The 128,302-nt window shown below is 36.3% G+C and overlaps 2 protein-coding genes across 6 annotated transcripts; one reads left to right on the forward strand and one right to left on the reverse strand.

The window, feature by feature from the left end:
• The first annotated feature begins 12,837 nt into the window (after positions 1–12,837).
• On the forward strand, positions 12,838–89,370 carry SMARCAD1 (SWI/SNF-related, matrix-associated actin-dependent regulator of chromatin, subfamily a, containing DEAD/H box 1). Of its 5 annotated transcripts, none has more exons than XM_059376049.1 (24): positions 12,838–12,948; positions 13,564–13,802; positions 28,120–28,297; positions 36,038–36,209; positions 39,680–39,746; positions 44,987–45,090; positions 51,397–51,498; positions 52,558–52,639; positions 54,088–54,479; positions 62,683–62,882; positions 69,621–69,711; positions 72,259–72,358; positions 73,040–73,099; positions 73,202–73,277; positions 74,811–74,946; positions 75,445–75,582; positions 77,849–77,944; positions 78,040–78,157; positions 78,376–78,497; positions 80,168–80,356; positions 80,981–81,099; positions 82,258–82,440; positions 83,428–83,537; positions 87,548–89,370. In XM_059376049.1, exons 2-24 carry the CDS (start codon positions 13,613–13,615, stop codon positions 87,607–87,609), a joined length of 3,087 nt encoding a protein of 1,028 aa, XP_059232032.1. In that variant the 5' UTR covers positions 12,838–12,948; positions 13,564–13,612; the 3' UTR covers positions 87,610–89,370. The 5 variants fall into 5 exon arrangements, with proteins under 5 accessions (XP_059232032.1, XP_059232050.1, XP_059232022.1 ...); XM_059376067.1 differs by having other exon boundaries at positions 13,594–13,802; XM_059376039.1 differs by lacking the exon at positions 12,838–12,948 and adding an exon at positions 13,048–13,285.
• A 943-nt stretch (positions 89,371–90,313) lies between these two features.
• On the reverse strand, positions 90,314–121,403 carry HPGDS (hematopoietic prostaglandin D synthase). Its single transcript, XM_059394646.1, has 6 exons — positions 121,362–121,403; positions 111,628–111,769; positions 103,910–104,002; positions 103,266–103,375; positions 97,137–97,235; positions 90,314–93,416 (listed from the first exon to the last, which is right to left on the reverse strand). The coding sequence occupies exons 2-6, from the start codon at positions 111,758–111,760 to the stop codon at positions 93,252–93,254; spliced, it is 600 nt and encodes a 199-aa protein (XP_059250629.1). The 5' UTR covers positions 111,761–111,769; positions 121,362–121,403; the 3' UTR covers positions 90,314–93,251.
• Between the last annotated feature and the right edge of the window lie 6,899 nt (positions 121,404–128,302).

Raw genomic sequence — 128,302 nt, forward strand, 5'->3', positions numbered from 1 at the left:
GGAGAAGCAGGCTTCCTGCAGAGCAGGGAGCCCAATGCAGGACTTGATCCCAGGATACTGGGATCATAACCTGAGCCAAAGATAGATGCTTAACGACTGAGCCACTCAGGTACCCCAATTCGTTGTACTCCTTATAGATAACTAGAAGTATGTCATCCATGACTCTTTATTGAAGCCTATGTCTTTGGTTCAGTAATGCTTCTACTTTCAAGAATATAGACATGAGGGAGCCTGCTTCCCTCTCTCTCTCTCTGCCTGCCTCTCTGTCTACTTGTGATCTCTCTCTGTCAAATAAATAAAAAAATCTAAAAAAAAAAAGAATACAGACATGAATAATGTAAAGCATTTATAATATTATCAAATAACTAAGTAGGAACAATCCACAAACAACATATATTGCACAAAAATGTAAAATGTGAAAATTGAATTTATCCCCAGAATTGTGTTTTGACTAAGTCTAAATAGATATGGCAGTAAGAATGGCTGAAGGAAAAGAATAACTTATTTTATTTTGGAAAGTCTTGGTAAAGACCAATTCAAGAAGAAAAAATTTATATAAAGAACTGATTAGAATGATACAGTTTGAGTTAAATATATGGTGAAAAATGATATTTGCACAATGGCAGATGTAAAAGGATAATTTCAAAGCAAGCATTACTACAAGAAAATGAGATGCCACAAGTACAGATGTGGAAAGTTTTGACTGGATGTGTGAATTGAATGTTTCAAAGTATCAAGCACCATCCTGACATTGTGGGTGTAGAAAATGACAAAATGATGACCACACAGTATCATGAGGAAACTGTGTGAAGTCTTGTGTATTTGTGTGTGTGAACTCAAGTTTCTGGTTGAAAGTATTCTGACAATTTTAAGACATAATTAACTAGAAAAAGAAAAAGAGAAAAAAATTAGGATAAAAAAATCAAATAAGGAAAAGATACAACATAGGATTTTTTTCTTTAATGGGAAGTTATTGAATATCAAGCATTATATATTTTTAATGAAATTAATTTTAAGATTTAATAAAATAAAATTCCATTCTAGATTTGAGAATAAAAATTTTCTAACTAAACTACTTTGCTGCATGTTTGACTTTTATAGCAGGATCACAGAGTCTTTCTTTTAATTCCAAAAATTAATATTTGAAAGTTTAATCAGTTTTCCACAGGCCTTTCTTTTTTTTCTTCCAAATTTTTATTTAAATTCTAGTTAGTTAACATGTAGTGTAATATTGGTTTCAGGAGTAGAATTTAGTGATTTGTCACTTATATATAACACTCAGTGCTCATCATAACAAGTGACCTCTTTAATAACTATCGCCCATTTAGCCCATCCCCTACCCTCTCCTTCCATCAAACTTGAGTTTATTTTCTATTATTGATTTCAATTTCAGTTCTCAAAAACTGAGAGCTTTTCCTCTACAGTCAGTAACAATACAGGAATGTCCACTGTCATCATTGTTATTTAATATAGTACTGAAACTCCTAGGCACAGCAGATAACAACAACAAAAGGCATCCAAACAGGCAAGAAAGAAATAAAACTTTTATTATTTGCAGATGACATGATACTTCATGCAGAAAACCTGAATGACTCCACCAAACAAACAAACAAACAAAACTGTTAGAACTGATAAACATATTCAGTAAAGTCACAGGATACAAAATCAATATACAGAAGTCTGTTGCATTTCTATATACCAGTAATGAAGCAGCAGAGAATTAAGGAATCAATCCCATTTACAATTGCCCTCAAAACAATAAGATATCCAGGAATAAACTAAACCAAAGAGATAAAAGACCAAAAAGATAAAAGATAAAAGAGATAAAAGACTGCTCTGAAAACTACAAAACACTGATTAAAGAAATTGAAGATGTCACAAAGAAACAGGAAAACATTCCATGCTCATGGATTGCAAGAACAAATATTGTTAAAATGTCTAAACCCAAAACAATCCACACATTTAATGTAATCCCCACAGCATTTTTTACAGAGCTAAAACAAACAGTCTTAAAATTTGTACGGAACCACAAAAGACCTGAATAGTCAAAGGAGACTTGGGGGGTGGGGGAGCAAAACTGGAAGCATCACAATTTCAAGCCTTCAAGTTACATTACAAAGCTGTAGTGATCAAGACAGTATGGTACTGGCACAAAAAAACCCCACGAAGATCAGTAGAACAGAACAGAAAACCCAGAAATGGATCCACAACTATACGGCCAATTAATCTTTAACAAAGATTAATTTCCAAAGCAGGAAAGAACACACAATAGGAAAAAGATAGTATCTTTAACTTGTGAAAATTGGACAGCAAAATGCAAAAGAATGAAACTGGGCTACTTTCTTACACCATACACAAAAATAAATTCAAAATCAACTAAAGACCAAATTGGAGACATGAAACCATTCAAATCCTAGAGGAGAACACACATAGGCAGTAACCCCTTTGACATCGGCCACAGCAAATTCTTTCCAGATATGTCTCCTGAGGCAAGGGAAACAAAAGCAAAAATGAACTTACTGGAACCTCATCAAAATAAAAAACTTCCACACAGGAAGGAAACAATCAACAAAATGAAAAGGTGACTTTTGGAATGGGAAAAGATATTTGCAAATGATATATGTGATAAACGGTTAGTATCCAAAGTAAATAAAGAACTTATAAAACTCAACACCTAAAAGATGTATAATCCAATTAAGAAATGGACAAAAGATATGAATAGACATATTCCCAAAGGAGACATACAAATGGCACAGATATGTGAAAAGATGCTCAATGTCATTGATCATTAGGGAAATACAAATCAAAACTATAATGAGATATGGGACGACTGGGTGGCTCAGTTGGTTAAGCAGCTGACTTCGGCTCAGGTCATGATCCCAGCGTCCTGGGATCGAGTCCCACATCAGGATCCTTGCTCAGCGGGGAGCCTGCTTCTCCCTCTGCCTCTCCCTGCCATTCTGTCTGCCTGTGCTCCCTCTCTCTCTCTGATAAATAAATAAAATCTTAAAAAAAAAAAAATTAAAAAAAAAAAACTATAATGAGATATCACCTCACATCTGTCAGAATGGCTGAAATAAAAAAACTCAGACAACAATTGTTGGTAAGGATGTGGAGAAAAAGGAACCCTCTCGCACTGCTGGTAGAATTGCAAATGGGTACAGTCCCTGTGGAAACAGTATGAAGGTTCCTTAAAAGTTAAAAATAGAACCACCTTATGATCCAGCAATTGCACTACTAAGTATTTACTCAAAGAATACAAAAGTACTAATTCAAACATACTATTTACAGCAGAATTATTTACAATAGCCAAATTATGGAAAGACTCCAAATGTCCATCAACTGATAAATGAATAAAGAAGAGGCACACGCACACACACACACACAAACACACACACCACACACAAATATTACTCAGCCATAAACAAGAATAAAATCTTGCCATTTGCAAAAATATGGATAGAGCTACAGAATATTATGCTAAATAAAATAAGTCAGAGAAAGACAAATACCATACGATTTCACTCATATGTGGAATTTATGGAACAAAACAAATGAACAAAGGGAAAAGAGAGAGAGAGAGAGGCAAACCAAGAAATAGACTTGAGAACTATTGAGAACCAGCTGATGGTTAACAGAGGGGAAGTGGGTGGGTGGGTGGATGGGTTAAATAGGTGATGGGGATTAAGGAGGGCACTTGTCAGGATGAGCATCAGATATTGTATGGCAGTGTTGAATCACTACATCGTTATACCTGAAACTAATATTACACTCTGTTAACTAACTGGAATTTAAATAAAAACTTAAAAAATAAAAGGCCCATACAAGCATGGAATAATCATGAATTCCACCAGTTTTAAGGATTGAGGACCTCTTTGTCATAATTTCTCAATGTAAAAAAAAAAAAAAATCCTCAATGTGAATTTCACAGAGCACTAGGAGCTCCATGAAAGTCATGAAATTATGTATAGTCAATCACATGCATATGGAGGTTTTGGAAGGCATTCCATGGCTATTTATTTATTTGTTTGAGAGAGAGAGAGAGAGAGAAAGCATGTGTGTGCAAGCATGGAGGGGACAGAAGAAGGAGAGAGACAATCTTAAGCAGGCTCTCTGCCCAGCACAGAGCCCCACGCAGGGCTTGCTCTCAAGACTTTGAGATCACGACCTGAACCGAAATCAAGAGTCAGATGCTTAACCAACTAAGCCACCCAGGTGCCCCTCCATGACTTTTTAAAGATCAGATTCTCAAAAGAGTTTCATGGCCATCCCCTCTACCTCAAGAAATCAGGAATTACTACTCTGGGAAAGAAGTATTTGCTTATAAACTGGTAATATTTGTCTCAGTCATGTTACTAAGGAAGGAAGATCTACTTAGTTTTATGACTTGGTATCTTGTCTTTTCCATTTCATATTTGTGTGTGGGAGGTAAGATTAGTTTACACAAGTTTCCATTACCAACTAGGTGTGGTTCACATTTTTAAGGTATCAAGTTAAGAAGGGATCCAGGTCTGCAAATCCCATTTTTAATCTCTGTTGCTGTTTATTATTTTGTTTGGCTTTTTATTTAATTCAAATTTGGAAGGAATTTCCTTGAATTGGTTCATGATTTTATTTTGGTAAAGATAAAGCAAAAAGAAATAAAAATAAAATTTCCACAAAGTCTTTCCTCCTGTTTAATGAGGAAATTTCAGGCTTCTATAAAACATTTTCACTGGGCCTATTTCAAAGCTAACAAGTAATTAACAAGATTCTGGCAGCTGTCTTAGTCAGGAGTTTATGGAGAAACAGAACTGGTAGGATATGCTTTCTGTATAGAAAGCGGTTTATTATGAGGAATTTACTTACTCAACTTAGAGGCTAAGAATTCCCTCTACAAGCTGGAGATCCAGGGAAGCCAGTGGTGTACCTCCCGTCCAAGACCCAAATCTGAAGGCCTGAGAACAAGCTCAAAGGCAAGAGAAGATGGATGTCCCGGGTCAAGCAGAGAAAGCGAATTTGCCCTTCTTCTACCTTTTTCTTCTATTCACGCCTTAAAGAATGAGGTGTCGTCCACCTCATTGGGAGGGCAATCTTCTTTAGTCAGTCTACCAATTCAAAGGCTCAACTCTTCCAAAAACACTCTCAGTGGACCCATTTAGAAATGTGTTTTACCAGAAATCGATACCTAAAACTAACATCACAGCAGCTGTACATAAATATTTATTTTAACTTAAAAAGTAAATTCTATCCCCATAGGGACTCTTGAAGCAACCATTTGTTTCTGAAATCTTAGTCACCACATCTGAGTAGTCCTGCTGACAAAATTCTACTTTAAAATCTGTTATTCTAGAAACTTTATCTTAATTACCAATTGAATCACCTTCTACAAATTAGAAATATGCTTTTTTGTGACCAAGTATATATTTCTAAAAAGAGGTGACTTTAATTTTTACTACTGAGAAAGAGAAATTAGGTACTATTTTGGGAAATAATTCTTTTGGAAAGGAAGATAGAAAGAAAGTATGAAGACACACTAAGTATTGAATGTTGATTTCTGGACTCAGCCACTTCAAAATTGAGGGGAACAGGAAATGAGCCCAAGATTTCCAGACAGTCTCTGAGTCTAGGTATTTAGAGACAAAAAAATAAGTAACATTTTACTTCTAGCTGGAAGAATCAGTATACTTGAAACAAAATGTAGGAAAATATTTGTATATGTTCTAATTATTATCTATTACTGCACAACAAAATAACCCCCAAATTTCCTGGTTTAAAATAATAGACACTTTATTATATCTTAAGATTCTGTGGGTCAGAAATTTGGGCCACGCTTGCTGAGTGATTCCAATTTTATCATTTCTTTCTACTTACTAGTTGGAGTACTTTTACAAAATAATTTTTGAGAAAATTTTATATATGTGACACAGAGAGAGAGATCATAAGTAGGCAGAGAGGCAGGAAGAGGGGTAGGGGAAAGCAGGCTTCCTGCTAAGCAGAGAGTCCTGTGTGGGGCTGGATCCCAGGACCTGAGACCACAACCAGAGCCAAGGCAGAGGCTTAACCCACTGAGCCACCCAGGTGCCCCTAGTTGGAATACTTTTATAAAGAAACATTTCCTTCATCTATTCTTTGATTACCTAGTAGAAAAGTAAAGGCAATATAAAAGCTTGATTCTTTTCCCACACTTACCAGTTTTCATAATAATGAATTATCTTCTCCTTTCATTCTCCAAAAACAATGAGGCTTTAAAAAATACCATAAAGAACTCATGAATTTAAACACATTTGATTGTTTTCAAATAACTAAAATTTTTAACCTTATTCAATTTCAAACTTCTCCATCAATGGCCAGTAGTAGGAGGCTCTTTGAGTTGGCTCCTGAATCTTTTTGACATGATGTTAGTGGTCTTTGATAACTTTTTTGCTTTTGGTATGGGAAGATATTCCAGGCTCATCCTGTACATTTCCTATCCTAGAATGGTGTCTGTTCTTTTTCCAGGAAGGATGGGTGTGTGTGTGTGTGTATCAAACTTCCTAGGTTCCTGCAGATATTTCCAATTCAAATAAAAGACCACTCTGCATTCTAGGATTTGCACTCTAACCTCTTTGTTTCTTTCTTTTTTTTTTTTTAATTTTATTTACGTATTTGAGAGAGAGATTGAGTGAGAGAGAGCTCACGAGCAGGGGGAGAAGGTAGAGAGAGAAGCAGATTCCCCACTGAGCAGGGAGCCCAATGTGGGACACATGTCCTGAGCTGAGGGCAGATGCTTAACTGATTGAGCCACCCAGATGCCCCACACTCTAACATCTATCACATCTGTACCTCCTTTCTTCTACTTGAAAATCCTGGCTTCCAAAGAAATAGGATATAATGGAGTTATTTATTTGCTTTATTCAAAAATGTACACAGAAAAGTCTCAGAATAACAATACTAATATACTTATTCCAATACAATCACTGAAAATTAAAAAAAAAAATTCATATGTTCCTACCATTCACTTCCAATTTTAAAAGGGGTGCACCAACAGGTCATATAACCATTATATGCTATTCTTTTCCTTTTAAACCTCTTACTGTCTTTGTTCTACAAATAACCATATATCTAATGTTCAATATCTGTCCTTTGGTGTTGTTAGTACATATATTTTGGTTTTATGAAGTTCATTCTCTAATAAATTCTGTAGAAGTGCTCATGAGAATAATATCCACAGAGATCTTGCATGATGCTAAGAGTCCGTTTGTGTCTTTATATTTGAAAAGCGCTTTTGCTCAATATAAAATCTTTGGATCACATTTTATTTCTTTGAGCCTCCTATATACAATATTCCATTTTCTTTCAGCATAAAAGCTTGCTATTAAAACTATAATAATAATATAATTTTTTTCTCTTATTTTTGTCTAAATGTTGAAGGAATTTTAAAAATTTAAGTCTAAATTTTACTAGAACAGGGCTTGGTACTCACCATCTTGGTTGATATTTTGGGGTAAATGATGTGCTCTTCCAATATATGGTTTCAAATCTTTGATATTTTCAGGGAATGATTTTTGAATTATAGTTTTTAGTTACTTCTCCACAGTTTTGCTTCTGTAATGATTCCTATTATAATTATGTTGGATCTTCTTTGCTTATCCTCAATATTTATTATTTTCTCTTGAAATCTATTTACCTTCCCATTTTTATGGCTTTTTTCTTCCCTTTTCACCCTTTCTCTTTAGGCATTATCTGTTATGTTTATTTAACTAGATGTTACATCTAGTTTAATTTTCATCTCTGAAATATTTTTTTCTTTTACTTTTCTTCCCTTCTTGAGTGGTATCATCTCTTTCCCGAGTTGTTTTTGTGGTTGTTGTTGTTAATTCTAATTCAAGGGGTGCCTGGATGACTCAGTTGGTAGAACCTGCAACTCTTGATCTTGTGATTTCAAGCCCAAGATTGGGTGTAGAGCTTACATTAAAAAAAAAAAACAAAACAAAACAGGGGTGCCTGGGTGGCTCAGTGGGTTAAAGCCTCTGCCTTTGGCTTGGGTGATGATCCCAGGGTCCTGGGATCGAGCTCCGCATCAGGCTCTCTGCTCAGCCTGCTTCCCCCTTTCTCTCTGCATCTCTGTCAATTAAATAAATAAAATCTTTAAAAAAAAATAAAAAATAAAATAAAACAAATAAAACATATTTTAAAAATATTTTGGTTCATGTTGTTCTTCCATGATGTAATATTTTGAAGATAATCAGCTTATTTTAAAATTTATTTGTGGTTATCTGTATGCTTAGGCATCTTATATAGTTATTAATATCATCCATTCCATCAACACATATTTATTGAGCATGTACTATGTGCAGACAGGCATTGTAGCCCAAAGTTGAACCATCCCAGCTGATCAACATTATTGTTTTATACAACTAAAATTTTGTGGTTGTTATGCAATGAAATGTTGATGAATATACCATATTTATAATTATTAAGTCCTAACTTTATTTAGTTTCAACAGACTACTTCTATACCATGAATTCTGCATTCTTGACTCTGTCACCCAAATTTATGTTTTCAGGAACAGTTTAACAAAGATGTATTTCAAGGAATTAAAAGTTTGCAATTTTTTTAAATCCATAATGAATAATGTATACATGATCTAAAAAATGACTGAGTTACAATCTTTTCCCTCTAGATCTTTGTAGTTGTTTCATCATTACCTTCCAGTATTTAGTTAATTGAACAAGTTTTTTGGTTTTTTTTTTTAAGATTTTATTTATTTGACAGAAAGAGAATAAGCACAAGCACGTTGAGCAGAAGAGGAAGAGGGAGAAGCAGGTGCCCTACCAAGTAGGGAGCCAAACATGGGGCTTGATCCTATGACCCTGGAATCACGACCTGAGCTGAAGACAGATGCTTAACCAACTGAGCCACCCAGGCATCCCTCTTAAGCAACTATTTTGACTGATTTTTATTTTTTTTGTCTTTTTGTAGGCTGTTTTCTCTGAAAAAAAAATTGCTATACATTTTTTTAAATTCTTGAAATTAAAAAACATTCTTTAGGACATTTTTAGTGTCTACTTTTCCTTAATTGTTTTTGTCTTTAATACCATGAGCATTTTCAATTGCAGACTAATGAGAGCTCAAGAAATTTTATACCTTATATTTTAATTATTTATTCTGATCATTTTGTGTGTATTCTGTTCTTTGATATTAATTCATCAAAGTTTGCTTCTCAGTCCTCTGAATCCTATATTTATCATCTCTTAAAATCTCATTGGTTCACCTCTTCATTCTAGGGGGAGAGGTGGTTTTGAAACTTTCTTTCTTTTATCAACAATTAAGTGTTTTTAGTCACTTTTTAAAAAGTGTTAGGTTTATTGAGTTATAACTTACAAGCAGTAAGATTAAGCTTTTTAAGTCTATAGTTGAGAATAAGATTTCACAAATATATTTAGTCACTACTATAATCAGTGCACTCTGGGCAAGAGGAGAATGAGATAAGCAGGACACCAAGGACTGAATTTTGGAAAATGATCATATTTATGGTCAGAGGGAAGAAAAATCAGAGGACTAATTTTTAACCCCAATTCCTGCTATTATCCCAGAAGATTTTACATTCATATCAAGAATCCTTCCACCCGGGGTGCCTGGGTGGCTCAGTAGGCTAAAGCCTCTGCCTTCAGTTCAGGTCATGATCCCAGGGTTCTGGGATTGAGCCACGCATCAGGCTCTCTGCTCAGCGGGGAACCTGCTTCCTCCTCTCTCTCCTTGCTTCTCTGCCTACTTGTGATCTCTGTCAAATAAATAAATAAAATATTTTAAAAAAAAAGAATCCTTCCACCTTTTGCCCCCTGTTATGTGCTGAATAGTGTTCCCCCAAATTCATATGCTGAAGTCCTATCGCCCAGTATCTCAAAATGTGACTACACTTAGAAACAGGACCTTCAGAAATGTAGTTAAATTAAAATGTGATTTTTTAAATTGTGAAATTTATTCACAAGTATAGAGGGAAGATTTCGTAAAGACACAGGGAGAAGATGGCCAGTGTGAGAGGCTTGAAGCAGATCCTTCCCTCGTGGTCCTCAGAAACCAACCCTACCAAGACCTCGATATCAGACTTCCAGCCTTCAAAGCCATGAGAAAATTAAATTTCTGTTTTGTAAGCTATCCAATCTGCAGTACTTTGTAATGGCAGTCTGTGTACTTCGCTATACCTTCTCTTAACCTTTTGATCCACAATCAAGGAAAATCCCACTCATGGGAAATTCTAATTCTCCCAGGTCAGTGAATGCTACAGACATCCCACCCTTGGAACTGGGCAAGAGTGGTGCTTGTACTGCATGTATTGCTTTACAGAACACAAGTTGGCCCTTTTCCTGCTATACCGAACCCTAAATAGCAAGGAATCTGTGGGGCCAAAAAGACAGGTTCACTCAGAACCTATATCTTCAATTTTAGACAATGCTTTTGAGTAGCAGCTGGTCTTTAAAATCTCTGCTCACACAGCTCCAAAAAAGCAAGGAGTGACCTTTCCCCAGGTCCTCCGTGCTAAGGGCCAACAGTGCTTCTAGTATCTAAATCCTTAGACCAAACATGTAGTAAAAAAGCTCCCAGCACTAAGAGGTGCCTTAGCAGTGGTGTGGGAGTAGGCTTGCCAAGTAAAATACAGTATACCTTATTAAATCTGTATTTCAAATGGACAAGTAAGTTCTTAGGACAAGCAAGTTCCAAATATCACATGGTACATACTCACTCTAAAAGGTATTGTTTATATAAAATCCAAATTTAACAAAATAGCCTCTTTTTTTTTTTAATATTTTATTTATTTATTTGACAGAGATCACAAGTAGACAGAGAGGCAGGCAGAGAGAGAGGGAGAAGCAGGCTCCCTGCTGAGCAGAGAGCCCAATGTGGGGCTCGATCTCAGGACCCTGAGATCATGACCTGAGCCGAAGGCAGAGGCCTAACCCACTGAGCCACCCAGGTGCCCCAGCCTCTTTTTTTTTTTTAAATTTTTAGCAATATAGGAACCCTAGGTGGAGTCATAGTTGGGCATTTGAGCTGGGTGTCCGTATGCATGAGCACAACACTCGTAATGGTATCAAACTGAGTGAGAGGACATGATACAGGGAAGGCAGGATACATGTGCCAATCAGTTCTCCTTCAATTATCCATTCTGTCCAACACAAGAATTCTAAATTGAACCTGGCTTTCCAGGTCATTTTCAAAATAGGACAATAAAACAAAATTTATTTTTACATTTTGTTAACTGTATTTATGTTTAAATATTCAGGCATATGATGTTTGGGTCTCGATTTTCACTCTTTCTCCCACTGTACAAATGTCAAGGGGTTAATACTGTGTTGCAGAAACTTGCCTTAAGAGGTCAATGGTATCAACCACATTTAAAAGATGAGGAAGCTAAGGCTTAAAGTGTTAAATATAATTTGTCCACAGTCATTGAGCTAGTGGAATCCATTTTCAATGTTAGATCTGTCTGAATATAAAGCAAATATTCTTTTTTAAAATTACATGTAGTGAGGGACGCCTGGGTGGCTCAGTTGGTTGAGCCGCTGTCTTCGGCTCAGGTCATGATCCCAGGTTCCTGGGATGGAGTCCTGCATAGGGCTCCTTGCTCGGCAGGGAGCCTGCTTCTCTCGCTGCCTCTGCCTGCCTCTCTGCCTGCTTGTGTGTACTCTCTCTCTCTATCTCTGGCAAATAAGTAAAATCTTTAAAAAAAAAATTACATGTAGTGAATGGTGACTACATTTAATACAGTATTGTATATTTGAAAGCTGCAACAAGCAGATCTGAGAGCAAATATTCTTTATCACCAACAATAATTTACTATGTATAAATTGACATACCCTTTGATACCATCAGTATACCTGGAGGCATAAAGCTGGTGAATTTTATGGGCTATCAAAAATAGGTATAACAAGGGGCACCCGGGTAGCTCAGTGGGTTATATGCCTCTGCCTTCGGCTCAGGTCATGATCCCAGGGTCCTGGGATGGAGCCCCCCCTCTGGCCCTCTGCTCCGCCGGAAGCCCCCCCCCCCCCAGGAATCTCTCTGCCAAATAAATAAATAAATTTTTTTTAAAAAGTAGATATAATGAAATCACACTTGTTCAGGCTTTGATCCTGAATTTATGGGTCTTACACTTACACTCAATTGTGTAAGTGTACCCGCATTTGATAAAACTGTGGGTTCATGTTATAATTATACAGTTCAAAACACTGATTTATAAAATAGAATGCCAATTTAAGTTACAATGACCAGTGTTTTTGGTAGAATAATGATTTGTAGTAATTTCTCTTTAAGGGAAATGCCAACCAGAGGATCAAATTAAAACAGAAAACTACCTGTACAGCCTAATGTTAGAACAAAAAGGGTAAATATCCTTAAGGTAGTATTTTCGTCAAGATAGGTGAATTGTCATATTCCACTCGGAGAATAATCCAGTCCACAGTGGGGAGGCAGTTCATATGCTCTGAAGCACAACACACCGGGTTTTTACTTCTTACTGTTGAACATTTGCAGGCCTCAGTTTTCTTGTTACGTAAAAAAGGCTTCTTGTAAGGGTTGAGATTATTCATGTAAAACGTCTAGCACACTATTGCCATCATACTATGTATAATACAAAATATTATACATTATATCAAATGTCGTATTATTTATTATTATGTTATTGCTATTGTGCAATTTATCATTGTTCTGTTTAACAACTCTTGCTAACCTGGAGAAACAGGCCATAAGCGCGCTTCCCAGGCGTAGAGGCGGGTACGAGTTACCATGGCAACAGCGCGCGCCTAGACATCTTCCGCTCGCGCGTCGCTGGAAAAGAAAAAAAGCCCGAGCTGCGTGTTGCGTCATCACCGCGCGCTCGTTCGGGCTCTCCGTTTTGGAAGGTCCCGGCCCGGCTACCGTCGCCCCCCCCGCCAGGAATTATTTTTTCTTTCAACCTTTGTTACATCGCATCGAGCCTGCAAGACTGTAAGTACTAAAGAAAGAAAGAGGGCGAGCGAGGGAGCATTAAAAAAGTGATGCCGCAGCACACTCCCCACCTCTGAACCCTCCCTATGTTTTCTTGATCCTATCAGCTTCCTCTCAGCTGGGATCGCGCCGCGTCAACTTCCGGGCGGGTGCCCGCCAGCACGGCCTCCGCCGCTCCCCTTCTTTGGCCCCTTTGTGTCCCCGCAGTATCGAGGCGCGGGCCCTGGCACGTCCTTTCTCGAGGCAGGGAGCACCGTAGTGCAGGGAGCCTCTCACTGTGGGCGGGCGCGCGGCCCGCAGGGGGGTTGGAGTGGGGAACGTGCCTGCGCGTGCTGGGGTAAGAGGAGGTTGCACGAGGGTCAGCGTGTGGTTTGAGGAAGGAGGGGCGGGGCGGGGAGGGGGGAGACGAAGGGGAGTAGAAAGAGCAATGGAAATTTTTAAAAAGATACTCCTGTCCACCTTCTGATTATTGTGGCCTAACAATGAGGCGCAGCCATAATAGTCATCCTGTGCCATGTTTTCGTGCTCTTAATTGCCTTGGGAATGAACTGCTAAGGCTTTGTATTTTATATTGTTTTCATGGCCTCTTTTTCTCTTTTTATTTTCTTCCTGCAGATAGTTCATTTAAAGCTCTTAATTCCACAGGGTGGTGGTTTCTGCCAATATGAATCTTTTCAACTTGGACCGTTTTCGCTTTGAGAAAAGGAGTAAGATTGAGGAAGTGCCCGAAGCAACCCCTCAACCCACCCAGCCTGGCCCTTCTTCACCAATTTCTCTTAGTGCTGAAGAGGAGAATGCTGAAGGGGAAGTTAGCAGGGCAGGCACACCTGATTCAGATATAACTGAAAAAACAGGTGAGTTACAATGTTGCAAAATGATGTAGCATCAAGAGGTATTTTTTGAGAGAAAGAAATTCTAATATTCTTGATGTAATACATAATAATACATTGTCCTCTGCCTTGCCCTTTAAAATACCGCTTTGCTGCTAGAGGCACCATATACCTCCCATGAACTGAACATCTATGGGCTTCTTCAGTTTTATATGAAGTTCTTTGGAATATGACCCAGTGATGGAAGTTGGTATCTGAATTTAGGTCATCCTTAGGTCAGAGTAGTTGCTTCTGGAAGAGAAACTAGGTGATTCAGACTCATGATGTAAACTTTGAGTCTGTTATTTGGCCAGGTATTTACATCTCAGTATTTTTCCAAGAAACACTGCTCACTTACTATGAACCAGACTTAGACTCAAGGTGCTTGAAGACAACCTCTGGATGAATGAAGAGCAGATCCCATTCAGATTTTTGCCACTATTTGACATTCTGGAGATCCCCAGGGTGCGAATGAGTAATTGGTATTCTTCAAGGTGAAAGAACCATTTCTAACCTCTTCAGCAGGTTGTCCCAGACAATGGGATTTGAGAGGAAGCCAAAAATAAGCATTTCCATCTTAGTCTGTGTTCTTTGAACAGTGAACAGGACATATTTGAACTGTTATGTTTTAGGCACTGTGCTGTGTTTCACATTCTCTTATCTGATTTGTACGGCAGGCCTACAAGATGATACCCACATTTTGCAGAAATGAAACCCAGAGAGGTTAAGTTGTTAGGAATTTGATAAACCTGGAACTCAAATCCAGTCAGTCTAGTTTCTGAGCATAAACTTTTAATTGTTTACACTGTGCAGTTTCTTATGAAGGGTGGAAGAAATATTAGAAGTTTTCTTTTAATGTTTATTTTAGTGATACCTTTTTTAATGCAAAACTCAATATTTCCCAAGTAGCGTTTATGCTGATGTGGCCCTGACAAGATTAGTAATAAGTATGCTGTTATTGTTGGTGTCTTATTTTATTTGCTAGTCTTCTGTTTAATTGTACCAGTGATGGCAGACTCCCTACACATTATCATTTGAATGACATTTAAAAATCTTTGGGTGTAACTAAAACATGCTGGAATGATTTGGTAGGTTGAATTGTGTGGTAATGGGGAGTCATAATTTTGAAAGGCTTTGTTGTATGAAAGGTTCTAAATTCATCCAAATTCTGTGGGGAACCACTGAAGCTTAGGAGTGCTGTCTCTTTGTTCATTCTTTCAATAGGTGTTTACTTTGTATAACATGCTGTAGTTAATGTGTAGATATCCAGGTACTTTAGTATTCTAATAATAAATATATGAATCTGTGTTTTATGTAGTTAGAGAGGGCTGGGAAGGCCAGCATGTAGGCATGGGATTTTGAATCTTAGGAATCTCTACTGCTTCATTTCAGTTAAATGGGATATTGGACAAATTACTTAAAATCTAAGATTAACATTTTTTCCTCTTTAGGATAAAAAGCACTTTGTAAACTGGAACACAGTGGAATATTTTATTTATCATTATAAATGTGAAGTTCTTAATTGTCTCTTCTAATCAGAAGATGCTGCTGTACTTTTTTTCCCTGTTTAAGGAGATTTCATTCATTTTTATTGTGATTTTTTTTTTTTCCGCATGTGTAAATTTCTCTTATAAACTGAGGTTACCTTTGGGACTCACATGATTAGTCTTAATAGCATTGGGAAATACGAAAATTAAGTTTGTTCTGGAAATGGTTAGAATTCATCCTACTAGGGATAGAGAGCTCTAAGAAAAGATGATTGTAGTTGGTATTGTAAAATTGAGAGAATCTTGAAAACGAAGGCTAGGTTTTGGTTTTACATTGTGATTACAAGAGATCCATTAAAGCCTTCACAGATAGAAAGGTAAAATGATGAGACGTTGTTTTGTTAAAAAAAAATCAGTTTAGCAGTCCTGAGTACCGTACTTTGTTAGAAGGTAAGTTTTGAAGGGAGATAATTCATTTTGGAAGTAGAAATAACAGTAGGAGTAGAGAAGAAAGAGAGATGAGAGATTTCAAAGAAAGAAAGGGCAAAGTTTTAGAACCAAATCTAGGAAGAATGAGATAAATAAGAAATTAAGTTCATGATCACCTGGGTGGCTCAGTCGGTTAAAGATCAGCCTTCTGCTCAGGTCATGATCCCAGGGTCTTGGGATCTATTCCCACGTTGGGTTCCCTGCTCAGCAAGAAGCCTGCTTCTCCCTCTCCCACTGCCCCTGCTTGTGCGTGTGTATGTGCGCACTCGCTCTTTCTCTCTGTCAAATAAATAAAATCTTTAAAAAATCTAATTAAGAAAATGGTAGATTTGTACATCAGGATAGGTGTAAAGTACCCATTCTAACCCATTGGGCATGCCTTTAAAAATTCAAATAAAAAATGTCCTGTCCCCGGTTTAGCATGTTGGACGAGACCTAAAGCAACTTAACATAGAGGTGGGGAATTCTCAATTGAGTGTTGGAGCTTGAGCCTGTATACAGGATGAAATACTAAAGCTGGTTTAGGCTCCTGACTAGAGATTAGGGAATCATTGGTGGGATATGGTTTTTGACCTTATTTCCTTTATCATCATATGCTAACTTCTTATTTTGCTGTTGTGTGTAATGCTTTATTTGCTTATTTACAATAGAGTGTTAGGTCTAAATCAGGTCTAAATCACCTATTTCTTAAATAGAGTGGAAATTCATGACATTTTTAGCTAACTCTTTTAATTTTAGCAATATGAATTAGATTTTATTTCCTATCACTCTCTCTCAGTTACTATGCCACAGCCATACCTTTTCTTAAATATGCAAAGGATAGTGCAGTCTTTCCTTCTTCCTCTTTGCTCTTCTTCGTCCAAGACCATGCCTGCTGATAAGTGCATATGACTCTGGGCTTAGTGATGTATTCACTGTCTTTAGAAGCCCTTCCCCTAATCAAACTCTCTGAAATAGCAACACTCCTCCCTCTGCCCTCAGCTTTACTCTTCTGTGTTTTTCTGTGTAGTATTTATTTCTACCTAACATAATTCTATATATTTGTGTCTCCTTTATTAAAATATAAGATGCATGTGAGCAGAGACTTTTTCCTGTTCACCGTTGCTTAGAGCAATGACTGTGCATAGTAAGCTCTTAGTAAATATGTATTGAAGGAGTGAGTATTGGGTGATAAGTGGGCAATACTAGTACTTTGTACAAATTTTTAGAAGTATCCTTCCTCTTTATGATCTTGAAATAGCCCCATAGCCATCAGGCTTCTTCACCCTTGCTAACTTGAAACTGCTTTTGATGCAGGATAGTCTTCCTTCACCCAGCCTTTGGATATGAGGGCATACACTTAACTTGTGGGCACCTCTCCCTCCTGTGTTTATTTTGCCCTCATGGTGTCACGTTATTAATGGTTATTGCTTGCTTACACATTTTTTTCTTTTGGCCTTTTTGAGAGCACTGTGGATTTCAAGGGAATAAAATAAAGGTACATGGGTGAGAGAGGAGAGAACTTCCTATGTTTTATGCATAAAGAGTAAAAATAAGACCAAAGCTTGATCCTCAAGGAACACCAGGAGGAAGGGACATATAAGTATATATAGTAAAGTAGTACAGTGTAATAACTCGGGAAAATATTAAGAAATGTAGAATCACAATCTAACTCAGAAATGATTATCTTTTCCTGGAGAGGATCAGGAAAAGTCACAGAGAGGTAACTTTGAGTGAACCCTAAGCAATGAATCAGTGCTTTTTTTGTGCACAGGTGAAGAAAATATACATTGTTTAGGAGAGTGATACGTCTCTAAGAAGGGAGGTTATCTGTGGAAGAGGCGGTTTAGGGAGGTATAGATGAAACTGAGAAGATAGACGTGTAAACTGCTGGGTTGTAAGGGGCCTTTATATGCTATGCCAAGAAGGACGGACTTTTTTGGGTATACACCAGAGAGCATTTCAGCATGGGAAGACCGTTGATGAAGCTGATGAATTAATTGAAGCCTAAATGTAGGAAAATGATAGTAGGATAAAAGAGGCTTTTTAGAGAAGTTTTATAATTCAGTATTTGATGGTATTTGGTGATCAGTTAAATGTAGAGGGTTTAAAGTAACTCATATTTCTTGCTTAGACAGCTGGGTGATGGGCACTATTAACTGAATTAGGCAGTGCATTTTGGAGAAAGATACTTAAACGTGTTGAGTTCAGGTCACCTGTTTCAGAAATGAGGTCTAGTGGAGGATTGAACATTAGGTTTTTAGATTAAAGATGGTTGGAGCCTTCCAAATCGACTTTGGAAGAGTCGTCATTGTGGCAGTTAACAAAAAATATCCCCAATCAAGGCATATAGAGAAAAATTTCAACATTTAGTGGTGAACAAATGAAGACAGACCAATGAAGATAATAAAGGATAACTTGAATAGTCATAGAAAATGATAATACTCTGAAAGCTAAAGAAAGACAAGTTTCTAATTTTGTGTATAGTGAACACTATCAGATACTGTAGACAGGTCAACTTGGATGTGGACTGAGAGACCACTTTCCTTAGAAATTAAATGTTACTGTTGACCTTTAACAGATAGTTTCAATAGAAAGGTGGTGAAGTGAAGGCTAGTCTTTAAAGAAGGAAAAGAGAAAAACAGCTTGACAGTACAGTAGTGTCGAAAGATGTTTCAGGAGTATTGAAAACTCAGCATATTTTTGGCCCAGTGGAAGAAGCCAGTGGAAAGGGAAAGGATGAAGGGAGGGGAGGTATCTGAAGACAGGCTATCTAGGGCATGGGAACAGATGCACAGCTAGACTATTTAATGTTGCAAAGAAATAGAGACATTTTACCTGGGGAGAAAAACTGATAAAAGTTAATGGGTTAATCAGTTATTTTGTGGTTGGAATGGAGGAAAGTTTTAGTAAATTCTTGATTAATTTCTTTCCCTAGTGAAATACATTCAGTATTCTAAAATGATCACCATTTCGGTGTGGTGGTCATGTGGAAAGTAACAGTTGTTAGTAAGAAAATTTTAAAATTATTCCCGTTAATCAAAAAGATTATTCCAGTTAATTAAAAAAAAAATGCTTTCCAGAGAGCACTGCTCTGTCATACAGGTTATGAGATCTCAGGTAAGACATTAACATTTTCGGACTTCATTTCCTTTGCCTAGATGTTCTCTGAAGTCCCTGAAAGCAGTAAAATGGGTATGATCCTTTGAATAATGGAGCCAGATGTATCATTTTAGCATCATGATTCTGTAACCATTGGGTGATACTCAGGTTTTTTTTTTTTAAGTGTGTGTGGCCACAATGCAAATCATCCCTGTATCTTTGGATAGTTACTGTGGTTTCTTAATGTCTGCGAGTGTTAGTTGACAAGCAGTACTTGGTAGAAGGCTAAGTGCTAAATAATTCTAATAGAAGAAAGTAAAATGAGTACTTACACTTTAGTAAAAATCTTCAGTACATTTGAAGTGTATACTTTTTTTTTAAAGCTTTTATTATTTTACAAACAGAAATCACAAGTAGGCAGAGAGGCAGGTAGAAAGAGAGGGAGAAGCAGGCTCCTTGCTGAGCAGAGAGCCCAAGGTGGGGTCGATCCCAGGACCCTGAGCTGATGACCTGAGCCAAAGACGGAGGTTTAACCCACTGAGCCACCCAGGCACCCCTGAAGTGCATACTTTTATCTGTGTTTTCCCTTCTCTACCTTTTTACTCTCCATGTTTAGCTATTTTTTTCAAAATAAAATGTTACATGTAAAATATGCATTATTGTATAATAAGAATATTCTGTAGGCTTTATTTTCGGTGTTTATATTCGTATCTTTTTTCTGCCTGAATCTATTCCAGGTTTTTTTTTTTTTTTAAAGATTTTATTTATTTAATTGACAGAGAGATCACAAGTAGACAGAGAGGCAGGCAGAGAGAGAGGGAAGCAGGCTCCCCGCTGAGCAGAGAGCCCGATGCGGGCCTTGATCCCAGGACCCTGAGATCATGACCTGAGCCGAAGGCAGCGGCTTAACCCACTGAGCCACCCAGGCGCCCCTATTCCAGGTTTTTGTTTTTATTTATATTATATGTATAATATTTACTTATGCTTACCTCTTTTTTTTTTTAATGACTACAGTGTCTTATGTAGATATAATTCGTGTAGTTTCTTTAATGTACATCTGTTGGTTGGGTTTTTTCTTCATTTTTTTTTCTTTTTGCTGTCAAAAGAAGGCTATAGTGACCATCCTGTAGATGGTCCACAGATTTTTTTTAGCTTGTGTACAATCTGAAGAAAAATTCTTGGAAATGGAATTGTCAGATTAGATTGAATATTAGTACTATTTTAGTAATTGCCAAGTTACCATACATAGTTTTACCACTTTGCGCCAGACTACAGCTTGGTTTTTAGATGTCTACTTTTTCATACTAGGCTAAAATATTACAAACCTTTTTTATCTTTACCAGGGAATTTAATCACTTTACTTTTATTCTTTAAGGTTAATTGTGTTTTCAGAAAGGTATTCGTCTTCTGGACTTTTTCTGTGTTCCATTTTCTTTTTTTGTGATAAATGATTTGTAAGTTTTTTATTCTTTTTATTGCTTGTTTTTCACTGAGAAATTTCACATTTTCACGTGGTCAGTTTGTTCCATTCATTTCTTTGATGGCTTCTAGGGTTTAGGTCTTGATCAGACAGGCATTCCTTACTATCACATTATAAATATTTTCATGTGTATTTCATTCTAGCACATCTATGTTAATTTTATTTTTAATTGTAAAATACACATAACATAAAATTTACCATCCTATTAAGTAAACAAATCATGACAGTGTTAGGTACATTCATATTATTGTTTAGTTGATCTTCAGAACTCCTTTTATCTTGCAGAAATGAAACTGTACCCATTAAACACTTCCCTCCTATCCCTAGCCTGTAGTAACTGTAACCACCCTTGTACTTTCTGTCTCTGAATTTGATCACTCTAGGTACATCATAAAAGTGGAGTCATACAGGATTTGTCTCTGTAACGGATTTCCCTTTGCATAAGGTCTTTAAGATTCATTCATGTTGTAGCATGTATCAGAATTCCCTTTTTAAGGCTAAAAGTATTCTGTTGTATGTATATACTGCATTTTGTTTATCCATTCATCTGTGGATGGATACTTGGGTTGCTTCTACCTTTTGGTTATTATGGCTGTTACTCCCATGAAATGTGTGTACAAATACCTCTTTGGGACCTTGTCGCTTCCTTAAGGTATATACCTGAAAATGGAATTGATAGATCATATAAGAAGTCATCACATGTTTTCCATTAATACCTGAACCATTTTACTTTTCTGCAAGCAGTGCACGAGGGTTCCAGTTTCTCCACATCCTTGCTAACACTTGTTACCTTCTTTTTTGTTTTTTTGTTTGTTTGTTTTGATAGCCAAACTAATGGATCTGAGTCAGGTTTTGTGTTAGTAGCCAAACTAATGGATATGAGTTAGGTTTTGTGTTGATTTTTATTTTACTCTTAAATCTCATCTAGAATTCATATTATAAAAACTAAAGAAAGGATGGTACAGACATCAATGTAGTCTAAATTCTCATGTATATTTGCATCTTACAGGCCATTAATCTACTTTTTTAGTTTTGTATTTGTTTACCCATCACTTTAACTCTTGTGGTTTTAAGGTGTTTTTTTTCTTCTTCTTCTTTGACTGGAAAGTTCAAAGAAGTGGTTTCTATGGCTTTTTTTTTCTTGAATTTCCAAGTGGCTGAAATTTTGCTTCAGTGTTTTTATTAACATTTGCTCCTAATTATACTCTTTTACAACTGGAGAGTGTGGTCTACAGTATTTTTGTTTTGGTTGATCTACTTAAATTTTCTTTGTGGCCTAATTTGCCATTAATTTTGCAATAGTACTAAGAGTACTTGAAAAGGTGACATAATCTAAGTATAGATTAATTATATACCAAATAACAGATGAATTTTATTTATATAATTTTATCCAAACTGTAGATGACAAATATTAATTTCTTGGATCTTGACTAATTACATGCAACTGTTTTTTAGTGGAATAGAATAAATAGAAAATTATCAAATATCACCGATAGCCTCTGAAACTTTTATTTCAGTTATATATGTTTAATAATCATGTTTTGGGTTACAATCTAAAATGAGTCTCTTACAGTGGATCCTAATCAGAAATGTTTGGAAAGCATTATTGTAAGATTTATTTTTGTGCAGTCTATTAAGAGCTTGGAGAAGAGAGTTAAAGCCTTATATTTGTCTCTTGACTTGTTGTCTTATGTATCCTGCAGCATTTACGTCTTTCATCATAGTATGCAGTTAAGATATATGTTAGTTATGGTTTTTGTTGTAGATCTAAATTCTCTTATTAAAAAAAGTGTTTCTCAAGTTAGATGCTTCTGTTTGTCCGGTAACAATAGCATGGCTTTGTTTTTCTTTACATTTTCCCCATTTATCTTTTCTTTTGGCTTATGCCTGAGATGTTTCTTTTCTTATTTCATCTTAGAATGATGTCAGAAACTACTCTTCAGTCTTGTATTTATTAATGTATTTTGTCTTTATTTTAGAGCTTGCATCAGAGAAATAGTTTGATCTATCTTTTAGGAGATGTTTATGGTATTTATCTTTCATTATGACACTTAAATTAAGGCTGCTCAGATTTTACCATCTATTATTTTGGTTACATTATAAAATGGTAAATCAGGGGCGCCTGGGTGGCTCAGTGGGTTAAAGCCTCTGCCTTCAGCTCAGGTCATGATCCCAGGGTCCTGGGATCGAGTCCCGCATTGGGCTCTCTGCTCAGCAGGGAGCCTGCTTCCTCCTCTCTCTCTGCCTGCTTCTCTGCCTACTTGTACTCTCTGTCTGTCAAATAAATAAATAAAATCTTAAAAAAAAAAAGATTAAAAAAAATAAAATGGTAAATCAGTTATGTGTTTTACTTGGTATTCAAAGGAATTGCCTTGAAAGTTAGTTGCCATGTTGAAGAATTGAACCATGTAGAGCAACACAACTAAATGATCAGAAGTGGCACAGTTTTCTAAATCTTCAGGACAAATATAAAGGTTTATGTATTTTTCATTCTACTTTGGAAGACAACTTCTATTTATGGGTTATCAAATTAATTTGGACTACTTTAGTGTGAATTCAATCTTCTAGTAGTGATTTTTTGTTTGTTTTTGAGTGGCCCTTGATCTTGGACCTTTTGGAAAGGTGAAACCAGTGTCAGACTTAAATGCTTCTTTTGTTTTATGGTAGACTTAGATATGAGAATGGGTACAAGCACACTGGAAAAATTTGGGGTGTAAGATCGCCTTCTCTTGAGTATACATGTTGGTGTGGAATTTAGTTTGGAAAAACTCCTTGGAACCTTGGAGTGTTCTTGCATATGGTAATGATGTAGGTTCCCATTACCTTTTGGTAATGAGAAAATATTCATCTTCTGTCTCTAAAATACAATAGATTTCTTTATGATCTGTGTATGAAAAGATAGGCTGTTTTCACTCCTGTTCCTGTAGCATTTTTTTATTCCTTTCTCATGGCACAAATCATATTTTATAACAGTTACTTGAGTGCATGGCTACTTAGCTCTTACTTGTTTCGTTAGGGCAAGTTGAACTTAATATTCCCTACCTCCTGGTACAGTGCCTTATGCGCAGAAGGCAGTCAGCAAATGTCAGAGTTTAATGGTAGCTGATGCCTTCATGATTGTTTCAGTGTTTCACCATTCTTTCATTTGTATTTTTCTGTTTCCTGTCTTTTTTGTGCTGCTGCTTCAAAGTGCTTATTTGGCTTGGGTCAGAAACCATCTCTGCATCGTTACGGCCATTGCCTCTTAGCTATTTTTGCTTTTGTTTACTTTCAGAAGTAGTCCATATAAGCAAATCTAAGCATTAAGCAGTATTCTAATTCTAAATTATTGACTATATTGGAAAGTTGCTATTTTTATATAAATAAACTCTTACTGTATCCCATCAGTTTCCAAAGTGTGGTATGTGAACCTTTAGGATCCCTAAAGATAAACTACTTTCATAATAATGCTAAGGTAGTACTTGCCTTTTTACTATGTTGATGGTACAAAGGCAGTGGTAGGTAAAACTGCTGGTACCAGGCACCTGGGTGGCTCAGTCAGATAAGCGGCTGCCTTGGGGTCAGGTCACTGTTGATTCCACTGTCTTGGGATCAAGCCCCACATCAGGCTTCTTGCTTAGCAGGCAGCCTGCTTCTCTGCCTGACATACCCCATGCTTGTGCTTGCTCTCTGTCTCTCTCTCTCTCACTCACCCACTCTGTCAAATAAATAAATAAATAAAATCTTAAAAAAACAAAAACAAAAACTGCTAGTGTCTTAGCACAAATCATGGCCAAGACTCCAGACTGTTCTAGTAGTCATTGTCAGTTTCACTTAAGAATTTTTTTTTTTTTTAAGATTTTATTTATTTACTTGACAGAGATCACAAGTGGGCAGAGATGCAGGCAGAGAGGGGGGGGGGGGGGAAGCAGGCTCCCAGCTGAGCAGAGAGCCCAATATGGGGCTGGATCCCAGGACGCTGGGATCATGACCTGAGCCGAAGGCAGAAGCTTTAACCCACTGAGCCAGCCAGGCACCCCAAGGATGTTTTCGATAAGGCAGTAAAAATTATTAATTTGGGTAAATCTCAACTAAGCAGTAGGTGTCTTTTTAATATTTTTGTGAAACAAAATGTGAACCAGCCTTTGTTGTATACTGAAGTGTATACTGAAGTGTGTACAGTGGTTATTTCAAGGGAAAGCATTTGAACAGTTGGGTTTCCTTTCTAATTTGAACTTGGCATTTTTTCACCAAACACCATTTTTACTTAAAAGAATGACTGACAAACTGTAGTTAAGCAGACTTAGGTGTGGACATTTTCTTAAAAATGGACAGTGATACCAAGGAAATAATTGGCAGCATTTATCCTGTTTTCAAAGGAAAGTTCAGATTTTGGACTGTGATTTTGACAGTCTCAGATATTTCAAGATCAGTGGTGATATTACTAAGTCTGATTTTTTAAATAAAATACCGTGAAATATGTCAGCATTTGGAAGATCTACATTAATCAGCAAGTCAACCAGTATTTTTCAAATGACCAGTGCACACCGTGTTACAAAATAATGCATGGTTTAAAGGTCCATTAAAGTGCAAGTTAGACCAGTGGGTTTAAATGTAATACAATGCAGAAGTTTATTCATATGGTTCCAGATTCCACATTGCAACTGACCTTTAAAAAAAAAACTACCACCTGTCAAATTTGGGTTTAGTATCAAAGAAGAATATCCATAGTATTGTAAAAAAAATTAGGAAAATACTCTTCCTAACTGTATAACTGTGTGAGGCATGATTTTCTTCATAAACCTAAACAAAAACAGTATATTACAATAGATGAATTGCAGAAGCAGGAGAATTTAGCTGTCTTATATTAAACCAAAGATTTTTACAAATATAAAACAGTGCTACTCTTCTCATTAGATTCAGAGGAGAGGAATGGAATGAGAGGATGTAGTTTTCATAAAAATATTTGTTACTATGTAAACAGTTTTATAAAGTTTCTCAGTTTCTGCTTTATAATACGATGATATCATAGATATAGCCAACATAAGCAACATAAGTAAAAGCTTTTTAGGGTGTTCATTTTTTAAGAATGCAGAAGGTTCTGAGTTTGTGAAATGCTGTTGTATTGTAACCTTCTTTTATCCTACATACTGTCAAACTACTTCCTCTGTTAGTCACTTACCAGTTGGGCTATGGGGATGTCACTTGGTTCATAGTTGTGTACATGTTAAGGTATATTTTAGGTAGAGATATATAGACATAATGTATATTATATAAAATATATGTATAATATATAATACATAATACAAAACACAATATATAATATACAAAATAATACATTAAGTGCATACAGTATATGTATATGTAATGTATATATTTTGATGGTGTATATTACCAGTAAAAGCTCTGAGTAATTGAGTACATGATGGAGAGTATGCCAAACTTCTTTTTTCCTGTCTCATTACCTAAGCATATTAAGTATGCGTTTTAAGAATTGGTATGTCTTCATTGTGTATTTTGTATGACCTGTGTAAAGTAAGAGGGAAAAAATGAGAGAAAATCAAAGATGAATATGTAATCAAGTTCAAGAAATTCTAGTTCTCCTAATGTTCATTAACGCATCTTTTAGGACTCCTCCAGGCATTTAGGCGTTTAAGTAGCTAACTTTAAAAAGATTATTGTTCAAAAATAAATAAATAAATAAGAATAAAAGTTTATTGATCATTTTGAATAAGGAGACTTTGAAGAAAAGCAGACAGTCCAAATCATTTTGCCTTAGCCCTTTGAAAATATAAGAAAATAGGACATTAGTTAACATGTTTAACTGATACACAGTAGCTTTAGGTGAGATTTTTGCTACAGTGAACATCTAGTTTTGAATTTTATGTATGCTTTGTGATGTATCAGGAACAACACTTTGTAAAAGCAAAAACCATATTACCTTCATACCTACTTTATAGGAGTTGGACTGTAGTCTTGTTGTTCACATAACTATCCAGAATTTGTAAGTATCGTCATGTTTATGGCAGTTAATAGAGCTGTGATTTGTTCCAGTGCAGAATTCTTCATCCAGGTTCTTCACTAAACATTATAACATTTTCTTTTGGAAAAAATGTGAATTTTTTTTTTTTTTGGTAGTGTTTAGGTAGTACTGATAGGACTTGTTTGTAGGAAGAAATACAGATTTAGTGCCCTCCAGGTGAATAGTAGTTGTGTAGGCCATGGTTAATCTTAATTACAAATATGGCTCAAGAGCTTCATTATAATGATTGCTATCATTTTGTGACAGGTATTGGGGATGATCTAAGAGTTTTAGAGTATGAGGATTTAGACCTTTACACATGGATTTCAAATTCATTACCCCCTGTCCCACATAACTTTGGACAAGTTGCTTTCTCTAAACCTAGTTTATCTATAAACTGGCCTTATAATGTGTATCCTCAGGATTACTGTGAGGATTAAAAATGTGCATCACGTGAGGACTTGATTCTGACTTTGAAAGTAGTTAATGGAAGTGATAATTTTTTACACTGACACCTTTGAACTAAAGATTCATTTGGTCATTGCTTTTTATTTATTTATTGTTAAAGATTTTATTTATTTATTTGGCAGATAGAGATCACAAGTAGGCAGAGAGGCAAGCAGAGAGAGAGGGCAGAAGGAGGCTCCCTGCTGAGCAGAGAGCCCGATGTGGGGCTCGATCCCAGGACTCTGGGATCATGACCCCAGCGGAAGGCAGAGGCTTTAACCCACTGAGCCACCCAGATGCCTCTGGTCATTGCTCTTTAAAATATATTCATTAGACCAAGGCATTGACTACTTTAATATGAATTTCTTAAATGTGATCTTTTCGTTCTCACGTATGTAAGGGAGAATAGTGGTTTTGCTGGGATAATAATTTTGGAACTCCACTACTGAAGAGAAGAGACCTTGGTAAGATTATCTTATTCACCTGTTTTGAATGAGCCCAAATTTTTAGCTTGTGAGGACTGCCATAAGCCACAGTAGTGGGTGGCTTAAACACACCTTTATTTTGTTAACTTCTGGAGGCTGGAAACCCAGGATCGATTGTTTCTGAGGACTTCCTCCATAGCTTGCAGATGGCCACCTTCTCACTGTGTCTTCACATGGCCTTCCCTTTATGCGCACATCTTTTGTCTCTGGTCTTATGACATCACTCATACTGGATTAGGACCTCCACCAAAGCAGTCTCCTCTTTGAAGACCTTATCTCTAAATATGTTAAATTCTAAGGTCCTGGAGGTTGAAACTCAAGAAGTTTGGAGGGGTATAATTCAGCCCACAACACTCACATTTGTGTAAGAGGTAATGTGTATTAAATATGGGCTATGTTCCAGTGTCTGAACTAAATGCTTAATATATGTCTTCTGATTTTATGTTCTCATGAGCTCTGTGATTAACATCTCTATTTTACGCGTGAGGACATTGAGGTTTAGAGTGCTTAGCTTGGCTAAGAGACAGGATTGGAATACAAGTCTTTTTTTGGCCAGAATTGAGTACTAGGAAATAATAGCACAGAGAGAAAAAAATGACCACAACTTCTCTTTTACATTTTCTACTAGGGTCTTGAAAGTAATTAAAGTGGAAGATATTTAACATCAGCCCTGGTTTGACTATTAATTTTTTCTTTAAAAACTGGTGAGAATTTTTGGTTTTAGAATGGAAACTGAGCAAATTAGAGATTTTTAGCACATGATTGTAATTATCGAAAACAGATTTATTTCCAAGTTGCTAAAAATGCCTTTCTCCTTCTTTTTCTTTTGCAGAAGATTCTAGTGTTCCAGAAACTACAGAAAATGAAAGAAAAGCTAGTATATCATATTTCAAGAATCAAAGAGGAATACAGTATATTGATTTGTCTTCTGATAGTGAAGATATCGTTTCCCCAAATTGCTCCAGTACAGTTCAAGAGAAAAAATTCAACAAAGACACGGTGATTATAGTGTAAGCAGCTTAATAGATTTATTCATTATATTTGCCTATATAAGAGGTTTTTCAAGAAAGTTACTTAATTGGAAAAATAGTTTGGTGACTTCTCCCTTTTTTTCTTTCATTTCTGCCTTTTTCCTATTGCATCTTGGTTATTTTTTTCCCTGACTTAACTGTAGAGAGGTATTATGTGTGTGCATGTGCGCATTTCTGGATAACACTGATTTTCAATAAAAAGTTAATGAGAACAGATAATTTAATTTTTTAACCGTCCATCAACAGGAAAGTTATTTTAACGTGTACTTTTCTTTGATCACCTGGAATTGCTTTACAATCTATTCTTGAGTCCCAGAGTCAAATCATTTTTTGGACACATTCTGTGAAGTAGCATGGAGTTTGTATTATAGGTAGAAAGGCAGTAAACAATCTAGTATGCCAAATAATAAATATTATGACCAGAAGGGAAGGAAAATAATGGAGTTCAGGGCCAGGGGTAGGGGGTGTCCTTTCTAAAGAGCACAGTTGGAAAAAAGCTTTATTGAGAAGATGATGGTTGAATACAGATCTGAAGGGGTAAGAAAGTGTGAACCATATGGATATGAGGGTGTGGGGCAGGAGTGGAGTATTCTGGTCATTGCAAATAACTTGTTCAGTGACCAGAAATGGGTATTATACCTGATGTTTCTAAGGAAAGTAGGGAAAGATGAAATCAGAGAGAAACACCTAAGGTCACAAGGTAACCAGTGGGGTAGAAGAGGGATTTAATTATAAGCCCATAGGCTATTTGGCTTTTACTGTGAATGAGATAGAAAGCTAATGAAGGGAGTGTATTGAGCAGAGGAATAAATTATTTCACTCATATGTTTTAAAGGTCTTTGAGACTATAGGGGAGCAGTACTAGAAGCACGGATACTGTTGTAATAACCCAGGCAAGAAATGATGGACCCTTAGACAAGGCTACTACTTGTGGAGATGGTTGGAAGGAGTTAGATTCTATATATACTTTGAAGGTAGAGCGGAGAAGTTTTATTGTTGGATTTTGGGTGGGAGAGAGAGGAGTCAAGGATAATCTTAAGATTGGCCTGAGTCACTGGAGGATGGAGTTAACATTAACTGAGGTAAGGAAGACTGTTGGGTGTGGTAGGGGACCTCCTTTTGAAGGAAAGATAGGCAGTTTAGTCTTGAACATGCTATGCAAGACATCTAGGCAGGAGATGTCAAGTAGGCAATTGGATTTGTGACATTTGAGTTGGGGAGGTCTGGGTAACGTCTAAATTTAGGAATTGTCACAGTATAGATTTGATATTTAAAGTCCTAGGATAAAGTGAAATCACTAAGAGATACTGGTATAGCTTGACAAGAGACGATCTCCTGGTTGAAGGACTCAGTCCAGGGGAACTTGGGATTTTAGAACAGGGAGAAGAGGAGAAATCTGTGGAAGTTCTAAGAAGGAATAGTTGTTGAGGTAAGAGAAAAGTCAAAAGGTTGTGTGCTCAGAAGCTAAGCGAAGAAAATGCTGCAAGAAGGAGCCAAGAGATTGAGAATGTCCGATGATGATGAGAATTCCTCTTAAAGTGAACTTCATGTAAGTAAGCCATAGTGAACATGACTTTCTCCTGAAATTCACTCTGAAATAAAAAATAGTGAAGATCCTGCAAGGTTAAATACATTGGATTCACATTTACCTGCTAAGAATAAGGTCATTCTCTTAAATTACAAAAGAAGCATTTCAAATTCAGAAATACCAGTAAATGTTGACACAGTACAGGTATCAAATGTACAGTACATATTTAAATATTTCCAGTTAATCCTGTTAATGCACTTTATGGTAGTGCCATTCAGAAATACTGGTTTGTAAATAAGGGATATGCTCTAGAATACAAATCGTGTACCAGTTTCTTCGCTAGTGAAGTATTATAAGGAAAAATCAGCTCAACTAAGTGATTTGCTTAGTAATGTAATTGTTTTACCTTCTGGTGTATGTATATTCCTTATCTTGTCATTGATGGACAGCAGCAGTGTGAGTTTAATAACTAGGAGTCAGTCCTTAGACCATATTTTAAGTAATTACTTTATGATAATTTTTCCTCAGTATCATGTTGGATTTTTTTTTTTTTTTGAATAGTGTCATGTGTCTTTAGTTTCATTTAATCTGAATGAGATAGAAAGTTAATGAATGGAGTGTATTGAACAGAGGAATAAATGAGGAATAAATTATTTCACTCACATGTTTAAAAGTTTCTCAGCCTCTTTTGTTTTTTTTTTAAGATTTTATTTATTTATTTGACAGACAGAAATCACAAGTAGGCAGAGAGGCAGGCAGAGAGAGAGAGAGGAGGGGAAGCAGGCTCCCTGCTGAGCAGAGAGCCCTATGCGGAGCTCGATCCCAGGACCCTGAGATCACCACCGGGAGTCTCAGCCTCTTTTTGTTTCTCATATCATTGGCCTTTGAAGATTAAGAGGCCATTTTTTAAAATTTTTAACAACATATAATGAATTATTAGCTCCAGTGGTACAGGTCTGTGAATCATCAGACTTACACACTTCATAGCACTCACCATAGCACATACCCTCCCCAGTGTCCATAACCCAACCACCCTTTCTCTACCTCCCTCCTCCCCCAACCTTCAGTTTGTTCTGTGAGATTAAGAGTCTTATGGTTTGTCTCCGTCCAGATCCCATCTCATTTCATTTCTTCTTTCCCTACCTCCCAAACCCCCCACTGTGCCTCTCAAATTCTTAGAGGCCATTTTTTTAAGGAGGTTTCTCAATTGTACTTAATTGATTTTCTTCATGATTAAATTTTGGTTAAGTGGTAGGAATGGTATATAAATGATTTTGTGTCCTCGGTGTGTCATGTTATAAGGCACACTGATAGCAATTTGTCTCTATTGGTGAAATGAACTTGGATCACTCAGAAACTTGCCTGCTTTCTCCTATAGAGTTACTATTTTATACCCCTTTGTAGTGATTAATCTATTGGCAGATACTTTGAGACCAAGTAATGATCTTATTCCTTAGCAGACTTTCACTCTAGTAGTTTTAGTATCTTTTGATGATTCATACCTGAATCAGTTACCTAAATGAGGGTTGTGAATTGCTCGTATTTTAACTAGCATTTCAGATCTTATACTTTAATTATTTGGTATTCTAATGTAAAGAAGTGTTTTCTGTTTTTCCCCATTTATTTATATAGTATTTATATTGTATAAGAAAATATCAAAGTGGAATCTTTTTTTTCTTTTATTTATACTTTCAGTGGGTTTTAATTCATTTACTGTCATTATTCATTTTAGTGCTAAAATTGCTAAATTTTAACAGTTTAGGGTCCTTTTAGGCAGGCTCTGACTTTGAGAGGTTCCTATCATTTTTTGAGCTTTTCCCTTCTAGCAAAAGATGGTCCAGACTTACTTAACACTATTCCTATCATAGGCCTGAATTTAGAATTAGCCATTTCTCCAAGAAACACTGGTTCCTTTTATATTTTTTTATTTTTTATTTTTTGCACTGGTTCCTTTTAATAGAGAACTAGGAACTTGGAAATCTTGGAACTAGGAGTGTTCTTTCTTTGATGTTGGGTGAGGTAGGGGTTATGTCATTGCCCTTTTCAGCTGTACAGACTAGGAAATATGAGGGGAATGTGTGTGTGTTGTTTTTTTGTGTGTTTTTAAATCACGAGTTTTTAATGATAACCTTTAATTCTAATCTACCCCTACAGGGCTTTTCCTTGACTCTTCTTCTATATCTCCTTTTCTGGCATTGAGAACTCTGGCTTCTTGCAACATTAGTTTCTTAACTTGTTCAGTTATCCAGTATTGATAAAATAGTTTCAGAATTGCTGTGATCATACCATTTGACCACTAAGCGTACTAAATAGAGTTGAGAATTCGTTTATAGGTTTTTTTTGTCTTTAGACTGAAGGTATTTGGTCAAAGTATTTGGATTATTTAATGTCTTCTCTGTTGTTTGAAATACAGTTCAGTTCATTAATTTCTGTTTGTATTCCTTTTAAGGTTTTTTCCTTATCCCTCTTTAAATTTTACTTTGGAATATTTAAAATATTAAGAAGGTTTCAGAAATCAAAACTCTAAATAGAATGTGCTTAGAAAATTATTATGTCTTTCCCTTTTCTTGTAATACCTACTGTCTTTCTACCTCAGAATTAACCAGTTTACTACTTCATCATACTTTTTCTTTCATGTATATTTTTTCTTCTTTCTTTCTTACTTTCCTTCCCCTCCTCTTCCCTTCCCTTTCCCTTTTTTTTTTTTTTTTTTTTTTAAGAAAGAGTGCACATCCACGTGGGGCAGAGGAGGGACAGAGGTAGAGAAAAAGAATCTTAAGCAGGCTCCATGCTCAGTGCAGAGCCTGACTCGGGACTCAATATCATGACCCTGAGATCATGACCTGAGCTGAAATCAGTAGTCGGAGTGTTGCACACTTAACTGATTGAGCCCCCAGGTGCCCCTCTTTTTCTTGTTTCTTACACAAAAGATAGCACACTACATAAATGCATATATATGTATATATACATATATATATATGTATATATACACACACTCTCATTTGATCTTTGTTTTATTCACTTAGGTATATATCCTAGAAATAGTATCAGTTTATAGAAACCTATATTCTTTTTCATACTCTGTAGTAATGCACTGTGTGAATGTTCCATGGTTATAATCAGTACTCATGAATGGGGCCATTTTGGTTATCATCATTTCTTAATCTTGAGGTTGACAACGGCAGATAATTCTTTGACAGGCTTCTTTCCTGTGCATTGCAGGATGTTTTGCAGAATCTCAGATCCCTACTCACTAGATGCTAGTAGTACCTCCTTAGTCAGAACAAGCAAAAATGTCCCCAGGCGTTGCCGGGTGCTCTCTTGGGGCAAAATCACCCCCCTTTTGTCAATAATAGAAACTGGCAGTTGATGAAATCTCTTAAGAATTACTAATAGACAAGAAGGAGCTGAAGGTAGAATCCTAGGAAGCGCCAGCAATTCACAAATGTGAACAAGGAAGAACAGCCTTCTTCAGACATTAAGGACAGGCAGGTGGAGAGGTAAAGGAAAATCTGAGGTACTAATGTTACAGAACTCATGGGGTGAGGGTAGGTGTGGGGCCAGGTTTCAGAGATTTGTAGCAGTGTATGGCACTATGGAAGAGTAGATAACCAATGAAAGGTTTTTATTTTATTTGACATTTTAGAAGAGATTATTGCCTGGGAAAGAACAATTTCACTGAAATGGGTGGGGCAAAAGGTAATAAAACGTTGAGAGGAGAACTGTACAGGAAATGAGCAAGTAGATAACTGGTTTTATAAAATTTGTGAAGGAGAGGAGGATTTGCTTATTTCAGTGCTTGTTTCCACAGTTCCTAGAGTTCCTGGCACATTGAACTTGTTAATGCAGTCTTAGAAAGAAGAGCTCAGGGAGAGAGAGGAGACTGGGGAGAGAACGTAGTAGATAGTTGAAACAGGATCCTGTAAGAACCAGAAAGGGCTGGAATCCCTTAGCAGTAAAAGGGGACTTTATCTTCAACAAAAGGGAAGAACTTTATCTGAGACCAGATAAAAGAACACAAAGTAGTCAACTTTTGTTTTTGTAGATTTTTTCTTTTGTTTTTAAATCTACAGGCATACAAGAAAATAATAGGCAATGAACATCCATTTACGTACCACCTAGACTTAACATGTTAATATTTTTCCTTGTTTGTTTCATTGTTTCATCTATTATTATTATTATTGGCCTGGAGTACTTTAAATTATGGACATTCCAACATTTCTGCCCGTAATAGTTGGTGATATGTCTTTCTCTTCCCCAGAACCCAGTACCACTCAATGAACAGCTCTCTAATGTCATCTAATTACCCTTTTATATTCATTTTTTTAAAATAGATTTTATTTATTAGAAAGAGAATGAGCACAATTAGGGGAAGGAACAGAGGGAGAGAGACAGGCAGTCTTGGCCCTGTGGAGCCTGACTTGGGGCTTGATCCTATGACCCTGAGATCATGACCTGAGCCGAAACCAAGAGTTGGACGTTTAATTGACTAAGCCACCCACGTGCTACTGCATTCATGTGTTTTATAGCTGCTTTTTCAAACCAAGATCCAAACAAGAAGCGTCCTCTGCATTCACATGTCAAAGCTTCTAACTTCTTTTGATCTTTTTATAGAGTCCTTTCCTCTCCTTTTTTTTTTTTTTTAAAGGATTTTAACTTACTGAAGAAGTAGAATCTTTTCTTCATGAAAATAGTTTTTTCTTATTGTTTCCTCATGATGGTATTGAATTTATTCCTCTCTCACTTGTATTTCCTGCAGACTGGACAGTTAATCCAAGCCATGGTAAGACTGGTAGTCAGTATAAGTACTACAGCATGAGGCCTAGGAGTTTGTCCCGCCAGATGGTCATGAATCTGATGGTTAGGTTAAGGTGATGGCTAGCTGAGTAAAGAACCTTTGGAAGTGGTTTTCTAAGGCAGAGATTGTGAGAAGATTCCAACCTGAATGCTTTCATTTTCTCAGTGAACTTGGTGCAAAATCGGAAATGTAACCGGAGTGAAATGGAGTGAGAATTCAGAGTTAAGGACATGAAGTATGAGAGGCCTAGGTGTAATGGAAAGGAAGATGCATGTAATCACCTTCATATATTGAAGGACATTCCTTTTACAAAGGAAGCGATTTACCTCGTTATTTTAGAACATTTTCTCAAAGCAGGGTTCAAGAATTCAATCTAGAAGTCTGTTAAAACATATATTCCTGGTCCTTGGGGATCTGTCTGCTTTTAAGTATTTTGGGAGATTCTCAGGTAAAACTAATGCCCTGACCAGTACAACTGAACTAACATGAATAGCTAGAATGAATTTACTAAAATATAGATTCTGGGTATGTTTCCCAAAATAGAATTAGCTGTGTAGCAAAGTCTGCATGGAACATACTTAATTAAATTCCCACCTTTCTTTCTCTAATCTTTGTAATGTCTATTCATTTTGTTATACTTCTGTTTTCTTTTCTTTTTATTTTTTATTTTTTATAAACATATATTTTTATCCCCAGGTGTACAGGTCTGTGAATCTACTTCTGTTTTCTGATCTCTAGAATGGCTACCATGGTTGAAAACCAAAATTTCAAAATGAGATTTTTGTTTGTTTGGGAGATGATTAAAATTTGGCCCCAATGTCTTTTATAGGATTAACATATAAATTGAGATGGACTGAGATTAAAGTTAGTTATAGGATAAAAGCTCATATGGAATCAGTACTCTTTGCTGAAGAGTGTTTGTTTCTTGGCAGAGATTCTGGTACTCACTGGAACCATTCTGATTTTAACATTTAGATTCTGATCATCTAGGTAGGCCATGAAAATTCTTTTATATTTGTATTAGTGTAGGCTTTATAATTTCTCAAGAGCAACCTGGCAATGCTCTTCTGATATATAGAGTATAGGTGAAAAAGGAAAAGGAGAGAGAAAGTGGGCATGCAGTATATGTGTGTATCTTAAAATAAATGCCAGGTATTTTATTGTTCTTCTCCATCCCAGCCCAGATAATATGAGTCATTTTCAAAGTGTGCTGCCTCTGGGAATGTAGATTTATATATATAACCATACTGAAGTGAAAAAATTTGTCTTAATCTTTGACAAAGATAGGTCATGTTTTTATTGAAAAGAACTGCTATATTACGTATGTATATTATTCTAATAAAATAACAGTAATACATAAAATACTGTTTTTTTCCTCCAAAAATATTTTTAGTTCTGAGCCATCTGAAGATGAAGAGTCCCAGGGCCTTCCTACAATGGCAGGTAGAAATACTGATGATATTTCGGAATTGGAGGACCTTTCGGAATTGGAAGACCTTAAAGATGCTAAACTTCAGACCTTGAAGGAACTTTTCCCACAGAGAAGTGACAGTGATTTACTTAAGGTTATACTCTTTTAGTAATTGGTTATTGTAGCTGTAATGATGTTTAAAATTTCCCTTGTATCTAGTACTATATTTAGGGATAGTCATTTTTCTAAAGATACCTTATGCTTTGAGGTGATTGACTGACTTTACATAATAATACAAGTAAATGCCAGAGATTTACTGTTGGGAGTCTTAACTTTTTAAATAGGTATGGTTATTTGCCTATAAATAATATAATAATACATAATATTACCCTTAACAGCTCACATAGGTTGTGCAAAATTTTTTGTGCTCAAATAGTTTGAAAATAGAGACTTTCTGGTTTCTCACTAGAAACTCAGAAATGTCACAAGGCTTTTCTCTTTTCCCCTTTGGTTTTCATAATGATAAAGCATTGCTATTGATATTTAATACCAAGGGGCCAGGGACTCTAAAAGCCCTGCAGGACTGGGGGTGGTCTTGCATAACAAAGAATTATCCTGTCAATAGCACTCTTGCTGAGAACCATTGATTGAACTATGTAGAAACAAAGTAAGTGACTGTATTTGGACTGTAATAGTTATCTCTATAGGAGCACATAAAAATGACCATTCAGTTAAATTTCAGGTAGAGAATAAATCTCTGAAGATTACTAATAAATAGGTTATTTCTAGCTCTGTCATTTATTAGTTGAATGACTCTAGGAGGATCATTTAATTGCGGGTTTGTTTTTTACCTTTATATCTGTCATGACTACCACTATCTCCAGTTTGAACCTTAGGAGGTACCATATCTATATAGGGTAGGCAGGTAACTTTGGAGTGATGGACACTGGCATATTGTGGAGTGTATGTTCTTTCTGAAATGGGTAGCTGCTCCCTAGTGCCAGTAGGATATGGCCATGTCCTATCAATGGTAACCTGTTTTTGTTAGGTTTGAATTTCCAAATAAAGTGAAAAGATGGCTATTTACTGTTGATCGTTTAAGCATCCTTACCTACTTGAAGTATGTAATTTAGTGGTTTTTAATATATTTACAGAGTTGTGCAGTTATTCCCATAATCTAATTTTAGAACATTTTAATCTTTCCAAGAAGAAACTTTTTTAAAAAAAGATGTATTAATTTTGTTTGTCAGAGAGTGAGACAGTGCATGCACAAGCAGAGGGAGGGGGGGAGAGGGAGAAGCAGGCTCCCTGCTGAGCAAGGAGCCCTATGTGGGAGGGATCCCAGGATCCTAGGATCAATCATGACCTGAACCTAAGGCAGAGGCTTAACTGACTGAGCTACCCAGGCATCCCTAGAAAGAAACTTTGTATTCATTAACAGTCATTCTGCATTTCCCTCCCCTTGCTCTAGGCAGCCACCAATCTCTGTCTTTATAGATTTGTCTGTTCACATTTTATATAAATGGTAGGATATAATATGTGGTCTTTTATGATCTGGCTTGTGAATTGGCATCATTTAGCAAAAGGGTGTCAGGTTCATCCATGTTACATCAGTACTTCATTAACTTTTATGGTTAGCTAATTTTTTAAAGATTTTATTTATTTGTTTGAGAGAGAACATGATAAGGGGAGAGGGAGGCTGAGGGAAAAGCAGGCACCCTGCTGAGGAGAAGGGCTCAGTCCCAGGACTCTAGGATCATGATCTGAGCCCAAGGCAGATACTCAAACTTAACCAGCTGAGCCACCCAAGTGCCCCTGTGGTAACTAAAGAAAGAAGTACTATTCAACCCCAACAGCGTGTCTGAACTGAAGGCTGTCCTGGGCCTGCTCGTTTAAACTCAGTAGAATAAATTATTATTATCCTCCATTACTTACAACATGAATCTTTTCTCCCAAATCATTTTGATACCTTCTTGCTGTTAGCTGACTGAAGCTTCAGTGGATCTTGAGTCTGCACCCTACTAGCAGTGTTGTTTTCCTCTGGATGTAATTCTTTCTAGAATAAGAAGACAATAAATGTAGCAACTAATAGCTACAGGGGCTGCTTACAGTGTTGGAAATCGCTTCCAACAGAATAAACATGATGGAGTATTAAATATTCAGAGGAACAATTCTCAGTTTAAAAATACTTTAGTCCCGGGGCGCCTGGGTGGCTCAGTGGGTTAAGCCGCTGCCTTCGGCTCAGGTCATGATCCCAGGGACCTGGGATCGAGCCCTGCATCAGGCTCTCTGCTCAGCAGGGAGCCTGCTTCCTCCTCTCTCTCTGCCTGCCTCTCTGCCTGTTTGTGATCTCTCTCTGTCAAATAAATAAATAAAATCTTTAAAAAAAAAATACTTTAGTCTGATTGCTAATTGTTCACATTATTTTTCTTCTGTAAGAATATTTATCTCTAATTTTGTAATTACAATGGGAAAATAGGATCGATTCGCAGAATTTTTTTTTTTTTAAGATTTTTTTATTTATTTGTCAGAGAGAGAGAGCGTGTGAACACAGGCAGACAGAATGGCAGGGAGAGGGAGAAGCAGACTCCCTGCCAAGCAAGGAGCCCGATGTGGGACTCGATCCCAGGACGCTGGGATCATGACCTGAGCCGAAGGCAGCTGCTTAACCAACTGAGCCACCCAGGCGTCCCGATATGCAGAATTTGTAGGCATATTTCATTAGTCAGTATTTGAAATTTAGGGAATTTAGTGTTTCAGTCCAAAGCAGAGCATTTCAGCTGATCCCTATTATTTCAAGAGATTTGAAGGTGACATTTATAATATACTCTGCAAAGGCTCTTACACCCATATAGAAGAATTCAAGAAGTTGTAAAATGCAAATTTAGTCCTGGACTTGATAAGAATATGCTTTGACTATTTTGAAAATGAAGAGGGGCTTACAAGATATTAAAGGATCCAAGATTAGGAAGACTAGTAGAAGAGACCATTCTTACTATAGCAAGGGAAAATTATGGGATGTTTAGCTTCTTTTGAAATGCAGAATGTTATAAATCAGTATAAAAATTTTATATTGAAGTTATTAATTATATAAATAGTATCTGAATATGTTCTTGAATAAATTCAGGCAACTCAGAGATAGAAGAAAAATCAAAAAGAACTTTTTGTCCCACTCATCTTAACAAGTATTAGATTTAAGAAAATGATTGCAGAATTGTGGTTTATTTTTTCATATTCTAAGAAGAATAGTACAAATGTCTACCAGTGTCCCTTCTCCTTCCTTCTCTGTTTGTCTCTCTCTCTCTCTCTCAACACACACTGCCTGGACACATAAGCACATAAGTAGGGAGTTTTTAAGGCTTTAATGCAGAACTTTGTAATTAAAAAATTAAAATAACAAAACCTTGAATATACTATATATATTTCAGTACATAGGGATGATGAGTAAGTCCAATTTTAGTATATGTGCTGCCAAAGCGAGCACAAGTCCAATAACGTTTTAAGATGTGCTTACTTTAAGATGTGCTTACTTTTTAAGATGTGCTTACTTTTTAAGATGTGCAGACTTTTGTTAAATATTTCTTAAAGTGTTATTTTTAAAACAATCTCTTCTCATTCTGTTAGTTGATTGAATCAACAAGCACTATGGATGGAGCAATTGCTGCCGCCTTGCTGATGTTTGGTGATGCAGGTAGGCCTGACTTTGTTTCTAGCCATTTGATTATTAGTTTTATAATAATAAATATCTTCACATTTTTAGTAGTTGCTCTACAGTTTACTAAGCACCTTCATGAATTCTTGCAGGAACCTTATGAGTTTTTAATGGCTTCAGTTTTTTTAAATGAAGAAACTGAAGCTTAAGAAGTTTAAGTGACGTACCTGAGGTCATGCAGCTGTTTGGGAACCAAATTTTCTAGACTGATTTTCTTTTTCTCCCCCTAGGGAGGGGGCAGGTTTTCATTGGTAATTTTGCTTGTTTTCTACAGATCAGGTCTCGTAACAGTGAAGTTTTGGAAGGTATATTTTCTTTCTTAAGTGTCCTTTCTAATTGCATTGTGGTTTTATTTACAGGTCTACAAATCTGAGTCAGTAGGAACATAATGTCTTGTGGAAAGTCCTAGCTGGTAATCAGGATTCCTTCATTTAGTAAATATTTATGCTATGTTTCAGGCTTGGGATACAAAAATAAATGCATTTGAAGGACCTTGCAATATAAAAGCTAAAGAGATACTGTTTTGGTCTCCCCCCCCCCCAACTTGTATATACCAAACAAGTAAAAATAACCTATAATCAAAAAAGCATTTAAGGAATGAAAACAAACTCACACTCCATTAACCACTCTTAAATTTGTTTTGTATCATTTTCAACTTTTCCTGTGCTCAAACCTACCATTACACAGCACATACACACACATTTAATTAGGATATGCAATAGTCATATTGGTTTGCATTTTTTAAAAAAATCACGTGATGATTTATGATAGATAACTCATCAGAACAATCAGATTTATCCAATTTTGAAATATTGCCCATAACATTCCTCTGTAACTACCTGTATGGTTCATTTATTAACTATTTCTTTGTTAATTAGCCTTTTTATTTCCATTATTTTGTTACTGTAATACAAAAGTAAATAACCTTATAAGGAAAGCTTTATATTATTATCCCTGCAGGCTAAATTTCAAACTAGGATGCTGAATCAAAGGATATACATATTTAAAAGTTTAATATGTACTTCCATGTTACCTTTTTAAAGGTCGTACTGATTTATTGTTTCATCAACATTGTGTGAATAAATGCCTATTTCCCTAAGTGGATCTTTTTAGCTTTTAAAAATTTTTTGAAACGTTAAAATACGTAGGGAAAAATATAAGATAGTGTAGTATGTTCCCACGGGCCTATCATTTCTCTTCAACAGTTACCTATCTCACTTGTACCTCTAACCAAGTAGATTCTAATGGAGTGCATTCCAATGATGAAATTGTTTCATCCCTATGAAATATTTTAAATCTTTCATTTCTTCAGTTTGAGTTAGGGAATAGTATTGTGTTGTGTGGGTGCTACCTATACAGAATGTTAAGCTTCTTCCTCTTCGACTTACTGGCTGTGTGACCTTGGGCAGTGTTGCCTAACTCTCCATGTGTCTGTTTCCTTAGCAGTAAAATAGTATAATAATAGTATTGAACTCATAGGTTGTTGTGAAGAAGTGATTAAAGTTAATATAAATTTCTTACTGTAGTGTGTGGTACATATTAAGTATGCTAACATAGTAAATGTTAGCAGTCATTTGTTCTTACAGGCTCTCTGATGATAGAAAATGCTATAGGAGAAGGTTGACTATATTTCCCTCATTACCATAGCCCTAGCACTTACTGTAAAAGTTCCTGAAAAATGGTAGACTCATTGAACATTTGTTGAGTTGCAAAATGGTTTGGGAAGTTTTACATATATTTTCTTGTTCTTACAATATCGCAATATTCCATAATCTTTCCAGATTTGTAGAAAAAGCTCTATAATATATATATAAAAAATATATAATTTTTTTTCTCTTGAGCAACTTACATCATTCAGCTTTATATATTAATTTAACAAATCTTTATTGTGCATCTACTACTAGGTGCCGGATACTATTTTAGGCATTGAGGATACATAAGGAAACAAAATGGACAAAACCTTTGCCTTCATGGAGTTCACAATCCTCAAAAAAATTTGTACTTCATCTGAGTTTTTTTCTTCTTTTCATTCTTGCACTGTACACTGATACTGTTTCTTATTAAAAAAAGTGTTTTGGGGGCACCTGGGTAGCTCAGTTGGTTAATTGTCGACTCTTGATTTCAGCTCAGTCTTGATCTCAGGGTTGTGAGTTCAAGCCCTCTATTAGGCTCCATGGCAGTATTAATAATAATAATAAATATTTTCTTGTGGAAAGTTATAAGGAAACAAGAAATCAGAGTTTTCTTGTTTTTAAAGTAGACTTCCATGCTTCATTCTAGAATAAACTAGACCGTCGTATTAGTCATCTTCATCTTTAGTACATTACACTTCTGAGGTGATATATAGATTAGAATAATGACAGCTTTGCCTCACCAACATAAGATAGCTTTCAATATGTAGTATCATTAGGATAAGAAACTATTTTGGATATATTAGGATAGTTTTCCCCAAAAAGGCCTTTCTAAGTATCTATAAGTTATTTTGGACAATTCTACACATCATGATGTTGGATTGGTTTTAGCACAAATTGTAATTTCTTATAGATAATATTTCACATGTTAAACAATAGGGGTACCTTTTATGCATTGCTTTCTGAAAGTTTTCTTTTAAGAATACTAAGTTACAAGAAAAAAAAATACTAGGTTACAAAAACAAAGATAATGTGTATGTGTCCGAAGTTTTTACCCTGTTTTAAAAAGTAATAATACAAGTTTACTGATGTTGTCAGGAGTCTCTAGCTATTTCTTCCACTTCTCTGTGTTTGTATAAAAATAAGCAAAGCATTTTTAGGTGATTGTGTCCCTTTTATGTTTCTGCTTTTATTATTTATAATAAAATTTATTTATTATAGAGACATCTTTCCATGTATATCTTTGAAAGTCTACCTGATTTACAACAGTAGGATTTATGTGTATATTCTAATTTGTTTAATATCTTGGGCATTTAGACAGAAGTCTTGTATGTATACTTAAGCACACATTTCCATCAGTTCTGTTGAATAAATTCTTAGAAAAGGAATTGTTGGACTAAAAGATGTCTGAAATTCTAAGATGTATTATTTACATTGCCTTCCAAAAAAGGTATAACAGTGCATAATGTTTAAAAGTGCCTTTTCCTGTGGTCTGCTAGGACTGTCTACTATTTTTTAATGGATGAAAAATTGTTTTATTTTATTTTTTTATTTTACCTGTTTTTAATTACTAAGGAAGGTAAGCATCTTTTCATTTTTTTTCCTGTTGAACTGCCTCTATGTGTTTTTTGTCTGTTTCTTTTTACAGTTTCATGTTTTATTTATTTATTTTTTTGGTTTAATACTGAACTTAGATGAAATTTATTTTTATCTGGGGTATGAGGTAAAATTTTAACTTTTTTTTTTCCCCTGAAATTGATGGATGCTTCCAATTAAAGATGGAAATTTATGAAACACAATTTGGAAGTTCTTTTTAGTATAAAATACTAATTTGTTTTCTTTTGGATATATAAAAAAATTCTTTTATTGAAGTATAGCTAACACAGTATTTCATGAGTTTCTGGTATACAACAGTGATTCAATAATTATACCTTATGCTGTACTCATCACACATGAGCACATCTCACAGCACAGGGAATATAGTCAGTGATACTGTAATAGCATTGTATGGTGACAAACAGTAGATACACTTGAGGTGAGTACAACATAACAGATACATACAGAATTTTTAATTTATTGTAAATAGAGTAGATTTAGATGTAGGCAGCATTCTGTGCTGTTATGTAACCTCATACTAAAATTTTAGATTTGCATTTTCTCTCCCATATTTTGCAAATTTTTTGCCTGTAGCCACTTTAAATACATGTAAATATTTGATGTCATAATATTAACAAAAAGGGAAGATGTTTAAACAGATAATTAAGGTTGAAGAATCCTTTATTGACAAAACAAAGTTCTTGTTCTTTTAGGAAAGAAACATGTCTAGGTCACATGGCATAAATCATCAGATTTGAGGTTTTTTTCAGACTTAGACTATTGACTAACCATGCTCACCCTACCCCAGTAAATATATGGGTAATAATTCTTTTTAAAGTAAATAATGGGAATTCGTTGCTATCTGCAGAATGCACATTTACTTTGTGAAATAAATTAGAAGATACTAACCATACTTACATGAAATTATACTTTAAAACGTTAATAACACTTTGTTACAACTATATTATAAAATTTGTAGGCTTTCAGCTTAAAAGCTGTCATGTTAATGTTTAGTTTGAATATTGTACTTCTATAGGTTTTAATTTCTAACAGCATAGTCGGTACTGATTTAATTACTACTGCACTTTTGTGAACTTTAGCAGATGTTTTCATATTAGCACAGCAGTATGTCTGAGGAATTTTCTCTCTGATATATAAGAAATAGATAAATGTATTCAAAGTACAAATATGTAATATAGCTTCCCTTTTTTGTTTTTTAAGATCTTATTTTTAAGTAACCTCTACACCCAATGTGGGGTTGAATTAACAACCCTGAGATTGAGTCATGTGGTCTATCTACTGAGCCAGCTATGTACCCCTGTAATACAGCTTCTTAAGATCATGTAGATTGAGTTTTTCTTTCAGTTATGACAGAATATGTAAATTTTCTATCACCGTTAGAGCCTGTATGTTATACTCTCTTGGTTTTAGGTTTAGAGCATTAATTGCTTGAGCTGTCTGTATTTCACATGCTCCTTATTTGTTTAATGAGAGAGACTGTTAACTACTTTGTAAGGTTATTGTGAAAAGTAAATGAAACAAGAGTTAGTAAAAGCCCTTTGCATAGCCTGGTACATAATAAACAATTACTGTTATCAGTGATGGTATTCAAATAAGCTACAGTGGTAGGGCTCAACTTTTCTTCAGTGCTGAGTAGTCAGTCACCAGGGAGAACCCTTTCCTTTCAGTATTGCTCTGTGGAATTACCTGTCAGTTTAGTGATATATGTTATAATTAAATAACATGATGGTTTACAAATAACACGATTATAGTGATTTCTAAAACTTTTGAAAGACTGGTAAGTGTTTCTGTTTTTCCTTTAATTCAGTTGACATTTACTGAGTATAAGTGATATGTAGAAAAATAACATTGGGCCTGATGTCAAGAGAACTGTCTGCATAAGTATTCATTATAATAACATTTTTGCCTTCATTTTGCATTAATGCTGCTTATAATGGCTGTGCAGACTCTGATTGTTCTTCTCTGTTTTAGAAGGTGGTGGACCCAGGAAAAGAAAATTATCTTCTTCTTCAGAGCCGTATGAGGAAGATGAATTTAATGATGATCAGTCTATAAAAAAGAAAAGATTGGATCATGTAAGTTACATTTGAATTGCAATATCAAAATCAGCTGTTAGGCATAGAATATCTTGAATCTGTGGATATTAGACCTAAATGAATCACTCCTTTTTTCACAGCCAAATCAGAATGTGTTTGCATTTGTTTATGACGTTTTGCTTTCTTTTTAATTTATCTGGTATTAATTGCTTATCTCTGAGTTATAAAATGAATTATTAAAAATATTCTAGTGGCATAATAAAGTAACTTTGGGAAAATACACTTTTAATATATAGTTGAACACTTAGGAAAAACAGCTGTTATCACCACAAGCACCATTTCCTCCTCAGTGCAGCTATTTATAATCCTTCTAGATGACATATTTGATATTTAACTGCTTATCTAAAAATAATTACAGTTATGCTTTTATTGGATTACTCTATAGTTTTCCATTAGAAAACTATATGTTTTCTAAAGTTTCTAAAGTTACGTTTTCATAAAGTTCCACTTTATGTCTTGAACTACCGAGAGGCCTCCCAGTGAAACCAGACATAGTCCTCCCTGCCTGCATTCAAGACAACATATTTTCTTCTTGGTAAGGTAATCAAAACCAAAATCAGATATCCCAACTAGTATAGTAACCTTTTTTTTTTTTTTTTTTTTTTTAATTCTGTGGTTTGATGGTATAAGAAGCTCAGAGTAGCCAGGTGGCAATCTTTACCCTAACTTTTTTTTTTTTTTTTTTTTTTAAGATTTTATTTATTTATTTGAGAGAGAAACAGTGAGAGAGAGCATGAGCTAGGAGAAGGTCAGAGAGCGAAGCAGACTTCCCATGGAGCTGGGAGCCTGATGCGGGACTCGATCCCGGGACTCCGGGATCATGACCTGAGCCGAAGGCAGTCGTCCAACCAACTGAGCCACCCAGGCATCCCTCTACCCTAACTTAATGAGATATTTGTTATGTCCCTATGTGGAAGCATTTTTTCCTTAAGAACTAATACGATGGGAAGTAAAAATTTTGTGACTGGGTTTTTTAGGCATAAGGAACAGTTGTAGTATAAGAGACTAGGCCCACATTTTAGTTCACAGATCTCTGTGTAATGGCTGTGGGAAAAATAGCATCATATTGATTGCTGATGTAAAGCATTTACTTTCTTTGTACATTCTGTTGAGTAACACATCAGACTTGGGTGTTTCATTTGCTGAATTTTCACTAAGTGGTACCACTGTTCTATAAGCCTGCTGCTTCTAAGTGTTGAGGAACATGGTTTCACTAGTGGTTCTTTAGTGGTTTCAAACAGTGCTGCAAATTCCTGTGCCCATCAACTGTCACACAAAGCAATGAGTGCAGATGGGAAAGCTGCAAAAGAATTTTCCAGGTAGTTACAGAAGTAAACTAAAGGAAGCAACTGTACATTAAATTAAAGTCTCAGTTTTGGTGAAACAGGTATCTGTTCCAGCACCTGCCTTACAGGTCCCAAATCTGAAAGACAAAAAACAGGAATTAGGGCTTTGAAAGATAGCATTACTGTGATGTTCAGTCCTAGTGCCAGGTGGAAACTTAGAGCTAAAACCATTAGTAGTTTATTACTAACCAAACTGAGCTGAGCCTTTTAAAAGAAAGTCAGACTTATGGTTCACTACAGGTATAGGAAAAATGGATGGATTGCTCAAATCTGCATTGATACTTTTACTTAATTCTTGTCTGTTATAAGAGAATTATTGTAAAAATAAAAACAAATGAAAAAATTTAATTAAAAACTCTTAAAATGCATCAGCTTGCCTATTTACAAAAACTTAACTTAATCACATTTTTTTCCCTTCTTTTTGCTTCAGAAAATCACCTTTCTGAGATAGCCCGGTGTTAAAAAGCATTTATGGCTTACTATTTAAAGTGAGCATTTAAGATGCTAATTGTTATTACGGAAAAAATGCAGATGTGATTATAGAATTTGGGAACAGATTTAACATCAGAATGTTCATTGCTACCAATGTAAAAGCCTAGAGTCATAAAAGAGTGTTTGCATTATATGTGGTGGGAAACTCTCCTTGACTTAATTGTGATTATGGAAGATTTTGATTCTCTAAAGAAGTTTCTAAAATTTAGAACAAGCTGTCTTGATTTAAGAAAGCAGGTTAGATTTGAAGAAATAGAAATTGGAGATGTTGAAGAGCTAGGGTTCCACTCTGATGATCTAATCACAGAACTCTTGCAGTAATTTGCTGCTGCTGGCCATGTGTATGCAGAAGGTGATGATAACAATGATGGTGAAGACTAGAAGGCTACACCATGACAGCTTAACACATCAAGTTAGCAGGTGCTCTAAGTGTTACTGAAACAGTTGTACTGGTTGGAAAATAGTGGCTTTAATCCTGAATGTAGTAGGAGTCACGCATAGATTCAGTTGAATTTAGAACCATACAGACAGGGGATCTTGGGTGGCTCAGTTAGATAAGCATCCAACTCTTAATTTCAGTTCAGGTCATGATCTCAGGGTTGTGAGATCCATACTTAGTGCAGAGTTAGCTTAAGATTCTCTGCCTCTCCCTCTCCCTCTGCTCCTTTCTGGCTTGCAACCGTGCTCTCTATATCTCGCTCAAATAAATAAGTTAAAAATATATAGACAGTATTAGTATGAAAGGAGGGGCTAGCAAAGGAGCAGAAATATATATTTGCTTATTTTATAATTTCTTTATATTTTCAGCCAGTACAGCAGTGATAACACAAGGACAGTGAGCCATGCCATTCCATAGCTGAAGTTAACAAATCTGTTCATTTAGATAAACGCTTCTACTACTTTGCAGTAACTCATAAGCTGCCATCCTTCTAGTGCTAACACTCCCCAAGCAGCCTTCAGTTCATATTTTTTATAGTATTTGTGTATTTCTTAACCATTTAATTTACGTGAAATTGTGCTACCCTATTTCGAGAATCCTTTCTCTTTTTTTTAATGTGTCACTGATGGAGTTATTGAAAGTTGTGCCTCTAATATAGTTTTTCTTAAATACTGTTATAGATTATTATTTTCATGATTTTGCACAGTGCGGTAATTTTGGAAGTGCATATATCATGTTGTAGCAGAACAGACTGTAGTTTTCAGCAGAAGGACACCAGACCTTGCTTCAAAAGCTTATGGGTCTCTGCAGTTATTTCCTATTAGGGCTTCCTAGAGACACCATATACAGCATCCTTGTTAGCAACAGATTCTTTGAGAACATTGCTTCTGCTTTTTGGTTGTGAAGCCCAAGTGGCAGAGCACTGTATTCTGGATCTGCTACAGAGCCTTCTCTTAATGTGGACACATTTATAACTGTGACAGTGTAAAGAGTTAGTTTGTAAACTAATTAAGTAGCACCCACCACTTTGCATCTAGTGTCGAAGGAGGCAACCAGATGTTGTGCTTCTTTTGTAGAATTAAACTATATGCACCCTTTTCTTTCCTTTTTTTTTTTTTTTGGAATGGCATTTGCAACATGCCCAAATTGGATCCCCCATAAAATTTATGAAAGTGGTGGTCCCCAGAAGTTGGTGGGGTGGTTATTTCCCACTCTTTGGCATGCATGTATATTACTGACATAAGGTACTACTTCTGCCTACCAAGTTCAGTCAGTGTGATGTCTTCAGAGTAGGTGATTAAAGTGAATTCTGTGGATTGTGCGAAACTATCAGTCCTAGACTACTACATGAGGAAAGAGTGGGAGAATTACCATAGCCTTAAAGACAGCAAAGGTGTGTCCATCACTGACCCTGCCCAGATGAAAACAAATTGCTTTGACTTGTCCTTTCTAATTGGGATGGAGGCAGTGGGGGAAGAAGCATCCAGCAGACTGATAACTGCATAGTTTTATTGATTTGCTCCAGTAAAAATAACCACATCTGATATAGTAGTTAAAATTGGGGTCATCACCTATTTGTTGATAAACCTGAAATAATCCCCCAAAACCCATCATCCAGCTTTTGGATAGGCCAAGGAGTCCCCATTACATTGGGATGGGATGGTGATCTCCATCTCTCCATTCCTTCAAGGATATGGTATTGCTACTGCTGCTACTACTTATACTTCTCTTCCCCTTCCTCCCCACTCTGTACCCTCCTCAGTTTTAGGAACTTGGATTTTTTTTTTCTCCAATAATGGTTCTTACTTCATGGGCCAAGGAGCTAATATGGGATTGCTGCCAGTCCTAAATATGTCTGGTCCAGCTCTGCATTCTGGAATGGGAAAAATAACCACAAGATTAATTCATAACCTTACAGCCCACTGAAGGCAGATCTAGGCCTGAACTCTGTGTATCTCCTGTCTTCTGTAAAGCTCTAGTGTAACCACTGGATTGCATAGGTATTTTAAGTCACCAGGGATTAGCAGAGCTGACAGAACTATTAAATCTGAGAGCAGACAGCAAATGAGAGGTATACTATCTACTGAATGTTTAATTAGTGCTATTATATATTTGATTCCCAAAAGATATTTTACTGCTTTCCAAATGTCAAACTTTTTTTACTAAGGTAAAATTCACATAGCATAAAATTAACCATTTTAGAATGAACAGTTCATTGCCAGTCTACCACCCCTGTCTAGTTTCAAAATCTTTTTATCATCCCATAATAGCATGCCATCCCGTTTAAATCATTTCTCTCCATTCTCTACTTCTCCCAGCCCTGGGGCAGCCACCAGTCTGCTTTCTGTCTGTGGATGTACCTATTCTGGCTATTTCATATAAATAGAAGTAATACAGTATGTTACCTTTTGTGTCTAGCTTTCACTTAGCATAATGTTTTAGGAAGTTCTTCCACATTGTAGCCAGTATCAGCACTTCTTTTTTTAAAGCTGAATAATACATCATTTTATGTATATGCTACAGTTTGTTTACCCATTCATTCTTTGATGGACATTTAATATATTTAAAACCAGGAATGTGCTACCTGAATGACTAGGGTTTAGCAAACATTTACATAGTAGAAAAATACCAATGTATAGTTAGACACCCAAGTTTCTCTTCTTGCCTCAGATAGTTATTATTTATGACCTCTAAAAGGTTTGTTCTTGGAGTTTCAGTGTCTTCAGCTTTTAAGGGGGGGTGGCAGTATGAATTTCTGAGGGCTTTGAAATGCTTTCTTCACATATTAGTGTTTTATTCCCCAGCTCAAAATCCTTTGCTTTCTTAAAAAAGGCTGACCTCAATTTAACACTCCAGGCCAAATGCAGTATTAGCTCTGATACAACTTTTCAGCCTTGCAGTCTACCCATGGTCTCTGTGCTTCAACCCAGATCGGCCATTCACTGTTATAAAAACACATGCAGCTTTCTTCTTCAATTCCAAACTTCCATAGTATTTTATTTACATTTGTTTTGTGGAACACCATTTTATACCTTTGTGCAGCAGAGGTTTCACTCAATTTAATATTGCTACTTTGGTAGGGAAAGAAAAATAACATGTAGTTGTTGGCTAAGAAAGGAGGTAGAAAAGAAAACACGAGGCTGTATTTTTCTATATCTTAATTGTATGGTATGTGGTATAGTTCTAAGCAGAGTTAAATAAATGTTTTTTGATCTAAATGCAAAAATTTTTCTTATGCATGAACCCAAGAATTTTTTTTAAGATATATTCATTTATTTTGAGAGGGAGAAAGAGAATCTCAAGCAGATTCCCCTCTGAGCCTATTGCAAAGCATGATCCTGTGACCCTGGCATCGTAACCTGAGCAATAACTAAAGTTGGGCACTTAACTGACTGAGCCAACCAGACACCCCTTAAATATGGAATTGTAATCAGTTTTTTTAAATCAAGTGACAAAGAAGAAAGAGATTGTCTAAGTAGCTATAATTATTTGCAGATTAATGTTTTGGTTTCACATAAATTCTTTATTATTGTGTTACTTTTATGGTGTGGCTGAACAATTAATACTTAAGCCATTCTGTAAATCAGCACCAAACAAAAAGTAAACTTTTTTCTCTCAGTATTTGAAATTTGTAGGGAGATATAAAATTGTGAGCATAGATGAGATATTTGAATCTTTTTTTTTATTTGCCATTAGTAAATATACTTAAGTATACCTGATTTATTTAGAGTAATTCGAGGAACATGCTAGTCGTTTAGTAGATTTATTTTATGTTGAGTGCTTTATGAATGAAGTGTGAGTTACTGGATGGGCAGTCAAGGTCTTTTTGTGATCGTAAAGCAGCAATATTTTTTATCCTTAAAGATAAAATTTGTCAGTTTTCACAAGAAACATTTTTGGATTCTTAATGTGCTAATTTCCAAATTGAGTCAAATATAAATGTAATTGTCTTAAGACTGTTAGCATTATAGATGATCTCCTTAATTGGTTCTTTTTTCTTTCCTTTAGGGAGAAGAATCCAATGAGTCTGCAGAATCTAGTAATAATTGGGAAAAGCAAGAAAGTATTGTATTGAAATTGCAAAAGGAATTTCCCAATTTTGATAAGCAGGTAGGTGATCATGGACAGAAATTTAATCAGTGTGTGCTAAATATTTGGAACAAAATAGTGTTTGAGATAAACTGAAAAAGCTTAGGGTGTGTTTTGCATTTTTCTAATTAAATATACTCTTATTAATATTATAAAATACCTTTATACTGCTTGTTAATTCTTTACATTGTTTACTTACTTTAATTGCTAACTATATCAACATAATGACCATAATCATAACAAACATAACAATTGGAACTCATTTATGAAATGTGAGTATGTAGAAAGCCAAATCAGCTGTTTTAGCTTTTTTTATATTCTTGTCCTTTAAATTTTTCATTAAGAATTTTAAAGTGTTAGGGGTACCTGGTTGACTCAGTCAGAAAAGCATGACTCTTGATGTTAGGATCATGGGTTCAGGCCTCACATTGGGTGTCAAGATTACTAAAAAATAAATAATAAACTTTAAAGAAAAAAAGAATCTTGAAGTATAATACTGCATTTCAGTATTTTAGTATTCCATAAGGTTTGTTCTACTTGGTAAGTAGTAAGAATACTCAGTCTGTATATTCATGCCAAGCTTGCTTCTCTTCTATCACCTGATTATATGTAGAAGCACATTATTTAACATTTAGAATACATTCTCACGTGCATTGATTTATTCAGGTATATGCACAGGTAGTACATCTGCTGAATTCTTACAAGGTAAATGCAAAATCTTGTTGTTATGTTGGTTCTTTATATGTGTTGAAACTCTTTGTTTTGAAGTTGGCAGTTTGTAAAAGCCTAGCTACCTGATGAAGTTTAATTGAACAAACATTTTTTATTCTATTTATTCAGAGCACTTTATAGGGAGAGTAGAAATGGAGAGAAAGTCTAGCTTCCTTTCCTTTTGAGACTTAAAATTCATGGAGGTGAAATTTCATGTACACAGAAACCACTTGTAAAGCAGCATATAAACAAATGTGAAATAATCAGATATGAATTTTCAGATGATTTACTTACTTTTAAAAGAGCATAAAAGTTTATTGCAAGTTGCTTATTTTAGATTTTTAACAAAGATCAATGACTTATTTCTAGGAACTAAGGGAAGTACTGAAGGAACATGAATGGATGTACACAGAAGCATTAGAATCTTTAAAAGTGTTTGCAGAAGACCAAGGTAATTAGCTCTTCTGTCCTAGAAAACACATACTTCCCATTATGTTCTTATTTTGGTATATAAGAAAATCTAAACTTATTAGAGAATGGGATTGCAAAAGATCTTGTAAATAATGATGTAAAAAAAATTTAAATGAGCAGTTTCAAATGTTTTGGCCTGTTCTTTAATGGCAGTGTAATATGAAATAGTAAATACATTTTTCCAATTGGCTAGCCTTTTTTTTTTTTTATAGTTAAGGCTGCTTTTAAATTATCATTGTTTTATTGAATATAAAAGCAACATTTTTTATATTTTAACAGCTCACAGGATGGATCTTAGGATGGCTGGTGGTTTATAATCACTGCAGTGTAGGTGTCCTAGCCTGCTCTTACATGAATATCAGAAGTACCAGTATCAGAATCCTTTAAGATGAATATCACTGGCATGAAAGAAGTTCCCTAAACTTGTATTGGAGTTCTTTTAACTTTCAGAACCAAATGTTAGAGAAGTAGTGGAGAAGAGTTGAATCATACATGTTTAGTGACATCCTTATGAAGAGCTGATCTAATTGATGCCTGCTTGATTGCAAAACCAGCTTAAAAAGCCCAGTACAGTGGTTTTAGTTTTTTTGTTTTGTTTTTTAATAAATTCTTTTAAGAAATACCTTCATACTAGTGCTCTTGATGGCACAGAGAATGATACTGTGTGGAAAAAAGACAGCCACCAATATCATCAGTTCTGCGTCTGAAAAAATGATTCAAAAGAGATAGATTATAAATGTGAAGAATTTGAGGACTACTTTATCCAATTTGTTTTTCTCTTCCATATATGCACAAGAATAAATGTATGGTAATCAGTGTGTAAGTCTAAAAGCTCTTTGAATAAGCAAAACAAACATACTAAATAGTAAAGTATGGTGTTATAGATTAATTGGTAAGAAATAACAGAATTATCTTCAATCATAGGCATCTTAGAAATCTGTGGAGTCTGATAGGCTAACCAGTGATAAAGTAGCAATGTTTTTTTAATAATAGTATATTTCAACAGATGTACATGGTGATGGAAAATTAATATAATAGGAATGGTTTTAATTTAGGGTGAACATGTTTTTGCTGTACATGTCAGTGTTGGCATGGAGGTGGGGCTGCTCAGTAGCATCTGGGGTATCTTACAGAAATGCAGCTGCCATTTAGAATCTCAGGACCTTTGTTAGAAAATGGGGGTTTTTATTCATTTTTTTAAAGTTATCACCTGTTTTTGAAACTTTCTCAACTCCTATACAACTTCAAATTCTATTTTAGTATTTCTCTTTAAAGCATATCAAGATTTAACAAATTATAGTTGAATTCTGTATTCAGTAGGAAAATAACACATTTAGGTAATTTTTTTTAATCTTATTTGAGGGCCTATATCTTTATATTTAATTTATATTTTTCTAACTTAGTTATTTTTGTCTTTTTTTTACACAGATATGCAATATGCTTCACAAAGTGAATTTCCAAATGGAAAAGAAGCTTCTTCAAGAAGTCAGAATTACCCTAAAAATGCAGCTAAAACAAAACTAAAACAGAAATGTTCCATGAAACCACAAAATGGTTTTAACAAGAAACGTAAAAAAAATGTATTTAATCCTAAGAGAGTTATTGAAGACTCTGAATATGATTCAGGCTCTGATGTGGGTAGTTCACTAGATGAGGACTATAGTAGTGGTGAAGAAGTGATGGAGGATGGCTATAAGGGTAAAATTCTTCACTTTCTTCAAGATGCTTCAATTGGTGAACTTACTTTGATTCCTCAGTGTTCTCAGAAGAAGGCTCAGAAGATTACAGAACTCCGGCCCTTTAATAGTTGGGAAGCTCTGGTAAGGCTACATTATTTTTTTTTCCCCTGTGTGTGTGTGTTTATGTGTGTGTGTGTGTGTGTGTGTGTGTTTAACTCACAGTACCGTTTATAGTCAAGGTGTCTTCAGCCCAGGGAAGCATAGATGGGTGGCCTTATCCTGTGTAGAGGCAAACATTACTTTCATTGTAAGCCAATAGTATTTCAAATAGTGTCATATGACCTAATTTTGAATGAATTAAGGGGTGATTTTCCTGAAAAAACCCAAGCTGATTGGCTGGGTATACTGTCACTCATTCTTTTGCATAGAAACTTGGTTCATTTCACTGCAGAAGAAGAAATTAGAGCTTACATTTAGGAAGGAGTTGTTTGCTAGCCTGTTCTGATCTGTTACTGCTGAGACACCATGCAAAAAGCAAGAATGTGGCAGAAATTTTACTACAACTTACTTGAAGAGCAATAGCAACGTCCAGGGGAGCTCCATGATTCAAAATGCCAGCCTAAATGTTTTATGCTTCACCACAAAAGAAGCAAGTGTTTATTTTCTTTTTCTTTTAAAAATGACAGCTCAATCTCTAACACGTTTTTCTTGGTTAAACAACACGGCCATTTTATGGAGTGTAGCAGGCTGCAGCGTTTTTAATTGGAAAGGATAGAAAAATGTTTGAAGCCTAGAATTCAAGCGTTAGGTGAAGGGAATGCATAAGTAACTGGTAAGTACACTTTGCATGATCATTTTATGGAATTGGATTTCCTACAAACAAGTGTTATCCAAAATACTTGTATTTTGAATTTTATAAATGTCAGCATTGAGCAAATTGTATTCATACAGAAAAATATAAGAACTCTGTCTTCTAAATTTTGCCTTGACTTTTGTGAGAATGTGGGCTTTTATAGCATGAATTATATACAGGCCCCGCTGTGAAAGCAATGTGGATTTTTTTTTTTACAGCTTTAGAAGATGAAGTGCCTCTTGAAGCTTTAGAAATTTTAAGGAAGTTTTATTCCCTATCTTAGGGAGTAAAGTTGTTTTGTGGTTAATTTTATACTTGTGACAAATCTGTAAGAGCATAAGTTCCCTTAATAAGTGTCTTTAAAGTGGCAGGATCGTAGGGTCCCTGAACAGTGTTTTAAAAAGCATTTTTTAAAAAATTAAGATATTTGAAAAATAAAGAAACAACATTACTAGTATTTTGTAGCTTAAAAAAATAAAATAAATAAAGCCATTCGTTTTGCCTAAAGCCTTTGCTTTTCTAGAGAACATCTGTCACAGCAGGTCCTTTCAAAACTTGTTCGGCTTTGCCTGAGTGATTTATTTGTTAAAGTATTTGCTGAAGGGCTTTCTTGTTCTTCTTTTCTTCCTTTTCTTCTTTCTTTTAATCTTTAATGGTCTGTATTATTGCAGAGTCGGTTGCTCAGGCTTGTTGGGATTCTAATTTATTTAATAAGGAATGCAATTATCTACACCACTGTATTTAGTAACTGTAACTACTTGCCCAAATATCTTATAGTAAAAGTAAATTATACCAGACTTATATGTGCCAGATGTTTTTAAAAATATTCAACTTAACATGTAGAAATCATATTTTCCCTACTAATTAATTGGCATAGTGTAGTCTCGACATGAAATTTTTGTAGATTATGTATTACCTGCGTAAATCCCCTATTGTTTCTTGCCCCCCCTCTAAAAATTGAACACAAAGGTGGTATTTTTTGCTTGCTATTTATTTAAATGTTGGTTATTTTATGTAAAAGTTAAAAAGTAAACTTGCTACTTAAGCAAAAACAGGGTTTTTAGTAAAATGGAGGTAAATGAACAGTTTTTGAAAATGAAGTTAACATTGGCACGTCTGTGTATATAAGCTTTGAATTTTAATTTGTGTAGAACTTTAAGCTTCTACTTTCAATCACTTTAGAATTTTCAGTGTGGCTGATTTAGAGAGCAATTTCATCTTCAAATCATCAAAGGTAAAGTTAATATTATGTACATTCTAGTAAATGGCTGTATATGACATACTCTTTTCCTGTTATTCAGAAGGTTTAATAATGTACCTATAAACAACTTCAGAAAGAAACAAAAGAAAAAAACATTTAGTTTTGTTTTCATAGCTGCTGTTTTTAGAAATTCCTTTGAAAATTAGTTGAAATTTTAATTATAATATTCAGTGATCCTTTAATGAAAATTACATGGCATTATACATTAAGAACAGCATGTAACAGTCTAGTAAAGTGTTAAATTGTTGAAGCATATTTGTCTTAAGGATTGGGGAATTTAAAAAAAAAGGATTGGGGAATTTGTCAGAAGTTTAAAAGTCATTTATAATTCATTTAAAAATGCATACTGAGCCAGCAAATCAAGTCCACATACATTTTAGTTATAATTTTTGTTAAAACTGGTCTGTAAAATTGGTAGGTTAAATGTAGTCATTATTTCATTGTCTTATAAAAACAGCTTGTGAAAATTATGTTTGCAGTACCTTTTAAAACAATTTGAAAAGTACCTCAATTATGCCTTTCATTGTCAGAGAATTACACTTTTTAAACATTAAATGCTGTAAGATACTGATATTCTAGTCACCTTTATTTTACATGAGTAAAATTTGTTTATTTAACATAAGTGCATTGTGTATGAGAGTGTTTGCAGCTTTACACCTATTGTTTTCTTTGAATCAGAACTTAAATACTGTTCGTGAAATTTTTTTCATAATTTTTACATCTTATTTTTCTGCTTAATAGTAGTGACGTCTGTATCTTCTGTAAGAAACCACAACTTCAAATCCCGTAGACTTTGGAAATACAGCAAGCCAATAATGTCAGTTTAACATGTATTATTAATGTGGTAAAATTAAGATTTTAGTTGCCAAATTTCACGCATTTGATGGCATCAGTTCACCAACCACTTACTGAGTATTTGTCTAGCCTTGTGCAAATTAGGGTGGGGATGCTGTTACATCTGTGATAATCTTATGATGTTGCATCTTTATACTTTAATCAGGATGTAATGTCTGCTGACCAAAGCAAGAGTTACTTGTTCATGGATATAACTCAACTTAAAAACTTGTCATATATGCATCTACTTTTTTAACATTCAGGTCAGTGTAGGTGTAGTTTTCCTTGATTGTTAATCATGCAGTCCAGGTTTTTGTTTATGCCAAAGCACTCTCTGCCCCTCATCCCCTCATTGTGCTGTTCCCCTGTACTAGTAACTCAGACCACAGGGTTGTTTTTTTTTTTTTTTTGCTTGGTTTTCCCAATTGTTATTGTAAAATGTCTGCTTAATTTAAGCTTGTCACTTAAAGCATTGTGATGCCTGTTAACTTCCTTCCTGATAGGATGATTTTCAGTAAATTCAGCATTTTAATTTTAATTTGTATAAATTTGATAAACATTTATAAGAAAGTTATAAATGTATTCTGAGCACTTCGTCAGCTGCTGCCAGGTATTTATGTCTTCTTAGGACTAGGTCCTCAAAAATGTTACTTTGTTAGGTGGGGTTAAATCTGGTTTTAAACAATCCCCCCCACTTCTGTCAAAATAAAAAATACTTGTAAGAGTGACACACTGTGGTGGGAGAGAGGTACTTCAATCTGTGACTCTAAAACAGTGATACTTCAGTTTTTAATCAGAGTGATCATAATCAGGGCCATACTTAGTCTTTTTTTCCCCCCATGCAGTTATCCAACAAGTAAAAATTGCTTTTTTTCCTTCCACCCGAAAAAAAATAGCTTTATCACTTTTTTGAGGAATGAATTTTCTTTGTCTAAAATAAAACAGTACCTGCAATAGCAAGAAAGCAAAAATTCTTCCAGATACCCACCACCTAAGGCTGTATCGAGCATCCATTTGTACATTTCTTATTATATAAGTAGGACCATATTTTCTAGCTCATCAGTAACTTTAGATTTATTAGCATATCCTGCATTTCTTAAATCCTTTTTTGGTGAGGCTAAGTAATTTATAGGATTCCTCCATCCGTTTTGTCTTCAGAAAACAGTAACAACAATAGAGTGTTCTTACATATTTCTTTAAGTGCTGGCCTGTCTCTCTCTCTTACATACACAGAAACACACACACCACTAATGAAGATACTGTAGAATTACATATTGAGATTTATCTGAGTTTTTATTTTTATTCATATATTTAGATTAACAAGTTAAAAATTCTACATGCTTGTTCTCTCCAAAAATCCATATTCAACCCCTTCTCCAGCCTGTTTCCCACACTGCCAATAACTGCTCTCATTTTTTTGGTCTGATTCTTACCACTTGCATATCTCTAAGTAATATAGACATAAAGCTATTCTTTATTTTTGCTTTAGGTCTTACTTGTTGACATGACATTATAACACTATGGTGAGATTAACTCCCATTGTCAGTCTTATATCCCATATCCATATCCTATTCCTCAGTCTTACTGATTGAAGTTAATAGGATAATTTTGAAGATCATTTTTTAGTTATCTGCATTATTGTCACTATATAAATGCCTTTGCTAGCTTAGCCATATTGATAGTGTAATATTGCTTAGCATTTTGTTTTCTCTAGGTATTAGTTGCCTTGGTTTTTCTGTTTGCTTAGTTTTCTATATATTTATTAGTTCAACTCTAAAATTTTCCTTAGTTGTCTAGATTTCCTCTCAGTTTTAAAAACTTCAGGTATTCCATCCTAAGAAAGTCTCTTTGAGTAAATCTTAATGACCTGCTCTGGTTTATACTGGTTGGATTATGGCCTCCTATTCATCTGTGACCTTGGGCTCTCACTTCCCCGACATTCTCAGGAATCCTTGTTGTCTTTCTTGTGTAGGATCTCTTCTTTCTGAACTTCATGCATGCCTATTTATTCCCTTGGTCATATGAGTACATACTAAGAGGCGGAGGTGGGTGAATTATACAGTGGAACCAGATGATCTGGCTTTGAATCCCAGTTCTGACATTTCCAGCAGTTTATCTGACTTTCAGCAAGTTCTTATTCTCCATTTCTTCATCTAGAAGTAGGGCGTAGTTACGATACTGACTGTTGGGACTTCTAAGTGTTAAATAAAGTAAATGTCTATTTAGTTGCCCAGTTCTTGGCTATAGATGTCCACAATATTTTGTATTGGAAGTGCTGTATATGTTACTGGTGAAATGCTAAGAAACTGTTGTTTTCTGCTTATCCCCCTTTCAGTTTTAGCCATATTGAGTGGAACTTCTTTGGATAAGTTTTTCCTCTATCTTAAAACACCTTCTGGACTTTTAAATAGATTTATGGCTTGTTACATTACCCACAGTACATTAAGACAACATTTTTCAACCTTCCTTGTTAGGTAATTTGGCACAGTTCTGTCCAGTGGGATGTAAGCAGAAGTATATTAGGACTTTCGGAAACTGTCCTTAATAGGCTCACTTTTTCCTGTTGATTGAGAGGTCATTATGGTAGCAGGAGGATATATGGAGGATACGAAGCAACAAGGTAGAAAACTCCTTGACTTGGGAACCATCACATCAAATCTTAGGTGCTTCTGCAACTCTTCGCTTACATGGGAGAGATAAAATCTTACGTTTTATTTAAACCCCTTATTTGTGTTTACTGTTACTCTTAACTGAACCTAATCCTAACAATTTTGTCTTGCAGTGAAACTTTATCCTTGAAAATCTGTGTTGTACATTCATGGACACTGTATTACTACTAGACAAATACAAATTCTAAACTAGCAACAATAAATTGGATCATCTCTAATGTCATTTGGCTTTTATGGGAGGAAGGATAGGGACAATAGGAAGCCGCAGGGAGATAAATTCTGTCTTAGGAAATAACCAAAATGTCAGGTTTGTTTAAAAATCTTAGCTAAGGGGCGCCTGGGTGGCTCAGTGGGTTAAAGCTTCTGCCTTCAGCTCAGGTCATGATCTCAGGGTCCTGGGATGGAGCCCCGCATCCAGCTTTCTGCTCAGCAGGGAGCCTGCTTCCTCTCCTCCCTCTCTCTCCCTCTCTGCCTGCCTCTCTGCCTACTTGTGATCTCTGTCTGTCAAATAAATAAATAAAAATCTTAAAAAAAAAAAAAATCTTAGCTAAAACTAATGCAGTATCCTGAAATAAGAGTTACCTTTTGTATTCTCCTTTATTTCCCCTACAAGAATTTCAAACATAAAATTAGAATAGTATAGTGAAACGCCATGTCTTCAGCAGCTTCAGTTCCTGGCTGATGTCTGATCTTGTTTTATCTTTATCCTCATCTACTTTCTTCCTTCTCATATTATTTTGAAGCAAATCTCAGAGTTCATCTTATCCATGAAAATTTAAATACATATATCTGCCTTAGGCTCGGGTTATGATCCCAGGTTCCTGGGATCAAGTCCCAGCATCAGCCCGGCATTGGACTCCCTATTCAGTGGGGAGTCTACTTCTCCCTATCCCTCTGCTCATCCTCCTTTCTCATGTTCTGTCTCTCAAAATAAGTCTTTTTTTAAAAGTTCTAACATAACCTGAAAATCTTCAAGGCACTGATTCTTACATATCCTGGTGTATACATCTTTCCCCTAGAAAGCACAAAGTGGGAGGTCACACTGTGACCGTTAATGTTGCCCTTGTGAAGATGTAAAGTCATGTGCAAATAACTCTATTTCACAGTGTCATTTTGTAAAGTGCTAATTCATTTTTTAATCCTGCAATTTAATAATAACATGGCTTTGTAATAGATTGGAAATTTTATTGTTTTCTAACTTTTTCTAGATCAAGTATGAAAAAAGCATATTATTATAAATGCATTTTTGATGAAATTATATATCCCGTAAGTGTTGAATTTGTATTGTTTGAACTCTGTGAATTTAGATAGACTGTGATCACAAAGATTATTTAGAGTTTTTAATGTGATTCCTGTTGTAACTTGAAAGAATATGCTAAATAAGATAATGAATTAGAATCGTGTAGTTTTATCTTAACAGGTGATTTTACTCTAGTTTCTTTTGTTCATTTTTGGATTATGGGATCTCGCTTTCTGCCCAGCAAGGTTTAAAGTTTTCACACAGTTAATGGGCTTTCAGACAGATACGGCCTCTTCATGAAAAGTATTTTTTAATAAGGTTCTTCAGGATTTTTTTTCCATCTATCTGTATGTAAAAATTCTAATTTTTTATAGCTTTTATATAAGTTAGTATTCATGTCTTTTTTTTTTTAATTTTTATTTATTTATTTGACAGAGAGATACAGTGAGAGAGGGAACACACGCAGTGGGAGAGGGAGAGAAGCAGGCTCCCTGCCAAGCAGGAAGCCCGATGTGGGGCTCAATCCCAGGACCCTGGGATAATGACCCGAGCCAAAGGCAGATGCTTAATGACTGAGTCACCCAGGCGCCCCTTCAGCGTCTTTTTTTTTTAAAGGTTATTTATTTTAAAGAGTGCACAAGAGTGGGGGGAAGGAACAGAGGTAGAAGGAGAGAGAGAATCTCAAGCAGCTTCTATGCTGAGCATGGAACTGACTGGGGCTCGATCCCACGACCCCAAGATCATGACCCAAGCCGAAACCAAGAGTCGGACACTCAACCAACTGAGCCATCCATTTGCTTCTCAGCGTCTTAAATACAGATATGTTTTTGAAAAATATTCTCTGAGCTTTCACAAAAAAACCATTTATACAAGTGTATTGAAATTGACTTTTTATAAAACTTTTATCAAGTTATTTAATTGGTCGTAGTTAAGTTTTGATTCATTCAGTATCTTTCCAAATAATGGTCTTAGTTTAAGAGCAAAATTTAAGTGGCAAATAATAATTGAGGGTTTGAAAACTCAAGGGGTGGTCCTTTATGTTTCAAAAAAGTAATCACATAGTAATATGTCATAGTTATGGGAAGTAATGAAAATGGAGCAAGATTTCAGGTATACAATTAGTATATTTGGTACCATTCCTTTGGTGATAAAGGTGAATCAGATTTTGGAAAATAAAACTTCATAGAAGACATTAATGATCATTTGAGAGTATCTCCGATAAGAGAACAGCTACTAGGGGCAAAGTAACTAGCTTGAGATTGAGATTGTGCATTTTGGTGAGAAAGATATGTTTTATTTCAATATGGGGAATTGGATTTATCAAGAGAAACATGGAAATTCAGGTATAGACATGAAGAAACAGGTGTTCTTAGCAGTTGATTTAAGGTCATTAGTAAAAGTATAATTAAATTTTTTCCCCTCAAAAAAATTGATACTAGATTTTTATTTACTAGATCTGACCTATTATTTTTCTTCTTATGTCATAGTTCACAAAGATGTCCAAAACTAATGGCTTATCAGAAGATTTGATATGGCATTGTAAAACACTGATCCAAGAAAGGGATGTAGTTATAAGACTTATGAACAAATGTGAAGACATTTCAAATAAATTGACAAAACAAGTTACCATGCTTACTGGAAATGGAGGTGGATGGAACATAGAGCAACCCTCCATTCTGAACCAGAGGTAATATTTATTGTACTTATCTATTTCTTACTTTATCTTAGCCATATAAAAATTATGAACTTATTTCTGTACTATGCCTAGGGAACTTAAATGTGGAAGTCTTAATGAGAGCTTACGTTAGAAGGGAACCCCAGGGTTTCCTGTAATGACACAGAAGTGATACAGGATTTTTTTTTTTTTTTTTAAACCAATACCCCCTACCCTGCCAAGGGTATTTTACTCCCCTTTTATCATTATAAATTAGAGGGAGCAAATGTTGTGATCTTATATAACTGTGTTTTCCTTGTCCGATGACAGATAATCTCATATATAATCACAAAAATGGAAAAGCTGGTTTTAGCTACCCCTTTACACTGTACAGTGCTTCAGAAAGTCAGCAGCTTAAATTGCATCAATGAAAAAAATTTGTCTTAAGCTCGATTTTTTAGTCATAAGTAAGATGAAATGAATGAAATATCCTGTATCTGTAATTTAATGTTTTAAATGCTTTAAAGAGCCCATATTCTTAAATCTATTTTTGGAGTAGAAACAGATCAAAAATGAAAAGGACACTTATTAAATAGTTTACATAAGGAAAAATTTTTAAAAGTGTATTTCCCAAAACTGCTACTGTCAGTAAAATTCCTTGTCGGAATCCTTACAAAAAATAGAGACTAAATTATTTTTAATAATAAACTCATACAACAGCCAGTACATATGAAAATGGCATTTTATAATTGTGAACACCCCCATTTTGCATGGTGTTGGGATATTGGGATGGGGAGATTTTGAACTTCCTTTAAGTTTATTTTTAAGTGGTTTGGGGACTCAGAACTATTTAGAATGCCTTTTCTTAAGAAATGTATAAAATTGTTTATTGTGGTGATATTTAAAGTTACAAAAACTTGGAAACAATCCAATTTCTTAAAATCAGAATAGTTAGAATGAGTTATGGTATATCCATGCTGTATAGTGTTATGCAACGTTAAAAATGAGCTACATCTGTTCAGAATATTTCTAATAGGTATTTAATAAGATGAGCACTAGGGCCTCATTAAAATTAATTATCTTAGCTGGTGATTTTATTTACTTCTTCTAGCATTTTTCTAGTTAATGATCAAAGCATATTTGCTGATCATTGGTTAATTAAAAGTCAAGGTATGGTTACTGGCCTTTAATAGTAAGCTACAATCTTTTCTGTGCCCTTCTAGGGTGCTATGGGATGGTGTAGGGAAACGTCATGCAGTTCCCACAAAGAAGCTCTTTTCTCTGTTGCATAGAAAGAACTATGGCCATGTCAGCAAATTCATCTCCTAAAAGTGTAGTTGGAGCTGCTCCTTCTTGTTCTACAGCATTGGATATGGGGAGTTCTTCACTCTACAAGACTTACCCAGTTGAGTCTACTTTATAATAATTTGGATTTTAAAAAATCAAGTGCTTTATTGCATCACTTAAAAAATTTCTCTCTTAAACCCACATCCACAAAGGCCTGTTACTTGTAAATAGTATGATCAGGTAATAAATTATCCTTTCCATTAGGCTGAGGAATTTTTTGATGAAATATATAATGAGAAAAATAGCTCTTTTTTTCAAAGTGCTCTAGCCCAAAATATAACTTCTAATTACCTGTGTAATTTACTTAGAGTAAATTTAACTTACTTAGAGTTTATTTAAATGCACTTTTAGGGGGTGAAATTTGTTGTCTTGGTTTTTATTTTTAGCCAAGGTAAGAGTTACAAGCTGTTATACTTGGTATACTGACCAAGCATCGTCGCTGCTTAACTTAAGAGATATGCAAAGTAGTTGCCTTGCCTTGGGAAAGCATTTATTAGCACGGAGGAAAATTTTGAACTATCCTGATGACTAAGCTATCCTGCTTTACTTAACAGAACCAGTTCTTTCTAGCAAAACTATGTTAACTATTCATTTTCTTATTACAAATTTATATGAATTATAACAGAAAAAAAATGCCTATTAGTGGTTAAGGACATACATACCAACATCCTTAATAAAGTTTTTGCAGAGGAAAATAAAATGTCTCTTAGTCTCAAAACCATTACATTCATCATTTTTATTTTAAAATGTCAAAACTAAAGATGCCTAAAGTTAAAATATAGTATAGCGAGGGAAAAGGGAAAAGAAAAAAATCATTATTTCTCGCTTTTCCTACCATTAATGTAGCCATCTCTCTCAAACTTTAGCTTTTTATCTAAAATTTATTGGGTTTAAATTGTCTTAACTGAAAAGATTTCTCAGATGTTCATTATAAAGTATATTTAATTATATGTGTCCTGTCTTTTCTGGGCTAAATCTACTTGAGGTTTTTCTGATTTTGTCTGTCCTCAACTTGACGGGATGGTTTTCTGTCCTGTTGTAAACAGTTGCTATGAAGCTGTTTGACAGTGATGTGATTGCACATCAATACTGCAAGTGCGATTTGACTAACTCAAAGTACTATGATGAAAATACTTCAGTAGTTTGGATATTACTGTTAGTATAAACTAATGTTGTTATAGTATTGTTAGTACAAACTAATATTGTGATAGTATTTTCAGCAACTGTGTTAGACTTATGGGACGTACAACTTTTGGTCAGCTGGTATCCCTAAACTTGTTTCATATAACTACTTGAAACAAGTCTCCCTAGACTATTTCTGCATTTTAAACTCAAAGTTAGCATATTGTATGGACTCGTGTTGTTTCTATTTCAGGCTTTCTCACCTTTCAAAATAATTTTGATGCTAGTTTCTATGGCAGGAGATTTAAACCCACTTTAGCTAGTTTCTATGGCAGGAGATTTAAACCCACTTTAATTTTCACTCTGAAAAGAAATTATAACTGTCTGAAAGGATTTTTTTTTTACTCCTAACAAAAAAAGTATCTTCAAAATAACGTGCTGCCTCATTTTCTTTCATGATCTCAGAAAACTTAAAATAAAAAAAATCATTTTTTCCTTAGTAAGTGTTAAGAAAACCTTCAGTTTAAAGGTATTTATAGTCTGTTAATGAGAATAGAGCACTTAACTAATTCAGAAGGCCTGGGCCTTCTTGCCATTTGGGTAACCCTGAACATTCTTACCTGTAAACTGGTGGTTGGGGTTCATATGTAGTCATGAAAAAAATTAGAGAACTATAGAATGTCAAAATAAATTGAATAAATGGTAGATACGTCTGTACAACATCTAAATATTAGACTCTGCTAGAAAAAGAATACAACTGCCCTGTTTTAAAAATTTGTTACAACAAGTGAATCGGATTTAAAACATCTTTGTCAAAATTGCGTTTTCATTGATCTTTTGCATTCTGAAGAAAAGATCTGTTGATGGACAGCACCATGTTGGGATACTAAGCTACAAAAAGTTACTTGTAGCTTAGATAAATCCAGTAGAGAGGACATACACACACAAATATATATACGTATATAGATGTAAACAAGCATATACACACATAAATACTTGTGTTTTTTTTTTTTTTAAATTACAATATAGCAAAGCTATTTAATGTCCGGATCAAGAACAGCCACCAGAGCTGTTTTGTGATTATGAATGAAACAGTTTTATTTAATCAAAAAATTCTGTGTAGTACATGCTTCTCAATATTCCTTCATCACTTTTTAAAGTTGTGTGCATACTGAAGAATATATTAACAATTATACTAGCTTTTCAATATTACTTGGCTGCTTGTGAAAGATTGATGTCGGGATAGCATACTGGCCCTCGATGCATTAGTAAATGGTGTGCTATGCCTACCTTACCAGTTTTTATCCTTGTCATGAAATGGGAATTTATGTGTGTGGGATGAATAAGGCCTTGAGAAGGACTCAAAAATAATAACTCAGTTTTGACCATAGAGTGTGGGTGGGTCAGAGAGAGAGAGAACTTTTCATGTTTTGCTGTTTAAGGGATGAACTCTGGATCAGAGTTGGATTGGATACTGTCTCTGCCACTGCAGACATGGACTTGGATAGTTATGTGACATTGGACAAATTACTTACCTTCTCTAAGTTCCACAGTCTCATCTGTAAAATGGGGATAATAGTCCTACTTGCTTGATAATGTAGACTAAATGAAGAAATAATGCATGTCAAGCCCATAGCATTGTGTCTGGTCTGTAATAGTATTCCAGTATTAGCATTTTCTTTCACCATTATTGTAGGAGATTTACTTGGATCTGGAAATTAAAATATCTATGAGAATATATTTTATTTACTATTACTTTCATAGTGGTAGTAGAAATTATATTGGCCAAGAAGGCAAAGACATTTTTAAAAATGAACTACAAAGACTTCAATACTGCTGATTTTTAATTTTTTTTATTTTTATATTTTTTAAAGATTTTATTTATTTATTGGACATAGATCACAAGTAGGCAGAGAGGCAGGCAGAGAGAGAGAGAGAGAGAGAGAGAGGAGGAAGCAAGCTCCCTGCCGAGCAGAGAGCCTGATGCAGGACTCGATCCCAGGACCCTGAGACCATGACCCGAGCTGAAGGCAGTGGCTTAACTGAGCCACCCAGGCGCCCACTGCTGATTTTTTTTTTTTTAAAGATTTTATTTATTTATTTATTTGACAGAGATTATAAGTAGGCAGAAAGGCAGGCAGAGAGAGGGAGAAGTGGGCTCTCTGCTCAATCCCGGGCTCTATCCCAGGACTCTGAGATCATGACCTAACCTGAGCTGAAGGCAGAGGCTTTAACCCACTGAGCCACCCAGGCGCCTCTAATTTTTTTTTTTTTTTTTTTTTTTCATGAGAAATGTGTAGATTGCTTACCTCATCAGTTGAAGCATAGATTCTGATTTAAGATGGAAATCTTTATACCCCAGCTCTTTCACCTCTGTTCTAATTAAGGTATATTGATTTTAAAATTTGGCCCGTTAACTGTTTTCTTATACCATAGTTATGTCCAGACTCTGTCCCTCTGTGCAGATAGGATGTGTGTAATAGGAAATTAAGGGGGCAAGATCAAAGCTGAAGAATGAGGACACATGGCCTATCCTAGCTTTCCATCTTTTTTTTTCTCCTTTCATGTTGTTTTTTTTTCCCCCCCCTCATTTCTTTTTTCTTTTTTTAATTAGCATATAATGTATTATTAGCCCCAGGGGTACAGGTCTGTGAATCGCGGGGTTTACACACTTCACAGCACTCACCATAGCACATACCCTCCCCAATATCCATAACCCAACCACCGTCTCCCTACTACCCCCCCCCCCCCCCAGCAACTCTTAGTTTGTTTTGTGAGATTAAGAGTCTCTTATGGTTTGTCTCCCTCCCAATCCCATCTTGTTTCATTTATTCCTTTCCCATCCCCCAAGCCCCCCATGTTACTTCTCAACTTCCTCATATCAGGGAGATCATATGATAGTTGTCTTTCTCCGATTGACTTATTTCCCTAAGCATAGTACCCTCTGGTTCCATTCATGTTGTCCCAAATGGCAAGATTTCATTTTTTGGATGGCTGCATAGTATTCCACTGTATATATATACCACATCTTCTTTATCCATTCATCTGTTGATGGATATCTAGGTTCTTTCCATAGTTTGGCTATTGTAGACATTGCTGCTATAAACATTCAGGTGCATGTGCCCCTTTAGATCACTATGTTTGTATCTTCAGGGTAAATACCCAGTAGTGCAATTGCTGGGTCATAGAGTAGCTCTATTTTCAAATTTTTGAGGAACCTCATGCTGTTTTCCAGAGTGGGTGCACCAGCTTGCATTCCCACCAACAGTGTAGGAGGGTTCCCCTTTCTCTGTATCCTCGCCACTAGCTTTCCATCTTAATATGGGCTATATGTTTATGTAGGGCGCATGGGACTAAATTTCCAAATGAAATAGACTTCCTTATTTAAATCTTAGCCTTCCAGAAAACACTTTGTAGCTATTCAACCTCAGGCAAATAGCCTCAGGCAAAATTTTCATCTGTTTAAAATAATGGTAATAGGCAATCTTTACAGGGTATTAAAAGATTAAATGAGGCCGTGCTTGAAAATGATGTTTGTGTCTGTCTCTATATATATGTTTGGTAATAACTGTTACTACTTTTTAACCACTTGAACTTTTAGGGGAAAAAATACTGTTTTCATCTATTAACCTTCCATGTTACCTTCTAGACAAGTTATTTCCAAATTATGTGTTTACAGATTAAATGAGATTTTGACACTGGCTTGCTACTTTCTACTCACTGATGTTCATCGATGTCTAGCAAGTTTTCATTTGTACATAGTTCAAACACAAATATACACATATGTACGCCTTCTAGAAGTACACATTCCACTGATACTAGAGGTGATTGACATTCATTTAGTCATCCCGGCAAAGGCAAATTAAGCTTGTGTTTGTTGTCCTAATATTTGAAGTTCCTTAATGTGGTAAAATTCAAATCCATACAATACCATTTTCTAGTATAAATATTAGGTTAGTAATATGTCATATTAACATAATAATTTGATCATTTATGGAATTAATTTGGTGGCATTACATTTTGACTGAGTATAGAAATGTTTTTTTTATAATTCTTATAGCCAGAAAAAATAAATCAATACAAAATAAAATTTGAGAAAATTGAAAAAAAAAATGTATTGTGTTTTGGGCTGATTTTCTTAACTAAGTATAAATAGCTTGTATAACATAAGGTAAAAGGTAAGACTAGACATAGGTATTTCAGGTTTTGTGTGCACTGTAAACTTAACCTTCATGTCGGAAAATTAGTAAAGGAAACTAATAGAAGTGCAAATCCATAATATTTTATAACTCTCTTTACCAGTTTATCACTCAAGCCCTATCAGAAGGTTGGTTTGAATTGGCTGGCATTGGTACATAAACATGGACTTAATGGCATTTTGGCAGATGAAATGGTAAGTAGTACTCTGTTTCTAGGATTTGTCATTAAAAGGTGTTCTTGCTCTCATTTAAAAAATAGAGCAGTTTACAGCTCTTACTTTAGTATTTTAATACCCCAATCACCCCTTTTAATTTTTATTGCTTCTCTTAGCTCTAGCCTCCTCATTGTACCCCAAAATGAAAATGGACTTGTTTTCTTTCTGATTATCAAATTCATAAATACATGTGTTTAAAAAGTTAGATTATATAAAAGTACAAAAAAATTCAAGATCACTCATATTCCTACTGCTTTGAAAGTATTATTTGATGTGTATCTTTTCAGATTGTTTTCTTCTGCAGGTGTTTGTGTATGTACATATACATATATACATATGTATATATGAGATTTTGTTCTGTGTTTTCTGTACTTACAGCTTTTAAATTTTATAGAGAACATAAATCTACACATTGATCAGCAAATTTTATAGATATATATAAATAAATCTACACATTTATTAGCAGCATCAGTTCAGCCATTTTGCTTTTGTTAGATGTCTCCGAGTTTGTGTTTCTTCCCAAATCACATTTGCTTGACACTAAGCTTAGGAAATTCATTACAACCTAGTTCAGGTATTGTCACATAGACACTGACCTTTCATCTAACCTAATAATCCTTCCTCTTTTAAAAGTTTATTAAAAATAAGTTCTGTTTAGTGGAGAAAATGTTTATTAAATACACATACATTACATTGTATATTACATTATTAAAATAAAAATTACATAGTGATCTTTATTCTGTAGTTACCTTCCAGTAGTGTTTTGTATTTAAGACTACTCCCGCACATACATCATACTATCATCATAACAGAGATGCTGTTCATCTAATACAAAGCTAAATAATATGTGCAGGATTTCAAAATAGTTATAAATTAGATACAGAATATTACAGTTGTAGAAAACTGGACTTGAGATTCATATCTGGGTTTGGGGCCCCAACTTTGTCTTTTGTGTGCTAATCCTTACCAAGTGAGGTATGATATATAAAACTCTTTGTGACCTGTAAAGCACTATAAGTTAGTGTCTTGCTTGGTCTACTAGGACTTGCATAATGAAAGACTAAAGACTGGGTGACTTAAACAACAGAAATTTATTTCTCATAGCTTTGGAGCCTGGAAGTCTAAGACAAGGGGTTGGCCAGTTTGGTGTCTCCCAAGGAAGACACCAAATGTCTTGTCATTTGCAGATGGCCACCTCCTCCCCATGTATCACATGTCTTTCTCTTTGTGCACACACATCCCTGATGTCTTTTTCTCTTAAGATGGGGATTGGATCCCCATTCTTGTGATCTCATTTAACCTTAATTACCTTCTTAAAGGTCCTGTCTCCAAATACAGTCACATTGTGGGATAGAGCTTCAACACATGCATTGGGTAGTGAGGGCAGTTCAGTTCTTAACAGTTGGTAATGTTTGGTTCCTCCCCAATACCCTTTAAAAACAAAAGAACAAGACAGAAAAAAAGCCTTCATTGATGTATAATTTACTTGTAGTAAATGCACAAATGTTAGCTTGGTGATTTTTTTACATATATGTGCACCTGTGTGACCACCCTCTCCAGATCAACATTTCTGTCATCCCAGAACATTCCCTCATGCTCCTTTTCAGTCATTGCCACTACCACTCTTTGGACACCTATAACTATAGATTTTTTTTTCAAATTTTGAACTTTATATTAATAGTGCCATATAGTATATACTGTTTGTTTCTGGTTCATTTGGTGCATGATAAAGTTACTGAGTTTCATCTGTGTTCTTAAATGTATCAGTAGTTTGGTGTTTTATTGACATGCAGTAGTCCTTAGTATAAATATGCTACAACTTAATTTATCCATTCTCCTGTTGAAGATTTAAGTTATTTGCAGTGTTTGGCTAGCTACTGACAGTAGATAAAACTACTGTCAACATTCTTACTCAGGTCTCTTCATGGACATAATGTTCTTATATCTCTTGAAAATATACTCTGAGAAGTGAAATTTGGTGGAGGATAGGATAGATATATGTTCAAATCCAATTAGTCATTGGAACATGGTTCTTAATCTATCCAGTGTGTATAAAATATCTGTTATATAAAACAGTGACCAAGATTATGTCCTTTGTATACATTGCAAAGCTCTTCCATATTATGTGTCCCATTTTAACTAGAAGTTAGGATACATCCTGCTCATTAAACTAAGTTATATATAACTATATATAACTAGTATATAACTAGTTAATATATGTAACTATATATAACTATATATAAGTTAATGTATATAACTATACAGTATATAACTAGTATGTATAACTAGTATAGTATAGTACATAGGATGTATAGTTTAACTCATTAAACCAAGTTATAGTATCATTTGGAGATTATGATCTGTTTTATCTGTCACTGAGAACTAAGAACATGATAGAATTCTCATAGGGTTGCATTTTAGGGAATCAAAAATAAAACCAGAAATATTATTTTTCCTTTTTTGTTTTCTAGTATTTTTTGTTTATTTTAAAATTTCATATATTGTCTTTTAAACATTCAATTTTAGGGCCTAGGAAAAACTATTCAAGCCATTGCATTCCTGGCATACCTCTATCAGGAGGGTAATAAAGGTCCTCATTTGATCGTTGTTCCAGCATCAACTATAGGTTTGTAATACTGTGAACAACCATACTTGACTGTTTAGTGTTTTATACAGGGAGAAGAAAAACTGTTTATGTGTGATTTCTTAGTTTGTGGAGGTGAATATTGATTCTGTGGTTCCCTTATACTTTTCTCCCCTTTGTGTACGTATTTGTATTTGATTGTACTGGACATCTTTTAAAAGAAAATATCTCAAATACAAGTCAGTTATTCAGCTTTCAAATTATTATGCCTCAAGGACCATCGATCAGATCATTTGTTTTGGTGATACTTTTAAAAAATTGTTGTAATGAAAAAAATTGCTTTAATGAGTACCTAATTTAAGAGAAACAAGTGCTTTTAAATTTATAATTATTTATTGAATCAGAAAGTATACAGTTAATCCCCACTGAAAGTACTTAATTGATTGGATGTAGACTAGAACAAGTGAATGTACGTATGAACGTAATCCAAAAACAACCTCTTTAAATTGGAATTTAATCATCCTATAAATATAATGATTGGTCCTCTGCCTTTTGTTTTATATTTCAAAATTATTTTAAACATCAGGAGTAAAATTGTTAGGGTCTTTGTTTTTTAAAGATCTTGTATTATTTTGCAAAAGAAAACTTTCTAGATAGAACTCATTTCACTGTATACACCTAACCTATTTAGCAGATGCAAGTAATACCTCTCTTGTTACCTAGATAACTGGTTAAGAGAAGTTAATTTATGGTGCCCCACATTAAAGGTGCTCTGTTACTATGGTAAGAATGTCATTTTGCTTTAATTGGAAATTTTATTTAAAATCCTAACATATCGCAAAGTACATTAAATAAATCAACGTGTGTGTTGTTTTTAAATTACAGGCTCTCAAGAAGAACGTAAGCAGATTAGATATAACATCCATAGTAAATATGAAGAATATAATGTAATTGTGACCACGTAAGTATTGAGAAAAAAATATTGTGGGGGAGATATTGTGTAACCCTATATTTAAAAAAAATATATTTAAGGGGCGCCTGAGTGGCTCAGTGGGTTAAGCCGCTGCCTTCGGCTCAGGTCGTGATCTCAGGGTCCTGGGATCGAGTCCCGCATCGGGCTCTCTGCTCAGCGGGGAGCCTGCTTCCCTCTCTCTCTCTCTCTGGCTGCCTCTCTGTCTACTTGTGATTTCTCTCTGTCAAATTAATAAATAAAATCTTAAAAAAAAATATATATATATATATATAATTAAAATATGTTAATAGTAACAGGAAAGAAAGTACAGGCTAAGGACCATGCAACAAAAGTATGGAATGACTTATGTTGAATATTCAGGCATGTTTCAATTTTTTACTAGTACAACAGATGACTGGTACTGGTTATAGAAAGGTTTTGTCCACGTGATTGAAAGCATAGTTTTATAGAATTGTTTCAGTTAAACTTCAAGTGAAACTGAAGAAATGCCACCAAAATGATTTATAATATTTGTAACTTAAAAATGTTAATTATTAGTAATTAAGTATTAAATACATTGGAATCTCACTCTAAATGAAAAAATTGAATTAAAATAGAAGGATGAAAAATAGAACTTTGAATAAGTTAGTCATTACTTGGTATAACCGTTTAGCATAAATATCCAACAGAGAACTTAATGCTGTCATGTTGCACTTTTAAAGTTTTTTTTATTATTTTATTTAAAGATTTTATTTATTTATTTGACAGACAGAGATCACAAGTAGGCAGAGAGGTAGACAGAAAGGGGAAGCAGGCTCCCTGCTGAGCAGAGAGCCCAGTGTGGGGCTCGATCCCAGGACCCTGGGATCATGACCTGAGCCAAAGGCAGAGGCTTTAACCCACTCAGCCACCCAGGCACCCCGTGTCATGTTGCACTTTTAAATATAGGTTATGTCAAGTTCATATTAACTGTCAGTATTTAGTTACTATTTCCATCAACTACTGACTTCTGTAGGAGGCCATAATTAAAAGGTGAATCCAAAATTCATCTTTCCTACATAAAATGGACTCCATTTTTATATCTAGTCCAGTACTGCTAGCTACTATTAACCGTTTTTTCTTGGATGTACTCTACTAGTTTAATACAGTATTATTATGTTCTTAACAAATGTCTTCATTTTATGTTCTTTTTTTCCTCCTGCTTTTGTTCTGAAAATGTAACAGTTCCCGAAGTGTTGCAGATAACATACAAATTTTACCCAAATTGGTTTCTTCTTAGTTCTATAGAAGTTGTCTAATTATAACATTAAAATTTTCCTTTACCTACATATTGCAGCTTTTATAACTTGGTTACATGTACATAAATAGTTATTGTATACAAGTGGATCAGTATTTATTTGAACACCAACTATGTCCAAAGGTATCTTTCAGATACTTGCTACTAGAAATATATAAATAAAAGTAATTTTAGAAAGCATAAAGTCTCACTATGGTCCAGGCTTTTAAAGGTATAACCTTAGAGAATTTTTTTTTTCGTGACAGGTATAATTGTGCAATCAGCAGTTCTGATGATCGTAGTCTTTTTCGACGGCTGAAACTTAATTATGCGATTTTTGATGAGGGCCATATGCTAAAGAATATGGGCTCCATCCGCTACCAGCACCTTATGACAATTAATGTAAGAGTATTTTGTGAATGTTTCCAATGATAATGAAGTTATGTATTGTTTTAATGTTTTAATGTATTTAGTATTTTATATCAGGGGTCAGCGAACTTTCTCTGTAAAGATCCAGGTAATAAGTATTTCATGCCTTGTGGGCCATCCTCTGTGACTTGTTCTTTACTTCTGTTTTGTTTTTCATAATCCTTTAAAAATATAAAACCCATTTTTATTAGCTCATGAGCCTCAATTTACCAACCCCTATTCTATGTGATAAACTTTATGAATATCAAATACAATCAAGTTACCTACTTATAAAATGAAACCATTAGTTTTATACTTCCTACCTTAAAATATAATAGATGATAATTTTTCTAAATTACTAGTCTTCATCTCAGAATGTTACATTATTATTAATAAAGATTTTAATTTTTTTTTCTCCCCTACTGAAGGGTATAGAGAGGAAGGATTTGGCTCTTTAAAAAAGAAAAGCTAATCTAAATTTTACTTTCACAGGCAAATAACCGTTTGCTGCTCACAGGCACACCTGTACAGAATAATCTGTTAGAACTCATGTCACTGTTGAATTTTGTTATGCCACACATGTTTAGTAGTAGCACCAGTGAAATACGAAGAATGTTTTCTTCTAAAACAGTAAGCATAAATTTATATTTTCTCCCAAATATATTACTTTGTGTTTTGGGCTTTTTTTTTTTTTTTTTAAGATTTGTATTTATTCATTTATTTGACAGAGAGAACACAAGCAGGCAGAGAGGCAGGCGGGGTTGGGGGGGTGGCAGGCTCCCTGCAGAGCAGAGAGCCTGATATGGGGCTATCCCAGGACCCTGAGATCATGACCTGAGCTGAAGGCAGAGGCTTAACCCACTGAGCCACCCAGGTGCCCCACTTTGTGTTTTATATAGGTAACTCTTCTGTCTTTTTTTCTTGTTCTCATAGTGTATACATGATACTAAGTTTAAGAAGTGCTACCCCTATATGACTTGGAAAGTCTGCCAAAATGCTATAGGAAATAAATTGGTGACATATGTAATTGATACCCAAAAGTTGTAGTTTTAATATCCTAATATTCTGAAATGACAATTCTAAATTAGTGGAGTGTTCAGATATAGAATATGTGGGGAAGGTTTTGTCATTGCATTTACCTTACTAAAATTTGGTAAATTAGTACCATTTCTTTATAGGTAAACTGTAGGACTGGACAAAAGTAGATTATCCAGAACACTCCTATACTGGGAAAAAATGTTTTGAAATAAAAGTCCATAAATTCAGAAGTAACAGTTTTTAAAAAATTTTCATTTATTTTGGAGAGAGAGAGAGGTGGGGGTGGAAAGGTGAGGCATGGAGAGGGAGAGGTAGGATCTCAGGCAGACTCCTAGCTGAGCCCATGACCCAGAAGGCCAGAACCTGAGTCAAAACCTAGAGACAGGTGCTCAATCTACTGTGCCATCCAGGTACCCCAAAGTAGTAATTTCTTACATTACACAAAGAAATTCTATATACAAGAAAATCTGGTTAATTTTCTCCAGGTTACTTAGAAAAAGTACAGTATAGGGATGCCTGGATGGCTCAGCTGGTTAAGTGTCTAACTTTTGATTTCAGCTTAGGTCATGATCTCGGAGTCGTGAGATCAAGCCCCACGTCAGGCTCCACACTCAGTTTGGAATCTGAATCTGCTTGAGATTGTTTCTCCCTCTCCTTCTGCCCCTCCCTCTGCTCACATACCCGCACATGCTCTCGCTCAAAGAAAGAAAGGAAGGCAGGAAAAAGAAAGGAAAAAATACCTTTTTTTTTTTTTTTTAAGATTTTATTTATTTGATAGACGGAGATCACAAGTAGGCAGAGAGTCTGGCAGAGAGAGGGGGAAGCAGGCTCCCTGCCGAGCAGAGAGCCCGATGCAGAGCTCCATCCCAGGACCCTGGGATCACGACCTGAGCCGAAGGCAGAAGCTTAACCCACTGAGCCACCCAAAAAAACATCTTTTAATAAAGAAAAGTGCAGTATGGTTTTCAGGAACTCTTACTAAGCTCTCCAGTACAGCAGAGTTTATATAGCTTCTTAATTCTTTCCCGTTACATATATTTTGCAAAAATTTTCTATGATATTCTTCCACTGAAAATTAACTGCCTTCTAAACTTTCAGTAATATATTCACTCCCACTTGAGGGTCTAATAGACTATAGAATATGGAGGACTTCCTCACATCTTAGAATTCCACTTCTTTAATTCTTCAAAATTAACAGGGCTTAACTAGGAACCATCCATGTCTTTTAGAACACATGGTGCACATCACCTGTACTAGCTTTCTTTTGGGGTCATTTTTCTAGATATAAGTACAAATTTTTTACTTATCTCTCTTTCTCTTTCCCTTCTCTTCTCCCCACCCCTTAAACACACACAGACACTTTTATGAGAGCTATCTGGTAATTTAGTTATGGCTCATTAGTTATGACTTAAACTTCTGAACACCATCGTAGTTCAATTTTATTAGCTCAGCAGAATACAGGAAACCTCAAAGTACGTATGGAGCTTGAAGAAGTAGGTTAATAGCCCAGAGTTAAAATGTGGAATTCCATCAAGAATGAAGTGAGTTTCTTTTGGAAAATAACTCAGATTGTGGTGAGGCTGATTTTCACATTTTGTAATCTTGCTAACTGTGGTCATTTAAATGAGTAATTTCTAGGGATGCCTGTGCGGCTCACTTAGTTAAGCAACTGCCTTCAGCTCAGGTCATGATCTTGGAGTCCCAGAATGGAGTCCCACATTGGGCTCTCTGCTCAGTGGGAAGTCTGCTTCTCCCTCTCATGTTCTCTCTCCCTCTCTCTGAAATAAATAAGTAAAACAAAGTAAATAAGTAAATAAATCATTTCTAAATGGATGTGTTCTTTTGTTTTTTTATTTAGAAATCAGCAGATGAGCAAAGTATATATGAAAAGGAGAGAATAGCACATGCGAAACAAATTATAAAACCATTTATTCTCAGAAGGGTAAAAGAAGAGGTAACTTACCTGCATATTTATTGTGATGATTGTTTTTTAGAAATCTGTTTTCTTCTTTATTTGAAAGATCTGCTTAAACTGTTTTCCTTTCTCAGGTTCTCAAGCAGCTACCCCCCAAGAAAGATCAAATTGAATTGTGTGCAATGTCAGAGAAACAGGAGCAGCTCTATTTGGGTCTTTTCAACAGATTGAAAAAATCTATCAATAACATGGGTATAATCTGATTTTCACAATTGCATGTAAAAAGTAATCCTGTATTGGTCCTACATTTTGTTTAGTCCTGTTACAGTGGGATTTGCTTGTTTTTAAAAACTACTTAGAATTTGAAGAAATAATTTTAAACTTGTTGTTTGCACTGAGATGTATTTCAGCAGACAGCTGTAAACTTGGTTTTGTTTTTTTGTTTTTAATGTGTGCTCTTTGGATCACAGAAAAAAGCACAGAAATGTGCAATGTCATGATGCAATTAAGAAAAATGGCCAATCATCCTTTATTACATCGCCAATATTACACAGCTGAAAAGCTCAAGGAAATGTCTCAGCTTATGCTAAAGGTAAGGATTTCATATTATGTTAACATTGACCTTTATTAACACTGTTAAACATAAGGTTAAATTGTCAGGCTACCTAAAGATGAGTCAAGCCTCATAAGCGTATTGATCCATTAACCTTGTATTTAAGAAAAGCATTTTTTGTTAAAGATTTTACACATTTATTGACAGAGACACAGAGAGAGAGGGAACACAAGCAGAGGAAGTGGGAGAGGAAGAAGCAGACTTCCCACTGAACAGGGAGCCAGATGTGGGGCTTGATCCCAGGATCCTGGGATCATGACCTGAGCCAAAGGCAGACGCTTAATGACTAAGCCACCAGGCTCCCCCCAAAAACATTTTTAAGACAAAGTTCTAGATAATTTAAAGGGAACATAAAGAGCTGAGAAGGCTAACAGTCTGTATTAGGAGTCAGCAAACTATGGCCTTAGGGCCAACTATGACAGTGGCTGTTTTTATAAAGTTTTATTTTAACACAGCCACATCTTTCTGTTTTCTGTTTTTTGTGACCTCTTTCTCATTACAGACATACCTGGGAGATATTGCAGGTTTGGCTCCAGACCACTGCAGGAGAGTCAAATGAATTTTTTGTTTCCCTGTGCATATATAAAAGTTACGTTTACACTGTACTGTAATCAATTAAGTGTGCAGTAGGATTATGTCTAAAAAAGTGTACATACTTATATTTTAAAATGCTAAAAAAAAATGCTGCTGTCATCTGAGTTTTCAGCAAGTTGTAATTACCGATCACCATAACAAATACAGTAGTAATGATAAAGCTTGAAATATTTTAAGATTTACCAGACAAAATGAGCAGTATTGTTGGCAAAATGACACCAGTTGATTTGGTCAACACAGGTTGCCACAGACCTTCAATTTGCAAAAAGCACATTATCTGTGAAACCCATACACAAAAAAGGTGAAGCAAGGTATGCCTCTATAAGGGTAGAGTTGAGGAGTTGCAAAATAGATCATTGTGCCTACAGAACCTACCCAAGATATTTACTGTGTGGCTCTTTACAGAAAGTTTGCCAATTCCTGATTAAGATTGCCATAATGCACTTCTTTATTTTACCAAAAAGATCACTTAGATTTTATGTCCAGGGCAGTGAGTTGTTTCCTCCATTTGTTTTCTTCATGTTTTTATTATATTTTGTCTATAGTTTTATTAATCTTTATTTTTGTCTCGTTCTCTGTAACACCCACCCTTAGTTCTCCCTTACAGATCTTCATGTTAAAAGCAACTATTTGCTTTTAAAATGTTTTTGTATTATTTTAAATTTATTATGGAAAATTTCAAACGTGTAAGTAGAGAGAGAATTGTATAATGAAATCCTCTGCCCATGTAAGCTTTACCCATTTTTTTTTACAGTTATTATCTAGAATGACACTACTTTTGTTTCATCTAGACCCTTCCCCAGGATTATTGTGAGCCAAATTCTAGATATTACTTCATCTATGAATATTTCAGGATGTTGTCTAAAACAATAAGGACTTTTCTCCCTTTATTGTACCTAAAATAATGAATATTACTTTCCTTTGTTAAGTTGTACCATGTAAAATGTGCTGTTTAGCTACTTAATATTTTATCAGATGTGAACAGTTTTTTTCAATCATTCTGGTCATATTATAAATTATCTTCATTTTGATGTTGAGTATTGTTCTGTTTTAAGGAACCTACACATTGTGAGGCTAATCCTGACTTGATCTTTGAAGATATGGAAGTTATGACAGACTTTGAATTACATGTACTTTGTAAACAATATCGACATATTAATAACTTCCAGTTAGACATGGACTTGATTTTAGATTCTGGAAAATTCCGAGTTTTAGGATGCATCTTGTCTGAATTGAAACAGAAGGTAATAAAGAAGAATGCTACTCTTGTATTTTTCCAGTTAGTTAAACTTCTTTAAAATAATGGTGGCATGATTTGACTTTCTTGAGGCTTTAGCCTATATCTGTTATACGTATTTCTAGAAATTAATGCTTTGAGCATTTAGGGGATATATTTGGGGATATGTTTTCCTGATTATTTTTCCTCTTTTGAGTCTGAAAAAGAAAATAGAAGTTAGTAGAATACATTTATATTGATGTTTTTAAAAAATAATCTTAAATGTCCTTACTTCATGAGTGACAATCTATGTCACTCATAGATTGCCTCAAAATTAGTATTTTGAGGATACCATGTTATTTAAATACTACTACTATTTATATGTGAAACAGCTTAAATTTGTAAGATCATAATCCAAATAGTACTTTTGTAGCTATTTTCATTAACTATCCTTGAAAATCAAAGCAGAATTAAATTTTAGGTCTGAAGTTTAGAAATTAAGGTAGTTTTATTTATATACAACTTTGTTACATCTATAACAAGAAATTTACCTTTGCTGTGGTCACTTGATTTTTATTAAAGAAGCAGTTGATCATTAGATACTTATGATTTTATTTTTCCGTGTATCTAATCCATATATGTATTTTCACAGGGTGATAGAGTTGTATTATTTAGCCAATTTACCATGATGCTGGATATTTTAGAGGTTCTCTTAAAACATCATCAGCATAGATACCTCAGATTAGATGGGAAGACTCAGATTTCTGAAAGGTTAGTATACTTCACTTCAATTTCAGAAAATCTCCACCTCACCTCCAAATAAGAGTAAATGTTGGAATTTTAAATATGTACCAGGCATTTGATTGAATTTTATTACTTTTGAGTCTTCTATGTGGTTATTTCAAATCATTGATTGTCCTAAGATATGGAAAATTTTCTAAGTTTTAGATCTGAATTGCATAGAAATCTGTTCCTGTATTTAATTAGAATGTTTTCTCCTTTAAGACTCATTCAGACCCTTGAAGCACCTTACCTTTAAACCAAGATTGTTTAAAAAGCAAAAACCAAGATTGTTTTAAAATCTTGGGCTTTTTATATTTTAAGAGTGATTGAATAAGTTTGGTTTGTTTATTTTTTTAATTCCCAAATATTAAAAGATTGTCTTAAAAAAAAAAAAGGAATACTTTCTCTAGTGTGTTTAAACTGCATTATCTCTTTTGGTTTATTTTTTATCAGCCAAAATGCATTTTTTTTTTCCTGCATTAAAGATAGAAAATATGCTAAAAGAGAGAACACACTGCTCTAGTTTGATCTTAAGATCTTTAGTTCATCTGGTATCAAGAGCAGCTGCTATTAGGCTTCTGAGAATGCTAAAGATTGAAAAGTGATATCCAAAATTTAGATAAGCCTGAAGTCATTAAACAAAGGAGAAAGTAACTCTTTGGCATTACTCAAACCTGAATAGTTGAATTAAAGTGAGAACTAGTAGAAAGAGAAATGGTATAAAAGAGAAATGTTACAGAAAAGAAGTTGGTAGGGTGCCTGGATGGCTCAGTGGGTTAAGCCGCTGCCTTCAGCTCAGGTCATGATCTCAGGGTCCTGGGATCAAGCCCTGCATCAGGCTCTCTGCTCAGCAGGGAGCCTTCTCCCCACCCCACCCCGCCCCGCCTGACTCTCTGCCTACTTGTGATCTCTGTCTGTCAAATAAATAAATAAAATCTTTAAAAAAAAAAAAAAGGAAAGAAGTTGGTGAATTGGGAAGGTCTTTCAGTAAAGTAACTGTAGGAAAGGTAATTATATTACCAAGAGCATGTGTTTACATCTTTGGGGGTTTTTTTGTTTTGTTTTGTTTTTCAATGTAGTTTGATTGTTTTCAGTTTTAGCTATATACATTCTAGTGAAATTTAGCCTGATATATTTATCTTATAGGATTCACCTAATTGACGAGTTTAATACCGATATGGATATCTTTGTGTTTCTGCTGTCAACAAAAGCTGGTGGCTTAGGAATAAACCTCACTTCAGCGAATGTTGTTATACTTCATGATATTGACTGTAACCCCTATAATGACAAACAAGCAGAAGACAGATGCCACAGAGTAGGCCAGACTAAGTAAGTGTTTTGAGTTGAAATTGATTTTTAACCAAATGCCAATTTAATTTGTATAGAATAGTAGAATATGGTCTGTCAGTGTCCTGCTTCATTTTTGTATTTTCAGCAGAGCTTGGCTGCTGATAGATTTCATACCATCAGTGTTCCTATGTAACATATTCATTTTCTAGTAGTTAAAGGAAAACAACCTCCAACATCACCCCAATTAGTTCTGCAGCTGATGAAAACAAAATATACCAATGGTTCAGCTCTTTTGAAAAATATTAGTAGTTAAAAAGGCTTGTTAAACCACTGAAAAGCCAGATAGAGAGTAATATATATACTATTGTTACCCTGCAATCCTTTAGGAAATACATTATTGAGTTGTAGATATTTTAGGTGAAGGGTCATTTTGACATTGGATCTTAAAGAGGTGCCAGTACCTATAATTCAACTCTACTTTCACATATAAGTAGTGAATAATCAATGTTTTCTATTTGGAGTGTGTTACTATATTTCCAAAAGGTCTTGATAAGTTCATTTATGAACCACATATTTATCTCTACGTATTATGGGACGAAAACTGCCTGTGTAATCTTTGTACTTCACTATACTTTCTTACTTTTTATACTGAACTATTTAGTGGAACCTGACAAGTAAAGCATGTTCTTTTTATTTTTATTTATTTATCTTTGTTTTTGTTTTTGTTTAACATGTTCCATTTTAAAATGAATACCTAACTGAACCCAGACTGTTTGTTGTAGTAAATTTTACCAGTAATTTTTGGATTACAGATATCTTGGATTAATAAGAAAGGTCATGTAAAAGTTACATGCGCAGAAAACATCAATCCCAAGTTTGAATAAAAGGGAATTTAAAGTTAAAGATACATTTGTTATACAGTTTTCGAATTATTTTTATTGAACTCTGAGATGTTTTGTATAGCTTATATGTATCCAAATAATTTTATATTAAGTAACCAATGGACATATCTTCTATTTACTTTAGGGAAGTACTAGTTATAAAATTAATAAGCCAAGGGACAATTGAAGAATCCATGCTAAAAATTAACCAACAGAAATTGAAACTTGAACAAGATATGACTACAGTCGATGAAGGTAAGTTGTTTGTAAACAGAAACATCAATATTTATTTATTTGAAAAGACATCAAAGTAGCACTAGCAAGGGATTAACAAAAATTGCCCAAATCCTTCACTGGCATCCAGTATAGGAAAAGCATGTTCATTTCAAAAGTACTACAGTAACTAAGATTATTTAGCCAGAATTGATACAAACACTTGATTTTGGTTAATTCTGTGTCTCCTATCCCTTATCTCATGACACCAAAACCTGTTCTCCTTTAGCACTGCTGCCACCCACCCAGGTATATAGATTTTATTCTAACAGTAAGTCTTTCCATAGAACCATCATAGTTACTAGTTAATTGGGGTTTTAGCAGTTTGATTTTTGGGCTCCCCACCATGTTTATATAGGCTGCTTCTTATGGACTGGTTCATTTCCCTGAGAACATATTCACCCAATCTTTTGTGAAATGAGGGTGGTGGGAGATAGAGTATAAACCTATTGACTGCATTACTCGAGCTAAAGAAAAGCAGGGGAGGAGAGAGGGCTGTTGTCATATTTATATAGTTAATTTTCCTGTTCTAATAGAGCTTCACTATCTTCTACTATGCCCATATTCAGTGTCCTCTGATTAAAGCTTTTCAAAGAATAAATCTTTTTTTTTTTTTTAAAGATTTAATTATGTATTTGACAGAAATAGACAGTGAGAGAGGGGACATAAGCTAGGGGAGTGAGAGGGATAAGCAGGTTTCCTGCTGAGTGGGATCTGATGTGGGCTCGAACCCAGGACCCCAGCATCATGCCCTGAGCTGAAGGCAGATGGTTAACCGAATAAGCCACCCAGGCGCCCCAGTAAACTTTCATTTGTTTATCCGGGGTAAATGGCTGGCTCTGTTGGGCAGGCTTTAGATGTTCTACTCTTCTGTTTTAACTCTGTATATTCCTCATCCTTTGGGAGCCGTGTATTACCTCCGTGCCTTGAGTTTGTGCTGGGGGGGGGGGGGCAGGAGGGTTGGTTTAGATTCATAGTGTGAAGTAACCTCCTTCCATTTTCTATCTTTTGTTCACTGAAGTTTTTGCTTTGTCTATTCTGCATAAGTCAGCTTCCATTCTTCTATTTGCTTTTCATCTCCCCAAATTTGTTGACAGCTCTCTCTTCACTATTGTCTTTTTCTTCTTTCTCTTTTGTATAGTGCCCCTAATTTCTTTTTTCCATGGCATTTTAATGGTATTTCAGATAAGCCCAGTGTATGTCCGTATCTAGTCATAATTCACGTAAATTATTTGTATTTATGTAAAGTTGTTTGGTCTAAAATTTTAACCTGTTATGTTCACATCAAGTATCCTTTAAAATAGCAGTTTATTTCAGCTATGCTTTTAGACTCTTACCTCTAAAGTGTTTAGTTATAAAGAATCATTCTCCCATTTAATACGCTTTTTTTTCTGTAGGAAATTTTCCTCTGTCTTGTTAAAGCTATTTTTATCAGTTTTTTCTGGTGTTTTTTTTTTTGGTAGGCTAAGAGTACAATAATGTCCTTATTTTTTAATTATGATGATTTTGTCATCTTTGCTTTTGGTTTCATTTAAATGATTAGGCACTGACCTAATGAGCGTGCATGTACCCTTTTCATCTCTCACAGCGAAGATCTTTTCCACTGTAAACGAAAAGTATATTTGTAATTGAGTATATCTGTGCTTTATGTTAACAATCTTGCCGCCCCGCTCCATGAAACTATGAAAGAAAAGTGCCATGATTTCTCTCAGAAACGCTTGTCAGATTTTTGTGTTTCTAGAGCTTGCCTTAGTGGTTCTCAAAGTGCAGTCCCTGGGCCAACAGCAACAACATCACCTGGGAAATTGCCTTGAGATGCAAATTCCCAAGCCCAACTCCATCCCTGTTGAGTCAGAAATTGGGAATGGAACTTGGTAATCTTACTGTGGTTCTGATACATGCTAAAGTCAGAGAACCACTGCTTTAGAATAAGGACTGGGGCACCTGGGTGGCGCAGTGGATTAAAGCCTCTGTCTTTAGCTCAGGTCATGATCCCTGGGTCCTGGGATCGAGCCCCACATTGGGCTCTCTGCTCAAGAGGGGGCCTACTCTCTCTGCCTGCCTCTCTGCCTACTTGATCTCTCCCTCTGTCAAATAAAGAAATAAAATCTTTAAAAAAAAAAAAAAAGAATAAGGATTGTGGTTTGGGCATGTGTTATTTTTCTTTAATCTCTTAATGTGATTATATTAATAGATTTTCTACCTTTTAAAACTTTTAATAATGGAAATTTTCTAGCAGAGATGTTGAAAGTATAAGTGAATTTAGCAGTTCTAAACATTTTGCTTCATCTACCTTTTTTTCTCAGCCATTTCAATCAGTTATTGACATGACATGTCATCCTAAATATTTATCATTGCCTTTAATTTGCTACAATACCATCATTACATCCAAGAAAATTAACAATAATTTTCAAATATTACGTTTTCCCAATTATCCCCAATGTCTTTTATAGCTTCAAAAAAAAAAAAAATCCAGATTTCACACACTGCATTTTATTGCATTGTATCTTTAGCATCTTCAAACTTAGAATCTGAGTCTCCTTACCCCTTTTTCCTTCTTTCCACCTCTCCCTCCCTTCCCAGAATACTGAATCTTGTACAGTCTTGTCTTACATTTCTGCTTTCTTGTCTTACTGTCTTCTGGAGGACAAGTTTCAAGTTAAATTTCATGGGCTATTAAGTCTGTGGATGAACCTCAAGACAAGGGTGTCTGTGAACTTGAGGGTTTATGGAATAGTCTGTGTTTCTGTGCACATGTTTTTAAATGAAAGAAGAGTAGATAAAGTACTCATAATTTTAGATTATAATTGGGGTGTGTATGTATGGCAGGGAAAAGTTGTTAGTTTGGTTGTATTTAGCCACATCTAATTATGAAATTACTCATTGCTATGAATGTACAAATATTTATGAATTGTCAACTATATCATTGTCACTATAAACTAATATATCAGCTCATCTCTAAATAGTCTTGAGTGATTAACTGACGCAAGATTTCAGTTTTCTCACTTTAGAAAAAGCCTGGGGGCACCTGGGCGGCTCAGTCGGTTGAACATCTGGCTCTTGGTTTCAGCTCAGGTCATGATCTCATGGGTCGTGGGACTGAGCCCCATGTTGGGCTGCATGCTCAGTGGGGAGTCTGCTTGAGAGTCTCTCTCCCTTCACTTGGGAGTGCATGCTCTCTGTCTCAGATGAACAAATCTTAAAAAATAAAAAAAAATCTGGAATGCTTCTTTCATAAGTGTCTAGATACTGGAGTCTGATTTAATTGAAATACGGGGCAAACCTTGGGAGAAGGTTATTTACAGTGGGCACTTTAATCTTCCACTGGTATGCCTTATTCATAATCTTGTTTAGATGTGCCAGTTAAGTCTAAGTGATCGTATCTTTGGATTGAAAGTAAGGGTGTAGGTGAATGATTTCTGTTTGGTTGTCTTTGTCTTCACTATTCAATTTGTTGCATAAACGTTTTTATCGAGTAAACCTGAGTAGTAAATACTGTGTGCTATATGAATAGAATACGATCCAAACTAATATGTGCCTGTCTTTATATATTTCTGTCAGCTCAGAAACCTAGCCTCTAGAGTACTGTGCTGGCAATATGAACATAAGCACAGAGGAAATAGCCCTAAACATCTGTAGGGAATTGCAAAGGTTGTTATGTTTTGCTTTGTTTTAGATTTATTTAGAGAGAGAGAGAGCATGCACAGTGGGGAGGGGCATAGAGAGGGAATCTTAAGCAGATTCCGATCTGAGTGCAGAGTGCCTCAAAGGGCTCAGTGTCAAGACCCTGAGATTTGGACCTAAGGCAGAACCCAGAGTCAGGGCTTTAACGAACTATACCACCCAGGCACCCCTCATGAAGGTTTTTAACAAGGAGTGATGTTGAAGCAAACTGGGCTTTGAAAGATGATTTAGGAATTCACCGAAGTTAGAGAAAATATATTTCATAAAATATTTTTATTAAACTTTTAATGCCCCTTTCTGACCTGCAGGTGACGAAGGGAGTATGCCAGCAGATATAGCCACATTACTAAAAACGTCAATGGGCCTGTGAAATTAAGAATTGTGAATTCCTAATTGATGAGGAAATATCAACTTGGTGCACTCAAGGACATTTACATTATGATGACCATGGGGTTTATGAACATTTATAACTTTTTATAATTTCCATATTACATTTCTCATAGTATGGACAACTTTTTTGCCACTAACTGAATTCTCCAGATGCTCACATGTGAAATTTCAAAAAAAAACAAAACAGAAAAAAAAAGAAAAAAAAAAACCCACACAAATATGTAGTCCTGAAGATGTTGAATAATCATTTTACAAAACAGTTTTCTGAATGGGGATTAGTTGGTGATTGTTTGTAACAAATATGCTAATGCTTTAGAAATGTCAGTATTTTTGTAATTATTTCTACCTCCAAATATATATATATTGTCTTTCACTGGATAATGTGTGTAGATTTTTACATGTGCCTTATTTGACAATGCTTATGTCTTGTTTTTCCTTGTCTCATTTGAAATTCTTGTTTTGTTAGTTTAAAGGATGCAGCTGTATAGATTATATAGCTTTCATTTTATTGCTATTTGAAGCAGATGTTCACCACTGTCAACAAGAACTCAACCTGAATTTAAAGGTGGCATTCCATTTACTAACACCCCCAGGTCCTTCCAAGTACTTCTGTTAAAACAAATTTGTTTGGCTAGGCACTAAGTTGTTTTCCAGTGATAGTAACGAAGAAGCCCTTGGTTCATGGATTAATCCCTTGCTCCATGGATTAATTCCTTCTGTTCATTTCCCCACTGCACTAATTGTGCTTATTACTCTGCCTATTCTTGTGCATGTTTTCATTACTTTCCCTCTCCTGGCTTTTGCTTCTCTTGAAACTGTTGCCCAGTCACTTCTGCTCCAGTTCTCTTTACTCTCTAAATAGTAGTTTATTCTTGCCACGTATCAGCACAATGTGGGTAACATTTGTCTAGCCTGGCAGAACAGGTTAACAGGCAATTTCACGTCAAAGCAGACTGAATGTGACTTCGTATTAAGGCAGCGTTAGGTACTGCATGGAAATAGGTCATTAACTTTAAACACTTCTCAAAATATAATTTAACAGTTTCCAGAATTTCCAGTACAGGACCTCCTGAAGAGAGAGCCATTGTTCAATTCAATTCAGTGTGGGTGACAAAGTGAAATTTAGAAGAAGTAAAGTGTCTATTTGATATTTAACTCTTTATTAAATCTTTCTTTAAATTTTTGCCTGTCAGTCTATCTTGCTGTTTTTATTATACATCAGTTTCTTTGTATAACTTGTGAGTTTCATGTGTTTTGTTTTTATTATGTAAATATCATTATAAATAAACTTATTTATAAATCATAGACTTGTTAATTTTGGAGATTGTATTTTCAAGGCATCCTGACTTGCTCAGATGCTAAGGTCATATAATCCTCTGGAATTAGAAGAGTAATGAAGCTCTCACAGCAATCTTCAGATACTATAAACTCTGAACATGATTCAGTAGATTTACCCAATCTTGAAGGTATATTGGATATAATGGATATATTTTAGTATAATGGGGCTAGAAGGAATCTACAAATATTACTACCTCCTCCTACATCGCAGGACCCAAATCTTTTGGATTCTTGGATATACTACCTTTCAAAATCTCGTAACTTTTCTGTAATAATGTGTCTTTAGGGATAGGCTGTTCTTTTGATGTTATTAAGTCCATATTATCTTTACTGAGATGTGGTTGTGTTCTCCCTGTAATGTTCTATTATGTCTTGGGCTTAATAAAAATATTTGTGATCATAAGTTGTATTTTCACACCCTTTTTAATAGTTTCTAACTCTCCTAAACACAATATTGAGTTCAAATGAGATTGTTTGTGCTTAATATTGTCTGTTTCTCAATAAACTGGAATTTATTACTTAGGATATATTCCCATTAGTCTTTTCACTGGACTCATGTTCGTTGAACATCATAATCCATTACCAGTGGTAAAGAGCATGTGAAGCCATAGTTGGAATTTCATCTTGACCAACTGAAGCAACTTCTATTTTTTAATATAACTTACAAAGAGGTAGAAGACATTTGCCTTATGTATTTCATAACTATATTTCTGACCTCATAGACTTGTAGCTTTATACCAGTAGATACTTATATTGCAACTTTAACTACTCTTGTTTCTGACTGTTGGTGTTAATGTATAGGGGTTAGATAGGAGTATTGGATTTGGTTTGCATTTGTGTGGCCCTAAGCAAGACACTTAAATGTCCATAAAATTAAGCAATTCTTTTAACTCTTTCTTCCCAGATTGTGTGTTTTCTGATTACAGTCTGCAACTCTGATTCATGCATGTTCTCTCTCAGCAAGGAGCCGTTTATTTTGGGTACAGGATGGGATAATGGAATGTGTTGTCCCTTCAGTAAAAAAAGATGACCTAAAGGTTGATGATGATGCTATGATTGAAATGAAATACTTCCTTAGGAAACCTGCTGTGTGATTCCATTTTATATTTGAATTACGATTTGTGTAAACAACCAGGACTGATGTTGTGAATTTTCATGTTAGATAAGCATGGTAGTTCTCACTTTCTCTAAATTCCATTTTCATTAAAACTTGTCAGAATGTAATTTTATGGCAGAAAATGAACATGCGTAAGAGGAAAGAAAAGTTACTACCTTCATTACCTGGAATATTATTTGAATTTCTTTTGTGAAAGATAATTTTTTTCTTTAAATTGCCTTGATAACATGATACAGTATTTTGCAGTGAGATTCACTTATAACCTGTTATCATTTATTAACCTCCACTAGCGATACAAAAATGTGATCCAAGGAAGTAAGTCATTTGGGAACTATAGTTTGTTTTTTTAAAAGATTTTATTTATTTATTTGTCAGAGAGAGGGAGAGAGAGAGAGCACAAGCAGGCAGAGTGGCAGGCAGAGGCAGAGGGAGAAGCAGGCTCCCTGTTGATCAAAGAGCCTGATGTGGGACTCGATCCCAGGATGCTGGGATCAAGAACTGAGCCGAAGGCAGCAGGTGAAGCAACTGAGCCACCGGCGTCCCTATAGTATGTTTTTATGTATAATCATCTTTTCTCCTATTTCATAGAACATCGGTGAGATGAAAGAAGCACCTTAAACAAAATCATACTTAGTCCAGCTTTCCTTTTTTTTTTTTTTTTTTTTCCCTTTCTTCCCCTATACCCTCTCCCCATTTCTGGCTTCTTAACCATGTTCTCCTTCCTCTGTCCTGCATTTCATGTATATGTCATCTACTGCATTTTTCTGTTTCTGTATATAACATGACCTACTAAGATTAGACAATCCAGTATTAATATTAACATGCACATTGAACTAAAATATATTCCAGTGCTACAATTATGGTTTAAAACGGGTTGAGGGATAATCTGTAGTTACTTGGAAGATTTCTATTTAAATGGTTTGTTTATATGGGCAGTTCTAGCTTTCCATGGTAGTGTGGGACCACAATAATGACTGCAGGTTGAAATTGTGCAAAATAATCCTAATCATTGGAGAAGATGTTCTATGACGTTTAAATTATTTTCTCAACACATTAAAAACATTGTTCGTTGTAAATGAAAAAAGTAGTAAAACTAATTTTAGTAAAAGAAACTGATAATGTGTATTAAAGAATGTATTAAGAATGGTTTTAATAATACCTTCATGTATGATTGCAAGTGAGCATTCTTTTTATACCTTGGCAGATCATCATCATTCTAAGCTTGGATCACCTTCCAGCACTTTGTTGCATTTCCAGTGTCATGAAGGATCCCTGCTTTTTTCTTTTTTAATAGGCTTTATTTTTTAGAGTTGTTTTGGGTTCACAGCAAAATTGAGCAGAAAGTGAATTCCCATATGTCCCTGCCACCACACAAGTTCATCCTCACTCACTATCAACAACTGCATTCCAGAATGGTACATTTGTTAAAGTCAGTGAATCTGCACTGACACGTAATAATCACCCAAAGTCTATAGTTTGCATTAGGGTTTGCTATTTGTCTTGTACATTCTGTGGGTTTAACAAATCTATTACAGTATGCAAAATAGTTATACTGCCAAAAAATTATCTATACTCAACCTGTTCAACCCTCCTTCCCAATTCACCCCTCACAACCTCTGGTCTTACTGTTTCCATAGTTTTGCCTTTTCCAGAGTGTTCTGTAGCTGAAATCACGGTTTGTAGCTTTTTCAGATTGACTTCTTTCATTTAGTAATCTGCACTTGCGTTTCCTCTGTCTTTTCATGGCTTGATAGCTCATTTATTTTAAGTGCTAAATAATATTTCCTTATTTGGAACACCACAGTTTGCTTAACCAACTCACTGTAGAAGGGCATCTTGCTTACTTCTTAGTTTTGGCAGTTATCAATAAAGTTGCCACAAACATCCATGTGCAGATTTTTGTGTGGCTTTAAGTTCTCACCTCCTTTGGGTAAGTACTAAAGAGCGTAATTGCTGGATCATATCGCAAGAGTGGGTTTAGTTTTATAAGAAGCTACCAAACTCTCCAAGGCGTCTTTGCTGTCAGCAGTGAATAAAAGTTCATTTTGTTTCACATCCTTACCAGCATTTGGTGGTGTCCGTGTTTTGAAATTTTGCTATTCTTTATAGGTATGTAATGGTAACTCACTTTTATTTGCATTTCCCTGGTAACACGATGTTGAGCATCTTTTCATGCTTATTTACCATGTGTATATCTTCAATGAGGTGTCTGTTCAGATCCTTGGTCTGTTTTGTAACTGGGTTCATTTTGGATTCTTTGTCTATTTGGGGTATAGTCCTATATCAGATACGTCTTTGCAAATATTTTCTGTGGCTTGGCTTCTCATTCTTTTGATCTCTGTTCTCTTAACGTGAAACTCTGTGGCAGTCTCACTTCTTCTGGAACATCACTTCTGTCACAGCCATTTTCCTCATTTCTGTCAATAAGCTTGCCAAGTTCTTCCACTGCATCTCTGGAGCCCCTTGACTTGCAGCTGTCCACTCTTGCCATTTTTGTGTGGTTTGAATTTGGCTCCAGCATGGTCACTTTTCACTTCTTTATTGTACTTTCCTCTTTGTTGATGAGTTCCCTTTTTCAGTGATCCACTTTATAAAAAATTCTGAATGGGTTTATCACTGAGAAGCAAGCAGGCAAGGCAGCTACACACTGCTGCTGCTGAGTGACAGGTGTGTGGTGACCAATCCTTAACAGACTTTCAAAGAGGTGATGTGATGGTCACTGGTCATGACGGGCATCTATTATTTATACAGTGACTTGTGGACCACGGAGCTAGCAGCAAAGTTAATACTTCATGCAATTCTAGCTTAAGTCCAAACCATTTCGGGGGGGAAAATGTGTATGTTCCTTAACAATTGTGACTGAAATCCATGCATGTCAAAGCCCATGAAATGTGAGCCCTGCCTGTATTGTAAACTTTTTCCTCAGTTGTAAATGATGTGAAATTATTCTAAGGGAAAGGGGAAAAATAGGATGCTTGAAAGTAAATGCCCTTCACCCCCCTCTTTTTCCTTTTTTTTTTTTTTTTAAAGCAGAATATGGCAAAATTGAGAGACTTGGTGAGTCCGGGGAGGGGAGAGTGTAGATTACATGGCAGGCTGAGGTAGCTTCTCATCTGATGGAAGCCATGCTGCGAAGAACAATAAAGCTTAGAGGTAGCTCGGATCACCTAGAGTTTGGTTTGCGGCCTTCGTTGTATCCAGTCAGCAATGGCAGGAATGGCTTGAACTTTCTTCCGTAATGTTACCAACCTGGGATGGATGTCCAGCAAGTCAGGTTTAAAGACCAAAAGTGTGGTACTGCAAATTTCCCAGTAGAAATCTGCCCAAGTTACCTAGTTGAAAGGAAACAAAAATTACCATTTGAACATAAAAGTCTAGCATAATTTTAAAATCAAGGATACTTGCTTTTTAATTCAAAATTACCCAATAATACGAAAGTGGAATGCATATATGATAGAAAACTACAGATCACACCATGCTCCCAATACCTGGAGGTTGCTACATTAACACCTATGTATAATGGTATTGTGCTTATGTCTGTGCGCGTGTGTGTGCGCGCATGTGCGTGCACGCTAAAATGAGATCTTACATACTCATGTAACTTGACTCAATCTCTGCCTCTCCATGACAATACATTGTTATCTAATACCTAGCCAATACTTTTTCATCTGTTCCAAAAATGTCTTTTAGAGAACAAAGCAGAATCCATTCCAGAACATGCATTTTGTCTGGTTACACCCTTTAACTCCCTTTTACTAAAGACCTCACACTAGTCCTGAAGAACGCCCTGTCTTCAGGATTTTTGTATTTCATATTATTTACCTTGTTCCTTTCTTTTGCAGAGTATAAAGGGATAGAGTGCAAGTTATTCTGGGAGAGTTGATAGTTGTAAGTTAAATATTCTTGACTAACACATTATATTGCATCACCTCGGAAGACATGGGGTCTGAGCATTCGTGGATCCCCAGTGTGATGACAGCCTGGTCCTACCCTTGTACGCTTTTCTTTGTACACTTGTTTTCTTCCTTTGTGACTAGAAACTAATCTGGCTGACATTACTTTGACTCCAGATGATGAATACCCATCAAAGTGTGGAGTTTAAATGTGGGCTATCCGTAATTTTATTTTTGTATGGAACTTAATAATGCTAATTGCTAGTGATTTATGAACCTGCCAACTAAACACCTGTCAACCAGAATTTATGGGTTCGAGGATTCAGAGTACAGTCAGCACAAATTTATGGTGTACCTGCAGTGTGCAATATGCAGGTCTATGTGCTGGGCTGGACTGGAGAGCAAGAAGGGACACAGGCCCTTTGCTGGGTGCACCTTTGTTTTAGAAGCAGGAGACAAACATTTGTAAACTGGTAGGGATGATGAAGAAAAAGTGAAGTGATCGGAAGGACTCAGGTGGTCATAGAGGGAAGACCTCTAACATGTGACATTTAAACCAAGGCTTAAATGAGAACAGGATCCAGACAGGCAGTGGTCTGCAGATGAAGCCGCCTAGGCAGAGGGAACATTGAGTAAAAAGGCGCTTTAGTGGGAGCAAGATGTGTGTCGGAGGAACAAACAAAACACCAGTGTGTGTGAAACACTGAGGAAGGGAGAGAGTGCTAAGAGATGGGGTCAGGAGGTAGTTTACAAAAGAATCTTTATGGAAAATAAGGGGGAAATTTTTAAGTCCTTAGAAATTGTCCACTCAATAGGGAAGGGAGAGGAACCTTTTAGGAAAGTCTATTTTGGGGAATCAATGGGAGGAAATGAAGAGGCATGTGATTAGATTGAAAGTTGAGAATAGAGATGTGATAGGTAAGCATCTGTGTCACCCAGAAGGACTCAACAGACCATGAAGAGAATAAGTCACAAGAGTGCTGCCCAAAGCAGTCTGTGTCTTGTCTCCCAAGAATGCAGGTCCTTGAAGGCACAGACGCCAGCCTACCACAGCATCTGAGTCATGTTCAGATGTGAGTATTTGTCAGGACTCCATAGGTGGAAGTGTGCTCCTCTCTCTCAGCACCAGGGTTGTAATAGCTGGTTGTCTTGTTTTTTCTTTTGTTTGTTTTTTTTGTTTTGTTTTTTTTGTGATATTAACAATTATTAATCAATACCTCAGTCTGTTCCAACCATCAGGGGTTGGAAAATGGTGATAGTTGATTTAAATGTCCCCTTTTTACTTACTAACTGGAATACTTATATGAAGAGGAACTTTGCCCTTCAGTTTGTATCTTGAGATACAATGGGCATAAATCAGAAAGGCAAGATAAATTCTTCATTCCAACCTCGCAACTTTCTAAAAAACAGTTTTCAGAGTAATAAGTTGCTCCATGTCATCTTCCAAAAGTAAGCAATGAAGTTCTGTTTCGTTTGGGGTTTTGCATGTAAGTGTTTGTGTTTGGTTGTGGTGATAGGAGGGGACACCATCAACTCATGGATTCATTCATTTTGATTTGTTTCAATCCACTGCTGTTAGTATTCTTTTTTTTTTTTTAAAGATTTTATTTATTTATTAGAGAGAGAGCGAGTGAGAGCGAGCACAGGCAGAGTGGAAGGCAGAGTCAGAGGGAGAAGCAGGCTCCCTGCGGAGCAAGGAGCCCGATGTGGGACTCGATCCCAGGACGCTGGGATCATGACCTGAGCCAAAGGCAGCTGCTTAACCAACTGAGCCACCCAGGCGTCCCTGCTGTTAGTATTCTTAGCGAAACTTGAATTGTCCCATATTAAACCAGTGGAAGCCTCTTCAAGTTGACTTTTGAGTCCCCAGTTCAGTTGTCTTTGATAATTTATTTGCTTTGATATAAGGTACTTCCAGCTCATCTCCTAGATTTCCTGTCCCAAACTGAGAACAAGACATTTCTCCAAGAAGCCCCAGTTCCTTTTAATAGAGGCCAGATTTTGAGTCCTAGGGGTGCCCAGGACAACAGGGTTGGTCATTGTTTCAAGAAAAAGAGATACAAGTTGCTTTTTTCTTTATCTTAAGATACAGTCAGTACATCATGACCTTAATTATATATATATAGAGAGAGAGTTCATGTTCAGGAATAGGATGTTTACTTAACCTCACTGACCTTACATCTATATTCTTTCTCTCATTCTGAAGATCCTACTTCTCAGTGATATCTACATATTTTCTTACTGATTTACCCTATTATACCAATATCAGAAATACTAATAAAGCAATATGACTGTACCTAGTACCACCAAGAATAGAATTCCCAGAATACCCTGTTTATTCCACTTTGCTTTATTGCACGTCGCTGATGCTGCATCTTTTACAAATGCTTGTGGCACCCTGTGTTAAGCAAATCTGTCGGCTCTATTTTTCCAACCGCATTTGCTCACTTTGTGTCTCTGTGTCACATTTTTGCAATTCTTGGAATATTTCAAACTTTCATTATGGTAATCTGTAATCAGTGATTACAACTCTGAAAGCTCAGATGATGATAACATTTTTTAGCAATAAAGTATTTTTATATTAAGATATGTACATTTTTTTACACATAATGCCATTGCACACTTAACAGATCACAGTATCATGTAAACATAACTTTTATATATACTGAGAAAAAAATCCATTTCATGTGTGGTCTGAAACAGAACCCATAATCTCTCTCCGATGTATGCCTCTACTAAAAATGGTATAAGTTTTCTATATTTTTGGTTCTGAGAGAATATAAGATGTATAGTGAAATTACTGTGTTTTAAGATGATTTTCTTGAAACGGTTCCCCTCACTAATTGAGTAATAGGTACTTCTCTACACACTTCGTGCATCAATTTTAGCATAGGTTCATTTGCTTCACTTTGCAGTGTTAGCTTTTCAAAATACTTCTGTTGTTGCTTTTATGTAATTATATAAACTATTTTAGTTCATAGTTCCAAAATTAAGTCCACCAAAACAGGTTTATTCAAAGAGGTTTAGGTTTTATCCCTGCTATCTAATCCTTCCTTATGGGTAACTTTTTTTTCCTCCATGAGTCTTTGTAAGTTTTTGGTTATATGTATGTGTATGTGTCTATACTTGTATTTTTTTAAGACTGTAAAACATACTCACAGAGTTACCAACAAGCCACTCCTTTTCCCCTAAGTATGCATCCAAATCTTGCAGCAGATGAGGTCCATCATATGTAAGTAGCTCATTAAACATCTGATTCTAGGAGAGGAAGAAGAAAGATCACTTTAAGGATACTAGGGGAAAAAAATAACACGATGATTTGAAAAGGAAGTAGAGGGAGGCCTGGGTGGCTCAGTTGGCTAAGCGTCTGCCTTCTGTTCAGGTCATGATTTCAAGGTCCTGGGATTGAGCCCCACATCCGGCTCCCTGCTAAACCAGGAGCCTGCCTCTCCCTGTACCTGCTGCTGTCCCTGCTTGTGCTCTCTCTCTGTCTGACAAATAAATAAATAAAATTAAAAAAAAATAGAATTCTCACTAAAAAAAAAAGAACGAAAAGGCAGTAGATTTTTCCATCTTTATTCTCCTACATGAATTCAGAAAGAAAGAGAAGTAGCTATGTGTTCTTGGCTGTTGGTTGTTTTTTTTCCCCAAATGTATGTTATTATGGAGAATGAGGTCTGATTCTTTATACTTAGTCACCTGTGTGTTGCTCATGGATTAAAAAATACTTTTGTGACCACTGCTTACAGTTTCTTTGTATATAATGGCCAAATATTTCACCCACAAAGTGTTTTCATGATTTCTATCTTAATGTTTATTAAGAAAAAATGATTCCATTATGTTTTTACACTTCCAAAATTATCCTCACTCTCTTTGTTTTTTTTTTTTTTTAAAGATTTTATTTATTTATTTGACAGACAGAGATCACAAGTAGGCAGAGAGGCAGGCAGAGAGAGAGAGAGAGAGAGAGAGGCGATCCCAGGACCCTGAGATCATGACCTGAGCCGAAGGCAGCGGCTTAACCCACTGAGCCACCCAGGCGCCCCTCCTCACTCTCTTTGAATTGAAATAATATAACTGAGGGTAAAGAAATTAATTTTACTTTGTAAGGGTAGGCTCCTTCAGTTTGGCGGTCTTTTACCGCACCACCGCACGTAACAGAAATCATCTCTGTAATGACTCCTTGTGCTCTCAGGCTTTATGGATCTTTTCTTGTTGGCTTGACATTGTGCCTTAATATGAGGTTTGTCTGCCTTGAGTATCATCTACAAAAATCATCAACTAGGTGCCCTCTTTTGATATATTATATAAGGTAACATAAACCAAATATCCTTAGAAGGGAAAAATTAATAGATATATCCATTTTTAAAAATTGTGTTTTTCCTCAAATCTCTGGAAGACAATTTATTCATGACCTCTTTCTTTGTAAGAACTGTCATTTATATATGAAAATTCTGGCTGGTGTGTGTCTTGGATATGAAATGTAAGCCAAACTCAAAAATATCGTAAAATATGTGAATATATATTATTTATTAATAATGAGAAATGACCTATAATAAAATCCAGCCTTTATTAAGGCAAGTCAGGTAGTGGATAGTTGCCTCACCAATATGCTGATTTACTTTCTGTTATTACTATATCCTAGCTAGGTAATAGAGATTACTGCCACATAATGCCTGGTTTATAGAACAGAGTTTACCAAAAAAATCATTACATATTTACATACATTTGCCTGATTTTACACACTGAGACTTGGGAAGCTTGTTATTATTTTGATTTATATTCTTTCCACTGTTCTATACAACCTACATTCATAAGGTTCTTTTTCTATGTTTAATATGTTCATAGTTTAAAACAAAACAGTGTGAGTTCTTACACGTCATTTGGGAGCAAAGAGGCAGTGGGCCCGGATCCATGTGGTACTTCCCACAGCCCAGCTCAGCTCGGCCTCAGGTGGGAAGGTGAAGGCCAGTTTGGCTCTCCTAGACAAGCTAGAAATGGAATGGAGTTGAATGGCACAGGATGTAGCTGCTAGACAGATTCCCAAAACATTTGTGTGCTCACCTGTATATTTTATTACTTCTTCTAATGTGCATTTCCACCACCTAAGGTACACGTACACAGATGCTTGTGTATACCCAATGCCAAATAAAAATCTTTTCTCTGTATTGACTTCTGTAGCCCAGGTTCTCTATATGTTTGATGAATCATCCCAATGATTCATCTCATCTAATGATATATGAATTACTAACCAATGTAATTATTAGTATTTATGTAATTATTAGTATTAAAGAGTACTCACCAAAATAACATAAAGAAGATGAAATTTGATTATACATCCTTTTTTCCAGATATGTACTTTTAAAACCTGCATTTCTTGATAAATCTTAGCTAGCCACTCTTACACTCGGTAGACTCAGAAATTTCCTTCCTCTTCCTCCGGAGAGCTGTAAGTCAGGAGGTTTTTCAACCTGAGAAGTCATTGCTACAGTATCCTACCAAATGACTTTCAGAGAAATTATGTTTCTCCAAAGCACCATTTTAAAATTCATACTACCAAAATCGTTTAGTATTGAAAATGTGTCACTGGTGTTTCTTTGGTCCTGCTTATCCATCATCCTGCCTGCCCCAGTCTTTAGATGGGGAAACTGAAACAGAGAGGTTGAATAACCAGAGAAACGCTAGTGGTAAATTCAAGGATTATCAGGGTGACCCGTGTCCACAAACATATTTTGCCTTCTTTTTTTTGCCTCTAAATTAATTTTAATTTTTTTAAATTGGAAATGGAATTTCTAGCAACCGATACTGAAAAATTTATGTGTATGTGATAGATTTTTAGGGCACGTATAATAAGAGAAGTATGTTCACCATCCATCTTCACTGTTACCAATATCCTGCTTTTAAAAATTTGATCTGACCACAAGGTGGCAGCAACGCGACCCACTACAGGGAGGCTGGGTGAAGAAAGGTACTAAAACCATGGAGGGTTTACTAGTTGTATACTAGTCAGGCCCTCCTTATTAATCAGATAGTATATAGCCAACTGCACTATTTCTGCAACGTGTTCTCCCTCCATATGATTTTTTTATAAGCTTGGATTATGTCCTGTGTTGTTTTTTTGTTGTTGTTGTTTTTGTTTTTTCCGAGATGGGCATGTAAAAGCAGTGTTACTCTAATACAAAAGTAGAGTGTTACTGGTATCATAAGCATTCAAAGAGTATTTTCCTCTGGGAGGTAGCCTCTATTATAGGAGGCTTACCCACAGAAGGGTACAAAATAGCAAAACGCAATCCCATAAGTTGATAGACTGCCAATCGGTGGCATTTAGCATGCCATTTAGCATGTGAAACAAAAAGCTTTAGATCCGTTTTTCTAAATTGGACATTATGTCTCTACTTGTTTCTGCATTTATAAGGATGTGTAAAATAAATGCCATGTCTGACAAAAGGAAAAACAATGAGCAGTGAACTATATAATCACTATTAATTATATATATGAATAGTTATTAACATATTGGACAATATAATTATAGTATCTAATATTTGTTGAACACTTTCAACCTAGTCATAGGTACTCATGCTAACATTTAATCCTCCCAACATACTTCAAAGTAGATTCTATGGTATCTCTATTTTACAGTCAAAGGATCTGAACTATTGATGGGTAGTTATGTGACAACTAGTAAGAAGGGAATCAGAATTCAAGCTTGGCAGTGTGACTCCAGAGCCCGAATATATTGCCATATCAAAGCTGAGCTTTTATCTTAGACTTCGCTCTGGTTAGTCATATATTTGTGTGTGTGTGTGTGTGTGTGTGTGTGTGACACACCTTACTTTTCTGTTCCAAGTATCTCTATTAAAATCAGAGGTTCCTAATTAAATGACTAGTATTTAGCATAAATATATTTTAGCAAATTGATAAGACTGCCATTCATTCTGTGCTGTAACTTTCGGCTGTCGGCCTTAAGCTACACCACATACATATGTATTCACCAGCTGTTGGCACTGTGGCCTTACAACCAGTGGTTGAGAGCATGCAGACTGAGTCAGAGTGGCTCAGATCCAGATTTCTTGTGCACCACTTCCTAGCTAAATAACCTTCGACAGGTTTCTTCTACTACATGAACCTCAATTTCCTTATCTGGGAAAAGGAAGGTAATAGTTTCTCCCTAAGGCATGCTCTGGTTATTAGTCACTAATTTAAAAGGAAGTATGCAGAGGTGATGAGGCCATGGGTCTGGGCAACTTCATAACCACTCTGAGTCTCAGTTTCTTCATCTGCAAAGTAAGCATGATGATAGAAAGCGCGTATCTAGTGAAGGGATTGGGAGGACTGGCTGAGGCCACGGGTGTAAAGGGGCCAGAGCAGCATCTGTAGATGCTGTTGGAGAAATCAGCTCTTGCTGCCTGTCGTTCAACAAGTATGTAGTGTCTGCGGTGTGAAAGGCACAGGGGTGGGTGTGGGGACATGAGTGAGCAGTACAGATATAATTACTACCCTCACGACACGTTCTCCTGGAGAAGTAAATGGATTTTAAAATACAGATTGTGATGCATGCCCCCAGGACACCACTAGGGGGTGGTAATGGAGCATAACCTACAAGGTCTATTTAGAATTCTGGATAAAGATGATGGATTTGGCACACATGTGTGATTTGTTCATCCCCAAACCACAGTAAATATATATTTTTGAAAAGACAGAACCCACAAAGAGGTGGAAAACAGGAGAGGAGACAAGAGAAAACAAAATTCAAAGTTATAAAGCAAATGGATGACTGGTATCTGCAAAGGGAAAGCTGAAAACCAACACTGTCTACCCCATAAAACCCTCAAATGTTTCAGGAAAAGGCAGGATGGATCGAATTGGGAGTAAGGAGGTAAGGGAGAGGATAACGTGAGGACTGGCGGAAGGCTGCGGAAGAGGTCGTTTTAGCATAAGAGTTCTCTCTTCGTTTTTCACTGCTTGACACATGCCTCTTCCCCATCCAGGAGGCTGGAGAGGGGAAATTGGTGGTCTGTGTGTTGGGAGCTGATATTCATAATGTTTTCAAAATAGGGGATGAAATGAATATATGCATACTGAGCACTAAGTTCTGAGACTTGTAGCTCTCTCTTGGCTGATCGTTTCCCAGTACACTGGCAGACACATCGTTCTTTCCAGGCAAAAGGCTGGAAGTCTTCTCTAGATACTCTTTCTAGTAAAGAGTCTAGTAAAGATAGTGATATGGGAAAACACTCCACAAATGGCCTAGCACTGCTCAAAATCAACATACCCTGTCCATCTGCTGAGAGCTTTGGGCAAGCTTCTTAATTTTCCTATTCTTTATCATGGATTCTAAAGGATGGTTTTACTGCTGGAGAAAGACGGAGACCAAACCAAAGAGGAAAACTATGAGAGGCACATGAGTGGCTCAGTCATTGGGCAGCCGCCTTCAAGCGTAGAAAACCCAGACAGCTCTGCAAAAAAGAGGAGATCTTGGCCAGATCTCTCCAAGAAAACAGTGAACGTAATGGGTAATCTGATACCATTGACCTTGTGGAAAGCTGTATTGGCCGTCTGTCTACTGGATGGTGTGGGAGGGTTCAGCAATAAACGTAAAAACAAGCAAATGAAGGAAAGGCCATTACTAATTTTGAGGAGATAGAGTGAGCAAGGAAATGAAATCAAAGTATACTACTACTGACAGTTCTGTATGATATTTGCCTAGCATACTAAGCTAACATTATATCGATTTGGCCAAAACTTTTTCATATCATTATATTAAGAATTTGGGAGAAGGGGAGCAGAGACAATGACTATATAAGAGAAAAATTCTTATTACTATAATAATAAGTCCAGAGAAACTAAAATTAGTGAATCAAAGAAAACCAGCTTTACATGTCCTAAAGAAATAGTTTAAAGTGTTAATAAAAAAGTATTAAAAAGTGTCTGAGGAGGGGTTAATGTGAAGAGGTAGAGCAGGGAATCACCTTATTTTTTCCTAAATTTTTAAATATAATTGGATATTTTAAAACTATAGGTATGTCTTACTTTGGTAAAAAGAAACCTTTTCTGTAAAAGATTTTTTTTTGATTGGAGAGAGCAAGCAAACACGAACGGGAGGAGGGACAGAGAAAGAGGGAGAAGCAGACTCCCCAGTGAACAGGGAGCCCAACACAGGGCTGGGTCCCTGGGCTGAAGGCCGATGCTCAACTGACTGAGCCACCCAGACGCCCGATAAAAAGAAACTTTAAAACACCCCACAAGTAGATATGATTAATAGTAGTAATAACAAACTGATTACATTACTTTGATATCTTGTTTTTTCTCTGCCCAAGGAAAACGTGACATGAAATCGTCCAATGTGTCCACAATTGCATCAACTTGACATTGTTCCAATTCTGTTTTTCCAGCCAGATCTATAAAATAGAGACCATTTTATGCCCATACACTGGATTTAATTTACTATATTAAAATGTTTACTTCTTAAAAGACAATATATTCTTACGGTTCAAAAATTCAGAAGAATATAAAACTGTATCCAGTGAAGACCAACTTCCATCCCTGCCCAACCAGTCTCATTGGGCTCCTTAATCTACCTACCATGTCGGTAACCGCTCTATTAGAGTTTTTTCGTAGTCTTCCATTATTTCTTTATGAAAATAAAGCTATATTTCCCATTCCATATACGCATCCCCCATATATCCTACAGATCTTTCCCTACAAGTTTGTTAAGGGCATCTCTGCTCTTTTTTCAGCTACATGGGACTCCTGTAAGAAGAAGCGCCACAATCCGTTTAGCTAGCCTCAGGTGATTAGGTTTGTTTCTTTCGCATCTTTTGTTTCATTCTTTATACTATATTGTTCAATAATAAAGTTATTTAATAAATAGTGAATGTGAGTTATGTATTCTTCTCAGCTATCAAAACTCTTCAACACAATAAACACATTACCTGTGTTTTTGGCCAAGTATCGTGCTATGGCTAGACTCTGGTGAAGGTTAAATCCGTCGACTTCCAAAATGGGGATTTTACCAAATGGAAGAGCTTAAAATAAAATAAGCAAAAAATCAACTTCCATAACAAAATCAAGTAATACTATTTCCCATTTTTACTGATAATTATGGAAATAAAGCATGATTTTAAAGTTATGGTATTCCTGAATATTTGTTCTAAAACAGACAATAGACACCCTCTACTGGAATCTTTAGAGGTCTTTTAGAAGAAGGGTTGTTAGAAGACCTTGTACAGAGTTCATCTAAAAGGGTTTGTTAATGATACTGCATATTGTACTGCATATTGTATTACCTCATAGACTTACATATACTCACTACTAACCTTTTAAATAAAGCTTTTTTTTAAAAGCTTCATTAATTTTTGTGGTCTCAATCAACTATAACATTGATTGTTCTTTAAAACCATAGGCCAGGGTGCCTGAGTGGCTCAGTGGGCTAAACATCTGCCTTCAGCTCAGGTCATGATCCCAGGGTCCTGGGATTGAGCCCTGCTCAACAGGGAGCCTGCTTCTCCCTCACTCTCTGCTCCTCCCCCCTACTTGTGCACGCGCTCTCTCTCTCTCTCTCAAATAAATAAATAATTTTAATAATAAAAAAACTTAAAAATAAATTAAAAATTAAAAAATAAATAAAATAAATTTTTTAAAGATGAAGAAATGGACACAATAGCCAACTATGGAAAGAACCGAGATGTCCATCAACAGATGAATGGATAAAGAAGATGTGGTGTAAATATACAATAGAATACTATGCAGCCATCAAAACATGAAACCTTGCCATTTGCAATGACATGGATGAAACTAGAGGATATTATGCTGAGAGAAATAAGTCAATCAGAAAAAGACAATTATCATATGATCTCCTTGATATGAGGAATTTGAGAGACAGGGCAAGGGGTCATGGGGGGTAGGGAAGGAAAAAAATGAAACAAGATGGTATTGGGAGGGAGACAAACCATAAGAGACAATCTCACAAAACAAACTGAGGGTTGCTGGGGGGTTGGGGGGAGTAGGGAGGGGGTGGTTAGTTTATGGACATTGGGAGCGTATGTGCTATGATGAATGCTGTGAATTATATAAGACTGATGACTAACAGACCTGTACCCTGGGGCAAATAATACATTATATATCAATTTTTTAAAAAATGAGAAAATGGAGAGTTTGATTTATATATTGAGCTACGGTAAGGAATTTAGCCAAATTGTTATTTTGATGAGGGACCATGTGAAGTATATAGTAAGACAGCAAGCAATTTGTACAATACAGGGCAGCCTCGCTGCAGATGTAATAATATTTTGTCTATAGACCCTACTTTGTTTTCTTATCTAAACCTATCACATTTTTGTCAGAAGGTAATATATGTTTTTATAGAAAAATTCTAACTTGAAGATAAATAAAAATAATTCTACCACATAATTACAACCATGTGAATATTTTAATTGATTTCTCATATATATTTAAAAACAGCATCCTGAAGTATTTGTAAACCATTTTTTTATCTGATAACATCTTTTTGAAATCTTTCCAAATCAGTGAAGTATCACCTTTTTAATGACTACATTATATTTTGTTATATGTATTGATCACAATTTTCCAACCAGTGCTTTACTTTGGGAAATATAATTATTTTGGGAAGAGAGAAAAGAACAAAGTGCCACTACATAGTCCTATTACTCTAGAGCAACTACCAGAATCAACCTCCAAGTGTCTTTCGTATGTACGTTAACTAAGTACAAGATGAACTACAGTTCACATCAGGAAAAAAACCATCTCTGAGTACTTACCTAATCAGCATGCCGAGTACTAGTCTACATTGCAGTGAGCAAACAGAACTCCAAAGACAGCTGACACAAATTGTGATGCCTCATGATTAGAAATTAACATTTAACATTTTGAGGGAGGCCTCCTTTATGATAGGCAGTGTACTAAATATTTAAAGTACCCATTAGGTTTTCTAGTACTTACAACAACTCTATGATGTAGGCATCAACCCTTATCTTATTTTACAAACGAGAAAGTGAGGTGAAGAGAGGTTACATAACTAGTCCAGGTCACATCCCTGGTAGAGGTTAGACTCAAACTGAGTTCAGTTGGAAATTTTGCTCAGCTGTTTTGATAGATCTAAGAGTCATGTTTTAAGAATACATTAAAAATCAGAGCAGGGTGCCTGGGTGGCTCAGTAGGTTAAGCCTCTGCCTTCGGCTCAGGTCATGATCTCAGGGTCCTGGGATCAAGTCCCGCATCGGGCTCTTTGCTCGGCAGGGAGCCTGCTTCCTCCTCTCTCTCTGCCTGCCTCTCTGCCTACTTGTGATCTGTCTCTGTCAAATGAATAAATAAAATCTTAAAAAAAAAAAAATAGAGCAAACCCAGAGGATAGTATCCAAGTTAGAGAAGGGTCTGAAAACCACATTTTATAAGCATTGGCTGAAGAATTTGGCATTCTTTCCTGGGGGAGGCAAAACAAACAAAGACAAAACAAATGTAATACCCATCTTCAAATATGGTACAGCTGTCAAATGGATGAAAAATTTGACTTATTCTGACTATCTCTAAAGTGCAGAACAATAACTAAAAGATACTTTAAAGGGGGCAGATATTAACTCAAGATGAAGAATAAGTTTTTAATGTTGGAACCATTAATGACAAGAATGTGTTTTCCTCTGAGATGGTAAGCTTTCAGCTACTGGCAGCATTTGAAACCAAGCTTGGGATAATTGCCAACAGCTGGAATACTAGGCATCTAACAAGAAGAAATTGAAGAACACAAATGCCAATCCTTCATTTTGTTCCAGAAAACGTAACTTTGGGGTTGTTGGAGATGTAACCTCTGTCAAACAGCTTTAAGGAATTTAGTGAGGCCGAATGTAAGGCTGTGCGATGCAACTGCCAAAATAACCACGGTGACCTTGGTGAAACGGCTTTGGATGGTATCTGGACCAGTGCTAGGAGTGGTATTCCCACCATGCCCTGCGTTGTTCCCAGGCCTGGAACATTGCGATTCCCCTGACACCACATATTACATGGCAGGCATAAGTGGAACAGGAGCTTGTCCTTCTTGGATGATGAGGAAATCCAAACCAAGGGATATAAATGGATCACTCGAGGAAGAGAAGAGAGTCGTCCCTTGGACCTACCTTGCAGATCGGATATAGTCCATGAGAAACAGTATCTAAATCAAGAAGTAGAGCCAGGACTGGGAAGTTTGGGTTGATAATCACAACGATCATCAGAGAAACAAGCAGATAGCCAGAGGGATGAATGCATGAGTTAATAGGGACTCAGTTCTGTATTTAGCCCATGACCTTTATCTTCCCACAGGGTATTATCATTGAACTGTCTACACAGCGGTGGCTTTTTCTCTATGTCTTAAAGATACTAAATTGCTTCAAAGCATTGGATGGAAAGAAGGAATAATCTGTTTCCTATGGATTAAAGTGATATGTCCAAGACTAGTATATGAAAGTCACTGAAGAGATAAATTTCAATTTTATGTAAGGAAGAGTCTTTTGAAAGTTTTCTTCCTTTCTTCCCAGAATTTTGCTGAGACATTGGACATCCTAAGCTTACTGAGTCTCAATTTTTCTAATCCCTTTTCTCTTATTTTTTATTTCTTTTTCTTATTGTGCTTTGTGGAGGAGAGCCTTATTTTTTTATCATTTTTTAATTTCATTTGTTTTGTCTGTATCAAATTGTTAATTTTCAAAACCTTTTTGTCTCTAAACATTCTTTTTTTACAGCATACTAGTTCAGAATGTATAGAATTTTTCTCTCTGCGGGTCTTATATTTTTGAAGTTTTTTTCTTCCTACATCACCCTGTTGCCCTCAGATGAGTTTTTTTTCTCCCTCTGCTTCTTTGTTTATGTCTGTTTCACATTAGAGGCCTTCTCATAAATATCTATTAATTTTTGGTTTACCCTTCCTGTTTTAAATAAGCAAAAGGAATAGAGGCTAATTGGAATCTCCGTGTCCTGGGCCATGTCATAGAGACTCCCTCCCGGTTAGTGTCTGTTAGACATTCCTCTGGGACTGATCAGCTTCCCCTGAGAGAACCCTTCTGCGCAGGGGATACTTGTCTGGTTGTAGCATTCTGATTGTGGAGCAGAGGATAAGGGCTCTGGGTCTCACGCTTTAGTTTGCAGCCTTCCACTGAGTCCCACCTACAGTACCGTGTGCTCAGAAATGCCTGCTGTCCTACAGTCCTCTGGTCCATCCTTTGTTGAGAGTAATCTCCATACTTCTCCCAGGGCAGTCATGCTGCTGCTTCACATGGTAACAGCCCTCTGTGGGTTTGGCTTGTAGAGTTCAATGTCACTACCAATTCCTGAGCCTTGGTCGGTACTCCCTGGAGTGACTCAGCTTGACTTCTACTCTACCAGGTTTATATTTGGGCATCATTGGCCTACTTCGTCACCTTACCATTCTTGGACCTGTTTTCCAGCTTTGAGAATTTGGGGCTTATTCAAGCTTGAGGTCTTTGTCCTTGTAGAGCTTTGCCATTTTTTTTTTTTTTTTTTTTGAGAAGAAGTACTTTAATGTTATTTGAAAAGAGAAAAAAATGTTAATACCTGTGCACATTCCACCAGGTTTGACCTGGAAGAACTTTTTTAAAAAAGATTTTATTTATTTATTTGAGAGAGAGAGACACAGAGAGAGAAAGCATGTGCATGCTCAAGCAGGGGGAGGGGCAGAGGGAGAGGGAGAAGCAGGCTCCCTGCTGAGCAAGGGGATGAGAGGCTCAATCCCAGAACCCTGGGATCATGACCTGAGCCACAGGCAGATACTTAACAGACTGAGCCACCCAGGTCCCCCAACCTAGAAGAATTTTTAACAGAAATATCCAGTGATACTCTAGGTTATCACAGAGGGGAAGTCATGGAGGGTTTCAAATACCAGAGAGCACTCCTAAATCAGATAAGAGATGAGGCCAGCTAAAATTTGTAATAAACTGTTTTTAACATTTATTTTTTCCTTTTTTCTCAAAGCAATAAAGTCAGCACTTCCTCGCTTCCCTTGCAGTAGTGTGTGAAGACATTCCTACCAAGGGACTAGTAGAAGTGAGGTATAAAACTCTCTGGTCATGCGGTTGCAAGAAAGAGATGTGCCTCTTTCCCTCTCACACTTCCTGTGAGCTGGAATGTGGAAGGAGACGGGACCATCTTACACTATGTAAATAAGAACCAACTCGGGGGGTCGGATCAACAGAAAAGAAGGAATCTAATCTTTGACAACCCCGTGAAGCAGAACTTCCACATCGGCTTGCAATTATATGCAAAAGAAATAAATTTCTATCCTCTTTAGTTCATTTTTGTGTTGGGTGTCTGGTTTTGGTTTTTGTTTCGTTTTGTTTTTAATTTAAATTCTAGTTAGTTGACCTACAGTTCAGTATTGGTTCAGGAGTAGCGTTCAATGGTTCATCATTTACATACAGCACCCAGTGCTCATCATCACAAGCGCCTCCTTAATCCCTCATTACCCATCTAGCCCATCCCCCACCCACGTCCCTCCATCAACCCTCAAATCTTCTCTGTCATTAAGAGGCTCTCACGGTTTGTTTCCCTCTCTTTCTTTCTTTTTTATCCCCTCCCAAATGTCCATTTTGTTTCATAAATTCCACTTACGTTGGGTGACTGTTTCTCTCTCTCTATATATATATCTTCTAACCATTGTGAACTTTAAGATCTAAGAATCTATGAAAATACAGTAATTTCATTTTCAATAACATAATGAAAAGTCAAGATAGAATAGTGTATGAGGCACTCCAAGAATTTATATCTGAAAACGAGAAGGTGGAATTTGTTATATGTACCATCTTTGCAGCTTGTTATCCATCTTAATTAATGGATAAAATTAAATTTGACCTACTTTATACAGACAGGATTTAAAATCCTATGTACAAATTCTGATAGCAGGGTTTGGAAAGTTTGGATATTAAAGAGAAAGTTTCATGAGAACAGGAAATAAGATATTCTAGCCCACCAGGGGAAGAGTTTTCTAATAAGCAAAAGAGTGGATTTTTAAGGAACTCATTCTTCTAAAAGGCATGTGGCCATATGTATTGTTAATATGCCACTTATCATGGTGTTATTGGCATTATCTAGTATAAATAACTTGGGTAACTGTATGAAATTGACCTGTGTTTGAAAAATATTTCTACCTTGCTAGGACTGTAAGCCTGGAAAAATTACACAAATTCTGTGTGCTATAGTTAATCCAACTATAAAATAGATAAAATAATATATTCATGAAGCCATACTGGAGAAATTAAACGAAACCCACCAGGGGTTCAAAGGTCTTCAAAGACTCAAGTTGTTTTCTTCAGCTTTATCTTATGCAAATCTGTAATAATCCCAACACAAATATGTGACTTTTAGACAAATAATTAATATTTAGTTAGTATTTCTAGGCAGAGATGATGGACAAAGAATTAGCTCATCTATCCTTTCTTCATTCTAAAAAAGATAAAAAAACTAACACCTGGAGGATGACTTACAACTTACTGAGAGCCACACACTTTCTAACATAATAATATTTCTGATCCTTCCCCTCTGTCCTGAGTGCTAACTAGCATATTTCCATTGGATCAAACATCCCAGTTTTGTTCACATATTCACCCTTCTTTTGAACAGTCATATCCTTTATGAAAAGTGATTCCAAACCCAACTTCTGAGGTAGACTAGATGGTTCAAGGTTCTTCCTATTTGCTTGGTCAGTGACTGGTTCAGAAATGGACATGTGACCAAGTCTGAGTCAGTGAATCATGACAAGTTTGCCAAGGTCTTCTGGGAGTTTGTTTGTTTGTTTGTTTGTTTGTTTCATTCTTCTGGGAACACTTAAGGAAACAGTGCTCTTTCTCTCTTTCTCACATACTTCTTGATGTTACTGTTCAAGGCTGCTGGGCAGAAATTGCTGCAAACTTATTGCTACTAGTCTCATGATGCTGCCAACACAAAGAGGAGGAAAAATAAATAAAGTCATCTCTTGAAATCTCTTCTATTTCTGGATTTTCGGTTAAGTGATACAATTTTCTTGTTATTTAAGCCACTTTGAGTTTGGTTTTCTGTTAGAACAGCATATCTGATCACTTGCTAGAACAGCATATCTGATCCCTTGTCAGAAGGCTGGAGATATCTGTAATAAGCCCATCCGTTTGAATTGTTAAGAATACTCACTTCAGGGCACCTGGGTGGCTCAGTGGGTTAAAGCCTCTGCTTTCGGCTCAGGTCATGATCCCAGGGTCCTGGGATCGAGGCCCATATTGGGCTCTCTGCTCAAGGGGGAGCCTGCTTCCCTTCCTCTCTCTCTGCCTGCCTCTCTGCCTACTTGTGATCTCTGTCTGTCAAATAAATAAATAAATAAAAACTAAAAAAGATGTTTAAAAAAAAAAGGAATACTCACTTCAGTATTCTCTCTTTCAGCTCTTATGACAAAACTTATTGTTTATCTCTCTATATTTCTTCTGTGAGGTTTGTGTTTTCACCTTGAACAGGAAAATTTGGGGCACATAGCATTTATTTAACTTTTCTGAACTGCTTCTTCTCAATGTAAAGCAACATGAGATTTAAAACCTCTATTTTTTTCATTTCCCTGAGGAAAAACAGAAAGTTTTGGAGACATATTTTCCCTACATTTTCATAAACTGTTACTTATGACACTTACTTGATTTGACTTCCGGCCAATCAGCTTGTTCTATTCTGTGGTCTTCATATTTTATGTCCAAATAAGCAAATATGTAACGGATAATTTCCGCTCTCCCCCTCATATTAAAATAAATGAGTTTGTAGTTTGGCATGGTGTGATTCTGGAAAAGGAAAAATTGGAAGATTATTTTAACAGACCTCTAGAGATGTTTCATCAACATTTTCCTTTGGGGACTTTTTCAAAACTTCATGGCATATTTTTTTTCTTTTAAGATTTTGTTTATTTGACAGAAAGAGTAAGAGCACAAGCAGGGGGAGCGGCAGGCAGAGGGAGAACCAGGCTCCCAGGGAGCCTGATGAGGAGCTCAATCCCAGGACCCTGGCATCATGACCTGAGCCAAAGGCAGACACTTAACTGACTGAAACACTCAAGTGCCCCATTCATGCCGTCTTTTGAGGTAACTGGAAATATTAGAGAATATTTCAAGACCTGAATCCTAATAACATATGGGAAAAACTTGACAGAAATAAGATCACGACTCTCTCTTTAAGAACTAGCTGAATGGGGTACCTGGGTGGCTCAATCTGTGTCTGCCTTTGGCTCAGGTCTTGATCTTGGAGTCCTGGGTCAAGTCCTACATCAGGCTCCCTGTTCAATGGGGAGTCTGCTTCTCCCTCTGCCTCTGCGCCTTCCCTCCATAGGTCCTGCTCTTTCTCTCTCTCAAATAAATTAATAAAATCTTAAAAAAAAAAAAAAAGAACTATCTGGAACATTCCAGTGAAATAACCATACTCAAATTTTACTTATGAAAGAATTCATAGTGGGCGGTTATCTATACACCAACCGTCAGAAGATAGCGTCCAAAACTTTCATTTTAAGCTGTTTTTGTCCTGCCTTTGCTCACTTGTAATTTGGCATTTGGCTTATTGTTTGCTTTGGTGACACAGCTGAGTTTGTGAGGACAGCTGGATGAAGATTTCAAGAACAGGGTATGTGCAAGGGGAATGTGAGCCAGCTTTGCCAACCCGAGCTGGCTGTCGCCTCTCTTCTCTCATCCCTGGCATTTCCCTCTGGGAATCAAAGACTTAGGGAAACATTGCTCTTACTCTCTGTCTCTCTCTCTGCCTCCATGCTGCTGGGTTCTATCAGGTTGCTAGCACCATACAAACATAGCCCATCTGGGTGACCTTTGCTGGGAGGGGCAATGGTGAGCCTATGTCTCTATTTCTTCTGTAGGGGAGCAAGGAAGACAGAAAGCAACTTCGCTTAAATTTCAAAGAGTTTGCTAATAGTGGTTACATTGGGCAGCTATAGGTCGTTATAATCTTTTGAATTTTCTGTGATTTGTTTCATCTCATGTTCCTAGTTTATAAACACTTAAAGATTTTAAGAAATAGTAGTAGCATGTATTGTAATTTTATAATGATCCGGCAACTGAGAAAGAAACATTTTCATTTGAAATTGAGCTCTTCCACTTAGTTGCTATGTATCTTTGGGCTAATGAACAAAATCTCTCTGAATTTCAAAGTCCACTTCTTGTAAATAGAGGTACTAATATGGATTTGGAGACTTAATGAGGTAATACACGTAAAGCATTTAACACAATGCTAAGCACTTAATAATTATTAGCTATCGGTAATAATAACTTTGGATTCATTCTATGGCCAAGAATAAACACTGTGAATACAGTACACCACAAATAAAAATAATTGTAGTAATTACATGAATAGAAGTCATACGGCATAATTTTTTTTTAAAGATTTAATTTATTTATTTGACAGAGAGAGATCACAAGTAGGCAGAGAGGCAGGCAGAGAGAGAAAGAGGGAAGCAGGCTCCCCACTGAGCAGAGAGCCTGATGCGGGACTCGATCCCAGGACCCTGAGATCATGACCTGAGCTGAAGGCAGGGGCTTAACCCACTGAGCCACCCAGGCGCCCCTATGGCATTATTTTTAAGTGGTTAAGTATAAATAGTTCATTCTCTGCTAAGGAAGTCTTTCAAAGATATGAAAGGAAGATTAGAAAGAAAAGTTGAGCTGAAATTTCAAAATTTCAAATTTCAAAATTCTATCTGAAAGCACATCACAGGGATGCCTGGGTGGCTCAGTCAGTTAAACTTCTGCCTTCAGCTCAGGTCATGATCCCAGGGTCATGGGATTGAGCCCCCCATCAGGCTCCCTGCTCAGCAGGGAGTCTGCTTCTCTTCCTACCCCCTGGCTGGAGCACTCTCACTTTCTCTCTCACATAAATAAATAAAAATCTTTTTTTTTTTAAATTTATTTGACAACAAAGATCACAAGTAGGCAGAGAGGCAGGCAGAGAGAGAAAGAGGAGGAAGCAGGCTTCCGGCTAAGCAGAGAGCTGGATGCGGGACTGGATCCCAGGACCCTGGAATCATGACCTGAGCCAAAGGCAGAGGCTTTAACCCACTGAGCCACCCAGCTGCCCCTTATTAAATAAAATCTTTAAAAAATACACTTGAAAGCACATCACATAAGAAGTCAAACACAAACCATAAAAACCTAGATTGCCAAGTTTGCGCATTCACGGTGTTCATCTACGGTAGGATAACTGCAAAGATCTGTCTTGTTGCCTCTCTAGACCCTTAAGATCCAAGAAATGATGATGGTGATTGCAGAGGAATACACTTCTCTGGGCCTTGGTTTTCCCTGTCTAGGTGTTGTGGGTAGAGGTAGTGCCCCTTGCTAGAAACAGAGTCACTCTGAATTTCCCATGCCCCGTCCCACTCCTGTTAGCCACTCTGTCTGCACCCAAGTGACCCGTGCCACCTGCCACCCACATCACTATGTGAGGGAGTGCTCTCTGTAGAAGGAAGAATTCACGGGAGTGAGCTAACAAAAATTCCAAGATTTACAGCCCCAACTCTTTGGGGGAGAAATATGCACAGAAGGAGTTCAAATTTGAGGTTAGGACCAAATAAAGCTTAGAAATAGTGGGAAAAATAGGAGCGTACAAAAATAGCCAATAAAAAAATGTAAAGCAGTAAGCTCCTTCTGAAAGAAAAAAAAGGAAATATTTATGTAATCAAATTAAGGGAACATTCTTATCTTGGAAATAAAGAGCATAGTGGTTACAATTCCATGATCAACCTGTTATAAATCTCAAAAGAACAAAAAAAGGCCTTCATAGTGGAAAAAGTATCATTCTTGGTTGCAGTTTTTATTTTTTTTTTTTAAGATTTTATTTATTTACTTCACAGACAGAGATCTCAAGTAGGCAGATAGGCAGGCAGAGAGAGAGGAGGAAGCAGGCTCCCTGGGATCATGATCTGAGGCGAAGGCAGAGGCTTAACCCACTGAGCCACCCAGGCGCCCCTGCAGTTTTTATTTGAAGAATATTTTACACAACTTTTTTTTTTTTTTTTTTTTTAAGATTTTATTTATTTATTTGATGGGGAGAGGAACACAGCAGGGGGAATAGGAGTGGGAGAAGCAGGCTCCCCAGATGCCAGGCTCAATCCCAGGACTCTGGGATCAGGTCCTGAGCCGAAGGCAGACACTCAATGACTGAACCACCCTGGCACCCTACAAAGCCTTTCTTTACTGATTTTTGCTGTTATAGGTCAATTTTTCCTCAGCAACAAAGAAATGATATGTATTTTCCTTACAAACATTATATGAATGTATAGATTTATTTATCTCCATTATGATCAATATTAAAAATTAAACATAACTTTTTCTCATTTGGTCAAATGCTATGTGAATGTGTCTGCCTCCTAATTCTGCATGAAAACACAGGGATTGGGTGCCTGGGTGGCTCAGTGGGTTAAGCCGCTGCCTCTCTGCTCAGCAGGGAGCCTGCCTCGCTCTCTCTCTGCCTGCCTCTCCATCTGCTTGTGATTTCTCTCTGTCAAATAAATAAATGAAATCTTAAAAAAAAAAAACAACACAGGGATTGTTTGTTGTTGTTCATTTGCAAAAATGTGCTATTTTATATTGTGTTTCACTCAAGTAAAGAAGACATTAAAAAATCCTTAGCGTAAGTTGGCAGCTATCTATAGTTCTCTGCAAATATATCTTTAAATCTAAGATTTGGCACAGGTCTGTGACCATCTGATGAATGCTTATCTTTCCTTCCAGAACATCCTTTCAACAGACATAACTCATTAATGAAGCTGTGCTTGCACAACACATTCCTGTAGTTATTTGCATAATTATATTTTCTACTGAGCTCAAATCTGGTTTCTTGATTTATATAGCTACAAACTTTTTTTAGATTATTTATTTATTTGACACAGAGGAAGCCGTCACAAGTAAGCAGAGAGACGGGCAGTGAGAGGGGAGAAGCAGGCTCCCCGCTGAGCAGAGAGCCCCATTCAGGGCTCGATCCCAGGACCCTGAGATCATGATCCAAGCTGAAGGCAGAGGCCCAACCCACTAAGCCACCAGGTGCCCCTGAACTTTTCGTTTTAGGGTTCTTTTTGTTTCTTTGTTTTTTAGGGTAAATGTGCACATTTTTATAACATAAAAAATTAGTAAATGTAAATGCAATTGGAAACAGTTATGGATTCTTCAAATCCTTCTTACATTTTATAAACCCTTTGCATAAAAACTAGCAGAAGAGGGGAGCCTGGGTGGCTCAGTCAGTTAAGCATCTGCCTTCAGCTCAGGTCATGATCTCAGGGTCCTAGGATCAAGCTCTACATCAGGCTCCCTGCTCAGTGGGAAGTCTGCTTCTCCCCCTGCTTGAGCTCTCTCACTAGCACTCTCTCCCACAAATAAATAAACACAAATCTTAAAATAAAAAACTAGCAGAAGAAATTCCACGTAAATGTTTGTATGGTGAAAATTGGTAAGGAAATTTACAATGTCAGCTAATGATCACTGAAGAGGACAGTGTCTAAAAACACTTTCCCTCTTACTGCATTCAGCAGTATATTTCTGTTACAGTAATTTCACTTTGTTAAAGCCTTTTTTTCTGTGAGGATGATGAGTTAAAAGGATGAAGGGAAGACATATCCTGCTCCCACCGAGAGAGGCTGTGAGGAACAGGCTCAAGGGCAGAGCAGGTCGATGGCAAAGGGAAGGTGTGATTTTGGTGTCACTTGTGCCACTATCTGAATGGCCTTGGGCAAGTCACCTGTCCCTAGCTTTAGTTTCCTCACCTATAAAGGGGGAAAACAGCACCCTGAATTCTGAAAAGGCAGTGGTATCCATGAGGGTAGCTCCTTCAGAAAAAAGGAGAATAAAATCCCCTCACAAGTGGGAGACTGTGTAGAGATGCACTGCTTGAATCTAGGGCCTGCCCCCTTTTATATACAACCTTTAAAAGGTCAAATTATAAACCTCTAGTAAAAATGATAAAGAAAATGCAAAAAGTCACAAAAATTAAATATTATACACAAAAGAAGTCATAACAACAGATGAAATGGATCATTCAAAATCATAAGCTAACCGGCAAATAACTTTATGTCCCTGAATCGGAACACTTAAAATGAAAAAATTTTGAGAAATATGTAAACGAACACAGTCAAATTAAAAACAAAACAAAAAACCTGAAGGCCTGCATTTAACACTAACCAGCAAAGAAACTGAATTGGTAGGTAGTTACATTCATGAAAGACACCAGGCCCCCCCAAAAAATAGCCTCTACAAAAAAAAAAACCTAGAGCAAACATCACACATCATGGGGAGCCAATAGAAGTATTTTGTTTAACGTCAGGAATAAGAGAACCCCAGTATTAGCCTTACTGTTCAACACAGTCCTGGGTGGCCCAGCTAACTCAGTTAAGACAACAATAAACAACATATGTAAGAAATGAAATGGAAACTGCCCTTATTCGTAATCAAAGTCTGTGTCTGTATTTAAAATAGTTTGTATTTGTATTTAAAATTCAAGACAGTATGTGGCTAACCCTGAGCCTAAATTTCAAATGGAAATGCTAGGGACCAAAATAGCCAAGGCAAATTAAGAGAAGAGGAAGAGAAGACTTGACCTGCCAGACGGCAAGACTTCTATTAAAAACCCTGTGATGAGGGTGATGGGATCTTCGTCCAGGACCAGACATCTAGAGGTGTGTAGATGAACCACAGGAAACAGAACCACAGATATACCACAGACATGCCATTTCGGTGGGGATGTAACAGGACCAGACTGAGGCAAAGAAGAAAACTATACAGAACTAGATCCCAGCTTCCCATAATACATAGAACTAACACCGGGCTGCACGACAGACTGGGGAGTATGCTTTGCCTGGCCGAGGTAAATTCCAGTGTCATTCTGTCACTGTGAAATTCATTTCTGAGCCCTTCCACTGTCACTCTGTGCTAAGAATCCCATGTAGGGAATGCTGCAAAATGTTTCCTGAAATGATATAGGACAAGAAGTAAAAAGGTAAGCTGATTGTGGTTAATGCTTTCCTTTACAACTAAAACTAACCACTGGCTTCTTTCCACTCTGAAAGAAAGTCATTTAAAGTTCCCGGTCCAAGGGGCCTGGGTGGCTTAGTCAGTCAAGCGAATGCCTTTGGCTTGGATTTTGGTCTCGGAGTCCTGGGTTAGAGCCCCACATTGGGCTCCCTGCTCAACAGGAGAATCTGCTTCTCCCTCTCCCTCTGCCCCTCCTTCTGCTCTTGCCCTTTCTCTTTCCCTCAAATAAAATAAAATAAAATAAAAATCTTTAAAATAAAGTTCCTGATTCATCAGATAAATTAAAAACCCACTTAGAATTGTGTTTGAAAATAAGATACAGTTTCTCAAGGAAGATATGAATGATGACTCATAAAACCCCTGCATAGACATTTTCACCTGTGAACTCAGACAGATGGAGCCACTAAAGGCAAAAAGATTTAGTTTTTAATAGTTAATATTTAATGTTAGTTAAACAGCCAGTTAAATAATTAAATTACTTCACTATTAATAAATTAATAAATAATCAAATTGTTTAATTGAGTATTAATATTTACATGGAAAGTAATAGTGGTTTTTTGGAAAATTCTATCTTGGGGAGCTCCTTTCTTTCTCCTGGTTTGTGGTTCTTTTTCCTTAATGTAACACTGGCACATTTCAACTGATTAACAACCACAAAACACAGGAACATTCAATCCCAGAGGCAATTTGAATACAGTCATTGATAAAATGCAAGGTATTAATAAAACCATTTCATTTTAACTGAGCTGATGTTCTAATCTGTATGTTGCTGCAGGCGCACAGTAAAACAGTATCAAAAAAGGCTAATATCTGTGCCAGAAAAGAGATAAGCATCCAAAATCAGCTCTGGCAAAGAAGGCCAATATTCACTTACTATGGTACATACCTTCAAGAGTTCAGCAAGCAACCGAAAAAAGGAATTGAATTTTGGGGGTAGTTTTGATGGATAGAAAAACTTACAAATAAGGAATTAAGTATTAACCGTTTAACAAGTCACTTCAAAACCTAAATACTGGGCGGCTCAGTGGGTTACGCCTCTGCCTTCGGCTCAGGTCATGATCTTAGGGTCCTGAGATGGAGTCCCGCATTGGGCTCTCTGCTCAGCAGGGAGCCTGCTTCCCCCTCTCTCTCTGCCTGCCTCTCTGCCTACTTGTAATCTCTGTCTGTCAAATAAATAAATAAATTTTTTAAAAAAACCTAAATACTACTTATCTTTATTTTACTTATCAAAGTGTTGATCTGTATGAGCTCTTACTCTTAAATAAAAGGAACATCAAACATATTCAAGAATTCCAGATACGGTTTTATATATGCCTAGTAGTAATCCAATAACCTACGAGTCTGAAGTATAAAAACAAAGATTATTTGTGAATTTGATAACAGTTCTTTGCTAGATCTCAACCTGACCCATATTTAAACCCATACAAAAGGTACTGGCATAGAGTGCCATGTCTGTGAGCCCATCATATGGACTGTAGTGTTTTGAAATACAAAAAGTGGATTTAGAGAGCAATCACATGAGCTACTGTTGTCTACATAAGAACTTCTTGCACATTGTGACGTTAAACAACAGCTCTGCATTTCCCACTAACAGTTGGTGGTAAAGAATGTTGATTTCCCTCCTTCACAGGGTCCCTGAGTCTGTCTAGTTTGATTCTGGAAAAGTTGCCACGTTGGAGTTAAATTGTAGGACAATAAAGAAATATAAACATTTTTGTTAACTGAGTAAAATATTGATTTCAGTCAAATCCTGAATGTGTGATTTTGCATTGGCAAGCCAGGATTTTTCTTTTCTCACCAAAGACCAACTAAATATCATTTTATTTTTTTTTTTTAATATTTTATTTATTTATTTGACAGAGAGAAATCACAAGTAGACAGAGAGGCAGGCAGAGAGAGAGAGGGAAGCAGGCTCCCTGCTGAGCAGAGAGCCCGACGCGGGACTCGATCCCAGGACCCTGAGATCATGACCCGAGCCGAAGGCAATGGCTTAACCCACTGAGCCACCCAGGCACCCCTAAATATCATTTTAAATGGTTGTCTCACATTAAAGCCAAAGCAAGAGGGATAACTGAAATATCCTTTGGGAGCTGAGAGCTCAAATTCCTAGCCTGGGGTAAATGCCTTAAATTACCTATAAAACCAAATGATGACAGAATGCCATTCTTGGCAAAACATGGATACTTCAACAAAATGAGCCTTAAAGTGATAGAAAATATTATAAAGAAAATACCTAGGAAGGGGGCGCCTGGGTGGCTCAGTGGGTTAAGCCGCTGCCTTCGGCTCAGGTCATGATCTCAGGGTCCTGGGATCGAGTCCCGCATCGGGCTCTCTGCTCTGCAGGGAGCCTGCTACCCTCTCTCTCTCTCTGCCTGCCTCTCTGCCTGCTTGTCTCTTGACAGATCTCTCTCTGTCAAATAAATAAATAAAATATTAAAAAAGAAAAAGAAAATACCTAGGAAGGAGGGAAGGAGGGGAGAGAAAGAGAAAAAGAGAAAGAGAGAGGAAGGTAGGAAAGAAAAAAGGAAGAGAGGAAGGGAGGGAGGGAGAAAAGGGAAGAAAGAAAAAGAGAAGAACTTCCCTACTGCTTCACACATTGAAAACATTAGTGGAGAAAATTCCGAGAAAGAATTTTTCCTCCAGTACTGACTGCCTTTTTAATGTTAATGTCTACTTAAAGGGTCTTTTAAAATCCTTTAAAATCTCCAGTACCTATATTTCTCTTAGAAACTAGTGCTTGAGGGGCGCCTGGGTGGCTCAGTGGGTTAAAGCCGCTGCCTTCGGCTCAGGTCATGATCTCAGGGTCCTGGGATCGAGTCCCGCATCGGGCTCTCCACTCAGCGGGGAGTCTGCTTCCCTCTCTCTCTCTCTGCCTGCTTCTTTGCCTACTTGTGATCTCTGTCTGTCAAACAATTAAATAAAATATTAAAAAAAGAAAGAAAGAAAGAACCTAGTGTTTGATTTTGGGGCACCTGGGTGGCTCAGTCAATTAATCGTCCAACTCTTGGTTTCAGCTCAGGTCATGATCTCAGGGTTGTGAGACTGATCCCTATACTGGGCCCAGCAGGGAGCCTGCTTAAGATTCTCTGTCTCCCTCTCCCTCTGCCCCTCCACCTACCCTCAAAAAAGAAAAACAAAACAAAACAAAACAAAAACAAAAAAAAAAGAAGAAAGAAAAAAGAAACTACTGTTTGACCTGACCTCTAACAGAGAGGCTCTGAATGAGAGCGGAATGAATAACACGGTGAAAATAGGTATCAGTTGCTCAGTCAGAATATCACAGTAATAAAAATAAACACTGAGATGAAGAAAGAACACGATCTCATTTCCTATCTTTGTAGAGTTCAATCTTACCACTTACTTGGGCTCTGTCTCCGTGGAGTCTCTAGTATCTTCTATGCTCTCATCAGGGATGGCATCTTGGGTTTATATGATGAGTAAGTGACAGTCACAAGCCAATGAGAGACGAAACGACTTACTTCCACCTAAGTCTCTTCCTTCATTTCTTAGATGAACTATGCCTGCCAAACAGTCTAATCCTGTGAAGAATTCTGGTTCTTCTTGGCATTTTATAGGATCTCTGTGTGTAAATAACCTAACAGATTTACATTCAGTTGGTAAAATCAAAGTTCCGGGGGCTGATGTGTGCCTATTGCCACATGCTCACCATCTGTGTTTAAAGCCTTACACCATAGGCTCCCGGAGAATGAGAGAAAGTGAACACAAGTAAGCCTTCTTTTCAGATCTGTACATGGCTGGCTTCCTCAATTCATTATGTCTCCTTGGAGAACGCTTGGCTGACCACATCCTCACCGGCCCCCTCCTCCAACAGTCCCATCCTTCACCTGTGGGGTGTTTCTTCATTTACTGTGTCTGACAACATAGTGTATTTTCTCGGTTGGTTTTCACCCTCCTCCAGCAGAATGTGAGCTCCAAAAGAGCAGGCGTTTCGTGGTTGAGTTTACTGCGGTACCCTCATTATGGAAAGGAATGCCAGGCACATCATAGGCACTAATGTATCTTTGCTGAATGAATGATCCCAATTTTTATTTCCCCACCAATCACATTTTTACAAGGACTTCTAAAGTTCTTATTGCTGTGAGTATATTTCATTTACATTCCTTTTCTTGGAAGAGCCATATGGTTTAAAGCAAACCTGGAGAGCAAGATTCTAATACACCTTGTTGATCATCCTTATACAGATTAGTAACAAATGCCTAATTGTTTAGAATTTTTTTTCCCACTCCAGCTAATTCCAGCTACAATTTTGGGACAGCTCAGTGAAAAGACCCAGCGAAATACCTACCTGTGCATTATTGGACCTACAGATTGTCCATGAAACATTTTGATGACAGCCTGGCTTTTAGCTTCCAGACAATCACACTCACAGGCAGTAACAGCAACCTATCAACAGGTAATAGTTCCTGTCTGAAACGCTTAAACTAGGAAAAATGTGTTTACATCCGTTAATTGTAAGCATAAGAAATGAAAAAGTATATGAATATCAATCTGTGAAAAGTTTACAGTACGTTATTCACCAAAAAAAATTTATGTAAGTCAAAATTAAGTGCACATGAAACAGGAGTTCTACAAAAATAGCTTATTGTGTTTGTTCTCTTTCACTGAGTTTTAACTTACACTTTAAAAAATCTTTTTCTCCTCCCTTCAATAACTTTTAACCCCTATTTTATAGATGAAGAAACAGACATAGGGAAATTAGATAAATTGTCTAGGAATTTGGGACAGGACAACCAAGGATCAACACGTGTGCCTTCCGAGGACACATTTAATATTCTCTCCCTATATTAAGTATGCTTCAGTTAAAAAAAACATCAAATGTGCAAGAAATAGCACTTTCCTCATTTTCTGTAACAATGCTCTGCTTTACAACCCATTTTTCTTGGTTGGAAGAAGACAAAGCAAGCAGTTATAATTAAGGGAGGGGTGGCCCTTTGGTTCTCCATCATCGATCAACACCAGCTGTCCTACGCCTGGCCCACTGGCCCTGTGTGCACAGCTCTCTGCTGCGTCTGTGGTACCCTCATCCTGCCACTCTCTTCCCCAAATATGGCAGTTTTGTCACTTACAACGCTGTCTAAAGTTCCGACTGCACAGCACCCAACACGGTCATTTCTTCCAAGTGGAATCTCACTGGCGACACAGTATGGTCCCAGGCCTCTGCTCTCAGGAACCACACATTCCCCCCTCCTCTTGCTTCTCCCTCCCCTGGCCCAGGGGGGGATGCTTTAAATTCTCCCAGTCTATCACAGGCTGTGAGACTTTGGGCAGGTTACTACCTTCTCTGTGCCTCAGTTCCTCCACCTTTAGGTGGGAATTTATTCTACAATAAATATTTAGTGAGTACCTAATATTTGCCAGGTACTATTTTGGATAATAGAGGTAAAGCAGTAGACAAAAACAGAAAAAAAAAATCCTTGCCCTCATGGAACATTCTTTTCTCTTTTTTTTTTCTTGAGATTTTATTTATGTATTAGATGAGAGAGCGAGAGAGAGCACAGGTGGGGAGGAAAGGGAGAAGCAGGGACTTCACCCTGGTCCAATCCCTGGATCTGGAGACCTTGACTCTAGCCGCTGAGCCACCCAGGCGTCCCCCTCCCGGAGCATTCTTAACAATATTATTAACCACAACCTTATAAGGTTTTGAGAGCATTAAATGAGTGCATACAGGTGTGCTTAAAAAGACTTGTGCATCACCTCCATGCTGACGAGGCGGATGAGTGTTAGTGAGGGTTTATTAATGCTGTTAGCCGTTGGTCTGTAGGGAGGGTGGTTTCTTTTCCCCAGTGTCTGCCGAAGAGTCCTTGTGCTGTCCCTGGTTGGGCGTTGGAACTAAAAGCCAGAAAAAGAAGCAGTTGCTAAACAACTTTTACTTTTTACCCTGCTTCATCCTCTCCGGAGGGAATGAGAGGAGTCAGCAATCTTCGAGAATGTGGAAGGGAAAGGGGGAAAAGCAGGGTGAACAACCCCTCAAGGGTTTTCTCGAGTCTCTCCTGATTAGTGCTTTTTTCTGCAGGCTCGTGTCCTTCACATACACCCCCACACACCAGACTGGGCTGCATGAGAAAGAACTAAGAATAAAAGTGACTGTCTGTATGATAATGTCCCCACAAGCATTTGAAGCACTATGAGAACTTAATTGAATATACCTTCCTTTTTCTCTGGCGGCTTTGGAACTGGAACACTCTTAGCCCCCTGGTATTTAATTAGTGAGTTCTTAACTGCCGTTCAACATACAACATTGACTCAGAGTCCCAATTTGTTCTTGTTTTTCTTATTTTCCAACCAATGTAGTTAGTTGGTTATCTATGGTCCTGAGTGTAGACTTCCAGCCTGAACTGACTGCTTGCCTGAAATTGGTATCTCAACACTACCGCTTTGAGCTCTGGAACTTTCGGCAGACCAACACCCTCCGCGGGCATCGGTTTCCCCATCTGTAAAATGGTAATGATAAAAATCATTCTGAATTCTCAGAGTTGAAAGGAATAAACAAGTTAATGTATTTAAATCATTTAGTACATTGCTTGACATGTAGTCACTACTTGGTAAGTATCAGTAGTTATTAGGTATTTCTTTAAGGATGGAAAAATGGGGCACCTGGGTGGCTGAGTTGGTTAAGTGTCTGCCTTTAGCTCTTGTCATGATCTCAGGATCCTGGGTCCGAACCCCATGTCAAGTTCCCTGCTCAGTGAGGCGTCTGTTCCTCACTCTCCCTCTGTGTGCTCTGTTTCAAATAAATAAATAAAATCTTAAATTAAAAAAAAAAAAAAGGAAAAATAAATACAATACGTTAAAAATAGCCCTCAGGGATGCCTGGTTGGTTCAGTCGTTAAGCCGCTGCCTTTGGCTTAGGTCATGATCCCTGAGTCCTGGGATGGAGTCCCACATGGGGCTCCTTGCTCAGCAGGGAGCCTGCTTCTCCCTCTGCCTGCTCTGCCCACCGCTCCCCCTGCTTGTGCTCCTTCTCTTTCTCTCTCTCTCTGACAAATAAATAAAATAAAATCTTAAAAAAAAAAAAAAGAATAGCCCACATATCGGTTCCTCTTTTTTTTTTTATTTTTTATTTTGGTAAAGGGGAAGTGTTCAAATACGCCCATTTTTACTTTTCCAGCTGTTCTGTTGATGGGGAAAGAAGGAAGTCTCCAGGAGAAGCCCACAGAACTTCCTTTACTCAGCTTCCTGATTTCCTTTTCACAGTTATTTGAGAAAGTTATTTGAGAAACTAAAAACATCAGAAATGAAGCATTTAAATCTGGGATGGAGCAGTCAGGAAGCACAGAATGTTTCTCTTTTTGCTTACAACCTGTTTGGGTCATCGAAATGTGCTTGCAAATCTTTACTGTCTATGATTCCCAGATTTCAATAGGGATAGCACTATTCTTTTTTTTTTTTAATATTTTATTTATTTATTTGACAGAGAGAGAGATCACAAGCAGGCAGAGAGGCAGGCAGAGAGAAGGAAGCAGGCTCCCCACTGAGCAGAGATCCTGATGGATGCGGGGGAGCGGGGGGGGGGGGGCTTGATCCCAGGACGCTGAGATCATGACCTGAGCCAAAGGCAGAGGCCCTATCCCACTGAGCCACCCAGGCACCCTGGGGTAGCACTATTCTTAACTGACTTTTCAGATACTGTGAAGAATCATACAATAATTATCTCCAAGATAGTCAGTAAATATTTTTCTGCCTTACCTTCACCCTGAAAGAGGATTCCCAGAGGTAAGTAAATAATAATAATTGTATAAATAGCTAAATTTTTTTAACTGCTTCCTGTGAGCCAGGCATTAAGCAAAGAGCTTGGCATGTATTATCTCATTTAATGCCCCTAAAATGACATCATAAATGATGGGCATATCCTTGAGTATGGTTATGTAACTGCCTAGGGCATGTCATGAAAGCATTTCTAGATGCAAAATTCCTCGAATATTTTAATTTTATTCATGAGTTTCCATGTTTATTTCTGTCCAGTGGGGGAAATAAGCATTCCAATAGAGTAAACTGACTTGCATTTTAAAAGACTTTTCCAGAACTGGGGCGCTTGTGTGGTTCAGTGGGTTAAAGCCTCTGCCTTCAGCTCAAGTCATGAACCCAAGGTCCTGGGATAGAGCCCCCCCTCCCCACGTTGGGCTCTCTGCTCAGTGGGAGCCTACTTCCCTTCCTCTCTCTGCCTGCCTCTCTGCCTACTTGTGATCTCTGTCTGTCAAATAAATAAATAAAGTCTTAAAAAAAAAAAACAAAGACTTTCAGAATCAATTACTGCCCCTCTGTATCATTACAACGCACACTGCAGGAGAAAGGCCTGCCTTACACCCTCCTTTGCCTTTACCCTGTCCTGTTACCCAAAAGCATCTCGTCTCCTCTCAAAACCCCAATTCTTAGAAAATAAAAGAGTTGACCTATTGACCTCTGAAATCTCTTTCCACTCTATGATTCAATGACATAATTTCCCCCTGAACACTTTTCTTACATGAAAACCAAGACCAAAGGGACACAGAGTTCCTGGACTGAAAGTTACAAGGGTACAAACTATCTTTGTCCCCATATCCGGCAACAAAGAAAAGATACTCAGATCAGGGGAAGGTGACCCTCTCTGATAATCCCAGGTCACAGAATGGATTCACTCTTTATAGGTACTAAAGTAGTGCAGACGAAAGTATAATTTAGAGATAATTTTTTGGTAAGATTAAATCATTTTCCTTAGAATTTGTCAAGAAGCAGGCAACTAAAAAGTATTTATTAAAATAATTTGTATATTTAGATTTTTTACATATTTTAAAGATTATTAAACTAAAGAGGTATGTTTTCCTCGTGAAATCTAGAGGAAAAAAAGGAGATTTCGTGGGGTTTTTTTTAGTTTTCATTTAAATACCAGTTAACAGGGGCACCTGGGTGGCTCAGTGGGTTAAAGCCTCTGCCTTCAGCTCAGGTCATGATCCCAGGGTCCTGGGATCGAGCCCCACATCGGGCTCTCTGCTAGGCAGGGAGCCTGCTTCCCTTCCTCTCTCTCTGCCTCTCTCTCTGCCTTCTTGTGATCTCTCTCTCTCTCTGTCAAATAAATAAATAATAATTAAAAATAAATAAATAAATAAATAAATTCCAGTTAACATCCAGGTAATATCAGTTTCAGGTGTGCAGTACAGTGATTCAACACTTCCGTACATTGCCTAGTGCTCATCACAGCAAGTACACTCCTAATTAAAGATTTTGGAGAATAAGAACATGTCAGAAAATTTCTAAGACTCTGTAGGAAATTAATAGTAGCAAACTCTGAGACCTGCACCTACCATGTACCTGGTCCTCACTCAGTGTTTTAATTTGCCAAGGTTTCAAAGCAAGCAGAAGATCCAATATTTGAGCCAGCTAGTGTACCTTCAGACTCTTTGCTATTAATCACTACATTAGATTATCTCATAAATATGCATTTATATACATATATTTCTCAGTCTGTCAGGCTTCTATCATTTGCTGACACCATTTTTGAGGATTATTCTACTTCCTTTAACCATGATCCTACATATCAAGTAAATTTCTGATCTAAATTCTTTCTCCTAGGCAGGTTTTTCACCCTTTCATTCTAGAAATTGATTTTGCATGCCTTCATATCAAACATGGAAGATTTTTGGCAGAATGCTTTCAGATTGACCTGTTATGCAGAGAGGAAATTGCTTAGAACAAAGGAAATCAAGAAACCTTGGTTCTGCTAATACAACTAACATTCTGCTGTCCTGTGTCTATAAGGGAAACAGAGTTCTGATGGAAGGAAAATTCGAAGCAATGACTACAGGAATTAGACAAAGCTTCAATCCTTAGGCCACAGACTTATACAAGATTTTTTTTTCCATTTTATTTTTATTTTATTTTATTTTATTTTATTTCTTTTCAGTGTTCCAGAATCCATTGTTTATGCACCACACCCAGTGCTCCATGCAATACGTGCCCTCCTTAATACCCACCACCAGGCCCATCCAACCCCCAACCCTCCTCCTCTCCAAAACCCTCAGTTAAAAACAGTTTTTATAAGCAAAGGAGAAGCAGTTTTCATCAATAACAACATTAACCAAAAGGTCCAGAAAACAATAAACAAAGTTATGCTAAAACATATTTTTCTGGCTCCCCAAGATACAATTTTTCTATATTAGAACCTTGATTCTTCATGAGCCCAAGCGATATGGGGAGAAAATATCAGCTGTTTCCAAAATGCTGGGACCCGATCCATGGAGCCTGGGGATGGTGTGTTTTCCAAAATGCTGGGACCCGATCCATGGAGCCTGGGGATGGTGTGTTTTC

The sequence above is a fragment of the Mustela nigripes genome, chromosome 1 (genome assembly GCF_022355385.1).
Source record: "Mustela nigripes isolate SB6536 chromosome 1, MUSNIG.SB6536, whole genome shotgun sequence".
Classification (NCBI taxonomy): domain Eukaryota; kingdom Metazoa; phylum Chordata; class Mammalia; order Carnivora; family Mustelidae; genus Mustela; species Mustela nigripes.

Coding starts and splice junctions, on each gene's coding strand:
- HPGDS (XM_059394646.1), bottom strand. CDS start 111,760: ATGCCAAACTACAAACTCATTTATTTTAATATGAGGGGGAGAGCGGAA. Junction 104,003..111,627: donor TTGGCCGGAAGTCAAATCAA/GTAAGTGTCATA, acceptor TTTTATTTTAAG/CTCTTCCATTTGGTAAAATC. Junction 103,376..103,909: donor ATACTTGGCCAAAAACACAG/GTAATGTGTTTA, acceptor TCTATTTTATAG/ATCTGGCTGGAAAAACAGAA.
- SMARCAD1 (XM_059376049.1), top strand. CDS start 13,613: ATGAATCTTTTCAACTTGGACCGTTTTCGCTTTGAGAAAAGGAGTAAG. Junction 78,498..80,167: donor TGTCTCAGCTTATGCTAAAG/GTAAGGATTTCA, acceptor TTCTGTTTTAAG/GAACCTACACATTGTGAGGC. Junction 83,538..87,547: donor TATGACTACAGTCGATGAAG/GTAAGTTGTTTG, acceptor TCTGACCTGCAG/GTGACGAAGGGAGTATGCCA.